Raw genomic sequence first — 117,782 nt, forward strand, 5'->3', positions numbered from 1 at the left:
TTTCTAAACTTTGTGTGTGTGTGTTTTGTACTTTAAAAATTTGGTGGGGGGCAGTGAAAACAGTACCTGCCTTATTAAATGAATTGAAACCACATTATCACTTTGTATATTGTACAGAGATTATATATCTGATGCAGTTAAAAAATGTTCAGACTCTATAGTCTTTTTTATGTAAACTTTTCTATTTCTTTCTCTGCTTTTGGTCCGTTTATCTCTGTATTATGAGCCATTTAAAATATTTTACATTTTGCCTGACCTGCGGTGGCGCAGTGGGTAAAAGCATCGACCTGGAACACTGAGGTCGCCGGTTCGAAACCCCGGGCTTCTCTGGTCAAGGCATATATGGGATTTGATGCTTTCTGCTCCTCCCTCCCTTCTCTCTCTGTCTCTCTGACTCTCTCTCTCTCTCTCCCCATCTCCTCTCTCTAAAATGAATAAATAAAATCTAAAAATATATATAAAATATTTTACATTTCAAATAAGATTTCTTATAAATTTGACATAATGATCAATGTCTCTATTAGTAACATATATATTATAAAAATATCTTTCATGGTTAATCATTATGTATCTCATTTTTATTTTTAATTTGTTATTGTATATTCTATTTTTATAGAATTGGCCATATCTAGCATTTTCTTCTAGTTTAAAAATCTATTTTATTATCATCTTTTTCCCCAAATAGTTAATATCTAACCTTAGATTTATTGATCTTTTAGACTCTTTTATTTATGACATATATTTAACCTGATATCATCTTTATAATCACTGTTTTTAAATATTTTAAATAGCATAGAACAGATTTTAATGTAATCTCAACTTTTGGTCTGTTTTTGTTTCATTGGAAATAAAGTGTAATTCTTAGAGACAATATGGTTGACCTTTTTAAAAATAATCAGTAACCCTTTATAATCTTACAAATAAATATAATCTATTTGTTTTATATTTCAAATTATTTTTGGCATGTATTTGGATATAATAAATAAAATTGTAGTTCTTTAAATACCATCCTGCACAACTTCTCTTTTTTAGACTTTTTTTTTTTACTTTCTCTTTTCATCTGGAATTGTTTTTGAAATAAACTTTAAACCATTTCCCTTCAAACCAAATCAGAATGCTATCTTGGATCACTGACCTATTTATTTGTCCTGTGCTCTGCGTAATCCTCACAGTGACTCTCTGAGGTGCAAGGGAACTTGCAGCCTTAGTCACACAAGGATCTGGTGGGAACAGCACTGTATCCTTATGTTTCAGAGGCCATGGCTGACATTCTGTTACCATGTGGATGCAAGTTCCCTTAGAAGGTAGAGGTTCCCAGCAGCAGGTCCAAGACTAGGTGCTAGATCAGGGAATGTTGGACAGGAAGCCATGGGTTTCAATCAAAGGAAGAAAACTGCCAGAAACATCCTGAGAGCTGAGGTTCCCCACTGACCAAACGGAGGTCCCCAGCATGAGCCTATTCAGGCAGATGTCTGGAGTCTAAAAGACTCGTCAAGTGGACTTGCCACCAGATTGGGGAATACAGATATATTTTAGTGTGAATTCACACCTGGAAATCTGATCACAAAGATGAATGGCAGGTTGCCTCCCTTGGGCATAACTGTGAAGAGCAAAAGCTTTGTGGTCAGGCCAGCCTTGATCCTTGTCTCGATTTACCAACTGTGAGATGTAAGATAAATTATTTAACCTTATTTTTTTCCGTTGTAAATAAGGATAAATACAGTACACACCTCACATAACTCTTTTATAGATTAAAAAACCAAAGCTTTAAGGATCATGAACGTAAAAGTGCCTGGCACCAAGAAGGGCTCAATAAATCTTAGTTGACTTTATTATTATATCCAGACTATGAACAAAAAAAAAATAATGCACTATACTTCCAGTCTGGGCTCCCCCTGATCCTAGAACTGGGGAGATTTGATTTACCACTAAACTAAGCAAAGGCTGGTCAGGGCAGCAGAAACAGACACTGTCCTCTTAATCAGACTTTCGTGAAACGTCCTTACGGTCATGCCTTTGCATCCGGCGCAGCTGCTTGCTCAGTTCTCTGCATGAAACAGGCACTCAGTTACCAAAGAGAAGAACAAAGACAAGGAACGCTTGCTCAGAAAAGCGTTCAGTACCTTTGCCACCCAGCTTAGTGTATCCCAAGGTTCTCTTTACCAGGCCACAGTCGCAGAGCTCCAGGAAAAAGCAACCTGGTCTCATCTCTCCAGGCAAAGGAGAACAGAAGCTCCATATCCACGCATGCTGCAAATGGCTTTTTCCAGTCTACCTGAATCATTACCAGCTGGAAGCAGCGGTCATTGGGACTTGGACATGAGCTGCAAAGTATAGAATGGTGACAACAATTCCAGTGCCATGCGGACTTTTCCTGTGGGGAACTTTCCTGGACTCCTGCTCCCTGTGACAGCTCCTAACAGACTGAACTGTGGTTGGGTTGCATTTTTCAGGGATTTGGCATGGTGATGAGGCCAACTTGGACTTGGTGAACATGTTAAGGACACTACTCTTTTAGGGATTCTTGCTGTATTGGCCAAGAGTTTGCTTAAAGGCTTTTAATCACTGTAAAAAAAAAATAGAGGACTGGATGAAGAAGATAGGGCAGATGACGTCAGAGTAATGGCGGGGTAGGAAGCGATACCGATAAATCTCCCCCAAAACTCAACAAGATCTTCAACCAGAAACAGAAAAACCTATACTTGGAGCTTCCAGATGCTTCGCAATACACCCAAAGGTATGACTGAGTGAAAAATTGGCTAAATATATAACCAAACCCCGAAGGAAAAAGGGAGTAAGAAATGCTCCGCCTTCCTCACTAACCTAAACAGGGCGGCTTTCTCTGGTAACTGTGAATATAGAAACTGAGGCGGGCAAAGGGGGTGAATAGATCCAGGCCGCCGCGGCACAAACACCCGAACCAGGCTGTGGCTCAGAGATCCAAGCCGAGGAAAATCTGATCCTGTGGCAACCCGGGCAATACAAGCTAACTCTCGCGCCAAACCCAAACAAAGAAAGACAAGCGGAGCGGCCATTTTACCCGTTCTCCTGGTCGGTGCGCAGTTAGTGGGCGAGAATTTCTTCCTAGGCCCCGAGAGTGGGTGCCCGTGTTGCCCCACGGAGAGGCAGGGTCAGAGGCCTTTCTGTGGGCCGAGGACAGAGTCTCTGGGCAGCCCCAGCGCCCTGGGAAAGCCACGCATGGGAGGGAGTAAGAACTACTTCCAACGGTGGAGATTTTCCGTGCTGGTGAGGGTTTTACTCAGAGGGAACCGCGGCCGGCCTCATATCCTGGTGTGCGCGCGCAGATAAGGAGTGAGCGATTCCTCCGAGTGCCGCCGCAGTGCGCGCCCGTGTTATCGCAGAGAGGGGCAGAGTCAGGGGCCTTTGTGTGGGCCAAAGCGGAATCTCGAGCCGCCCCAGCGCCTTGCAAAAGCCGCGCACGGGGACGGAGCGAGACTCAATTCCAACGCTGCAACTTTTCCCTGCGGTTGGGGGTTTCACTCAGAGCGTGAGACTGCTGGCTGGATATCCTGGTCGCAGACAGTGAGTGAGAGTTTCCTCCAAGCGCCCCCCAGAAGTGGGCGCCCGCTTGTGTTACCGGACAGAGTGGCAGAGCCAGTGGTCTTTGAGTGGGCGGAAAGCCCTCCTGATTATGCTAGCAGCTCTGACTGACTGAGCCTTACCCAGAGCCCTGTGCTGAGTGGAAATAGAGTGGGGAGTTGCCAGCTCTTTGAGCCTCTTACTATCCAGGCACAGGCAGCAGCAACCCCATAGCTGGATTATCAGGCTACTAATTGAGGAAGGAAAGACTAGGAGAAAGGCTCCAGGAACACGGACTCTCTCACTGTCGGAGCCTATAAATGCTAATGAGCCTCGACTCCCAACGAGAATAAAGCACAATACATGACATTGCCATAGAGACTTATCAACTGCAAGCCTCTACCTGAGCGTGCCAAAGGGGCAGAACCCGGGGTACAGAGTCACCGACCAGGAAGAGGGAGAGAAAAGAAAAAGCAAGAAGATAACCTCTCAAAATCAAGAATAATCTGCAGACTTTATAACCTATCACATTTTATTATATTTGTTCGTTTGTTTCTCTTATCTTCATTCTTGAGACTTTTTTTTCTTCCTCCAATTTGGCCGATTAACTCTCTACTGGTCTTACTCTCTCCTCTCCTTGAACTACACTACCCATAAGTGTTACATCTCCCATTATCTTTTCTCTTCTCTTCCTTTCTCTCTATGAGGGTTGCACTCCAAAACCCTTAACTCTCTCTCTCTCTCCTTTCTTTTTTCTTCTTTTAGTGGTTCCCTCTTTTTTTTCTCTCTCTCTCTTTCTTTTCTCCCTCTATATTAGTTTCTTCCTTTCTCCTTTACATCTCCTCTCATTCAAACCTCAATAACAAACAAATTATCTTATCTGGGACTCAAACCTATGTTTGTGGCATTTTGGGGGGTTTTTACTTCACCTTTTTAACTCACTAGCAGTGTTCCCATCCCTGGCTCTCCATATTATCTAGTTCTTGTTCCCCTAAATACAATAGTAAGTTTTTAATTTGTCCCCCCATTTTTCCATTTTCCTCTTATTCCTCTCATCATAACTCTTAGATAACCAACACCTAAAAGCAAATCATTTTATTCTTGACCCAAATTTTTTCCTTGTTTGCTTTTTGTGGGTCCATACGCTCTTTTTTTTTTTTTCTTTTTTTCTTTTTTCCTTTTTTTTTTTTTTTTTTCTTTTTTTCTTTTTTGCCCCTTTATTACTTTTCCCCAATTCAGGCCCTCCATCACAGGCATTATTTGTTATAACTCACAGTCCACCACAAGATTTTCTCAAGAAAGAGGGGAGAGGAGAGGAGAGGAAAAAAGGAGGGGGGGAATAATTTCCTTTTTTTAAAAAAATTTTTATTTTATTTTATTTTTCTTTATTTCATTATTAATTTTTTTAAAAAAACAACTCTTTTCGATTTTTTATTTTTTTTAACTTTTTATTCTTTATTAAATCTCATTAATACTATCAACAAAACCACCCTCAGATGCCATTAAGGAAGAGAAAATCGAACATCATGGATACAAAAGAAAGAGAGGTAACACAGCTAGATGAGGAAAAATCTATGGAGAAAAAATTTAATATATTGGAAACCTTGGAGCTAAATGACAGAGAATTCAAGATGGAAATCCTAAAAATCCTCCGAGATATACAAGAAAACACAGAAAGGCAATATAGGGAGCTCAGAAAACAACTCAATGAACACAAAGAATATATGTCCAAGGAAATTGAAACTATAAAAACAAATCAAACAGAGATGAAAAACTCAATTCACGAGCTGAAAAACGAAGTAACAAGCTTAGCTAATAGAACAGGTCAGATTGAAGAGAGGATTAGTGAAATAGAAGACAAGCAACTTGAGGCACAACAGAGAGAAGAAGAAAGAGACTCAAAAATTAAAAAAAATGAGATAGCCCTACAAGAATTATCTGACTCCATCAAAAAGAATAACATAAGAATAATAGGTATATCAGAGGGAGAAGAGAGAGAAAATGGAATGGAGAACATACTCAAACAAATAATAGATGAGAACTTCCCAAGCCTGTGGAAAGAACTAAAGCCTCAAGTTCAAGAAGCAAACAGAACTCCGAGTTTTCTTAACCCCAACAAACCTACTCCAAGGCATATCATAATGAAATTGACACAAACCAACAGCAAAGAAAAAATTCTCAAGGCAGCCAGGGAAAAGAAGAATACAACATATAAAGGAAGGCCCATTAGATTATCATCAGATTTCTCAGCAGAAACTCTACAAGCTAGAAGAGAGTGGACCCCAATATTTAAAGTCTTGAAAGAGAGGAACTTTCAGCCACGAATACTATACCCATCAAAGCTATCCTTCAAATACGAAGGAGAAATAAAAACATTCACAGATACAGAAAAGATGAGGGAATTTATCATCAGAAAACCCCCACTCCAGGAATTACTAAAGGGGGTTCTCCAATCAGATACAAAGAACAAAAAAAAACAGAGCCACAAGTAAAAGCTCCAAGAAGAACACAATAAAACCAAATTTAAACTGTGACAACAACAAAAAGAAAGAGGGGGAGAAGACGGAGATTAACAGTAGCAAAGGACGATGGAGTGCAAAAGTACTCACAAAATAGTTCGCTACAATGAACAGGGTAGGGACCCTTTTCATTACTCAAAGGTAACCACCATTGAAAAAACCACCACAGAAGCACATGAGATAAAAAAGATAGCAACAGAGGAAAGATGTATGGAATACAACCAAATAAAAACAAAAGATAGAAAAACGAAAGAGAAGGATCAAACAAGACACGAAACTAACAGAAAGCAAGATATAAAATGGCAATAGGGAACTCACAAGTATCAATAATTACACTAAAAGTAAACGGATTAAACTCACCAATAAAAAGGCACAGAATAGCAGAATGGATTAAAAAAGAAAATCCAACTGTATGCTGCCTACAGGAAACTCATCTAAGTAACAAGGATAAAAACAAATTCAAAGTGAAAGGCTGGAAAACAATACTCCAAGCAAATAACATCCAAAAAAAAGCAGGTGTAGCAATACTCATATCGGATAATGCTGACTACAAGACAGGAAAAGTACTCAGAGACAAAAATGGCCATTTCATAATGGCTAAGGGGACACTGAATCAAGAAGACATAACAATTCTTAATATATATGCACCAAACCAAGGAGCACCAAAATATATAAGACAGCTACTTATTGATCTTAAAACAAAAACTGACAAAAATACAATCATACTTGGAGACCTCAATACACTGCTGACGGCTCTAGATCGGTCATCCAAACAGAGAATCAACAAAGACATAGTGGCCTTAAACAAAACACTAGAGCACCTGGATATGATAGACATCTACAGGACATTTCATCCCAAAGTGACTGAGTATACATTTTTCTCCAGTGTACATGGATCATTCTCAAGAATTGACCATATGTTGGGCCACAAAAACAACATCAGCAAATTCAGAAAAATTGAAGTTGTACCAAGCATATTTTCTGATCATAAAGCCTTGAAACTAGAATTCAACTGCAAAAAAGAGGAAAAAAATCCCACAAAAATGTGGAAACTAAACAACATACTTTTAAAAAATGAATGGGTCAAAGAAGAAATAAGTGCAGAGATCAAAAGATATATACAGACTAATGAAAATGACAATACGACATATCAGAATCCATGGGATGCAGCAAAAGCAGTGATAAGAGGGAAGTTCATATCGCTTCAGGCATATATGAACAAACAAAAGAGAGCCCAAGTGAACCACTTAACTTCCCACCTTAAGGAACTAGAAAAAGAAGAACAAAGACAACCCAAAACCAGCCAAAGAAAGGAAATGATAAAAATCAGAGCAGAAATAAATGAATTAGAGAACAGAAAAACTATAGAAAAAATTAATAGAACAAGGAGCTGGTTCTTTGAAAAGATCAACAAAATTGACAAACCCTTGGCAAGACTTACCAAGGAAAAAAGAGAAAGAACTCATATAAACAAAATACAAAATGAAAGAGGAGAAATCACCACGGACACTGTAGATATACAAAGAATTATTGTAGAATACTATGAAAAACTTTATGCCACTAAATTCAACAACCTAGAAGAAACGGATAAATTCCTAGAAAAATACAACCTTCCTAGACTGAGTCAAGAAGAAGCAGAAAGCCTAAACAGACCTATCAGTAGAGAAGAAATAGAAAAAACCATTAAAAACCTCCCCAAAAATAAAAGTCCAGGCCCTGACGGCTATACCAGCGAATTTTATCAAACATTCAAAGAAGACTTGGTTCCTATTCTACTCAAAGTCTTCCAAAAAATTGAAGAAGAAGCAATACTTCCAAACACATTTTATGAGGCCAACATAACCCTCATCCCAAAACCAGGCAAGGATGGCACAAAAAAAGAAAACTACAGACCAATATCTCTAATGAATACAGATGCTAAAATACTAAACAAAATACTAGCAAATCGAATACAACAACATATTAAAAAAATAATACATCATGATCAAGTGGGATTCATCCCAGAATCTCAAGGATGGTTCAACATACGTAAAACGGTTAATGTAATACACCATATCAACAAAACAAAGAACAAAAACCACATGATCTTATCAATAGACGCAGAAAAGGCTTTTGATAAAATACAACACAATTTTATGTTTAAGACTCTCAACAAAATGGGTATAGAAGGAAAATATCTCAACATGATAAAGGCCATATATGATAAACCATCAGCTAACATCATATTAAATGGCACTAAACTGAAGGCTTTCCCCCTTAAATCAGGAACAAGACAGGGTTGTCCACTCTCTCCACTCTTATTTAATGTGGTACTAGAGGTTCTCGCCACAGCAATCAGACAAGACAAAGAAATAAAAGGCATCCATATCGGAAAAGAAGAAGTAAAGGTATCACTTTTTGCAGATGATATGATCCTATACATCGAAAACCCCAAAGAATCCACAAAAAGACTACTAGAAACAATAAGCCAATACAGTAAGGTCGCAGGATACAAAATTAACATACAGAAGTCAATAGCCTTTCTATATGCCAACAATGAAACAACTGAGAAGGAACTCAAAAGAATAATCCCCTTCACGATTGCAACAAAAAAAATAAAATACTTAGGAATAAACATAACAAAGAATGTAAAGGACCTATATAATGAAAACTATAAAGCATTTTTAAGGGAAATCGAAAAAGATATAATGAGATGGAAGAATATACCTTGTTCTTGGTTAGGAAGAATAAATATAATCAAGATGGCTATATTACCCAAAGCAATATACAAATTTAATGCAGTTCCCATCAAACTTCCAATGACGTTTTTTAAAGAAATAGAGCAAAAAATCATCAGATTTATATGGAACTATAAAAAACCCCGAATAGCCAAAGCAATCCTAAAGAAAAAGAATGAAGCTGGGGGCATAACAATACCTGACTTCAAACTCTATTATAGGGCCACGACAATCAAAACAGCATGGTATTGGCAGAAAAATAGACACTCAGACCAATGGAACAGAATAGAAAGTCCAGAAATAAAACCCCATATATATAGTCAAATAATTTTTGATAAAGGGGCCAATAACACACAATGGAGAAAAGAAAGCCTCTTCAATAAATGGTGCTGGGAAAACTGGAAAGCCACATGCAAAAGAATGAAACTGGACTACAGTCTCTCCCCCTGTACAAAAATTAACTCAAAATGGATCAAAGATCTAAACATAAGACCTGAAACAATTAAGTACATAGAAGAAGACATAGGTACTCAACTCATGGACCTGGGTTTTAAAGAGCATTTTATGAATTTGACTCCAATGGCAAGAGAAGTGAAGGCAAAAATTAATGAATGGGACTACATCAGACTAAGAAGTTTTTGCTCAGCAAGAGAAACTGATAACAAAATAAACAGAAAGCCAACTAAATGGGAAATGATATTTTCAAACAACAGCTCAGATAAGGGCCTAATATCCAAAATATACAAAGAACTCATAAAACTCAACAACAAACAAACAAACAATCCAATAAAAAAATGGGAAGAGGATATGAATAGACACTTCTCACAGGAAGAAATACAAATGGCCAACAGATATATGAAAAGATGCTCATCTTCTTTAGCTATTAGAGAAATGCAAATCAAAACGGCAATGAGATACCACCTCACACCTGTTCGATTAGCTGTTATTAGCAAGTCAGGTAATAGCAAATGTTGGAGAGGCTGTGGAGAAAAAGGAACCCTCATACACTGTTGGTGGGAATGTAAAGTAGTACAACCATTATGGAAGAAAGTATGGTGGTTCCTCAAAAAACTGAAAATAGAACTACCTTATGACCCAGCAATCCCTCTACTGGGTATATATCCCCAAAACTCAGAAACATTGATACGTAAAGACACATGCAGCCCCATGTTTATTGCAGCATTGTTCACAGTGGCCAGGACATGGAAACAACCAAAAAGCCCATCAATAGATGACTGGATAAAGAAGATGTGGCACATATACACTATGGAATACTACTCAGCCATAAGAAATGATGACATCGGAACATTTACAGCAAAATGGTGGGATCTTGATAACATGATACGAAGCGAAATAAGTAAATCAGAAAAAAACAGGAACTGTATTATTCCATACGTAGGTGGGACATAATACTGAAACTAAGAGACATTGACAAGAGTGTGGTGGTTACAGGGGGGAGGGGGGAATGGGAGAGGAATAGGGGGTGGGGAGGGGCACAAAGAAAACAAGATAGAAGGTGACAGAGGACAATCTGACTTTGGGTGGTGGGTATGCCACATAATTGAACGACAAGATAACCTGGACTTGTTATCTTTGAATATATGTATCCTGATTTATTGATGTCACCCCATTAAAAAAATAAAATTATAAAAAAAAAAAAGAAGATAGGGCACATATACACCATGGTATACTATTCATCTAGGAGAAATGATGACATCGGATCACTTGCAGCGGAATGGTGGAGTTTGGTAGCATTGTGCGGGGTGAAATAAGCGAATCAGAAAAAAACAGGAACTGCAGGATTCCATACATTGGTGGGACATAGAAGCAAGACTAAGAGGCATGGACGGGAGTGTGGTGGTTACGGGGGGTGGGGGGAGGGAAGGAAGAAGAGGGGGAGGGGGAGGGGTACAGAGAGAACTGGATGGAGGGTGGCGGAGGACGATCTCTCTTCAGGTGATGGGTATGCAACATAACTAAATGACAAGATAACCTGGAAATGTTTTCTTTGAATGTATGTACCCTGATTTATTGATGTCACCCCATTAAAATAAAAATTTATTTAAAAAAAAAAAAAGAAAAGCGTTCAGTTTCGTCTCCCACTTTTGCTAAATTCCTCCTGTTTCACTGAAATCAAAGAATTTTGGTTCCAGAAACTTCACTTAGCTGTTTTCTCTCTGACTCTATTTCTCAGTACGGTTTCTTACTTGGTTCCTTAAAGAGGATAGCACTTATCTTTAGGTCTTTCTGATCTTATGAGGAACAGGAATCAGCAAAGGAGAAAAGAAGAAGAAGCATGACCATCTGACCTTGACCTGCTCTCACAACCCAGGGACTGCCTCCGGCTTCGCTGTTTGAATAACCTCTGTTTGAACAACCCACCCCCACAGCTCAAGTTTGAATTGCAGAACAAATATTTGTCACATTTTTGAACAAAGTTTGAGAGCTTTCTTCTTCTTCTTCCTTTTTTTTTTTTTTTTTTTTTTTTTTTTTACTTTTTATAAAGGAACTGTACTCTTCTGCTGTCCCTTTGAACTTGGTTCAGCAAGGAGTGGAATTCTCCCAGGACCCCACACTGGAGACTTTGCAAAGCTGTACAGCAAAATGGAATGGCCTGTGACTGTTCTCATCTGGTTCTTTCTTTCTGAATCACAAGGCTTTGAAATCCCCATTAATGGACTTCCAGAAGTAAGTACTTCCAGAAGCCACCTTGTCATTGGCCTGTACATATGCTCAGAAACTAGCCTGATTCTGTTGCTATTCAAGGACAGTTTTTGATGGAAAGAAAATTTATGATAAACTCACCTGAGTAGAAGTATTCATTGTTATAATTACTGAACTGTGTATATACCTTTGAAAGCATTAACAGTTTTGTATGGAATGAAGTCAAGCTCAATGTGCTGGTCCCATCATGTAGCATTTATGGAGTATAGCTGGTCATTTCTTATCTAAAAAATGACAGTAATAATTTATCTAACTCAAGTGGTGTTTGAGAATTAAATGGCATATGTCAATTATCTAACCCAGGGCCAACACAAGGGAGCACTTAATGATTATTTGCAATGATGATGATGATGACAACGATGAGACAACATGCCATTATCATTTTTAAACTAAGAGTATAAGAAAACTCATTACCAAAGCACTATTGTTCTTCAAACCTAAGTGGACAATGATTTCTGTAATAAAGGCACATTAAATATTCCTGTTAAAGGGGAAGACCGTCCTCTTTGGGCTGGCAGAGTGCAGGAATTATTCCCAGGGTTCAAAGTCTCCACTTTGATCCTTTGACCATTCCCACATGAGGAATGTCTTAGACTGAGTCATTTTGAAGGTCATGCAAGAGCTATTTTGATGTCAGAAAAACAACATACATTATGGGAATATCTTTGGAGATGCAGCAACTTATAATACTTGCAGAGTGGATAATCTATAAAAAAAAAAAGTCAAAAAAAACCCAGAATAGCATATTTGCAGGGAAAAATATCACTTTGTCTGCTTAGAAACTACCATATTTTTCAATACTTTAAACACTACTAGAGTGTATTGGAAACCACCAGAATTGCAGCCAAGATACTAAATTCATTAGTGCTTCTTTATTTGCTTTTTACTGGTATTTATTTTATATCAACATTTTTTAATCCAGTGGATAGTGGTTTGCATTTATCTATTCTAGACAGACAGTGTTAATGTCCCCAGGATCTACTCAGTATTTCTCCTAGACACCTACCTGATCACTGGCTTACTTTTACTCCTACCATATGTCTCATCATCTTCCAGAAAACTCAAAAATGATTTCTTCCTCTTAATAACTAGCAAACATGAATATATTAAAGAAATCATTGGTTAAAAATGTGAGGTTGCCCAGAGGTATAGGAAATAAGATAACATAATATAAGTTTATGCCTGTTATTAGCTGCCTCTTTCGCTCTCAATATTTTTTATTAATAGAAATAAACATCGTAAATTCTTTTTTTTTTAAGTTTGCAGAATATGGAGATCTTGTGGAACTGGCCCAAGGCAAATTTCAATTTGTGCCCGAGAACCGGAGGTATCAGGTATAGTAAGCCTGAAGTTCCAGAAGGAAAAAATAAATGAGAGATCATGATGGAAATATTAGAGGGAGAAGTAAGATGATTTTTGCTAGATTTTCTTAAGAGCTTGTTTTTTTTAGCGGAAAAGAGTCCAGTGGTTTTACACCCAAGCCAAACATTGTCAAGGTGAAATCAATGAGACCTCCATACGGCTGTTATTGAACCCCAAACCATAATGGTCACCTTAGCCCCTTAAAAGATATATGTGTTTTCTTCAAATTTGCACATTATGGGGTAATTTTAGTGCATAATAAGGAAGACTTTTCTCTTGTGGGAGTGTTGCTTATCCCAGTGAAGGCAGACGTGCCCTATGCAGCCACACATTCTCTTTCCTCCAATCCCTGCTCTCTTGGGGTGTAGCTCAGAGAGCATGGGCATGAGTCAGAGTACTGGCCACACTGAGGGCTGCACCCTGGAGGCCACCAGCAGCAGCACAGACAAAATCCTTTCATCCATGAAGGTGTTCTCCAGGAGGCCAGGAACGGTTTGGTTTCTCCCCCACTGAGCCTACATGCTGAGAAAGCAAGCATTTATGAAAGCAATCCAAGGTTGACTGATGACTTATTTCATATGGGTATAGATTTTTTACTTTCTAGAAGTCCAGATTTTTTTTGAAGACCAATATATTAAAACCCAATAGGCAAGCCCTCATGTCAGAGTCTTCATCTACCCAAAGAGAAAGCTCAGTCATTGAGAATTGCACACAGAAAAGTCTAAAAGGAGGCAACTGTTGACCTCATTATACAACGTAATATCCTTTAAAACCTCAGTTCCCCTATATCAGGCAAGCTAAGCTTATATTCAACACTTGATTTATTATTTTAAAATCCACCCAACATTACATGTTTATCCATCACTCTAAAGCCATTCAGCTTTCCATGCTCACAGGACAATCTTTCCCTCAGTAATTACCGAGCAGAACGGTTAGAGTACAGCATTTTCCACATACCAGTCACTGTGCTTAGCTCTGTGAAGGAGAAACACATTCATATCCCTACTCTCGTGTAGCTTAGTCTAATGAAGAGACAGACACGTATTCCTTCTGATTTGCTTTCAAGAAGGGCTATGCTTACTATGAAACAATGAGTGAAAGAAGCTTATCTAGTCTGGGAGTAAGAGGGGGTCAGACAGAACTTTACTGAAAAAATGCTGTCTGAGCTGAGATCTAAAGGTGAGTCAAAGTTAGTAGATTGAGGTAGGAGACAGGTCACTTGGAAGGTGGACTATTGCAGATAGTTGGATGGCATGTCCATAGCCCCATGGTAGAAAGGGGCACTCGAATAACCATCTCAATGAATAAAAGATCAGTCAGACAAACAGAATACGGTTATATATGCTACTCGGCATGAGTTTGGTTGAGTATTTTCATTTAAAAACATATTATAAAAGAATGATGGGCATGCAACCCAAAAGGGCCTGAGAAATTTGTCCAGAGAAACACAACACACCAGTGGAAAATATTCCAGAATGTTTGATATTTATGTTTCAACAGCAATGAGTGAATTACAGCTCAGTATTGAAGAAAAAACCTTTTTTTTTTTTTTTTTTTTTTTTTTTTTTTTTTTTACTGAGAGAAAGTAATTCTTAGCGTCAAGGTAATAAGTAACACGTTTCTGAAGAATGATTATCTAACTTCCTTTCACAGAGAAGTGTCTTAGGAGAATCTGGAGAAACCATGGTAAGTTGACTCTGGTTTGGTTAAAAATTGATGCTGAAACGATTTTTCTGTTACCCATTATCTAGAAATCAGTGCTGTTGCCTCCTTTGTCTCCATCACTGAGAGCATTTACCTGACTTTTGAAATAGCCCCTTGCCCAATTCTGTTTGGAGTGTGTCTGAAACTCAGCGTGGAGAGCACCGTGTGCTACATGCAGCCAGGAGAGGTGTTACCAAGAGCTTAAAATGCCGATTCTTTTTCTTTCCTCAAGTTTTGCCAACAGAGATTTTGCCCAAGCATATATATTTATCCCAACATAACAGTTTTGATTTTAAATGTGACATCTTACAGCTTTGGAGGGTAAAAGAGTAAGTGTGAGAAAGGAACTCTTAGACATGAAATGACCCAATTCCCTGAGATGTTCAAAGTCACGCTTCCCGTGGCAAGAAAACGTCAAAAGGAAGTGGTTTTCATTGGCTTCCTGCTCTGAACTGACAGGAATTCTGAGAAACACAGGTTTAAGGGGGAGGAAGAACAAATAATTTAGCCTGGGTGTTATTGTAGCTGGAGGTGAACTGGAAGTTGAGCTAATGGTTTCATCTTGAGTGAAAACGTTTGGGAGATGACACTCAGTAATAAAATAAGCAAATCCTTTTGGAGAAAATAAAGTAAAACCTAAGGTGGCTACTTGATTGCCATCGTCCTAAAAAAGCTTGCAATTCTCAGGCGCCTCCTGAAAGACGTGTGTTTGCAATTCCCTGCCTTTGAGCATACTCATTAACTGTAGTAGTTTTACACTGGGGCTGCCTGAAATGAGTAGAGAAGGACCAGTGAAGGAGGTTCAATGATTGCATCAAAATGGTATTTTCTTGTCCTACTAGCCTGTTTGCTGTTCACACCCATTAGTGTTCTCACATTTTGTTTTAATTTGGGGAAGAAGAGGACTGGGAGAAGATTAAATTGTAGTTGATAAACTCGAAGAAGGTAGATAACAATATGGGGACCATGTGTGTCTTCCACCCCACTGTACTGGTGGCTGAACGCCACTCTGGCGATGTAATCAGAGTCCCCTCCCAACCCTGCGATCCTGTATCCTTTTTATTGCTATGACCCTGCATTTGTAGTTATTTCCTGAACTTTTCCAATCTAATCTTGCTTTCCACAATCATTTTCTGCTTGTATTTTAACTTTAAAAATTATTACTAATAGACTTATAGAGCTGAAAGGCATCTCAATAGATCTCAAAATTAAGGAAGACTTCTGCCTGGAGGGTATTTCAAGTTAGGAGAAGGCTTAAAATACCCAAGATACATACTTAACAATGCCTTAGGCTTGTTCATAATAAAATGTATGTCTCCTAACATCAAATACATAGTGAAGTTCTGTGTAATTTTTCTCTGGTTACAATTATGCTTTCTTGCCAATTACAGGAAGATGTTGATCAAGTAACTCTTTATAGCTACAAAGTTCAATCCACTATTACTTCTCGAATGGCCAACACCATGATCCAGACCAAAGTGGTAAACAACTCCCCACAACCTCAAGATATCATGTTTGATGTTCAGATTCCCAAAGGAGCCTTCATTTCCAACTTCTCCATGTGAGTAACTAATGCATATATAACCGGAATTGGATTCTTCTACTCAGAATCATGGTTAGAATGAGCCTTAGTGGTCAGCTGCTGCAGTTGCTCTCACTCTCAGAGCTTTGGACCCATTAGTTGTCAAGAGTCACTGTGGAGTAGGTCCCCAAAATTGGTTTTTATTTAGAATATCAGAAATTGTGAAGGGTTTGCTTTTCACTTTTAAGAAATTAAAGCAAACTTAAGCTATCTCTATAGTAACAACCACCCACTTACTTACATATTGAGGTACTTTCTTGGGGGGATAGAAATACAAGGAGTTGCCCTGGCTTCTAGAAAACTATATATGAATATGTGCAAGAGCAGTTCAGTGTCACCTCTCATATGGAGGAAAAAAGTAAGAACCATTGATTAAGTCCAATGGTTCAATCACCTATCCAGTGATTGAATTCCTCTGTCGTACCTCTGACAAGTGGGTTATCCAGATTTGGCGTGAATATCTCTTTAATTATAAACTCACTATTTCTCAAGGCAATCCACACAATAGCTGTTTGGCCTATTAGAATTATTTCTTATACTTAATTGAAATCTGCTCCATTTTCTGTTCAATTATTCTAATTCTACTCACAATTCTTTAAAAATTCTCTACAAAATACGTATTGAAGGGTCCAAGAATGAAATGATACACTGTCTGAGACTGGCTTCAAAATAACAAAGGTGAAGAAAGTGGGGGTACAGATCATTGAAACTGGCTGAAATATTGACAATGGTGTAGTTCAGTGATGGTTTTCTATGTTTGAAGATTTCTACAATAAAAAAAGTTTTTTAACCACTGCAGTCACATTCAAACAGTGAAGGCTAGTTACCTTGTCCCACCTGACAGCTTCATTTATCAAGGCTGAATGTTCCCTGTTCCTTGAAGTGACCAGATAGCTTTCTAGCCCCAACCATTTGGGTAGCTGTGCCCAGAGTGCGTGCCACTTGACCGCTGTCCTTCTCCGGCGACTGGAATAGGCACAATGCTCTGCACATAATCCGGTTATTTTTTACTGAGACATTAGATTGAGTTACCCTTTTTCTGCTTTTGTCCTTCACACATCGATGTAATAAATAAATAAATAAATATATATATAAATAAATGGTTCAAATACCATGTATGTTAGCTTCTAAAAACTGCAGTCAGTTAGCTATATTTTCTAAACAAACCAAACAAGGTGGAAAGGGTATTATGTAACTTTGAATAGATATCCTTTGAATTGGCATAGAAATTTATCTTTAAACATTTCTTTAGTCAACCTTTCCTCTTTTTTTTTCTTTAAAAATTTTTTTTATTTGAAATTAAATTTAATGGGGTGACATTGATCAATAAGAGTACACAGGTTTCAGGTGAACATCTCTTTAAACTGTTGATTGCTTTGTGTGCCCATCACCCAAAGACAAATCACTTCTATCTCTGCATATCTATTTCTCTTTACTCCTCTCCCTCTCCATCCCCTTCCCCAGGTTTTCTAAAAAGCAAATGTAGAAAGAAAAACAAATTTAGTGGTATTATGTAACACCATGTCTGAAAAATTATATTTAAAACTATTTTAACATTTTTATTTTAAACCCCAAACCAGCACTCATTCTAAATATGTCTTCTTTCTATTTCCCTCTATTTTCTCCCTTTTTCACATATCATTCCATAGTAGATTTGAGTGATGAAAGACAGACTATCTCCTTGCTCTTATACTCATACAGTGTTGGTCTTCCTCTTACAGGGCTAAATTTATAAGACCAGAAAAGATAGCTGCTTTTTATATCACCATAATTTAATAGCTGTGCAGACTTCCATATCCAAAATATTTTTCTGCCTTATTATCAAGGTCCCAAATATTCTACCATTAGAAATTATTTTCTTTAGTCTTAAACCTTATAATGATTTGATAGCAACAGTGCTATCAAAACAGTGCTGGGCACATAGGGTCTAGTTCTAGCTCAGTCTCTGATCAACTTGAACAAGTCACTTTTCTCCTTGGCTCTGATTTCTCTCATCTAAAGAGGCAAACCTAGACATGTGCCTCAACAAGCATGCAATTGACATTTAGGACAGGAAAGTTTTTAGCCAAACCGCCCTCACACTGCAGAATGCATAGCATTCTTGGTGACAGCCAGCTAAAATTAAGGTAAGTAGAGATGGAGATGCAAAGAGAGGAATAGGTCCCCCAGGGAGATGGTAGAGGGGTAAACACAAACTTTGAAAAAAGGTTCCCTCACCAACAGCTTCCTCCAGCTTTTTTTACCCTCTGTAACTCTTGTAAGAGAACAAAATGACCCCTAACTCATAGAAGATTGATCCTAGAAACCAAATGTACACCAGATAATTCGTGACTTATCATTACCTCTTCTAAGCTCATTTGTGATTCAAAAGGATACCCAGAGCAACCTAAGTGCCCATCAATAGTCAAATGGATAAAGTAGGCATAGTATATATATATAAACAATGGAATATTACTTAGCCATAAAAAAGAATGAAATCTTACCTTTTGCAACAACATGGATGGACATAAAGGGTATTATGCAAAGTGAATAAATCAGACAGAGAAAAACAAATACCATATGATTTCACTTTTATATGGAATCTAAAGAACAAAATAAATGAACAAACAAAACTGAAACAGACTTACAGATATAGAGAACTGACTGATGGCTGGCAGAGCGGAGAAGGATTGGGGGTCTGGGTGAAAAAGGTGAAGGAATTAAGAAGTACAAAATGGCAGTTATAAAATAGCCATGGGTATATAAAGTATAGCATAGGGAATATAGTGATAGTGTAATATCTACGTACAGTGCCAGGTGAGCATGAGACTTATGGGGATCATTTCATAAATATTTTTTTTATTCGCTGAGAGGAGGGGAGGCAAAGAGACAGACTCCTGCATGTTCCCAACCAGGACCTACTGACAAGCTTACTAGGGGACGATGCTCTGCCCATCTGGGGTGTTGCACCATTGTTTAGCAACTGAGATCTTCTTTGTGCTAAAACGAAAGCCATGGAATCACCCTCAGCACCTGAAGACATCACGTTCCAATCAAGCCATGGCTGCAGGAGGGGGAGAGAGAGAGAGAAGCGAGAAGGGGAGGAGTGGAGAAGCAGATGGTCACTCTCCTGTGTGCCCTGACCAGGAAGCGAACGTGGAACACCCACAAGCCAGGCCAATGCTCTACCACTGAGTCGACTGGCCAGGGCTTCACTTCAAAAATTATATAAATAGGCCCTGGCCGGTTGGCTCAGTGGTACAGCATCGGCCTGGCATGCAGAAGTCCCGGGTTCGATTCCCGGCCAGGGCACAAAGGAGAGGCGCCCATCTGCTTCTCCACCCCTCCCCCTCTCCTTCCTCTCTGTCTCTCTCTTCCCCTCCCGCAGCCGAGGCTCCATTGGAGCAAAGATGGCCCAGGTGCTGGGGATGGCTCCTTGGCCTCTGCCCCAGGCGCTGGAGTGGCTCTGGTTGCAACAGAGCGACGCCCTGGAGGGGCAGAGCATCGCCCCCTGGTGGGCAGAGCGTTGCCCCCTGGCGGGCGTGCCGGGTGGATCCTAGTGGGGCGCATGCGGGAGTCTGTCTGACTGTCTCTCCCCGTTTCCAGCTTCAGAAAAATACAAAAAACAAACAAACAAACAAAAAAATTATATAAATATTTAATCACTTTGCTATACAATAAAAACTATTATAAAATAATATTGAATGTCAACCGTAATTTGAAAAGTTTTTAAAAAAGGTTTTTAAGAGCTACCTGAAGAGAACAATGCTTAATCTAAAGGGTAAAATTTAAAAATGAGGAAATATTTTAAACACAAGCAGCACTAATGAGGGGAAGCTTTTAGGACGGGAGCCTGCATGTCCCTCTCATAAGGCACTACCAGATAGAGAGACTCCTGCCTACATGTCCCTCTCATATGGCACTACCAGATAGAGAGACTCCTGCCTATGAAACATGCAAAGTCTCCCTTCTCTTCTCTTCCAGGGGAAATGATCATTGCCCCCATTCAGTATATCGACCTGGTTGGCATGTTGGTTTGTTTTATTGTTTGTTTTGTTATTTTTGTTTGTTTTACTGTTCAGATCAACTGGTGGCTTTCTGTCATTTTCTAGGAGTGTGGATGGCACGACATTCACTAGTTCCATTAAGGAGAAAACCGTGGGCCGAGTGCTCTACTCACAGGCAAGAGCAAAAGGCAAAAGCACTGGGTTGGTGAGGTAAGGCTGGGCCACAGGCCCGGGCCCTCATACCACTGGCATAACCCACCCCTCCCCATTCCCTTCCCGGAGAGCACAGCAGCCCCTGCCCCAAAAGGCGAAAGACGCGCTGCCATATAGTCAAGTGGTAGAGTTACCGTCCCGACTTCTATTTCCTAAGGCCTCTCTGCAACTGAGCGTCCTTACATAGCTTCCTTACAGAGCAGGTGGATCCTGTAACTAATGTTGATTCATTAAAAGAGTGAGGAGAGAAACTACAGAAATATTGGCGATCTGGTGACAACATTTACCACATAGAGCTGACCTCTAACAAGTAGTTTGAACCGCACAGGTCCTCTTACCCCCGGATTTTTCCCAAAAGAAACAGACAGCCATTCACATCCGCAGATTCAACCAACCTTGGATGCTAACGGTATTTTTGCCATTCCCAAGCGCAGATTGCCAACCTGGAATAAAAAATACTGTTTTCTATGCGCAGTTGGTTGAATCTGTGGCTGTGAATCCTATGAATAGGAAGAGTAGACAGTAAAGTCAAAAGTTACACGTGGATTTTCTACTGCACTGTGGTTGGCACCCTTAACCTCCCTGTGTTGTTCGAGGGTCACCTGTACACAGAAAGAAAGGTTTGGAATTTGTTTGAATGATTTATTTTGCCTTATTTTTGTGGGGTAAGCCTTTCTCAGCACCAGTTGCTTAGCTTAGATTCTGTTTATATTTTCTCTTTCTGATCTTACACACTAGGAATGCCAAACCACCTCTAAAACACAGCCTCTCAAGCAAAAAACTTCAAAGGAATTTTCAACCCATCACTTTGCACACTGCATATCTGATCTGGCAGATTCTGCCATCCATTATTCCTTCATCTCCTGCTCCTCTTCTACATCCCCAAATTCACCTTTACTTGAAATTCTTTTCATTTCATTCATGCCTTTCTTCATTCATTCAATGAAAATTCATTGAACTCTGTACTCAGTTATGTCAAAGGTGACAACACCACAGCAAACACTCCAGCTAGCAGAGGACACAGGAAGGAACTTATAGTATAGAGGTAGCTCTAATAGATACATAACATATATAACTATGTGACTATTGTGTGTAACAGCTAATGGGGCAAGTGCTAATGCAAAGAGGGCACAAAACCCTATGGGAGCTCAAGTGTACAATTCTGTCTAGGAGTCCTGAAAAATCATCACAGAGGCCTGATGTTTGAACTGAACACAGATAGATTGTAAAAATTTATCCAGGTGGAGAAGGGAGAAAAGAAATTACAAAGAGAAGGACCACCTCCAGCGTTGATCCAGGTTACTTGGTTCTTTTATCTTTAGGATATCATTGTGTTATCTTTATCCATCACTTTGACCACATTGTCCACTCACTTGCTTTTCATTTTACAAATATTTACTAGTAACAGAAACTTTTCTAGCTACTGCAGACACAGCAGAGACCATAGAGCTCATGTTCTAGTCCACTCGCAGATAATAAGACCTCTCCTCTCAGGCTGTCCTAAGGTGTGCATGCCAGGCCGGCTCACCTTTTTTCTTCAGCCACCTGATATCCTAAGCTGACTTCCCTAGGCTACTTCCCTGATCCCCAATGGGCTCATTATCAGTCTCACCTTGTGTTTAGTCATTTAATTTTTAAAAAATATTCATTGTGTATCTAATGCTCAAATCACCCTCATTTGATAATTTCTCTTAAAAACCATAATTATTTCAAGATCAGTGATGGCACTGGACTTGATATCCACATGACTAAATAAGGCCTTATGCTGGAAATACATATTCAATTTGATGAAGGATTAGATTTCTTTCTGAAGTCTTTCAAAAATATAAAGAATTCCTAGAATGAGTCTATAGTGCAACAAAGGAAATGTCATTGGAGTTATCTAAAATTTGGTGTGAGTCTCGGCCCAACAATTGACTAGCTGTATAATCTTGAGCAGATGACCAATTCTCTATCAGCCTTATTTGTTATGAAATGAGGGTACTGATACCCATCTGGCAGAGCTGCTTTGCAAGCTATGGTAACTTGTGTCAAGTTTCTAGCACATAATAGGAATCAATAACTGGTAGATTTTTGCAAATGACCCTCAAATCTGTAAAAATCTCTGGAAGAAAATGATTAGGTAGGAGAGGAGTCTAAAATCATTGATGGAAGTAAATTTATAAGGAGGTTTTAGTATACTGTTTATTTTCATGTACAATTAAGCAGGTGTGATTGCCCAGGAAGGCTTAGCTACCCTCTGCCCAGATTCTGGGTCTCGTGCATGTGATAACTTACATTAGGGGCTCACATCTTTAGGAGCAGTGTTCTTGATATGGAGAACTTTAAAACTGAAGTGAATGTCCTCCCTGGAGCAAAGGTGCAGTTTGAACTTCATTACCAGGAAGTAAAGTGGAGGAAGCTGAGTTCCTACGAACACAGGCTTCACCTGCAGCCAGGACGACTGGCCAAGCACTTGGAGGTAAGCCTGGTTGTGCAGTGACACCAACCTTTCATGGTTCTGCTGTTCGTCACTCTTTGTGGTGCTCGATGCCACTCAATTCTGCAAGACAGATTGGTGTCCTAAAAAGGCTATGAATTTGGAGTCTACAGGCCACTTTCTTACTGATTTTAATGCCAGCTCAGCTTTTTTTTATAGTGTTTGAGAAATGTATTTATTAATATAGAAATAAATTCATGATAAGCTGTTATTAGGAACATGAAAACTACAAAAAGATATATAAACTCTGCTCCCTTGTGGGATTAAAAATGTATCTTGGTATATCTGGGGTTTATTCTTGGTAATGCTGGTAAAAGTAATTTTATTGTTGTAGATTTGTTTCTCATTATTTCTTTTTTTCTAATTTAGAAATTCAATTTAATCGGGTGACATTGATCAGGAAAAGTACATAGATTTCGGTGAACATTCCTACAGCATTTGAATTGTTGTGTTGTGTGTCCATCACCCAAAATCAAATCATTTTCCATCACCATATATTTGTCCCTCTTTACTCCCCTGCCACCCAACCCCCGACCCCTGGTAACCACTTCACTTTTATCTGTGTTTGTTTGTTCAGTCAGCTTCTTATTAGATATGCTAGTTTTCTAGTACTGCTGTAACAAACGACCACAAACTGGGGATCCTAAAACAACAAACTGGCTGGTTAGCTCAATTAGTTGAGAGCATTGTCCCAAAACAACAAAGTTGTAGGTTCAATTCCTGGTCAGGGCACACAGAGTAACTGGGGAAAAAAATGCACGACTGAATGGAGCAACAGACAAATGCTTTCCTTCCCCCTCCCCTCTCTTCTTTCCTCTCTCTGTCTCTCTAAAGATCAATAAAGGTTAAGCCCTGGTCAGATAGCTCAATTGGAGCATTGTCCTAGAGTGTGGGGGTTGCCGGTTCGATTCCCCAATCAGGGCACATACAGGAGCAGCTCAATATTTCTGTTTCTCTCTGCCTTTTTCAAACAAAAAACAAATGAAAAAAACAGAAATTTATTCCCTTGCAGTTCTGGAGAATAAAAGTCTCAAATCAACCAGTTGGCAGGGCTACACTTCTAGAGGGTATAAAGGAGAGTCCATTTTTTACTTTTTTTTGGTATCTGTCAGCTGCTGGCATTGTTTGACATCTGGCTTCATGGATAAATCAGTCTCTACATCTATGGTTACATTACCTCCTCTGAGTGTCCCAAATCTCCACCTTTTCTCTTATAAGAACAGTTGTCATTGGATTTAAGCCCCACTGGAGAGTACAAGATGATTTCATCTCAAGTATCTTCTTTTTTTAAGTGAGAGGAGGGGAGGCAGAGACAGACTCCTGCCTGATCAGGATCCAACCAGCAAGCCCCCTACAGGGCGATGCTCTGCTCATCAGGGGAATTGCTTGTTGCTCAGAAACTGAGCTATTCTAAGCACCTGAGGTGGAGGCCACAGAGCCATCCTCAGAGCCCTGGGCCAGCTCACTTCAATCAAGCCATGGCTTCGGGAGAGGATGAGAGAGAGAGAGAGAGAGAGAGAGAGAGAGAGAAGCAAGAGAGAGAAGTGGAGTAACTTCTCCTGTGTGCCCTGACCAGGAATCGAACCTGGGACATCCACACACTAAGCCAATGCTCTACCACTGAGCAAACCAGCCAGGGCCATCTCAAGATTCTTAACTGCGTATGTAACAACCTTTTTTGAAATGAGGTAACATTCACAGGTTCCAGTGACTTAATGTAGACATCTTTTGGAGTACTGTCATTCAACCCACTACACTGGCCATTTGACATGGGACAGGTTATGCTGAGTGTTCATTTGTACAAAGGGTACTGTCACATATTTTGTCATGAGGCTAAAAAACAATATGGCAATGTCAGCTGAAAAGCTGGAGCTGACTGAAGCTGTTGAAAGTCAAGAAGCAGTGAATAAAGCATTGAGAGCTCAGGACCTGATTTTGAAGTGTGGCTTGACCACTTACTAGTTAGGTGACCCTGAATCTCTCTTTTTTCATTTGTAAAATGAGAAATAAAAATAAGAACATAATAGATAATAATATCAGTGAGACTTAAATGAGCTTCTACATGTTAATTGCTCAACACAGCATTTAAAGCATGTATAGAAAAATGGCAGCTATGACTATGGTTTTGCCAAGGATCACCAAAAGTGATTTCCTCCTATTAGCTCTTCTCAAAGCAAAAAGACAAATAAAAAGTAAAAGGCCCAGGTATGGGGGTGAGGGTGATCTGTTATTGATAGATCTACAGAGTAAATGTAGAATCATTTAAAAATGGCTTGCCATTTTCTTTTATTCTTTTTCTTTTTGCAATAGAATAGAATAGAATAGAATAGAATAGAATAGAATAGAATAGAATAGAATAGAGTATAATAGAATGGAGTGGAATAGAATAGAATAGAATAGAATAGAATAGAATAGAATAGAATAGAATAGAATAGAATAATAGAGTAGAATGGAGTGGAATAGAAGACAGGAAATTAATTCCAGAAAAATGAAGCAATAGAATGTGACTATTGAGTTGCCCAGAGAGTCCTCAGCATCCGTGGTGAAATGCAGCATCATATCCCAGAGAATTAAGGAACATGCAGAAGTGATTATGGAACCCTGGTAAGTCATCCTTGGAAAACTTGGAGAAGAGAAAACCAGCAGAGGACTTAGCAACTGTACTCTTTCACAAGCCTTGAAAGATTTGTGGATGCTTTGAATAATTTTCTTTACCATCGCTAGGTAGACGTGTGGATTATTGAACCTCAGGGATTGAAATTTCTTCATGTTCCTGACACATCTGATGGCCATTTCGATGGTATTCCAGTCATATCTAAAGGACACCAGAAGGTAATCACAAGCACTGCATGTTGTAGAGTCCAAGTGGTCTCTAGGCATGGGTTCTGCTCTCCTCTTGTGCCCTTGGGAGTAAAAAAGGGGCCGGGTGTTGAGCTGTGGGAACTATGTGAAGAAGCAGTGATCCCTGAGCAAAGTCTAAGGTCTTCCACAGGACATACAAAACAGAACTCTCAATTGTTTTATTGCATTTTGACAAGTGACAGTCCCTTTTGGAGACTCATTTCTCCCCAGTCATCTGCTTGACTAGTAACTTATAGAAAGCTTTGCCCTGTCTGGATAGCTCAGTTGGTTAGAGCATCATCCCCAAATGAAAAGGTTGTTAGTTCGATCCTCTGTCAGGGCACATACAGAAGCAGATTGATATTTTAGTCTCTCTCCTTCCTTCCTCTCTCTCTAAAATCAATCAATAAATTAAAAAATAAAATAAAAGACAACTTTCACATAACATAGGGTGGATTTACATTAGTCTCAGCAAAAAATATTCAGTTTAATTCTCTCTGCCTTAATGGCTAATAATAACCAAACATGGAACAAATTCCTCTAAGAACCTTTCAGAACTAGAGCTGGTAGCCATTTCTTCCATGAGAGAATAGAGGAATGCTTTGAATCTCTTTTAAAAGGCTTGAAATCGCCTGACCTGTGGTGGCGCAGTGGATAAAGTGTCAACCTGGAAATGCTGAGGTCGCCAGTTTGAAACCCTGGGCTTGCCTGGTCAAGGCACATATGGGAGTTGATGCTTCCAGCTCCTCCCCCCTTCTCTCTCTCTGTCTCTCTCTCCTCTCTCTCCCTCTCTGTCTCTCTCCTCTCTAAAAATGAATAAATAAAAATTAAAAAAAAAAAAAAAAGGCTTGAAATCTGGGCCCTGCCAGTTGACTTAGCAGTAGAGCCTCAGCCTGGCATGTGGAAGTCCCGGGTTCAATTCCCGGCCAGGATACACAGGAGAAGCGCCCATCTGCTTCTCCACCCCTCCCCCTCTCCTTCCTCTTTATCTCTTTCTTCCCCTCCCGCAGCCAAGGCTTCATGGGAGCAAAGTTGGCCTGGGTGCTGAGAATGGCTCCAGTTGCAGTGGAATAAGACCCTAGATGGGCCGAGCATCGCCCCCTACTGGGCATGCCGGGTGGATCCGGTCAGGCACATATAGGAGTCTGTCTGTCTCTCTCCCACCACCCCACCACCCCCATGCCCCAATCCTGCTTCTCACTTGGAAAAATACAAAAAAAAAAAAAGGCATAAAATCTGGTTAACAGCCCTACAGGCTGCCAGATGCTCCCCTCACGTGCCCTGGCACTGTCCCTCCCATCAGTAACAGTACTGTCACACTGCCTGGGTACAGAATGTTCATTGGACAGTTGGGTTATACCCCTTTACCCCGGGGGCACAAGAAGGTGCAGTTGTCAATACTTCATCTGCGGAGGGATGGGAACAGAGACCAGGCTCTGATATCACTGCTCTTTCCAGGCCCATGTGTCCTTCAGGCCCACCGTAGCGCAGCAAAGAAAATGTTTCAACTGCTCTGAGACTGCAGTGGATGGAGACCTGGTGGTTGTGTACGATGTGAACAGAGAGGAGAATGCTGGGGAACTTGAGGTGGGTGAAACAAACTCTAGGAGAGCTGCATCACTGAGGCCAAAGAAGTGTCTATTATTGAACAAATTCCCTGGCTTCTGCATAGTTGCTAGCTGCCGAGGCAAGTGTCAAGGTTGTGGAGAAAGAACTGAAATCATATTTTTCTGTTGCTATGCATTATCTTTTCACATCAAGAAAGCTGAATAAAAGGTCATTGAGTCTCTTCTTGTCCTTGTCCTAGAAAGATACGTGAAGGCCTTATATGAAGAATAATAGAAAATAACAAAATGGCAATTTTGCATAGCATTTCAAGGCTCTTTGCAACTAGACTATCAAAGAAAACACAAAAGCCATGAGGTTGGGCAGAAAGCACAACCAAAGCCTAGAGAAAGATCTGGGCCAGTGGTGAATTCCAGGATCATTGTTCATTGTGAGATTTCCTGAAAAGTTTCCTTTCCCTTTTTTTGTTGTGTCTTCAGTGTGTGTATGTATTTTCCTGTGCTAAGGTGGAGCCCTGGGAGGGTATCCGAAAACCTGTACTTCTATCCAAGAACAGGGAGGTAGGAAGTATCCACAGCTACACATCGTACAGGGGAACCCTATAAAATCTTGGTAGAAGCCACCAGAGGGCAGTAGAAAGAGGAGAACCAACCATTACAGTCTGCAGCAGAAGACAGAGATTGATCAGGTGCCCAGCTGAATTGGCTTCCCATTCACCTCAAAAACCATCTAGAGTGCCCATAAAGGTCCATTGTGCTCTGCCCCACTGACCATCTACCCTAATCTCTGGTTGCTTGAATTCTGTGGTCCTGTTGTGCCTGGCCCCAAGTGTGCCCAGAGTGTCACTGCATTGCCTGGAGTTCTCCACCCAACCCTGCCCACCCTTAACCCAGCCCAGCCCATATGTTAACAGGTTCAGTTCAATCTCACACTCAAGTTAAGAATAGATGCTATTTGCTTGGGAAGGACTCCCCTTTCTGAATTAGATGCTTCCCCACTGGGCATTCTTGAAACCTTTATTTTCCTGATAGTAGCACTTACCAACCAGAGCTGCAAATGCCTTTTCACTTGTCTGGATCCTGCACTTACATGCGAGCTCAGGAGGACAGGGGCTTTGCCTGATTCACCGTTCATTGGCAAGGTTCCTGGAGCAGAGGCTGTCAGTGAAGACTGGGTAGATCGAATGGGAGAGGAGAGGAGAGGGAGGAAGGGGAAGAGAGGAGAGGAGAGGAGAAGTGAAACACCCTGAGGAGTTAGCCTGCCGAGAAGGAAAAGGAGGAAACAGGAAGAAGGGAGAGACAGATAGACACCAAACTGCCACCTCTGTTCTCTTAACAACTGCCATGCCTCCTGCTTACCATGACCCACCTCTCCTTTCTTAGCCCCGGGTCCCTATCCTCCTACATCCTAAACATTAGTAATGGTTTAGCCAACAAATATATTCTATTTTTCAGGTATTTAATGGCTATTTTGTCCACTTTTTTGCTCCTGACCACATGGACCCAATTCCCAAAAACATCCTCTTTGTCATTGATGTCAGTGGCTCGATGTGGGGTGTAAAAATGAAACAAGTAAGTACCCCTTGTTGGCACGCTACATGGAACTCCCTACCTTCTTTGATCCCCTCCCAACAATGCAGTCATTCATGCACCTTACCCCCAGGGCCTGTTTTAGACAGCTTGGGCTGCTATAACAAAGCACCACATGGCTTATGAATAACAGAAGTTTATCTCAAAACTCACCTTTTGGCCTGACCAGGTGGTGGCGCAGTGGATAGAGTGTCGGACTGGGATGCGGAGGACCCAGGTTCGAGACCCTGAGGTCGCCAGCTTGAGCGCGGGCTCATCTGGCTTGAGCAAAAGCTCACCAGCTTGGACCCAAGGTCGCTGGCTTGAGCAAGGGGTTACTCGGTCTGTTGTGGCCACACGGTCAAGGCACATATAAGAAAGCAATCAATGAACAACTAAAGTGTCCCAACGAAAAACTGATGATTGATGCTTCTCATCTCTCTCTGTTTCTGTCTGTTCCTATCTGTCCCTCTCTCTGACTCTCTCTCTGTCCCTGAAAACAAACAAACAAAAAAAAAACTTAAAACTCACCTTTTGGAAAAATTTCCTCAGTATAACGTCTTTTCACTCTGACCATGCTTCTGCTCCTTGTCTTTTGGTTCTTCTGCATAACATTTTACTTTAATATCTTGCCATTGTTCACGAATAACTTTGAAATAATTAGATGCATATCTTTTCTAATTATACTGTAATTCTTTAAAGGAGGCCATCCTGTCTCCTGTTTGGAGTTCAACATAGGCTTGTTCAGCATTAAATGGTTGTAGATGCAAACAAGGAAATTTCTTATTCTATTCATCAATCCATTTATTTAACCAGTTTGAATAATGTACTATCTATTTACTTATTCACTCATTCATTTTTTCATCCATCCATTCATTCAGCAACCATTTCTGACCAAATGTTCACTAGTCTTCTAGTATCCAAAAAAGGAAAAATATATGGCCTCTGCCCACTGTACTGATACTCTAAAATTAGGTTTCTCAACAATGTCATTATTGACACTTTGGATTAAATAATTCTGTGTTGGTATGGTCCACTTTCTATGTTGCAGGATGTTAGTGACCAGGGTCTCAACCCACTAATTGTCAGTAGCACCACCCCTTGGTCATGACAATCAAAAATGTCTTCAGACATTGCCAAATGTCCTCTGATGGGAAAACTGCCTTCAGTTGATAACCATTGCCCTAATATAAGTTTATTCGTTGCTTCCTTCCTTTATTCATTCAACACACATTTGTTAAGTATGCACACTGTGTCCGACACTTAGTTCATATCAGTAACAGAATCAACAAAAAACTTTTTTCTAAAAAATCAACCCTGCCCTCATGGAGCTTAAATCCTGGAGGAAGGGGGACAGAGAATAACGATAAACATAATAAGTAAACTTAAAAGTATCTTTCTTCAATGGTGGTAGTGTGGGAAAAAAAATCTTTTTATAAAAGAAGTATGTTAGGAATCAAGGGTCCATGTGCAGGGAGGTGTTGGTGGTTTGAAGAGAAAGGTGAGACGTAGTTGAAGAGAGTGGGTAAGTATATGGACTTGTGATGTACATTTGATTTTCAGGCACCCTAAAGGGGAACCTAAGGATCACAGTACATTGTGACCCTTAACTTAAGGTAAGACTAGTCAAAGCCATCGTGCGTAACAAAGTAAGTAATCGTTTAAGTCTGAAAATGCAGACTATCCATGTTCAGAATAAGTGAGAGGTGGGTTTGTGTTGACTCAGATGGGTTTAAGAGGTTTTCTGTAAGAATGATAGTGTCAGTCAGTACTTGAAAGATAACTAGGATAAATTCTTGGCCGCCTTAGTTTCTTCTCAGGCTCAGAGCCTGTTTAACGAGAACTTTCTTTCTCTTTTGAACTAGACAGTGGAAGCAATGAAAACCATATTGGATGACCTGAGAACTGATGACCAATTCTCTGTGGTTGATTTCAACCACAATGTGCGAACCTGGAGAAATGATTTAGTCTTAGCCACCAAAACACAGGTTGCAGATGCCAAGAGGTATATTGAGAAAATCCAGCCCAATGGAGGTAAGTGGATTTACCCTAAAGCCCAGTGAGAAACTTCCATAAGGTTCAAATCTTGGTTCACTGAAGAAATATTATTTCTTACACAGTGCTCTTTGCCCCGTCTGCAATGGTCTGTCTTAAATAAGGCACATATTATTAAATGATGAATACTAAGTTCATTGCAAAAATACTACACATGACCCATCCTATACAAGTTTTAAATTATTCCAATCTTTCAGAAAAGAGTATCAGTAGATGACACTCACCTTCTCATTACTTGCATAGCATAAAATGTAACTGTCTACAAAACAGTATCCAAGTCTGTCAGCAAGGCTGGTTTAGGTGTCTTCAATTTGGTGTTTAACAAGATGACAGACTGTGTTTTGAAAGGGCTAACTCGTTTTTTAAGGGAGTAGTTTACTATACAGGGAGTATTTTCCTTCACTAGGGAATCTTAACCAGCCTGGGAAAAGTTGGTGTCACTTGCAAAGCAATCAAATGATTTGGGTACTGAATAAATTATTCCTTTTAAAAAATTGTTATTGAATTTATTGAGGTGACATTGGTTAATAAAATTTTATAGGATTCAGGTTTGCAATTCTATAATACATCTAGTCTCTTTTCTAAATTATTCTTGAGTAATTACCAGACAGATGAACCTGAATTCTAGATGGGATTGTTTCTGTGCAAAGAAAGAGCATATAACAGAACAAGCACGTTATATTATTTTATCAGGCACAAATATCAACGAGGCGCTCTTGCGGGCCATCTTTATTTTGAACGAAGCCAATAACTTGGGAATGCTGGACCCCAACTCAGTATCTCTAATCATTTTGGTTTCTGATGGCGATCCAACAGTAGGCAAGTGGTTCTTCAATTTTCTAGTACAAATATTTTTTACTGTCACTTCTTGGGAACATGATTCGTTTACTGTGGACATCTAATGGCAGTGGGCTGAGTTTCTAAACCATTTTTAAAGCCATCCTTCTTACAAAACAGGGTCCTTTGACCCTGAAACACTCATCCTGCTGAAACTAGTTCCCAGATAATTTTTAGTGATGCCCTTGATTGTCACGTCTGCAATGCGGGGGAACTTTAATTTTAATCTTAACTGTATGCTATGACAATTGCTAGTAAAATGCATTACTTTCCTCAACTTAAGGTATAGGACATGGTGAACAGGAGTGTGTGTGATGAGAATGGGTCCCAGGACTCCAGCTGTTCCTGTGGAGTCCTCAGTAATGTATCTTTGTTGTTCTCCACACTTCCCCCAGGTCCTCACCACAACCAAAGAAATTACTTCTATCCGACACACCCTGTATGTTAAGCATTTTTCTTATGCACAAAATAGTTCAACATCTCCCTGCTTCTATCATGTCCTGCTATTTTTATTTGTTTTATTTGTCTCTTTACACTGACAAATATAAGTAAGAGTGAGTGCTAGACTGTGTTGCTATCTGTCATGTGGACAAGGACTGTATCTAACCTGGGCCAGACAGCTCAGTGGGAGGAAACCAGGGATGCGATCATGACAATGGCGTCTTGAGTTTTAGAAAGACGAAGAGCAACCATTTTATAAATGGTGAAACAAGAATGGCAGTTGTTCTGTATTTGCTGTCAATTCAGTGTTTTTTCCTCCTTGGATCAGATTAAGGAAGGAAAGAAAATATATTAAAAAATTAAGTCTGTTTCTCACTCCTGTCCCTCAACCATCTAGTTCCTGTCCCCAGAGGCATTCACCTATAGCAACTTCCTGTGTATCTTTCCAGAAATATTTTATGCATGTCTGTATACTGTATCTACATATATACACACACATATATGTGAATATGTATACACATACATATATACATACACATATACATGCATATATATGTGTGTGTATGCATGTATACACAAATACATCCTACATATAACAATTATTACATTGTTTTCCCCTTTAAAATCTGTCGGAGATTATTCAAAATAATACATAGAGTTGTCTTGTTCTTTTTAATAACGGTATAGTATTTCATAATTTGAATGTACCATAATTTAACCAATCTCTCTTATTGGTGTACATTTGTTTCTAATATGTAGCTATTTCCAATTATGTTACTTAATACCAATGCCCATATTTCACTTCAACATGAACGAGTACATCTATAAGAAAAAATCTTAGTAATTGAGTCACTGGATCAAAGAGTGAGTTTCTAACTTTGACAAATTTTGCTAAACTTTTCTCCATGTGTTTCCCCCAAACTGTTTAACATTGCCTCCTCATTTCCTTCCTTTCTGTCATCACTTTAGGTGAACTGAAGTTGTCAAAAATTCAGAAAAATGTGAAGCAGCACATACGAGACAACATCTCCTTGTTCAGTTTGGGGATAGGATTTGATGTTGATTATGATTTTTTGAAGAGACTATCCAATGAAAACCGTGGAATTGCTCAAAGAATTTATGGAAATCAGGACACTTCTTTCCAGCTCAAGGTAACATTTTTTTCTGTTCTATTTTTTTTTTCTTCACTCAAAAATCATTCAACTACTAGTATCTGATACCTAAAAGAAGATGGCTAAATTTAAGTGAAAATTATTATTTCAGCTTATTTGTCTGCAAGAATAAAGAGAGTGTTCATTCTTTTCTCATGCACTCCACCCTACTTTTCCATCTGCACTAACAGTGAGGTGAGAAGCAGTAGGCCGATGGGCACTTCCCTAATCCCTGAACAAGTTTTCCAAGGTACTAAAAGAGCATCTCATGCCTCTCTAGCCCTGCTGAGCAGTTGGTACTCCTTGCTAGCATGGTCATGTTTTCTCTTAAAATATACTAGCATCTTAAATGTCAACTTTTTTTTTTAGTGAGCTTGATTGAGGGGAGGGTGGACCGATAGGGACAGACAGACAGGAAGGGAGAGAGATGAGAAGCATCAACTCATAGTTGCAGCACCTTGGTTGTTCGTTGATTGATTTTTCATATATGCCTTGATGTGGGGGCTCCAGTTGAGCCAGTGACCCCTTGCTCAAGCCAGCGACCTTGGGCTTCAAGTCAGTGACATTTGGGCTCAAGCCAGCAACTACAGGGTCAAGTCTATGATCCCATGCTCAAGCTGGTGACCCCACACTCAAGCCGGCAGATGAGCCCACCTTCAAGCCGGCAACCTCAACCTCAGGGTTGTGAACCTGTGTCTTCAGTGTCCCAGGCCAATGCTCTGTCCACTGCACCACTGCCTGGTCAGGCAGATATCAACTTTTTATGATGTAACACAGATCAAGCTTTAGCCTATACATTTCCTTAAATAGAAAGAATATGAATTACATGTTTATTTTAATTAAATGGACAAGGAAAAGGTGTAGGAGAAGAACATAGTTTACCCCACCCTCTGCCAGGACCAGGTATCATAGATCAATGAAGGGCCAGACAGCTCAGGGGGAGGACACAGTTAAGTTTGGGGACAGATAGGGATAAGTTTTAATTTGGGAATATCAACCTAGCTGACTTTTCTGATTATGAGTACCCATTAGCTGTTGATATGGTCATAAAAGGGAAAAAATGCTGGGCTCTGAAGTCAGTGGTAATACTCTTAACAAGCCTTTGTCTTCTGTATGTGTCTGTTTGCATGATAATTATGAGAAATTTCCTTGTCCCATAGCTTTCCACAGAGATCCTGTGAGAGCAAGAGTCATCTGTTAAACATTTGAAGAATCTCAGAGAAAAATGGTTTAGCTCTATGAAGTCCTATGAAAATAATAATTTCTTGGTTTTTTTTTAATGAATTATAGAAATTCTACAACCAGGTATCCACTCCATTGCTCCGGAACATTCAGTTTAACTATCCACCTATGTCAGTAATGGATGTCACTCAGAACAGTTTCCATAACTATTTTGGAGGCTCAGAGATCGTGGTGGCAGGAAAATTTGACCCTGAAAAAACAGAGCAATTACAGAGCATTATCACCGCAACTTCGGTACTTGGGCTTATCTGCTTATTCTATAAATACTAACAGATCCCTTTTAGATACACTCCATCCTGCATATTAACAGGCTAACACTGCATTCAAGAACCATGTATGTAAAATGAAAGCAATAGTGAAAGGGAAGGCATGAGAACATCCATGCCATCTTCCTGACTATTGTGTAAATCCTTACCATTTTTAACCCAGACCTATCACAAACTCCGGAAGTATACACCTAACTTCCTTCTTTTAAATTCTTCTGAATTACTTTTCATTTCCCTCAAAGTTGGGTAATACCTGGGTTCACTCATGGTAGTAGATATAAAAAATGCAAATTGATTAACTATAATTCTGCTCTCCTGGTATCTTTGAACCTTGCATCGTCCAGGCCAACACGGAGTTAGTCTTGGAGACCCTGGCCCAAATGGACGACTTGGAGGATTTTCTATCAAGAGACAAACATGCAGATCCTGATTTCACCAGGAAATTGTGGGCCTACCTGACAATCAACCAACTCCTAGCTGAGCGGTAAGAAGTGCACGTACCACAGGGACTTGCAAAACTGGAAGATCTGTCTTGTATATTTGAGTTAATACACAAAAAGATTAGAACCAAGAAGGCAGCAAATTATTAGAGGGTTTGGATTATTAATTTCCACTGGTTTCAAGCCCTTTAAGTAAAACTGAGTTTACCCTTGTTTTGTTTTTGAGGTTTAACATATATGCAGTAAAGTGCACTGATTTTAAGTGTACAGTTTAACTCGTTTTTATGTTCATTACCTATGTAATCAGCACCCAGATCCAGATATAAAAGATTTCTTTCATCTCTTACGGTTACCTTGTTTTCCTTCCCACTCAACCTCCACCACCACCTCCAGCAGAAGTCACTGTTCAGACATCAATCACCATCAATTAATTTTGTCTGTGATTGAACAGGTTATTGTCCAAAGAGAAATCTATGATGTAATTACAATGTCACATAAGGAGGGGCTCCCTAACAGCCATCCATTTCATCTCTGGCTTCTCAGCTGACCTGCATTGAAACCTTCCAATGTAAAATTATATTTCTAGAGTAACGGATGATTCTTTGACCACCCACTTCAGAGTTATGTACAGGTTTTGGATAAGAAAACTGCCATTCTCGAGCCCACTCCACTTAATTCTATCAGATTTTCAGAAAGATGAAACAGGGTCCTCTGAACTAGAATTAATATAACTATCTATCAGAGACAATCCATGATGTCAATAAAGTTATAAAACAGACATGGCTGTAAACTGTGGCTTTGAAATGAGTGAAAAATATTTCTTCCCCTTTACGGAAGCACATTGGTTGTATTTAAAGATAGATAGCAAATTGCTGCCAAAGTTAAGTACTGATTTTTTTAAAAAAACAATCCCTGTAAAACAGGTCACTGGTTGCTGGGGGTTGGGAGGGGGAGGATGAACAGGTAGAACAGGGAGATTGTTAGGGCAGTGAAGCTACTCTGTATGATCCTATAATGTTAGATACATGTCATTATGCATTTGTCCAAACCCGTCACGTCTATTTAAAAATTCTTTAGTACTGCATGACTAGATCAAATACTAAGTTAGTTCTATTTTCTCTTGTGGCCCCCAGGGTCCTGGTTGGATACTGGAAGTGGTGGGGTTGTGGGACTTTAACTCAGACTTAAATAAAGTGACGCTCTGTAATGTATCTATTTCTTGAATACAGAAGCTTGGCTCCTACAGCTGCTGTCAAAAGGAAAATTACAAAAACGATCCTGCAGATGTCACTGGAACATCACATAGTCACCCCACTCACTGCCATGGTGATTGAGAATGAAGCTGGGGATGAGCGCATGCTGGCTGACTCCCCTCCGCAAGACCATTCCTGCTGCTCAGGTCAGTGTTTCAAGCTGGTGGAGAAACTTTATGGGTCAACTTTGGTAGGCTCAGTCGCAGTCCTTGAACCCTTGTTCCTTCCCCATCCTGGTCCACCTCTAGCTCCCAGGCCTGTATTCCCTCATGCCAAGCTCATCCTGTCAATTTACTTTCAGAACAGTTTATTGCTATGGTTTTTGAACATTCTTACTCACGTTTTCCAAAAGAATTGAGAAAAATTATGTACCCCTTTATACATTTACAAAGTCAACATTAGCCCTGGCTGGTTGGCTCAGTGGTAGAGTGTCAGCCAAGAGTGTGGATGTCCTGGGTTCAATTACTGGTCAGGGTACACAGGAGAAGCAACCATCTGCTTCTCCACCCCTCCATCTCGCTGTCTCTATTTCTCTCTTTCTTCTCCTCCCACAGCCATGGCTTGATTGGTTCGAGTGCATCAGCCCTGGGCACTGAGGATGGCTCTATGGAGCCTCTACCTCAGGCACTAAAAATAGCTTGCTTGCGAGCATGGCCCACAATGGGCAAAGCATTGGCCCCAGATGGGGGTTGCCTGTGGAGTGCATGTGGAAGTCGGTCTCTCTATCTCCTCTCCTCTCATTAAGAAAAGACTAAATAAATAAATAAATAAATAATCAACATTACACTTTTTCATCTTATTTAAGTACCTGCAACATATTTAATATCTGGCATAGTATAAAAATTGAGCTTTTAAAATGAAACTGTGATAGAACTCTTCTAAGTGTATACAATGAAATGAAATGCCTGATTTGATACTTATCATCCATCATCCATTTAAAAATACATAAATTCTGTTTTCATTAAAAATTATTTATTGTTCTTTTTTTCTAGTTGAACTTATATTCCACTTTTCTGGCAGAATCATATCCTAACATAATATTTTTTATGCTTAAAAGTTTTTTATTAATCATCCTTCTCTTCTGCAAGAAAAATACATATACAATTAATTTTTTTTCAATTTCATGATCATAAGATTCTGAGTGTTCAAAGTTTTCTTCTAGATTGAGTTTTATGAAAATTACTATGGGTAGACATTTCATCAAAATAAGATAAATATATTATAAATTTTGATATACATAAGATGTGCCATTTTCTTGGAAATTATCTTTTAATGAGAAAAATGTGGCTGAGTCTACTTTTCATATATCTATGGGTAAATGTTATTTATTAGTAGATTGAAAGAGACAATATTTAACATCAACTCTGCTTTTTAAAAAAGTGTTTTATAGGCATAAGTCCTGATAAACCTTGTTGACAATGATAAGCAGATAGCAATAAAAAGCACTTGATTTTGGTCATGTCATTCACTCACCTGAACTTCTTTGAAATTACACAACAAAACTTACATATGGACATACTATTCAAATATTATTAATAATGACCTATCAGATGACAGGTTGAGCCCTACTCCAATTTGGTTGCAAGTAAAGAATTAGAACCATCTAATTGCAAACAGATTTGTTTCCCAGTCATTGGAGTCATCCTGCTTTCTGGCATTACACCAATTTTCAATAGGACTCTGGTTTCTGGGAGGTTTTTGGTGAGAGGCAGCAGGGAGAGAGCATGGCTTCTACTTATAAACTAGGAGAAAGTGGTGGTCTGAGGAAAGAGTGTATGTGGAATCTGGGAACCCAGAAATTGCCTTAAATATTATCCATGATCTCTGTGTCCCATGGAAAGTCCTGAGGTATATACCCAAGGGTTCTTTGCCCAAGTTTAGAAGACCATGGTCTATTGTCCCATTCTCTTCCTCTCTTTCTTAAGGATTGTTGAAACACAGTCTTGAAAATGACCTGTATACACTAAAGGGAATGTTTCTGAATTTTTAGTCTTGTTCAACTGAGATGCCAACTCTATCAGAGTGGCCCAGGATTCAAGGAACTCTGACTTCTGACCTCCTAGTTACCTTAGGCTGGGGCCTCACAGCTAATTTATCTGGCATAAATATAAACTGGAGTATCTAGGTGACATTGTATCACCTAAATAAAATGTGTAGGTAAACAAGCATTTATTTCTCAAAGACAGGAAGAAAGACTGAATATCAGAAAGCAAAGTGAACTTTTTGTAACCAGTAGGGGAACGTCTTTGAAAGACGTTGCTCAGATTGCTTTTTGGTGAGTGAATAGAAATGCATCAGGAAGATGCCGGCCCTAACCTGGGATTTCTCCAGGGGCTGCACCACACCTTTTCTGCCTGGCCAGTGCTGAAGGGATGAGGCTCTTCACCAAATCTGCAGGGCCGCTCCTTCTGCTGCAGAGCTCAGCCCAGGTCCCAGACTCTGTGGAGAACAGCAGGCCCACAGCATCACCACAGAGGGAGCCACAGGAGAGAGATCTCAGGAATACAAATAATAGGCGGAAACCTTAGCCGAGAACGTCTGGGGTCTGCATAGCTCTTGAAATTGTAAGCAACTTACATGGAAAAGTAAATGTGGAAACTAATGGATATAGGTTTTTCTACCCAGGTGCCCTGTATTATGGCAGCAGAGTTGCTCCAACCTCACTCCCATCTTGGGCCAACCCTTCACCAACGCCAAGAATCCCAATGCCTGCGAAAGCAGCTCCTGTGCTTGAGGCCACCCCTCCTCCGCATGTGATGAGAGGTGAGAGAACTTCAACCTGGCTTTCACATCCCAGGTCTCAATCAGATGATAATCTGATTTATTAATGTAAATCAGATACGTTAATAAAATCACTGTGTCCCAGTAAACTAGGTGACCTACAGGCATCACTGCCTTCATTGAAAGGAGATAATCCTGTGTGTTAGTTGGCTTGAGACACATAACAAAGTAATACAAACTGGGTAGTTAAAAAACAGAACCTTATTTTTCACAGTTCTGGAAGCTGAAGACCAAGATCAAAGTGCTAGCAAGATAGATTTTATTTTTTTGGCTTGTAAGTGGCCACCATCTTCCTGTTAGTTCATACGACCTCTAGAGGGAGAGAAAAGGCAAGCTCTCTGGTTTTTTGAAAAGGACACTAATCTCATTATAGGGGCCCAACTCTCATGACTTAGATTACCTCTCAAAAGTAGCCCTCCTATAAAATGTGGATGTGGTTATAAGGTAAGTCCCTGGTTCCCAGTAGAAGCTCAATAAATACTTGCTAGTCTTGTGCCCATGGACCCCAGGTCCTAGGAATCTATGAAGTTAGTCCTGGAAGCCCTCACTCCACTTTAGGCTGCACAGACCAGCTTAAACATGATATTTCATTTCTGTTGCCTAGAACTGTATCAACTCAATATGACAGCACTGATCTGTTTGATTTTGAGGTTTGGTTGGTGGAATCTGGATTAATTAAAATAGCAAACACAATCATTATCTTTAACAAAACAATTTCCTTCTAACAAAATGTTTCAAAACATCATATTTGTGTAGAAGGAATAAGAAAGCATAAGTAAGTGATTTTTAAAAAAATTTTAAAAAGGAATTAGGAACCTTTTGTTCTGTGTCTTAATGATGCCCTCTAGTGCCCAGCTCCAACACAAAATCAGTGAAGCAAGTATTTATTGAATACATAGCATGAGCTTGGTGGTGTGAGTGGTGCAAAGAAATACAAGGTTTTGTTCCTGCTCTGGATTAGTTTATTCTTGATTCTAAGTTTCAAAACAAACTTGAAAATGAACGAGCATATCAGAGTGGCTGGGAGCATAGTTTATAATCAGACAGCTGGGCTGTGAGTCATAGCTGTGGCATTTACCAAACTGTGATATGACCTTGGGCATGTCACCTGTCCTCTGCAAAGAGAATGATTTGAGTTAATGTTTGCAAGGAGCTCTGTGATAGTATCTGGATAGTAGCCTGTCAATGGATGGCAGCCAGCTCTTCCAGTTTTATCCTGGAAAACACCACTGCAGGTTTCACCTCACACCTTCCTCTTCAATCCTTTCCATTACTGAGGCTACATTTCTGGCAGTGCTAAGCTGCTCCCTCTACCAGCTACCAGATAGTTGGATTTTACCAGATGTCTCCGGAATTTTCTATCCCTTGCCAATCCTATTCACCATCCTGCTTTCTTGAATTTAACATTTCTTGCCTGGGTTACTGCTGTTTCAGCTGCTAGATGATCTTTCTATGTCTATTTTCTAATACTTAATTTATATTGTAACCAAAATTTTCCTGAAATGAGGGTCAAATCATGTTACATTTATTCTCAAAGACTTCTGCTAGTTATCTAAGAGAATAAAGGTCCATTCTCTAGCATGGTGTTCTGTAGGCTCCATCACCTACATTTTTAGTCTGATCTTTTCCTACATTCTTCAAGAGCCCATCTTCTAGTCACATCTGAGTTACTTTCTAAACAAATCATCACCTTTCGGCCTCCATGCCATTCCTCAAGCTGTCCACTGAGAATGAAATCTCTCTTTCCTGTATCTCAGACTTCCCCTCTTCTCCCACCTCTAAAGACTTAGTTCAAAAGCCAAATCCTTCATCAGGCCTCTACCAGGTGGAGTCAATCATCCTAGCATCTTCATTCTCAGGGCATTGTGCTTGGGCCATTATTTTATCATTTACTTTGTTCTAGCTTACATTAGTAGTTATATCTGCTTCCTTGAAAGAAAAACAATAATGTTCAAACTGTTAAAGAAAAATATTATTCATGAAGTTTGTGAAAGCATGGTAGTGAAGATTTTATTCAAGGGAGCATGAGGGTAGGGACCACACTGCACTGGGTTTTGGCAGTGGGGGCACTTACCTGCAAATACAACATGGGAGAGTTGGACTTTACAGACAAGGAGCAGGAGTGGGTGGGGGTGGGGGGTCAGTGGATGAATCACTCCTAAGAGGAAACAGCCAGGGGAAGAAGGTTCGGGCTAAACACCCTTAACAGGATTCTTGCTTAAAGGCAAGCTGATGTGATCAGACATCACCTGGGGTGGGAGTGGGGAATAAGGAATCTGATCAGATAGCAAGGGTGATCAAATATGGAGGGTGGGGTTTTTATTTAAAGTGACTCAGCAAGGTTTTTGCTAAAATAGAACAGTGCAGAGACCAACATGGAAGCCAAAAGTTGAGACCTAGTTGAAAAGTTCAGAGTAAAGAATCCTTGTCACTCCTTCAATTAAATTGTTACTTTCTTGAAGGCTATGACTTACCTAGAACTGCACCAAACATGGCCTAATTTAGTGTTTGGCACATAGTTGTTTTTTTCTTCTCACTAGAATAGTTTAACAAAAAAGATCAGCCAGAATAATGGTGTCCGGCAACAAAGTAACTTTTCAGGAGCAGCTTGATCCTTCATTGCTCTGAGAATGGATTAATCTATATACCAACAAATAATATTATGTCTTCTTTATTTTTATGCACTGTGTATGCCTACTTAATAAAATACATATCTTTTTATCTCTCTATATATTCACTGTTTATACATTTACACATGTATATGTAGTATGTATATGTAGTATGTATTTGTATGTGTCTTATTCCTTGTGTCTTTCTTATTCATTTTTAATTCCTAGCTCAGTGCATGTGTGAGCTACAGAATAATTATCCACTATATTGGTAGAATAACTTGAATCTCTGATGTTGGCTGCATGAGAAAGGGACAATGTGTATGGACCACTGGTCCCCAATGCCTAGAACAGTACCTAGTATATAGTAGAAGCAAAATATATGTTTGTTTTTGTTAAATGAAAATGTTTAGGAATAAAATACTTTTCAAAATCCTGTTCCCGTCTATAATTAGTTGTTTTCATTTTCTTTGTAAATTTTCTAGTGGAAAATGACCCACACTTCATCATTTATCTACCAAAAAGCCAAAAGAATATTTGTTTCAATATTGATTCAGAACCCGGAAAAATCCTCAACCTTGTTTCTGACCCAGAATCAGGTAAAATAAAAAGATATTATATTTGAATTAGATAATTAGATCTTTGTCACGCTACACTCTCACCACCTGGGATTTCTTTCTCACCTTAACAGAAGTCCTGTATTTTCCAAACTCGGGTTATTAGTGAGAAATAAATTATAAATATATTCCTGTTTGAACTATTGTAAATACAATACTCTCTCTCAGTATGAAAGAGCAGATTTTGTAATATAATTAAACTGTAGTGCTTAGCCTGTGGTGGTGCAGTGGCTAGAGTATCAACCTGGAATGCTGAAGTCGCCAGTTCAAAACCCTGGCCTTCCCTGGTCAAGGCAGGTATATATGACAAGCAATCAGTGAACAATTAAAGTGAAGCAACTTTTAGTTGATACTTCTCATCCTCACTTCTCTCCTTTTCTCTGTAAAATTAATAAATAAAATCTTTTAAAAAAACTATAGTATAGTTATATAAATGAGAGTTACATAGGAAAAAGTGTTATATAAATCCTAAAGCAAAATAATAATTTTCCCATACTATCAAGTTTTGTTTTTTGTTTTTTGGGTTTTTTTTTTTTTTTTTTTGCATTTTTCTGAAGCTGGAAACAGACAGACTCCTGCATGCGCCCGACCGGGATCCACCCGTCACACCCACCAGGGGCGACACTCTGCCCACCAGGGGGCGATGCTCTGCCCATCCTGGGCGTCGCCATGTTGCGACCAGAGCCACTCTAGCGCCTGAGGCAGAGGCCAAGGAGCCATCCCCAGCGCCCGGGCCATCTTTGCTCCAATGGAGCCTTGGCTGCGAGAGGGGAAGAGAGAGACAGAGAGGAAGGCCCGGCGGAGGGGTTGAGAAGCAAATGGGCGCTTCTCCTGTGTGCCCTGGCCGGAAATCGAACCCGGGTCCTCCGCATGCTAGGCCGACGCTCTACCGCTGAGCCAACTGGCCAGGGCCAAGTTTTTTTTTGTTTGTTTTTTGTTTTTTTGGTTTTTTTTTTACAGAGACAGAGAGAGAGAGAGAGAGAGGGATAGACAGGGACAGACAGGAACAGAGAGAGATGAGAAGCATCAATTATCAGTTTTTCATTGCAACACCTTAGTTGTTCATTGATTGCTTTCTCATATGTGCCTTGGCCGTGGGCCTTCAGCAGACCGAGTAACCCCTTGCACAAGCCAGCGACCTTGGGTCCAAGCTGGTGAGCTTTGCTCAAACCAGATGATCCTGCACTCAAGCTCATGACCTCAGGGTCTTAAACCTGGGTCCTTCCGCATCCCAGTCCGACGCTGTATCCACTGTGCCACTGCCTAGTCAGGCCATACCATCAAGTTTTATAAATTTGAATTATGGTGCCCACATATGAAAAGAAGAATGGCACACAGAGGAAAAAAGCTTTTTTTTTTTTTTTTTTTTTTTTTGTAGGAATTTTGGTCAATGGACAGCTCATTGGTGCCAAGAAGCCCAAGAATAATAAACTAAGCACCTATTTTGGAAAACTGGGATTTTATTTCCAAAGTGAAGACATGAAAATAGAAATTAGCACTGAGACCATCATCCTGAGGCTTGGCACTCGGACATCGATCTTATCTTGGACTGACACAGCTCAGATCATTAACCAGAGGCAAGTTTTATTATGTCTGATTTGGGGCCTTTCTTTGACACCTTACATAAATACCGACATCTGCCACATAAACATGGACCTTAAAATCATCATTTTAAATGTGAAAAATTTGATGTTCAAAAAAATATTTGGCCTGACCTGTAGTGGCGCAGTGGATAAAGTGTCGACCTGGAAATGCTGAGGTCGCTGGTTCGAAACCCTGGGCTTGCCTGGTCAAGGCACATATGGGAGTTGATGCTTCCAGCTCCTCCCCCGTCTCTCTCTCCTCTCTAAAATGAATAATTAAAAAAATATATATTTGCTGGCAGCAGGAATCATGCATTTTGGTCACATGTGTCTCAGTGCTACCCTAGTGCCTGGCATATATTAAGTACTCAATAAATACATGTTGGGGCCCTGGCCGGTTGGCTCAGCGGTAGAGCGTCGGCCTGGCATGCGGGGGACCCTGGTTCGATTCCCGGCCAGGGCACATAGGAGAAGCGCCCATTTGCTTCTCCACCCCCACCCCCCTCCTTCCTCTGTGTCTCTCTCTTCCCTCTTCCCCTCCCGCAGCCGAGGCTCCATTGGAGCAAAGATGGCCCGGGCGCTGGGGATGGCTCCTTGGCCACTGCCCCAGGCGCTAGAGTGGCTCTGGTCGAGACAGAGCAATGCCCCAGAGGGGCAGAGCATGGCCCCCTGGTGGGCAGAGCCTCGCCCCTGGTGGGTGTGCTGGGTGGATCCCGGTGGGGCGCATGCGGGAGTCGGTCTGTCTCTCCCCGTTTCCAGCTTCAGAAAAATACAAAAAAAAATAATAATAACAATAATAAAAAAATAAATACATGTTGGGTAAGTGAATGAGTCTATCAACTGAAATTCAAAGCCAACTCTGTGTCACATATGCTCAGAACCGCTGTGATTGGGTCCTGTGAGTAATACCTTCCCAATTAGTATCTGCTTAAACAAACATACATTGATAGTTTAGAGCTGGGAGTTAAAAAAGCATTCTATGGCAAAAAACATGGTAAAGGTCTTAGAAAACTAGTGGGATTGTGCTGGGAGGAATGAGAGTTCCTATTAGGGGTGAAAGAGATGACTTTCTAGAGTCTGTTCTGGAATTGTTAATTCCATTTCAACTTTCCCACTAGGGTGCTGGTCGCAGTGAAGAAAGAGAAAACTGTGACGATCACCTTGGATAAGATGTCCTTCTCTGTGTTACTTCATCGTGTTTGGAAGAAGCATCCAATCAACGTAGACTTTTTGGGGATCTACATTCCCTCTACAAACAAGTTTTCACCTAAAGCACACGGACTAATAGGTAATCAATCAACCATCTGACACGTGCGGGCCGTGCTAGGGCTTGAGCAGCTTTGGATTACAGTGGTTAGAAGTTGAGAAAGGGACCGGTGTGGACTGAGCAGCACAGGATGCATGTTCTGAGCCTGGGCGCCTGAGTGACACAGAGGTCAGTGCGGTTGGAGGAAATGGTAACTGTTACTCCCAGAGTTCCCTAGGAACAAGAGGCTGCACTGGCCGCGCAGGGCCACCGGGGGGAGGCCAGGTTTTGGTAAGGGAAGCAGAAGCAGGTGATAGGTTCAGGCCAGAGCCCTTACAGGGGTTTCCATGGAAAGACAAGATGGAGCAGGGAAGGTTAGAGTTGGCTGTTCTGAACAATTCCCATCGGCTTTGGGCTACAGATTGGTTTCTAGTTGCTTGGCACCTGGCCCTGGAATGATTCCTTCGGGGTTATGCCAGCCAGGAGAGAAGGTCTGGCTTTAGGTTGGTCAGTTGTATACAAAAGGCATGCTTCTACAGCCCCAGATGGGCAGAGCATCGCCCTGTAGGGGGCCTGCCAGGTGGATCCCAGTGGGGGCACATGTGGGAGTCTGTCTCTCTGCCTCCACTGCTCTCACTTAATAAAAAAAAAAAAGAAGAAGAAGAAGAAAAAGGCATGCTTCTGGTAGAGTCCTTTGCTATATTTTGGTATTGGCTAGCCCTGGGAGGGGCAGTTTATCCCCAGCCAGACAGCATTTTTAAGACGTTAAACATCATAAAATACAGAAAATAAAAAGCATGATCAACCCAACATAGTGGTGTGAGGTGACTCAGTAATGCGATAGCCAGGACCTTTGCCGGTCCAAACAAGTTTTCCCAGAATCTGGATTTCACCATCACAAACTAGAGAAGAGGTGGATAAAGTTTAAGTTTTGCCTAAGATTTTTTTCTTACTGAAGAGAAGTGAACTTGCATAGGAAGTCTGTGACAAGCAAAGGTTCCAATTGAAGCATATGACAACACAAACACAGCTTCTTCTGTGATTTCAGCTATGCTCTTGGGTGCTGACCTTCACCCCCACGTCCAATCCCAATCAGGGCATTTGATTTTACTTCTCATCCCCTAGATCAGCCTCATATGCAAAGTGAACATGGGGTGAGTGGCATGGATTTGCTCTCAGGAGGGACCCACCTCTTTCATCACTGTGCCCTTCTCCTCTGAGTATGTTTCTCTACTCCAGAAATTCTGGAGGGAGGATCAACTGGTGGTTTAGATCAAATGACCAGGCTTTTTATTTATTCGTGGGTTACTTGTAAATCACTGCCTGGACTTAATCTCACTAGGTCAGTTCATGCATGAACCCAAAATACACATCTTCAATGAGCGACCTGGAAAGGACCCCGAGAAGCCAGAGGCGAGCATGGAAGTGAAAGGACATAAGTTGGTTGTCACCAGGTAAGCCTTGGATGCCTATGACGGTAACAAAAAAGGGCTCCTCCTAGGCCTTGACTCACACAGCATTACCTATGTCAAACCAGACAAGTCATCAGGAATGGACACACACATGGCATCTGCATAAGGACACTACAGCTCGTCCATCTGAAATGAAAACAATGACTGCATGTATGAGTACATACACAAAATGCCAAGATTAATTAATCTGTTGTTCTCACCTTCAAACATTAGAAGCTTTATAGTCACAAGCTGGATTTGAAAAAGGTGATCAAAGGAGGAAATCGTAAAAATACCCAAATGCCATAGAGCTAGGGAATGTGTATTTTTATGTTAAAGCTAGAGCCTTCTTTTGAGTATGAGGTTAAGCCCATAAAACTTGGGAACTGAGTTCCCGTTTCTAAGTTAATTTTTACTCCTTACCTTGCTGGAGAAGTCCATATTGGTCAATCTCAGTGAAGTTATTTGAATTATCTAGGGACCAGCTATTTATTCTGTTCTTCCAATCCTAAGCCCCAGACTCTATGACTTGGGAAGGGGGTGGGTGGGAAAAGGCAGATATGGAGGTGGAAGGGGTGCAAAGAATAGCAAGCAGGAGGTGTCTCCCTTCGAGATATGCAGGCCGGCATGCCTTGGTCTGTGCCCTAACCCTACACACCATTGTCCTTGCAGAGGCCTACAGAAAGACTACCGAACAAATAGCGTGTTTGGAACAGACGTTCCCTGTTGGTTTGTACACAACAGTGGAAAGGGTTTCATCGATGGACATTACAAGGATTACTTTGTGCCTCAGCTCTATAGCTTCCTCGAACAATCTTAAAGATTTTTTAGTTTTGAAAATTAAATGTATAAATATACATTTCTCCCTGCCACTTCTGGTCATTCTTCAGTTTGAATAATTTAAAAAACTAACCAGATATTAACATATCTGAAGAAAATAAATGCTTTACAAAAAGCTCTAAGATTTTGTTGCGTCTTCAGAGTGAGGTGTGTGCATCAAGGCAATGCAAGGGCAAGCCGCTCGGCGAGTCTAGCTGGCATCCAGACAGTGCTAGATGTGGCATTTACTGTGATTCACTGTTAAGTGTCAGGTCCTCGAGTTTGCAGGTCAAGTACATTTTTAAGTTGTCAGTTATGTGGGAAATTCAGTTATGAGGTTATATGGTAAGCACGGAGTAAGAACAGGGGAAGTGACTTATAGCATAAGGAATTGGCTCACATAATTACGAATGCTAATAGTTCAAAATCCACAAGGTAGGCCAATGGTGTAAGAAACCCAGGGAAAGCTGATCTTCTGGTTCAAAGGCCATTTGGCAAGAAGAACCAATGTTACAGATGAAGTCCAAAGACAGTTCCTGGGAAGAGGATCAGGTTTATTGTTCTATCTGGCCCTTCAACTGATTGAAAGAGGTCCATTCACATTAAAGAACGCAATCTGCTTTACTCAGTCAACCTTTTAAAATGTAAATTTCAGCCTGACCTGTGGTGGTGCAGTAGATACAGCCTCGACCTGGAAGACCTGGAACGCTGAGGGCGCTGGTTCGAAACCCTGGGTTTGCCCGGTCAAAACACATACAAGAAGTAATCAATGAACTAAAGTGAAGCAACTATGATCTCTCTCCCTCTCTCTCTAAATCAATAAAATAAAAATCTTTTAAAATAACACAAAATATAAATTTTTTAAAAATGTAAATTTTATCCAAAACAGCCTCAGAGACACACCCAGTAAAATGTTTGACTCTCTGGGCACCTCTTAGCCCATCTAAGTTGACATATAAATGAAACCATCACAAGGTTTTAGTTGACCAAGCTTATTCTATTAAGCCAGCCCTATTCCAAATAAGATAAAATATGATTGGGTAGGCAACTTCTGAGTAAATTATAATCCTGTAACAGTCCTGCCTCCATGACATTATTCTCAGATCATCTTGGAGACTTTGTTGCTCTCAAATCCTTTACATATTTAAAATTGCTCAGGATATAATCTCAGTACACAGTATTATTGTTACTAAGAATTATAAGGGAATCACAATTTCAAACACTCCAGAAACCCCTGTCTATGAAGCTACAAGTTTCACAGAAATTTAAGAGGTCCTGAACACTGAACTTTCCTTGTAGACCTTTGATTTTGTTTATAGTTATACAATTCCTAAGAGTAGTGCTACTTAATTTTAAACTTATATAATTAGACTTATTTCAATATAAATTAGCAAATTATGTCCTACCAAAAGGCTAACGGCATTTACAATGCAAAATAAATAAACAACAAATTTAAAGTGAAATCAGGTAACTTTATTATGTCTGCATTAGTATAGTGGATTTTGGTGATACAGTCCAAATCTTTCCCATTGTAATTTTCTGCTTTCCTTTGTTTATAACTTTTTTTTAAAAAAATCAATTTCTAAAATGCCTAGATTTTTAAAGTCCAAATTGATAAAATTACACTTAAAAAAATTAAAGGTATTTTTATGACATTTTCTCTCCAGAATTTTTTTTTTTTTTTTTTTTTCTGAAGCTGGAAACGGGGAGAGACAGTCAGACTCCTGCATGTGCCCGACCGGGATCCACCCGGCACGCCCACCAGGGGCGATGCTCTGCCCACCAGGGGGTGATGCTCTGCCCCTCCGGGCATCGCTCTGTTGCGACCAGAGCCACTCTAGCGCCTGGGGCAGAGGCCAAGGAGCCATCCCCAGCGCCCGGGCCATCTTTGCTCCAATGGAGCCTTGGCTGTGGGAGGGGAGAGAGAGACAGAGAGGAAGGAGGGGAGGAGGGTGGAGAAGCAAATGGGCGCTTCTCTTATGTGCCCTGGCCGGGAATCGAACCCGGGTCCCCCGCACACCAGGCCGACTCTATACCGCTGAGCCAACTGGCCAGGGCATTTTTTTTTCCTTTTTTTTTTCTTTCCTCCATAATTTTATAAAAATAATTTTCCATATTAGAATGTAGATAAAACTGCTGTCTTTTGGAATCACCAACCCATATTTTAAAAAATAAGTGAGGGTCCTGGCTGGTTGGCTCAGTGATAGAACACAAGCTCTGCATTTGGATGTCCAGGGTTTGATTCCTGGTCAGGTCACACAGAAGTGACCATCTGCTTCTCCACCCCCCCCCCACTTCCTCTCTTTCTCTCTCTCCTGTAGCCATGGCTCAATTGGTTTGAGTGCATCGGCCCTGGGCACTGAGGATGGCTCTGCGGAGCCTCTGCCTCAGGTGCTAAAAATAGCTTGGTTGTGAACACGGCCCAAGATGGGCATAGCTTTGGCCCCAGAAGGGGTTTCTAGGTGGATCCCTGTTGGGGCACATGTGGGAGTCTGCCTCTCTAGCTCTCCTCCTCTCACTTGGAAAAGAAGAAAAAAAAAAAGTGATCTTTTGAAATAATTGTAACATATTAAATGATTATTTTCATAATCTAATCTTAGTAATCAGGAGGTAAACAGTATTGCCTTTTGGTGTCATTCTTTTATAAAAATTGGTTACCGCCCTGGCCGGTTGGCTCAGCGGTAGAGCATTGGCCTGGCGTGCGGGGGACCTGGGTTCGATTCCCGGCCAGGGCACATAAGAGAAGCGCCCATTTGCTTCTCCACCTCCCCCTCCTTCCTCTCTGTCTCTCTCTTCCCCTCCCGCAGCCAAGGCTCCATTGGAGCAAAGATGGCCCGGGCGCTGGGGATGGCTCCTTGGCCTCTGCCCCAGGCGCTAGAGTGGCTCTGGTCAAGGCAGAGCATCGCCCCTGGTGGGCGTGCCAGGTGGATCCCGGTGGGCTGCATGCGGGAGTCTGTCTCTCCCCGTCTCCAGCTTCAGAAAAATACAAAAAAAAAAAAAAATTGGTTACCTATGATACATTTTTAAAAATCTATTCTTTTCCATATCCTATTTTAAAAATACTTATCTTGGCCCTGGCCAGATGGCTCAGCGGTAGAGCGTCGGCCTGGCATGCGGGGGACCCGGGTTCGATTCCCGGCCAGGGCACATAGGAGAAGCGCCCACTTGCTTTTCCACCCCCACCCCCTCCTTCCTCTCTGTCTCTCTCTTCCCCTCCCGCAGCCAAGGCTCCATTGGAGCAAAGATGGCCCGGGCACTGGGGATGGCTCCTTGGCCTCTGCCCCAGGCGCTAGAGTGGCTCTGGTCGCGGAGGGGCAGAGCTTCGTCCCTGGTGGGCGTGCTGGGTGGATCCCGGTCGGGCACATGCGGGAGTCTGTCTGACTGTCTCTCCCCGTTTCCAGCTTCAGAAAAATAAAAAGGAAAAAAAAGGAAAAAGAAAAAAAGAAAAAAATACTTATCTTAAAATGCTGATGTTCAACACAGACTTAAAAAGTGGGTTCTTATAATTGTTACTTGGTAAAAATTTTGACTCCTACTATTTTATGTGTTCTGTTGTTTTAAAAATAATGATGAAAATGTTAGAGTCCATATTTATATGCAGGATATTTAACAACAGAGTCCTATCAAAGTAAAATAGATTTAAAACCAAATCCACATTTTTCAAATTATCAAAACTTATTAATAGCTGGTGTTTTAAAATTCATTGCTTGTAAAAAAAATCTTATTAATATGGTTGACGTATTTCCCTTGAGACCAGAAATAAGCCTTCTCTATATAGTTAATTTTCAATTACAAATGAATAATCAATTTTGAATTCCAAACAAAGGAACCAAATTAATGGGAACCGTTCAAAAGGAAGGACTATTCCACTGTCTACCTCTTGATTAGTTTCTGAAAGTAGTATGCTCTCAGTGATGAAGGAAACTTGACAATTACCTAGATTGTTTATTTTGTGGAACACCTTGCAACCTACTGGTAATTGATCAATATTTAATTCTGTATAAAGCTGGGGTATTACAGGGCTGGTATTTGTCAGATATATTAATCATCTTTAGCACTTATGCTGTCTGTCTTCAAAGCTTCTCCTACACATCACTCTAAACAGTTTTCATTAAACCAACTAAATATATATGCCTTATTGTCAGGAAAATGAGCCTGTGTTTTGGGAAAACCATACTCTTCACTAAATCATTCCTCTCTCATACATTTATGTTTGTGTCTTTAATATATTGAAAATTAAACAAGGTTTCATAGAGTTGGAAACCCAGCAATCTAAAGCAATAAAACAAAAAGGGGGAATTAAAGTGTCTCAATGTACAGTAAAAACTGAATCAAGAGTTGTTGTTTTTTATTATTTACTGGTCGGAGTCTTCTTCAAAGTGTTGTACATTCTCTAAAGGATCACTAAATATACAAAGTGGCATCTTCTCTCCAGGATTCTCTCAATCAAAAGTGAGTCCAATGACCCAGTATGACCCAGTCCTTATAAGGCTGTTCACACTCTGAATCCCACTGCACATGAAGCTGGGGTCTGCCCCTTTTCAGTTATGTGAACTATAAATCTCCTTTTTTTATGTTTTTGGCCATAAGCAAATGTAAGATGGGTTTCCTGTCCTTTGTATCCCTACATAAAATACTGCTCTACTTATTTAAAAATGTACAGTTCAACAGTGATGGTGGGACTGTAAAATGGTGCAGCTACTTTGGAACACAGTCTGGCAATTTCACAAAATGTTAAACATGGTTTCATAGAGTTGGAAACTCAGCAATCTAAAGCAATAAAACAAAAAGGGGAATTAAAGTGTCTCAATGTACAGTAAAAACTGAATCAAGAGTTTTTTTATTATCTACTGGTTGTTACAATGTGACTCAGCATCTACACTCAGGAATTGAAAGCATATGTTCACATGGAATCTTGTACAAGGTGTTCATAGAAGCACTATTCACAACAGCCCTAAAGTAGAAACAATTAAAATGTCCATCAACTGATGAATGGATTAACCCTTTGAGTAGTACAAACATTCACGTGCATCCTTGTGTCTCCTGACCATCCAGAATACAACCGATTTATTTTAAAAATGTGTGAGGCAACATTAAAAAGAGGCAAATGTATGTTCTTCTTGTTTCCGTAAATTGGTTATCAAACAAACATGATTTTAAGTTTATAAAACTGAATCTGGAACTAATTACATTTTTTTAAAAACTCAATACTCAAAGGGTTAAAAAAAAATGTGGTATACCCTGGCCAGTTAGCTCAGCAGTAGAGTGTTGGCCCAGAGTGTGGAAGTTCTGGGTTCGATTTCTGGCCAGGGCAAACAGGAGAAGCGCCCACCTACTTTTCCACCTTTCCCCCTCTCCTTTCCCCCTCTCCTTTCTCTCTCTCTCTCTCTCTCTCTCTCCTCCTCCCACAGCCAAGGCTCCCCTGGAGTACAGTTGGCCTGGGCGCTGAGGATGGCTCCATGGCTTCTGCCTCAGGCACTAGAATGGCTTCGGTTGCAACGGAGCAACGCCCCAGATGGGCAGAGCATCACTCCCTGGTGGGCATGCCGGGTGGATCTCCATAGGGCTCATGCAGGAGTCTGTCTGTCTGCCTCCCCCCACTTCTCACTTCATAAAAATAGAAAGAAAAAAAAAAGATGTGGTATGTCCATACAATGTAATAGTCTTCAGCAATAAAAAGGAATGAAATACTGAAAAATGCTACAACATAAATAAACCTTGTAAACATTATGCTATGTAAAAGAGGCCAGTCATAAAAATAAAAACCAAACTGTATGATTCTATTTGTATGAAATGTCTAGAACAGCGGTTCTCAACCTGAGAATCGCGACCCCGGCGGGGGTCGAATGACCAAAACACAGGGGTTGCCTAAAGCCATCGGAAAATACATATTATACAATACTTTTTTTTAAAATAAAATATGTATTTCCGATGGCTTTAGGTGACACCTGTGTTTTGGTCGTTCGACCCCCGCCAGGGTGGCGACCCACAGGTTGAGAACCGCTGGTCTAGAACATGCAAATCCTTATGGAAAAAAAGTAGATTAGTGGCTGACAGGGACTGGAAAAAGAGTGAGAACAGGCAGTAACTATGAATACAAGGTTCCTTTCAAGGGTGATAAAAAATTTCTAACATTAGATAGTGGTGATGGTTGCACAACTCTGTAATATACTATAAACCACTGAAATTGTATACTTTAAATGGGTGATATTATATGGTGTATGAATTAAACCTCAATAAAGCTGCTATTTAGTTTGACTTTTAAAATATATTTATAGTTTAACGTTACTACTTTGTTACTGAAAATAGAAATTTAGACTATGAAGAATTTCCTATAACAATGATTCTAAATTGTCTTATAGAAAACACTTTACAATAACATTCTTTTAATGAAGATTTTAAAAATCAAGGAAATATTATAAAGAGAACAAAAATAAAATAAAATTTACAATTTTGATGCTCCATGAGACATAGATTTTTCTATAATTTCAGCTAAACAACTATACATTAATAATTAAGTAAGTCAATTTGTTTTTATACAAAAGAAACACCCTGACACAGTAGAGTCTCATAATACCTTGGCAAACACCAATTTGATGCTTTAGGATTTTAGTTTGGTAACCAATTTTCAAACTCAAGCAAGTTTAGAAATGTCTTCATATTGAATTCCTTCAACTCTGCGTCCTTTTAAAGGGCCCTACAAATTAAAATAATTGAAGAAAAGGTTAAAACACACATGTGCTTAAGACAGGAAAATGATACTTAGAAATACAAACTTGCCGGGGGGAGGGGGGGATGCATTCGGGGTGATCCTAGAATCTATGTAAACACAATTAATTAAATTAAAAAAAATAAAGAAGAAGAAAAAATACAAACTTGCCTTTTTCATATCACTAAAATATTAAGGTAGCTAACATTTTTGCATGTCTATGAACTTTAAAAAACATTCTATGGCATTCTCATTAGGGACTACCATATTTTCTTCAAAGATATCTGAAATGTCTTATTACTAGACACTGTGATAAAACCTGCTAGCTGTTCAGTATCCGCCGTGCCTCCTGGATAATAAGATGTTCTAGCTCCTGTGTGGTTAGTTGTGGCCTCAACCCAGGGAGCCTCAACCTAGGGAGTAAGCTGAAGGGAAGAGAATGGCGCAGCCATTTCCAGGCCCAGGCCATGCTACCTAACCCCCTCACGCAATCCCGTGCTCTCCTTCGCCTGCCTGAAGCACACACAACCATGAAGAGCAACTTATTGAAGATGGTAAAGCAACAAGTTAGAAGGGCCACAGCTCACAAACAGCCTTTAGAAAAGAGCCATTTAGCCTGACCTGTGGCACAGTGGATAAAGCATCAACCTGGAACACTAAGGCCGCCGGTTTGAAACCTCAGGCTTGCCTGGTCAAGGCACATTAGTCAGTTGATACTTCCTGCTCCTCCCCCCCCTTCTCCTTCTTCCCTCTTTAAAATGAATAAATAAAATCTTTTAAAAAAAGAAAAAGAACCATTCCCCAATCAAGAACACCCATTCTGGACTTTCAGAATGAGAAGTAAACTTCTATTATATTTGCACCATTATCAATTTGAAGGTTTCTTTTTTATATAGCAAATATCATTACTTTAAGCAATACAGATACTCAAACATGTTAGTTTATAACAATTAGCTGGTATTTATTACAGAAAATGAGTTCAACTCTAAATATATTTTCATCTTCTCTTCATATCTGATCAAAAGAGGAAGGGAAACACTAGGCAATAAAGGTACCTGTTATAAAAGCTGACACATATCTAATAAATGTCAGGATAAGAAACTAGACATACTGTAGTCAGTTTTATAAAATGTAAAGACTGGAAAGAAACATCAAAATATTAATGGGGTCCTGGCCGGTTGGCTCAGTGGTAGAGCGTCGGCCTGGCGTGCAGAAGTCCCGGGTTCGATTTCCGGCCAGGGCACACAGGAGAGGCGCCCATCTGCTTCTCCACCCCTCCCCTTCTCCTTCCTCTCTGTCTCTCTCATCCCCTCCCGCAGCTGAGGCTCCATTGGAGCAAAGATGGCCCAGGCGCTGGGGATGGCTTCTTGGCCTCTGCCCCAGGCGCTAGAGTGGCTCTAGTCGCCACAGAGCGACGCCCCGGAGGGGCAGAGCATCACCCCCTGGTGGGCGTGCCGGGTGGATCCCGGTTGGGCGCATGCGGGAGTCTGTCTGACTGTCTCTCCCGGTTTCTAGCTTCAGGAAAAAAAAAAAAAAAAAATTAATGGGGGCTATCATTTGTCTTGGGGATTAAGGGTAATTTAAAAAATTATACACACACACACACACACACATACATCAAGTTGTAATTTTCAGGTTTTATACAAGTATTACTTTTGACTAAGTGTAGTCACTTATATATTCTTCATATATTGCAACCTGATGCCCAATGTGATAGTATTTGGAGGTGGGCCTTAGGGAGGTGACTAGGTCACAGGAGCAGAGTCCTCATGAATAAGATAGTGCCCTTATAAGGGACCCCAAGAGGGTTTCTTTGTTCCTTTCACCTTGTGAAGACACGAGAAAAGGAAGCAGGCTCTCGCCAGATATCAGATCAGTCAGTGCCTTAATCTTGGACTTCTAGCCCTTAGACCTGTGAGAAATACATTTCTGTTGCTTATAAGCCACCCGTTCAATGGTAGTTTGATACAGCAGCCCAAGTGGACTGAGACACAATGGCATTTCTTTTGTAATCAGAAAATAAAAGTCTTTAGCAATAGTAGAATCACTAGAGAAAATATGCTTTCAGATTCTAACTAGGAGAGAAGGCAAACAAAAAACCCAAACTCTAAAATAAAGACTAACCCAATGAAAAAATAACTTTGAAACATTTTAGTCCAAGCGTGTCAGCCTCAGGTGCTAAAATAGCTCAGTTGATTTGAGCATCGGCCCCACATGGAGGGTGGGGTAGGAAAGGAGTTGCTGGATGGATGCTGGCCGGGGCACATGCAGGAGTCTGTCTCACTATTATCTCCTTACCTCTCACTTGAAAAAAATTTTTTTTGACATTTCTGTCTTTGTGTAAACATACTTACAGTTTCAATAATTATAGTAGCTGAAAAGGTCTTCTCATTGATGGATTCTAAGGTACCTTCATTTCCTCTGTAGCCTCCATTTAAAACAAGAATTCTTTTCCCTACAATAGAAAAGAACATAACATTGAAGGCAAAGAAATGTCCACTTTTTTTTTCTTTGTAACAGCAAAATGCAATTAACAGTGAATGAACATAATGAAAAAGAAAACCCTTCTCTTAGTTCATAATCATTTAAGAACTGTATAATATTCTAAAGTATAGTTTGTAGAAACTTTACTTACTATCACATAATAAGATTCCTCATTTTTTCCCACTTATCTGTCAAAGGGATGTGTTTTAGATTGGAATAAGGTATTTGGAGGGAATACTCAGTGTCCAGAGTAATCAGGAAAAAAAATTGTTTAATTCAGCTTTTTTTAAAAACAATTTTGACTTCTTAACATATATTTTTTATTTTTTAATTTGTTGATTTTCAAGAGTGAATAAAGGAGAGAGAGAGGGACAGGAATATGGAACTGGTCCTATATGTGCCCTGACAGGGGATTCAACTGGCAACTTCTGCACTTTGGGACTATGCTCTACCCAATGGAACCATCAGCCAGGCTTAATTTATCTCCTTTTAAAACCATAAGATGGTCTGGCAGTTTCAAAAAGTTCAAATATATGCTTGTCATGTGACTAAGCCATCCTATTTCTAAGTATTTTCCCAACAGAAAGCAACCATATGTTCATATAAAGACTTAAATGTGAATGTTCACAGCAGTTTTATACTGCTCACAAAAATTAGGGGATATTTCAAAATGTATATGAAGTAATAAAATATCCCCTAATTTTAGTGAGCAGTATATTTGTAAAATCCAAAAACAATAAATAATCCAAATGTCTATCAACAGGTGACTGGATAAACAAACAATAGTAAAAGCAGACTGATGGTTGCCTGGGGGAAGATGGAAGGCAAATAGAGGAGTGAGAGGAAACAATTAGATTATCAAGAAAAATGAGAAAAATTTGGGGGGTGATAAAATAGTCATGTTGACTACAGGGATGGTTTCATGAGAGTATTCACATGTTAAACTTATCAAATTGTATACTTTATAAAAGTCCAGTTATTAGAAAATATTTTAATACACTAAATGAGTTTCATTTTAGAGGGAAAGAACAAAGGATCTGATGTAAAAGTTTTAGAAACTAACATAAGTATTGTGCCAACAATGATAATCACCATAAAGAAACTGGATCAGAGGCAAACAACCTGACCAAAAAGTATTAGTACCAGACATTGTGTGACTACCCAAATGATCAAGAAAATTAAGAAAAAGCAAAAGCAAAATTATACTGACTTTTACTTTACTATTTTAGGTAGCTAAATAAGTATATTAATGATAACAATAAGAGGACTGAATTTATTCAGACATGTCTGTGTTTATCCATGACACAAATAGCGTTCTCAGAAGAGTGGCAAACTTCCCCATCACCAAATCAAATAAGGATCAGTTATAGAGGCAGTTATATATTTGCAAAAAGAAATTCATATCTATAACTATCAAGTAATGTAAAAAAACTATGGTTTACTAAATGGAATCACTCACGTTGATGGCATACGCATTAAATAGTCTCCAGAAAGATTTACCTGGTGCTGGAATTACTGTTTCTAAATGAGTCTGGTCAAGTTTCAGCTTGTCTCCAGAGTCAATCATCTTTACAACAGCTGTATATTTGTCAATTACTTCCTGTCATGTAAAATCAACACTTTTATAATAGAAGAGATATGTGAACATAAATTACAAATGACCGAAATAAAGAAAATGAAAAGAAATTCCAATCAAAGGAAGTGTAACTCCTTCTATAAACAACACTATTTTCTAGAAACCATTTGCTACTGCTAGTCTATAGTTCTTAATAAAGAGTTCAAAGCTTAGCTAAGGTTTTCATCTGGAAAGAATAAAGACTGGTGATCTTAGAATAAGACTTTAAGATACAGTGAGAGGGATAATTTTGCCTAGCTTCAAGGATAGTGGAAGGGCAATTTATATTAATACATGCACAGGGTGGGTGTGTGAAATGAAACTATATTTAGGAAAAGCAAAAGGTGAAAAGAAATCAAGTGTTGATTTTTAGATTTTAAAATCGTAGAGCATCCAAAAGACAGTCTCTCACAGGCAAAACATATGGAAGGCATCCTTGGACATCTCCAGATTATCCTTGGACATAAATATGGGGCACAACTATATTGCCCATCGACACAAAGAATGTAGCTTACTGCTTAGCAAGGTGTCCATACTGAGTTTAAGAGGTGCCAATGGGATTTCATAGATACTATTTGCTCCAGTAAGAAAGCAAACAGAGGTTAAGTATAAACAATGGTTGAAAATGAATGATTTCTCCAACAATTATGAATTCAGCTTTCCTTTCACAGAACCATCAAGAACCTTAGACATGTTTTCTGCTACTAGGACTTGATTTTTAAGGAATAGCAAAATGGCTTTACTCCTCACCCAGCAGCTCTTTGGCAAATTCCATTTATAACTTCATGTTCTTACCTTAACAATGCCCTTTTTCTTATGATATTTCTCTCCAAGTTTCTTAGTTATAATTTTCACAATAATTTCCTGGAAAATAACAATAAAAAATAAAGATAAAAGGAAAGACATAAATTGTATTTTGTTTTAACTCCTTCATTTTAAACTGTGTTCACCAAAAATCATTGTAAAATGTGGCTGCTCTGCTAAATAAGAAAATGCGGAGTTGTTCCCAATAGCACTTCCATAGTAATCTTTCATTCCTTCCTTTTCTTTTTATTCAATACAATTACTACAAGGAAAAAATATTTATCTAATGGCTGATTTCCATAGTAATAGTATTGTGAAATCTAGGACTTATCTATAAATCTCACTATTAATTCACATTTTTTACAAACATCTTTTTTCTTTCAATCCATTTAAGGAAGTGCAAAGTGTCAGGGACGTTATACTGTTGGTGCTCACTGCTGATAACAATGCAGATGGGAAGAGTCTCTCTCACTGGGAATTCTCAGGACAGGGCACTATTCAGTGTTCTTTTCTCATTATGTTGCTCTGAATTTTTGATACAGATGAGATTCCTCCAGATTAGCTCCAGCTAAAAGTATCATTTCTTTTGAGCAACTAAATCTCAAATGTGAGAGAATCTGGGTTTTTTCATATTACCGTATTTCCCATGTATAAGACGCTCCATGTATAAGATGCACCGGAATTTAAAAAAAAAAAAAAAGACAAGTGTGAAAAACTAGGAAATGCAAGCAAAAAAATCTATATCAAGTGCAAAAACAAGCGCGAAAAAGTGGGAAATGCAAGTAAAAAAATCTACACCCACTATATAAGACACATCCAGTTTTTAGATCCCAAATTTTTCAAAAAAGGGTGCATCTTATACATCAGGAAATACAGTAACTTTTTTATTTTAAGTGAGAGAAGGGGAATAGAGACAGACTCCCACATGCACCCTGACTGGAATCCACCTGGCAACCCGTCTGGGAGTCCATGCTTGATGCTCGGACCAACCGAGCTATCCTAAGTGCCTGAGGCTTATGCTGGGACCAACTGAGCTATCCTCAGTGCCCGAGACCAATGCTCCAATACAGCCACTGGCTGTGAGAGGAAAAGAGAAAGAGAAGAGGGAGAGGGAGGGGAAGAGAAGCAGATGATAGCTTCTCATATGTGCCGTGACCAGGGATCAAACCCAAGGTCACATGCTGGGCTCTACCACTGAGCCAATCAGCCACAGTTCCGAGTTTGCTGCTTCAGTGTTGTTCTCTTGGTTTGGATTAGCTGCTAACAGCTAATAATGGAGATTAAGTAACCTAAACTTATTGCTATATTCACTATAGTAATTCTACATTTGCTACTTCAAGTAACCATAACACAGGTACTGGATTATCACAAGTACTTCACTAAGACATGCTAAGAATTGTATGAACAGAGTGACGTCAGAGAAATGGCAGCGTGACAGATACTCCCGATTTCTCCCCTTGAAATTTCAACAAATTTTACAACTACAGGCAGAGAAAAATGAACCTGAAATATACACACACCAGATAGACAAAGGTATTATTGCAAAAGAAGGCTGGCCAAAGATAGAATTTGCTCACAGAAGAAGAAAAAATGCCAAAGGACTGAGTCTTTCTCTTTCCTCACAGACCTGAGGGAGGGAGGCACTGTTGGCACAGGCTTTGAATTGAACCAGAGCTGGGAGAAGAGGAGAGTCTGGGGGGAAGGAGTTGAGATGGGGCAACAACCAAGAACAGGAAACAGGGCCATCTCCTGGCTTCTGCCCCACCCATCGACTGCAGGCACTGGGTGATTGCAGGTGCTGGCAGAACTGTGTGCGAACAGCTTGTGGAGATCAGCCCATGAAGAACTGGGGCGCACTTGATCTGCCCGCCCAGCTGGCAGAGCTCAGCCTTGTGATGCCAGACGTGCTTGATCTGGGATCTGTGCCCCACCTTCTCCGAAGCGCAGGCACCGGCTTGCCTGGCGCAGTTTAGCATGTGTGGGCAGAACGCCTCTGATCTGCGATCTCTGCCACAACTGCTTCTGAAGCTCAGACACCGGCTTGTGGTGCGCAGCTCCTGCCCTGTCCAAGGCTGTGCTTTCAGTGCTTAGAGTGGTATAGGAGGAGGGACTGGACTGTCACCCCAGCCTCCTGGCCCCACACTGCTCCCCTTACTGTGTGAACAGTGGTGGTGGTGGACCCCCCTCGGCTGGGTCTCTAGGCTGCTCTCTCCTGTGAGAGGTGTGGGTGCCTTGGTGCTTGATCCCCTTCTTTGTTCGGATGTGGGGAGGGCCCTGGAGGACCACTGGTCAGCCACTGCTAGAGCCATAAAATTGCAAAGCCCTAAAAACAAGCCTCTTCTACCAATGGGATGGCCCTGCCTGCATCATTTCAACAGCAACACCTCAGCAGAACTCCACCCAAGAATTTGCCTCACAGAGGCAAATCTTGTAGTACAGCACCTCCTACCAGAAAAAGGAATAATTATCTCTTGTTGGGGTTATTAACAATACCACTCGCAAATGCCATCAAGACAAAAGAAATCAAATATAGATATACAAGACAGAGACGTAGCTCAGATAGATGATGAAAAATCTCCAGGAAAAAAATCTCAGTTACATGGAAACCTTGGAGCTTAATGACAGAGAATTCAAATTTGAAGTTCTAAAAATACTCAGTAAGATACAAGAAAACACTGAAAGGCAATTTAGTGAGCTCAGAAAACAACTTAATGAACAAAAAGAGTACTTCACCAAGAAAACTGAAACTATAAAAAAGAACCAGAGATGAAAAACTCAATACACAAACCGAAAAATGAGGTAACAAGCTTAACCAACAGAACTGGCCAGAGAGAGGAGAGAATCAGTGACACTGAAGATGGCAACCAGAGATACTACAGAGAGAAGAGACAGACTTCCGATTAAAAAAAAAAAAGAAAGCCCAATGAGAATTGTCTGACTCCATCAGGAAGAGCAATATAAGAATAATGAGTATATTAGAAGAAGAAGAGAGGAAAAAGGGAATTGAGAACATTGAAACAAATAATCAATAGAACTTTCCAAACCTGTGGAAAGAGAGCCTCAAATCCAAGAAGCAAAAAGAACTTCGAGTTACCTCAACCAAAACAGACCTACTCCAAGGCACATCATAAAAAATTATCACAAATCAATGAAAAGAAAGAATCCTCAAGGAAGCTAGAGAGAAGAAGAATAGAACATATAAAAGAAGACCCATTATGCTATCATCAGATTTCTCAGCAGAAACTCTACAAGCCAGAAGAGAGTGGACCCCAACATTTAAAGTACTGAAAGAGAGGAACTACCAGCCAAGAATACTATATCCATCAAAGCTATCCTTCAAATATGAAGGGGAAACAAAAACATTTACAGACATACAGAAGCTGAGGGAATTTATCACCAGAAAACTCTCACTACAGGAAATACTACATGAGGTTATCTGACCAGATACAAAGAACAGAAAACAAAATTACAAGTAAAAATGTTAACAAAACCACAATAAAAACAAGGGTAATCTGTGATAAAAACAAAAAGAGAGGATAAAGATCAGCAGGAACAAAGGAGGATGGAGTGCAGAAGCATTCATGTAATAATGGACTCTAATAAATATGATAATTTTTCTTCTAAAACCTAATGGTAACCACCCCTGAAAATGACACTACTGAAACACATAGCTTAAAAAAAGAAGAAACAGAAGATTGAAGTATGGAATACCACCAAACAAAAACAAATGACAGAAAAACAAAAAAGAAGAACGAAACAAGACACAAAGCTATCAAAATGCAGTATATAAAACGGCAATAGGAAACCCTCAAGTGTAAGTGGATTTAACTCACCAATAAAGAGGCACAGAGTAACAGACTGGATCCAGAAGAAAACCCAACAGTATGCTGCCTTCAAGAGACACATCTAAGCTACAAGGATAAAAACAGATTCAAAGTGAAGGGTTGGAAAATGATTCTCCAAGCAAATAATATCCAAAAAAGAGCACGTGTAGCCATACTCATATCTGACAATGCTTATTACAAGACAACAAAGGTAAGCAGAGACAAAGATGGACTTTTCATAATGATAAAGGGGACATTGTATCAAGAAGACATAATATATGCACCTTAATATATATGCACCAAACCAGGGAGCACTAAAATATATAAGACAGCTACTAACTGATCTAAAAGTACAAACCAAAACCTCAGTACACCACTGATGGCTTCATATAGTTAATTCAAACAAAAATAAAAAAATATTGGCCTTAAATGAAACACTGGAACAAATGGATATAATAGACATCTATAGGACATTACATCCCAAAACATCAGAGTATACATTTTTCTACAATGTACAGGAACACTCTCAAGAATAGACCATATGCTAGGCCACAAAACTAACATCAACAAGTTCTGAAAGACTGAAATTATACCAAGCATATTCTCTGACAATAAGGCTTTGAAACTAGAATTCAACAGCAAAAAAGTAAACAAATCCACAAAAATGTAGATATTAAACAACATACTTCTAAAAAATGACTGGGTCAAAGAAGCAATAAAAGAAAAGATCAAAAGATATATGGACAAATGAAAATGACAACACTACATATCAGAATCTCTAGATGCAGCGAAAGCAGTAATAAGAGGGAAGTTCATATCATCACAGGCTTATATGAAAAAACAAGACAGAGCCCAAGTAAACAACCTAACATCACATCTTACGGAACTAATAAAAGAAGAACAAAGGCAACCCAAAACCAGCAGAAAAAAGGAAATAATTAAAATTAGAGCAGAAATAAATGAAATAGAGAACAGAAAAACGATAAAAAAATTAATACAATAAAGAGCAGGCTCCTTGAAAAGATCAACAAAATTGACAAACCCTTGGCAAGACTCACTAAGGAAAAAAGAGAAAGGACTCATATAAACAAAATCCAAAATGAAAGAGGAGAAATTACCACAGATATCATAGATATACAAAGGATTATTGCAGAATAATATGAAAAACTATGTCACCATATTCAACAACCTAGAAGAAATGCATAAACTAGAACAATACAATCTTTCTAAACTGAATCATGAAGAAGTAGAAAGCCTAAATAGACCTATAAGCAGGGAGGAAATAGAAACAACTATCAAAAACCTCCCCCAAAATAAAAGTCCGGGGCCAGATGGATAAACTAGTGAATTCTACCAAACATTCAAAGAAGATTTAGTTCCTATCCTTCTCAAAGTCTTCAAAAGAATTGAAGAAGAAGAAATACTTCCAAACACATTTTTTATGAGGCCAAAATAACCCTCATACCAAAGCCTGACAAGGAAAACACAAAAAAAGAAAACTACAGACCAATACCTCTCTAATGAATACAGATGCTAAAATCCTAAACAAAATACTAGCAAATCGAATACAAAAACACATTAAAAAAATAATTCATCATGATCAAGTGGGATTCATCTCAGAAACACAAGGATGGTTCAACATATATAAAACGATTAAGGTAATACACCATATCAACAAAACAAAGAAAAACCATATGATCCTATCAACTGATGCAGAAAAGGCATTTGATAAAATACAACATCCTTTTATGTTTAAAACATTCAACAAAATTGGTATTGAATAAAATACCTCAACATAATAAAGGCCATTTATGACAAACCATCAGCTAACATCATACTAAATGGTAAAAAACTGAAAACTTTTCCTCTAAAATCAGGAACAAGACAAGGCTGCCCACTTGCTCCACTCCAATTCAACATAGTGCTGGAAGTTCTAGCCAGAGCAATCAGACAAAAGAAATAAATAAAAGGCATTCATATTGGGAAAGAAGAAGTAAAGGTTTCATTGTTTGCAGATGATATGATCCTGTATATAGAAAACCCCAAAGATGCCACAGAAAGGCTATTAGAAACAATAAACCAATACAGTAATGTCACAGGATACAAAATTAATATGCAGAAGTCTATTGCTTTCTTATATGCCAACAATGAATCATCAGAAAAAGAACTCAAAAAAATAATCCCTTTTACAGTTGCAACAAAAAAAAATAATAAAATACCTAGGAATAAACATAACAAAGAATGTAAAGGACCTATATACTGAAAACTACAAAGCATTATTAAAGGAAATTGAAAAAGACATGATGAAATGAAAAAATATTTCTTGTTCATGGATAGGAAGAATAAATATAGTTAAAATGGCCATATTACCCAAAGCAATATACAAATTTAATGCAATTCCCATCAAAATTCCAATGTCATTTTTTTAAAGAAATGGTAAAAAAAACATCAGGTTTATATGGAACCATAAAAAACCCCAAATAACCAAAGTAATTCTAAGGAATAAAACCGAAGCTGTAGGCATTACAACACCTGACTTCAAACTGCAGAGCCATGATAAAACAGCATGGTACTGGCAGAAAAATAGACACACAGACCAATGGAACAGAATAGAGAGCACAGAAATAAAACCACATCTATATGGTCAAATCATCTTTGATAAAGGAGGCAAAAACACACAAAAAAAAGAAAGCCTCTTCAATAAATGATGCTGGGAAAATCAGAAAGCCACATGCAAAAGAATGTAACTTGATTACAGTTTGTCTCCTTGCACAAAAATTAATTCAAAATGGATCAAAGACCTAAATATAAGATCTAAAACAATAAATTACATAGAAGAAAACATAGGTACTAAACTTATGGATCTTGACAGGAGAGAACATTTTATGAATTTGATCCCAAAGGCAAAGGAAGTGAAGGCAAAGATAAATGAATCGGACTACATCAGACTAAGAGGCTTCTGCACAGCAAAAGAAACAGTCAACAAAACAGCCAATTAAATGGGAGATGATATTTTCAAACAACAGCTCAGATAAGGGGCTAATTATCCAAAATATATAAAGAACTCACAAAACTCAGCAACAAACAAGCAAACAATCCAATAAAATATGGGAAGAGGTCATGAACAGACACTTCTCCCAAGAAATACAAATGGCCAACAGATACATGAAAAAATGCCTATATTCACTAGCTATTAGAGAAATGCAAATCAAAACAACAATGAGATACCACCTCACACCTATTAGATGGGCTGTAATGAACAAGACAGGAAACAACAAGTGCTGAAGACGCTGTGGAGAAAAGGGAACCCTCATTCACTATTGGTGGGAATGTAAATTAATTCAACCATCATGAAAGAAAGTATGGTGGTTCCTCAAAAAATTAAGAATAGAACTACCATATGACCCAGCAATCCCTCTACTGGGTATATACCCCCAAAACTTGAAAACATGGGTACATAAACACATGCACCCTCACGTTCATCATAGCATTGTTCACGGGTGGCCAAGACATGGAAACAGCTGAAATGCCCTTCAGTAGAGGATTGGATAAAGAAAATGTGGTACATATATACAATGGAATACTACCCAGCCATAAGAAATGATGACATAGTATCATTTATGACAACATGGATGGACCTTGATAACATTATATTGAGTGAAATAAGTAAATCAGAAAAAGCTAAGAACTGTATCATTCCATACATAGGTGGGACACAAAATTGAGATCCATGGACATAGATAAAAGTGCAGTGGTTACCAGGGGGAAGGGAAGGGGTAGGGGATGGAGAGGGGCTTAAAGAGAAACAAAATGTAGGGTGACAGAATGATTTAACTTTGGGTGATGGGTATACAGCATAATCGACTCTCCAAATGATGTGGAGATGTTTTCTCTAAATCTATGTGCTCTGTTTGACCAACGTTACCGTGGTTAAATTTGTCTAAAAAAAAAAAAAGAATTGTATAAATAAATATTCAGTAAGGACTTTGGGGGAGAATATTTAATACATAGTAGAAAGATATGTTTAAGATAATACTTGAAGGATCTTACTCTTAAGCCTCTGTTTTACTAAGACTTTTTTTCATTGATTTTTTGAGAGAGAGGAAGGGAAAGAGAGACAAAGAGAGAGACAGGAACATTGATCTGTTGCTGTATGTGCCCTGACTGAAGATCGAACTGGCAATTTCTGTGCTTTGGGGTGATGCTCTAACCAACTGAGCTATCTGGCCAGGACAACTAAGACTTTCTAAATGAAGCCAAATACAGTTAATACCAAAACAATTTCTCCAATTCAGCAGAGTATTTCTAGGCTAAATTTCTCAAAGGCCCTCATTTAAAGACAACTCATTACATTGTTGGACTTATTGGCACGTGCCCACAATAGATCTGTTCATAACCTTTCTTCTCTGAGTTTAAAAAATGAAGCTCTCCATTCTATCTCTGTGGACTTCTGGCTATTTAAACAAACATATTATTCTTTTCAAAATAAGAAATATACCATTGTTGGTTGATTGTCACTTTTAACATAACACTCTGTTAAGAGAAACTACATAGAAAATCTCAAAAATTTACGATATGAGAAAAATTATCAACAGAAAATAGAATTTAATTGAATGTTTTATCAATGGAAATAGAAGTTTTAGACTAAAATTTGGAATGTTTTGCCTTTTTTATTTTTGCTTTTAGTTTTTCTTTTTCCTTTAAACCAGTAATTCTTTCCAAGGGTACATTTAAGATTTACCTAGGAGATCAGTGAAAATGTGCACTTCTCACAGGAGACGAATGGCGGGAGTACAGAAGCGTGAGTATTTTGAAATCCAATAGCCTGTTGTAACTTAAGCTTCTGTCTCCAGAGGATGAGTGTATGTAATAAGCTGTTCTATGATGTTTGCTAATTTAGAGACTGAGGTTAACATAAGAAAAATTTTTCTTAATCACTACTGCTTTAATCAAAACTCTTGATTATATTTTCACAAACATATAGAACTATTAATGTTCAAATGCCAGCTACTATAATAATAATTCATGAATGGTCTCTTCCCTACAGGTCTGTCCTTTACTTATCTCTACCCAAAATTCTACTCAGAGATAGGGTCACTAAAGCTTCCCAGGAAGCAGTACTATTTACTAGTTGAGAGTATAACCTACTAAATCAGATGGCCAGGGAACTCCTGGCTCACCACTTACTAAATGACTCTGAGGAAATTACTCAAATACTTTATGCCTCAGTTTTCCTCCCTATAAAATCAGAATAATAACAGTAATAACATTATAGGGCTGATATGAGAAATAACCAAAATAATTTATACAAAATTATTATCTTTTACTTAACACAATAAGTACTTTCATATTAACTAACTTATCTCAAGATATCTCAGGTGATTCTGAGGTAGAACTGTTTCCCATTATAACAAAATATAAACTAAGACATAGAAGCTAAATTATTTCCAAGCCAGTGGCAGAATGACTATAAAGATTTGAATCAGAACTTTTGAACTTCTTGATCGTTAAAGTTATTATATATTAATCTTATTCTTCAAATCAGAAATTGTCTAAATAACACAATACTTTTCACTCTCCTATTGAGCAAACCAGCTTCTTTAAGAATAACTAAGGCTCTCTGAAGGCTTTATGAGAACTTCACATCTCAGTAAATTTAAAAAAGCATCAATAGATAATAATTTTAAAGTTATTTAAATGTTTATAAGTTGTTATAAAATTATATGTAAATAAGTTGCAATAATAAGTAAGCAAGAAAATTCAAATTTTCCTTGAGCTTATAAAATTAAAAGCTGTTTTTTGGACAAAGTACGTAAATGGGTATTCTAAGTTCAGTAAAATATAAAATGAAAACAAGTACTTCTGCATTTACAATTCTATTTAATTCTATTTCTGAAACTACAATCTTTTGTCTTATGGCAAAAATATTCTTTTGCATTTAATGCTAGACTTGTTTATGGCACCTAGAATTTAAGTTTCGAATTATTTTTTATTTTAGCCTAAGAAAGTTGAAGTAACCCTCCAATACAGATGCAACCAATAAATAGAAAAAAAACCCAAAACTCATTGATTGAAATGAATAAGAAATGAAAAGTGTCACTCATTTTTCTCTTATTAAACGCATAATTTGCCTGACCAGTGGTAGCACAGTGGTTAGAGCATTGACCTGGGATGCTGAGGTCCCAAGTTAGAAACCCCAAGATTGTTGGCTTAATTGTGAGTTCATCTGGCTTGAGTACGGGCTCACCAGCTTGAGCATGAGATTATCGACATGACCCCATGGTTGCTGGCTTAAGCCCAAGGTCGCTGGCTTGAGCAAGGGGTCACTGGCTCGGTCTGAATCCCCTCATCCACAACTCCCATCAAGGCACATATGAGAAGCAATCAATGAATAACTGAAGTGTCACAACTGTGAGTTGATGCTTATCTCTCTCCCTTCCCATCTATCTATTTCCGTTTCTCTCTTGCTAAAAAAAAAAAAACCCAAAAAAGTGCATTCTTTATACAGTGAGAAAAAAAATTAAAATACTTCTTTCCAAAAATAATAATAATAATAATTCATTGAAGTTATAAGTCTATTTCAGTAATTTATAAACAGTTGAGAAGTTTAGTCATCTATACCAAATACTATTTATTTTTTATTTTTAAACTAAATAACAGCTTTATTTGAATATTTGTTTAAATTTTAACATTCATTATTATTTCTATTTTGCTATTTATTTATTTTTAAATTTTTTTAATACCAAATGCTATTTAAAATCATTCACTTGAAAGTTACATTTAGAACTTAAGACACTCTAACTGAATACATACAGGCTGCAGCCAGTAGTCTGTCCGGGTAGCTCTTTTCTTTCCCTCTTCAATCTGTTGAACACACAAGACAATCATAAAACGATCTCTTTAAAATTCTCTATTTGTTTGAATAACATTCCATTTAGTAAAAGAACAGGAAACACATACTTCTCAAAAGATCAATGATATACTGCTCACAAAAATTAGGGGAGCAGGTAACGTGTAGATATTCCAGTTCTTTCAGCCTTTTGAATAGTGCATTTTCACCAGTGAAATAAAAGGTGAGTACTGGCCTGCTAGCTCAGCCGTAGAGTGTCAGCCTGGCATGTGGAAGTCCCGGGTTCAATTCCCAGCCAGGACACACAGGATAAGCACCCATCTGCTTCTCCACCCTTACCCGTCTACTTTCTCTCTATCTCTCTCTTCCGCTCCAGTAGCCAAGGCTTCATTGGAGCCAAGTTGGCCCAGGCGCTGAGGATAGCTCCATGGCCTCCACCTCAGACGCTAGAATGGCTCTGGTTGCAATGGAACAACACCCTAGATGGGCAGAGCATCGCCCCCTGGTGGGCATACCAGGGGGATCTTGGCCATGCGCATGCGAGAGTCTGTCTCTCTGTCTGCCTGCTTCTCACTTCAGGGGGAAAAAAAAGAGAAAAGTTGGTCTTGCATCTCATTTGCATAATCAAACAACTTTCTTTGACTTGTCGTTTGCTTTTCTGATGTTCTTGTTTAATTTTTTAAAAAATCAAATGCTGACCTGTGGTGGCGCAGTGGATAAAGCGTCGACCTGGAAATGCTGAGGTCGCCGGTTCGAAACCCTGGGCTTGCCTGGTCAAGGCACATATGGGAGTTGATGCTTCCAGCTCCTCCCTCCCTTCTCTCTCTCTCTCTCTGTCTCTCCCTCTCCTCTCTAAAATGAATTTAAAAACCAAAAAAAAACGCCCCCCCAAAAATAAAAAAAAATAAAAAAAATAAAATGCTTTTTATTATCAATTCATATTCATTTTGAAATATACTCTAATTTTTGTGAGCAGTGTATAATTTGCAAGCCCTGATATAAAAATAAACATGTTTCTACAATTAGTTTTTAAGTTAAAAAAAAACAAACTTGGATTAAAAATATGTCATAAAGCAAGTCAATTGGCCAAGAAAATAAAAACAAACAACTTCTACTTGGGCACTACAGCAAAGGTCATCTGCCAGCCCTCTAGCACTGCCCTCCCTCTGCCTCCTTCCACATGACCATTACGAACTAGACAACATGCAATGTTTTCATGTAATAAAAACACTTATAGACCAATTTAGCATAGCATAGTTAGGTACACAGTCTTATGGGAAAAAGGGGCTTCTCTGTTTGACAAGGATAACAAAGCTTTTAAGTGCAGAAGAAACATACAACCAAGAGAGATGTAAATAAAAGAGTGACTGGTTGTATGGCTTTATATTACAGCTTTTATTTTCTCAAATGCTTAATGCTTAAAGTTAGGACCCTAAATACCAACTTTCAATGGAACTGAATAACGTCATTCTTTGATTGATTCTAAACATCATTTAATTCCTCCAACTCTCCAAAGTGAACAAAAAATATTCTAAATTTAGCATGTATTATATTCAAAGCAAGTAGATCTGGTTTTCCATTTTCCTTTGAATTAAATTTAAACTTCTAGTCCTTATCCAATTGGCTCAGCAGTAAAGCATTGACCTAGCATGTGGAAGTCCAGGGTTTGATTCCCAGTCAGGGCACACAGGAGAAGCGACCATCTGCTTCTCCAGCCGTCCCCCTTCTCTCTCTCTGTCTCTTTTCCTCTCTCACCTGTACTGCAGCCATGGCTCATTCAAGAGAGCTGGCCCCAGCTGCTGAGAATAACAACATGACTTTGCTTCAGAGCTAAAATAGCTTGGCTGCTGAGCAACGGCCCTAGATGGGCAGAGCATTACCCCACAGGGGGTTTTGCCAGGTGGTTTCTGGTAGGGGTGAATGCGGGAGTCTTTCTCTTTGTCTCCCCACCTCTCGCTTAATAAATAAATAAATAATAAAAACTCCCTGTCATGGCCTATAAGACCTCTCTGGTGTCTCCCCTACTTCTCTCCAACTTCACATGCTACCACTCTTGAGTTCACGTCGCTGCAGCTCATAAACTTTCCCTCAGTGACTTGGAGCTCTTTCCTGCCTCAGCACAAGCTATCGCCCACTTTTCATATTCAGACCTCCCTTAGGACTTAGCATTTCGTACGTTAATTATTCATTGGACCACTTGTCGATGGGCTGTCTCCCTAGCTAGAATAAAAGCTCCATGACACACAGGTACCGTGTTTTTATCCTTACACTACAGACTGTGACTGTGTACAATGCCTACCTCGTACAAAACAGCCACTCAGCATTTACTGAATGACGGAATGAGAGTACACAGCTCATGTTATAATTTAAGCTTTTCAGACTGCTCCTCATTATGTGAAGATGCAGTAATACAGGAGACAGAATAGGGACCTCCTACCCCTTCACAAATGAAGAAAAGGGCTAGAGAGACAAAAGGAAATGATATTACAGGAGAAAAAAAGCTGCTTCATTTTTTTTAAAGTCCAGAAACCTCAGTTCTTTATTTTAGATTTTATTTATTCATTTTTATTAGAAAGAGAGATAGAGATAGAAATAGAGAGAGAGAGAGAGAGAGAGAGAGAGAGAACAGGGGGAGGAGCAGGAAGCATCAACTTCCATATGTGCCTTGACCAGGCAAGTCCAGGGTTTTGAACCAGCAACCTCAGGGTTCCAGGTCGATGCTTTATCCACTGCACCACCACAGGTCAGGCAAAAAAAGCTGCTTCTTGTACCATTCTTTCTCTTCACCCATCCTTACTCTTCTTCTTTTCCACTTATTTAGTAAATTTATTTATCAGGTAAGGTCATGTGTTGCAAGGGAGAAAGGGATACTGAGGAGTATATTAAGAACCTTCTGCAGAACTGGTCTAGAGTTCCAGGTAGAAAGTATGGCCCTGATTCCAGATAATCACAAGTTTTCAATGATTTATCACATAAACTTAGCCTTAGGTTAAATCAAATTAAAACTATGTCACAGCTTTTTCGTACTGGCTAGGAGGAGGCAAGTGGAAGTTAGACAACAGGAGAGCACAGGCTGGTGGGGAATCCATACAAGATGCCAATTCCACAGTCATAGAAGAGGAACAGAGCATTCGCTTCGAGCTTCCATGACCAGTGTAGTCCTTCTCTTTGAACTCTACTGATCATTGTTGTGTGGAGAGTTCTGAAGACAGCACTTGAGGCAAGAAAATAAATCTAGGTGGGGAGTTCTAATTCTATCCCAATGGAACTGAATCTAGACTCCTTTTTCCTAACCTAATACATACATGCAAATTTTTCTAATTTTATAGTAATCTAACAATGGCAAAACTATTTAAGTTTCCTTGGTTTGAACTGCGTAATTCCTCTAATGCTAAAGCGTCAACAAGCAGTTCATCATCCATACCTCCATAATTTCATCAAGTGCAGATTTCTTTTTCTTCCTTTCTTTTGGTTGAGCTAAACTCTGGGAAGATTCTTTTCGTTTCAATGATGCTGCGGTCTCTATCGCCTTCAATGCACTTGGTCCCAGAGAACTGATGAAAAGAACAGTGTTTGTTAAAAAAAACTATATACAGATGAAGGCTTTAGAATAAGCAACACAGAAGAAATCATTTATAACAGATCAGTCAAAACAGTGAAGGACCCATCTGTATCTCCTATAGGCACCAGGAGAACATGGAACCCTTTCTGTCTTTCTCTCCTTCCTACCTTCTCCTCATTCATCCACTGAATGATGACCCATCCACTGTCATCATTGGCAGGTCAGGGTTTGAGTAAAGAACTTTTCTAGGACCCTGAGTAATGAACTTTTCTAAGCCTCAGTTCCTCCTCTATAAGTAATAATAATAATGTGACCCAATTCCAAGCTCAACTGCAAGGATTAAATGTTTGTAAAATGACTGACAGAAGTCTAGCACATTATTGTCAGTTCTATATAACAAGAGACACAGACAGAGACAGACAGGAAGGGAGAGAGATGAGAAGCATCAACTGGTAATTGTGGCACTTTAGTTGTTCATTGATTGCTTTCTCATATGTGATTTAATGGCGGGGGGGGGGGGTGCACCAGGCAAGCCACTGATCCCATGCTTGTCAGTGACCTTGGGCTTCAAGCCAGTGACCAAAGGGTAATGTCAATGATTCCACGCTCAAGTCAGGGATCCCATGCTCAAGCTGGTTAGCCTGTGCTCAAGCCAGATGAATCCACACTCAAACTGGGGACCTTGGGGGTTTTTTTGTTTTGTTTTTGTTTTTTTTCCTTTTCTGAAGCTGGAAACGGGGAGAGACAGTCAGACAGACTCCCGCATGCGCCCGATCGGGATCCACCCGGCACGCCCACCAGGGGCGATGCTCTGCCCACCAGGGGGCGATGCTCTGCCCCTCCGGGGCGTCGCTCTGCCACGACCAGAGCCACTCCAGCGCCTGGGGCAGAGGCCAAGGAGCCATCCTCAGCGCCTGGGCCATCCCTGCTCCAATGGAGCCTTGGCTGCGGGAGGGGAAGAGAGAGACAGAGAGGAAGGAGGGGGGTGGGGGGTAGAGATGCAAATGGGCGCTTCTCCTATGTGCCCTGGCCAGGAATCGAACTCGGGTCCCCCGCACGCCAGGCCGACGCTCTACCGCTGAGCCAACTGGCCAGGGCGGGACCTTGGGGTTTTGAACCTGGGTTGACAGTACCCAGGTTGATGTTCTATCCACTGCAGTGCCACTACCTGGTCAGGTTGTCAGTTCTATTTTTTTAAGCAAAGATCTTAATATGCCACTTAAATATTTTTGATTGACTGCTTAGAGTTGACAGCGTGGGTTCTAATTTTTTAGTGCTGAATTCAACTGTCACCACTCACTCTAGAATACTATCTCTGACTTACTATGTTCACTGCCATTGCAAACAATTTGCTATTGACTGAGCCATGACCTATGTTTCCTGCTTATGCAAATTTGCACATGCCTCTTTTACACCTAAAAGAGTCTATTTATATCCATTTGTTAAAATTTAAAAAAAAATTTTTTATCCTTCTCTTTCCAAGTGAGAGACAGGGGAGATAGAGAAACAGACTCCCACATGTGCCCCGACCTGGATCCACTCGGCCACCTCTGTCTGAGGCCAATGCTCTGCCCGTTTGGGGCCATGCTTGCAACTGAGCTATTTTTAAAACCTGAGGTGGAGGCTCCACAGAGCCATCCTCTGCATCTAGGCCAGCGTGCTCAAACCTATCAAGCCACTGGCTGTGGAAGGGGGAAAGAGGGTGGGGAGCAGAACGAGGGGTAAAGAAGCAGATGGTCACTTCTCCTGTGTGCCCTGACCAGAAATTGAATCTGGGACCTCCACACGCCAGTACAACATTACTACTGAGCCAACTAGCCAGGGCTAAAATTCTTGAAGATCCATTTTTCATGTGGTTTCTTGACTTGTTATTGTTTGAAAGGCCATAGCACTTTACATCATACTTCACCTTGTATTATAATAATTTGTATATATGAGGAAGGACCATATAATATATTTTCCCTGTAATGTAGCAATAAGTATGTCCTGACTCACATAAATTACTCAATATTTTTTGACTAAATGAATCTTATCAGTCTATTTCATCTGTCGTATTTATAAAATATGAAACAAATAAATATTTGCACAAAGCTACCATAGAGATAACCAAGAAAAACGTGTGGTGATTAGAAAATACAACAGAGCCTGACCAGGTGGTGGCAAAGTGGATAGAGTGTCGGACTGGGATGCAGAAGGACCCAGGTTCGAGACCCCGAGGTCGCCAGCTTGAGTGCAGGCTCATCTGGCTTGAGCAAAGAGTTCACCAGCTTGGACCCAAGGTTGCTGGCTCGAGCAAGGGGTGACTCGGTCTGCTGAAGGCCCACAGTCAAGGCACATATGAGAAAGCAATCAATGAACAACTAAGGTGTCACAACAAAAAACTGATGATTGATGCTTCTGATCTCTCTCTGTTCCTGTCTGTCTGTTCCTATCTATCCCTCTCTCTGACTCTCTCTCTCTGTCTCTGTAAAAACAAAAACAAAAAACCCAAAAAACCCAGAATTATTATCTTCCATTGTTTTAAATATATACATTTTTAAATTTTAAAGCACTAAAGGTAGCATTAGAGCAGTCTCTGAAAAGAGAAACAGATGGAAGTCTGATATACACACAGAAGGTGATATGAAGATGAAGCAAAGAGAAATTTAAAGACCCTGGTCATGAATCACAAGGGATGTAACCACAAGCCAAGGAATGCCAGTAGCCACCAGATGCTGATTCTCCCCCAGAGCCTCTGGAGGGAGCACAGCCCTGTAGGTATCTTGATTTCAGATTTCTGACCTCCAGAGACAGAGGAGATTTCCATTGTTTCAAGCCACCCCGTTTTTGGTAATTTATTACCAGTCATAGAAAATGAATACAAGAGTTATCAATCTGGGGCCACTGGGACCAATCTTAACATTTATCTATAATTAGGAATAACAAATAATACAGGAGAATAGAGAGAAATATGAGCTGTCTAAAACCATGTGACGTGTGTTATGATATATTCAAGCCTGTCTTCCAGGTTATATCATATCAATATCTTAAAAAGAATTTTCAAATGTACCATACATAGAATTCAATTAATCAATTTCTTCATGATACCTAAGGTAGGAATTTTGAAATATTTTAATTAAAGCTAAGATATTTAGCAAGCCATTTTGAAGCAGTTATACAATTCTGACTCAGCCTGCCCATATCCTTCAATTTCCCTAGCCACGTCAGTCATGCAAATAGACGTCACTAGTCTATAAATTAAGCACCCCACCAAAGCAAAAAAGAAAAAAACTGAGGGCCTTAAATACAAAACATGTAAAATACAACTTAAAACAAAGTTCATACAGAGACAGAGGGAAAATGGCAACAGAGTAGACAGACGTTACAATTCCCACCTCTCAGAACCAAAGTGGATTACAACTTAGGAAAAGTCATCTTGAAAAACCAACTTTGGACTAAACCAAGAGGAATCTATAATGAAGCATCATGGAAGACACTACAGTGAGCCGGTAGGAAGGGTGGAGACGTGGAAAGGGCTGTCCCACTCCCAGGAATGAGGCGGCCCGGAGGGTCTCTCATGGCAGGGTGAGTTGCCCGGAGAACTGTGGGTCCTCAGCCCCAGGACCAGAGCCCCAGCCTGTAGCTCCACAGACTAGAGGAGATGTACGGATAGTATTTAGCTGAAAGAAGAGCTGGGTTACTGCTTGCGAGAGGGAGGCAGAACTCTCAGACCCAGGCTCCATTTTAAAGGGACCCCCACAGAAAACCTCATTCACAGCATCTGACCCAGGGTTCTGGGAGTGGGAAGTGCCAAGAGGACTAAAGTAGCGAAAGGAGAATGTAGTCTCAGGGGCACAGAGAGAGACTGTGGGGGACAGCCACCCTGACCCCTATACTGCATCTGTCCCCAAACCTAAAGTGACCATTTTTCCTGGGAAAACCAAGCCAGCAAAGGGAAGCAATTACCCACCAGAGGCTCTCCTGCTCCAGTCAGTGCAGAGAGACACTTAGAATCAAGGGGCGCATCAGGGACACAGGTTTTGAGTGCTGAGATCTGGGTTACACCGCCCCCCCAAACTGCTGAGCACCCTCCGAAGGGCAGGAGGGCCCAGCTGCAGTTGTGGCGGTGGGGACGGAGCCCAGTGAGGGAGCCCGCAAGGCAGCGGTGGGGGGCGGAGCCTGGAGAGCCAGCCTGCAAACATGAAGTGGGCAGAACTTGGTGAAGCGAGGAGTCCCCCACACCCATGGGGCAGCCCAAGCTTGGCCGGCAAGCCCACATGCCCAGCAGCAGTGCCACTGCCTGAGTGCCCGAGGAGGCGGAGGCAGTGGGGAGCCGGCGGGAAGACCACACCTCGGGAATAGAAAGGACACACAAACTGGCCAAGAGTAGATAAAAGCCAGCCTAGGAGTGAAGCTGATATTTACAATGGCATCAGGACACAGCAGAGGCAGCCACAAATTCTGCACTGCCTATAGTTGCAAGAACGTTGCTATGGGCCAGTCATAAGCAGTGACCTCCACTGGTCTATGCCAAGTTCCGGCAAGGGAGGTACAGGGCTGGTATCCCAGGGCCAGATACAGAGAGCATCAGCTCAGGACCTAACAATCCTAGTTAGAGTGGTATCTTAAGAAAAAGCTCCTGACACCTGACCCAGCTAAGACATAGAAAATGCTGCCACAAACAGCAAAAAGAGCAGTATCAGCAGACAAGTAGCTCACAGTGGATTATAAACAACAACAGCTGAGGCCAACCCAAGAAGATCTAGAAACAACACAACTAAAAGCTGGAGGCAGACAACACCAACCCTATATGCAGCTAGCTACACAAACAGTACATCCAAAGGAGCAGTCTATACAGAGACAAAATGGGAAGACAGAGAAATACAATTCAAATGAATCAACAAGAGAATCCCCAAAAAAGAACTGAATGAGATGAAAATAACCAAGATACCGGATGCAAGTTTAGAATGATTGCTAGGATGCTTAAGAATCTTAGAGTAACAACAGATGGACATAATGAGCACCTAAACAAAGAGATGACAAGCATTGAAATCATAAAAAAGAATCAGACAGAAATGACAAACACAATATCAGAAATAAAGACTATACTAGAAGGAATTAAAATCAGGCTGGATGAAGCAGAGGATCAAAGAAGCCAGTGGTAGTCAACCTGGTCCCTACCGCCCACTAGTGGGCGTTGCAGCTTTCATGGTGGGCGATAGCGGAGCAACCAAAGTATAAATAAAAAGATAGATTTAACTAGAGTAAGTTGTTTTATAAAGATTTATTCTGCCAAACAGAGAAAATCCAACATAAAGTACTTGGTAATAATTATTATTATATGCTTAAACTTGCTGTAACTCTGTTTTATAAATTTTATAGAGTAAAGTTACTTCCCTACTTTATAAATCACCATTACTGTGGAACCAGTGAGCGGTTAGAAAATTTTACTACTAACAGAGATACAAAAGTGGGCCGTAGGTATAAAAAGGTTGACTACCCCTGATTTAAAGAATAAAATGGCAATAAACAACTACATATAACCTTAAATGTAAATGGGTTAAATACTCCAATCAAAAGACATAGGGTAGTCCTGGCCGGTTGGCTCAGCAGTAGAGCGTCGGCCTGGCGTGCAGGAGTCCCGGGTTCGATTCCCGGCCAGGGCACACAGGAGAGGCGCCCATTTGCTTCTCCACAACACCCCCTCTTCTTCCTCTCTGTCTCTCTCTTCCCCTCCCACAGTGAGGCTCCATTGGAGCAAAGATGGCCCGGGCGCTGGGGATGGCTCTGTGGCCTCTGCCTCAGGCGCTAGAATGGCTCTGGATGCAACAGAGCGACGCCCCAGAGGGGCAAAGCATCGCCCCCTGGTGGGCATGCCGGGTGGATCCCGGTCGGGCACATGTGGGAGTCTGACTGCCTCCCCATTTCCAGCTTTGGAAAAATGAAAAAAAAAAAAAAAAAAGACATAGGGTAGCTGCATGGATAAGAAAATAGGACCCGTACATATGCTGTCTACTGGAGACACACCTTAAAACAAAAGATACACATAGACTGAAAGTAAAGGGGTGAAAAAAATATTTCATGCAAATAGAAATGAGTAAAAAGCTGGGGTAGCAATACTTATATCTGACAAAATAGACCTTAAAACAAAGGATATATAGTAAGGGATAAAGAAGGTTACTACATAAAGATAAAGGAAGCAATCCAACAGGAAGATACAACCATTATAAATACCTATGCACCTAATACAGGAGCACCTAAATATATAAAGCAGATTTTGATGGACATAAAGGGCGAGATCACCAGCAATACTGTAATAGTAGGGGATTTCAAAACCCCACTAACATCAATGGATAAATCCTCAAGAGAGAAAATTAAAAAAGAAACAGCAGCTTTAATGGACACACTAGATCAACTGGATTTAATAGATATCTTCAGAACCTTTCACCTTAAAGCAGCAGAATATACATTCTTTTCAAGTGCTCATGGTACATTCTCTAGGATAGACCACATGTTAGGACAGAAAACAAGTCTCAATAAATTTAAGAAGATAGAAATCATATCAAGCATCTTCTCTGATCACAATGGCATGAAACTAGAAATCAACTACAATAGAAAAACTGAAAAACACTCAAACACTTGGAAACTAAATAGCTTGTTATTAAGTAATGTATGGCTTAACAATGAGATCAAGAAAGAAATAAAAAATTTCCTTGAAACAAATGAAAATGAACATACAACTCAAAATTTATGGAACACAGCAAAAGCAGTCCTGAGAGGGAAGTTCATAGCATTACAGGCATACCTTCAGAAGCAAGAAAAAGCTCAAATAAACAACTTAACCCTGCATCTAAAAGAACTAGAAAAAGAGCAAGTAAAGCCCAGAGGATGTAGAAGGAAGAAAATAATAAAGATAGAGAGGAAATAAATGACATAGAGGCTAAAAAAACAATACAGAGGATCAATGAAACCAAGAGCTACTTCTCTGAAAAGTTAACAAGACTGATGAACCTTTAACCAGCTCCACAAAAAAAAAAAAAAAAAAAGACAGAAGACACAAATAAAATTAGAAAAGAGTGGAGAAGTAACAACTGACACCACAGAAATATAAAGGATTGTAAAAAAATACTATAAAGAACTGTATGCCAAAAAATTAGACAACCTAGGTGAAATGGACAAATTCCTTGAAAGATATAATCTTTCAAAAGTCAATCTGGAAGAATCAGAATATATAAACAGACTGATTACAACAAAATGAGATCGAAACAGTTACCAAAAAACTCCCAACAAACAAAAGCCCTGGGCCAGATGGCTTCACTGGTGAATTCTACCAAACATTCAAAGAAGAACGAACTCCTATCCTTCTCAAGCTATTTCAAAAAATTCAAGAAGAAGGAAGACTTCCAAGCTCCTTTTATGAGGCAAGCATAATCCTCATTCCAAAACCAGGCAAAGACAATATAAAGAAAGAAAATTATAGGCCAAGATCCCTGATGAATTTAGATGCTAAAATTCTCAACAAAATATTAGCAAACTGGATCCAGCAATATATGAAAAAATCATATATCCTGATCAAGTAGGATTTATTCTGGGGAGGCAAAGCTGGTACAATATTTGCAAACCAATCGATGTGATTCATCATATAAACAAAAAAAGGAGAAAAATCACATGATAATATCATTAGATGCAGAAAAAGCATTTGATAAAATCCACCACCCATTTATGATCAAAACTCTCAGCAAAGTAGGAATACAGGAAACATACCTCAACATGATAAAGGCCATCTATGACAAACCCACAGCCAACATCATAATCAAATTAAAAGCAATCCCCTTAAAATCAGGAGCAAGGCAGGAGTGCCCCCTTTCACCACTCTTATTCAACATACTTCTGGAAGTCCTAGCCACAGCAATCAGAAAAGAAAAAGAAATAAAAGGCATCCAAGTTGGAAAGAAAGAAGTAAAACTATCATTATTTTCTGATGATATACTGTACATAGAAAACTCTAAAGTCTAAGTCAAAAAACTACTGGACCTCACAAATGAATTCAGCAAGGTGGCAGGATATAAAATCAATACTCAGAAATCAGAGGTATTTTTATAAAACATCAATGACCTGTCTGAAAGAGAAATTAAGAAAACAATCCCCTTCACTATTGCAACAACAAAAAAATAAAGTACCTAGGAATAAATTTAACCAAGAAGGTTAAAGACTTGTACTCGGAAAATTATAAAACATTGATAAAAAAAAATCAAGGAAGATACAAACAAGTAGAAGCATATACCGTGTTCATGGACAGAAAGAATAAACATCATTAAAATGTCTATATTACCCAAAGCAATATATAAATTCAATGCAATTCCTATTAAAATACCAAAGACATACTTCAAAGATAGAGAACAAATATTCCAAAAATTTATATGGAACTGAAGAACACGAATAGCCTCAGCAATCTTGAAAAAAAAGAATAAACTGGGTGATATCACACTTCCTGATATCAAGTTATACTACAGGCCATTGTACTCAAAACAGCTTAGTACTGGCATAAGAACAGGCACATAGATCAATGGAACAGAACGAGAACCCAGAAATAAACCCTCAGCTTTATGGACAATTGCTATTTGACAAAGGAGGTAAGAGCATACATTGGAGTAAAGACAGTCTCTTTAACAAATGGTGTTGGGAAAATTGGACAACTACCTGCAAAAAAATGAAACTAGACCACCAACTTACACCATTCACAAAAATAAACTCAAAATGGATAAAAGACTTAAATGTAAGTTGTGAAATCATAATCATCTTGGAAGAAAACACAGGCAGTAAGCTCTCAGACATCTCTCGCAGCAATATATTGCTGATTTATCTCCACGGGCAAGTGAAATAAGGGACAGGATGAACAAATGGGACTATATCAAAATAAAAGGCTTTTTCACAGCTAAAGACAATAAGAACAGAATAAAAAGACAAAGCACACAATGGGAAAACATAATTGACAATACATCTGATAAGGGGTTAATAACCAAAATTTATAAAGAACTTGTAAAACTCAACACCAGGAAGATAAACAATCCAATCAAAAAACGGGCAAAAGAAATGAATAGACACTTCTCCAAAGAGGATACACAGATGGCTAATAGGTAGATTAAAAAATGTTCAACATCGCCTGACCAGGTGGTGGCGCAGTGGATAGAGCGTTGGACTGGGATGCGGAGGACCCAGGTTCGAGACCCTGAGGTCGCCAGCTTGAGCGCGGGCTCATGTGGTTTGAGCAAAAAGCTCACCAGCTTAGACCCAAGGTCGCTGGCTTGAGTAAGGGGTTACTCGGTCTGCTGAAGACCTGCGGTCAGGGCACATATGAGAAAGCAATCAATGAACAATTAAGGTGTCGCAATGCGCAACGAAAAACTAATGATTGATGCTTCTCATCTCTCCGTTCCTGTCGGTCTGTCCCTGTCTAACCCTCTCTCTGACTCTCTCTGTCTCCCCCCCCCCAAAAAAAAAGTTCAAAAACACTAATCATTAGAGAAATGCAAATTAAAACCACAATGAGATACCACCTCACACCAGTCAGAATGGCGCTCATCAACAAAACAACACAGAATAAGTGCTGGCGAGGATGTGGAGAAAAGGGAACCCTCCTGCACTGCTGGTGGGAATGCAGACTGGTGCAGCCACTGTGGAAAACAGTATGGAGATTCCTCAAAAAATTAAAAATGAAACTGCCTTTTGACCTAGTTATTTCACTTTTAGTAATATATCCTAAGAGTACCAAATCACTGATTCAAAAGAAGAAATGTACCCCCATGTTTACTGCAGCATTGTTCACAATAGCCAAGATCTGGAAACAGCCCAAATGTCCATCAGTAGACGAGTGGATTAAAAGCTGTGGTACATATACACAATGGAATACTACGTGGCCGTGAGAAGGGAAATCTTACCTTTTGCGACAACATGGATGGACCTGGAAACTGTTATGTTAAGTGAAATAAACCAGGCAGAGAAAGAAAAATATCATATGACCTCACTCATTTGAGGAATCTAATGAACAATGTGAACTGAGAAACAGAATAGAGGCAGAGGTGGGATCAAAGGGACCAGAGGGAAAGTGGACAGAGGGAAAGGGCCGAGAGGATGGGATCAGAGAAGGGAAAGAGATTGGTGAAATTATATATACATAACACAGCATTATAGAGAGTAGGAAAGCAAATCCAGGTGGGAAGGGGGGAGGGAATTAGGGGTAGAGGGAAAGGGGGATGTTGAGGGGAACATGGGGGTGGGAGGATGTATTTGGTGGGACACTTGAATCTGTGTAAACACAATAAATTAAAATCAATAAAAAAATAAAATAAAAAATAAGTTCCTACATATATCAGTACCTTCCTGAACATCTTCTCTTTTATTTAGCTTTTTAAGCTCCTTAACTAAACTGAATGCACTGCACATCACAAATAGTGAATAAATACTTGGGAGAAGAATATGTAACTATAAAAGAACATAAAAAGTGGACAGAAGTAGCTGTCCATATGCTATACTGGGGTCTGGCAAACTATAACCTGAGCGGGAAATACAAATATGATTCTACTGGAGCACAGCCGTGTTCATTTGTATATGTACTGTCCATGTTTGCTCTCTTACTCTGACTGCTGAGTTAAATGGCTGTGAGAAAGACATACATATGACTGACAATCTCTAAAATAGTTACCATGTGGCCTTTTACATAAAAAAGTTTGTGGACTCCTTCCTATACTATACCATGTACAAGAGAAGGCAATTATTACTGAGTGCCTACTAGTGCATATATACTATATGAGGTGACAGTGCTAAGGAGATAGGTCAATAACTTAAGGGTTCTCAGAAAATCATAACACAGCAGGTAAAACAAAAGATGTATACCTTAGCTAACATTTAAACTTCCTAAGTGGGCTATGACAGAAAATTAACAGTAGTGCATGGTAGGAAGAGGGGAAGGGCACAGGGAGAAGCAACAGTTTATCCATATAAAGCCTTTAATCAAAATAACCCTTTCCTCAAAGACAGAGTAATCTTGAGGAAGGAGGGGTAGGCTTCCTCCTCACTGAGAAGGAAAAAACGAAAAGAATACAAGGGAAAGGAGCCAACAAGGGTAACCAAGTCAACCAGTAATAAATTATATATCCCATAGTTAAAATACAAAGCAATAACAGGATCTGTATGTAACTATGGCCAGTGATCTAGAAACTCCTTCCCCTTGCTGACCCCACTGAAACTTTCCCTCCCATCTCCTTGAGTCCTGGGAAATCTTAAACAAAGAAATCACATGCCCATTGCTTAGATAATGTAAAGGTATATAACCTGTAAGAAAGTCAACTTCGGGAGCCTGTGTTTTGGAGCTACAAACCCCATGTGCTCCGCTGGCTTTAATAAATCCTAGTTCCTTCATCGAGTTGTTTGGGCAATTTTGTCCTCCTTTGATTCCTGCAATAATCTTATGACAGGCAAATAAGAAAAAACAAGACTGCTAACCACCCCTTCACACACACACCAAAACCCCAAAAAAATTATGACCAGAAAAACATTATTCATAACACTGAAGCTTTTAAAATGTAGTCATCAACATTTCACAGAAGTTCTGAAGTTCTAAGATACCTGGTCAACATAGCTCACCTTGACTTAGAGGATGTTGCTGTTGAACTACATGCTCCTTTATTCAAATTAAATGTCACTAGAAGAGAAAAATTGGTATTCCATATTATTTCAGGAAATAATAATAAAACTTACCAGATATCATGATATATCCACATAGAAATTCATGGGTATTTTGTTGTTTTTTTCCCACAGGCATTTTTAATAAATGAGAGCTGGACTGCTCCTATCCAGAGGTCATGAATTCCTGTAGAATACACCGGATAGATGCTTACAGGGCTGGGTAAGACCTTCATGATAGAGCTATAGCAGACAGCTTTGGCTGCCTCTCCACTCCACTGCCCCCACTAATAGGATGCCAGTTTTGTTTAGGTGTCCATACCTCTCACACACAGCTCAAAGGATGCCATGGTCTCAATGTTTGTGTCCCCTAAAATTCACATTTGAATGAACTGAAAGTCTAATGCCCAAGGTGGCAGGATTATAAGGTGGGAGTCTTGGGAAGTGATTAGTAAAGTTCTTTTGGTCTAAATAAATTAGAATAATCCTATTCCCTTTCCAGTGACTGTTCTTGAGATGGACATGTGATAGAGACCGGCCAATGACATTAAAAGAAAATCCACTGGTGAGCAGAGTACCTTCTAGAGAAACCCTCTTTGCTCACAGAGGACTCCAGAAGAGAAGCTCTGTCATCTTCTGGACAATGCTGAGTCTGCACATGATGGCTGGACGTGCTGGCAGCCACTTTGAGACCAGCTGCTGACAGTGTGGAATCCTGAATACCCCACACCTCTGGGACTGTGGGTATGCCTTTTCTTCTTATTGATGAGAACAATGTAACATATAGATTACATCTTGCTCCCAAATATGCTAACTTTTAGAAGATCCAATACAAAAGCATCCAAGTTAAAGAAAGAAAAAGAAATAAAATTACCTTTCTCTTCATCATTTTCTCTGCTTAATTCTGTAAAAATAGGTGCCTCCTTAGGGGGGAAAATGTTTTAATAGCTTGGTTAACAGAGTATTTTCTATCAATATTCAATACTCCTAAATTAGGACTTGCTACTTATATTGCAAGTTTTACTAACATACAACTCAAAAATGACTGATTAAAACCGTAGTTAAGAAATTATAGGTTCTCCAAATGAGAATTATTTAACAGGATTTTTTTTATCTTTTGTTCACTGCTGTATCCCCAGTGCCTATAAGAGTGTCTGGCACAGAGGAAGTCACCAGTAAATATCTGTTGAAATAAGTGTCCCGATCTGGTTAGTCTAACCCCTGAACCACCACCAGGCCCTCCCTCACCCAACTACTTGGGTTTTGCTCATTAATTCTTTAAGACGGCTCAATTCAAATATCTTTTATCCTCCCCAGTCTGGATGGAGCAAGCTCTGGCCCTCTATGTTCCTCGCACTGTGTTTTTCTCTGGCCCTGCATTAATTACAATCAAGAGAAATGATCTGTTTATTTCTTTCCCATTAATTATTGCTTTTTAGAAATACAAAAACTGAGATTTAGATTATATAATTACACAAGATTGTGAAGTCAGTAAGTCAGGAATTAAGGTTTGTCTCAAAACCTGGGCATTTACAGTCAGCCATGCTCTTTCTCTCATTAGTTAAGAAATAAAACCCACAAAACTCAATTCAATGCTTAACAAAACAAGCAATTTTGCTTCTTCAGCCCTCTCTATTGTCTCTCTCAATGATATTATTGCCTACCTGTTCTTTCCCTTCCAGACCTCTTCTCACTTGTTCTTCAATAAATTTGGCAGTTTTTTCTTCATCATCAAGGTCCTGCTTCTTCTTTTTCTCTAGTTCCAGTTGCCGACGGATAGTTTCTGGATCCCTGTCTATATACTGAATATACCAGCCTTTTGGTGTCTCATCCACTTTGCACAAGCCTTAACAAAAATAATAAAACAAACATCATAAATTTGTATACAGTCAAAGCTCAAGATAAATATAAATGTGTTTTATTTCTGCATTATTTATTCATCCATTCAAATATACAAAGTCATGCAGTAAATAAATTTTCCATATTCAGTTAACGAGATGCAGATTATTTATTTATTTATTTATTTTCAGAGAGGCAGGGAGAGAAGACAAGAACATCAAGCTGCTCTTACATGTGCCCTCATCAGGGAATTGACTGGCAACCCTCACACTCCAGGAGGACGCTCCAACCAACCAAGCTATCAGGCCAGGGCTTAATTTATTTTTTTCTTTTCTTTTCTTTTTTTTTTTTTCGAGACAGAGAGAGGAAGAAAGAGGTGAGGAGGAAGTGAAGCATTTATTAGTAGTTCCACTAATGGTGCTTCTCATGTGTGCCCTGAATGGGGATCGAACCTGCAACCTTGTTGCTTTGGGATGATGCTCTTAACCAACTGAGCTAACCAGCCAGGGCCAAGATTTACCATATTTTTTGCTCCATAAGACACACCTGACCATAAGACACACCTAGAATTTTAAGGAGGAAAATAAGATAAAAAAATATTCTGAACCAAATGGTATGTTAAAATATTTAATTAAATACCTTATTTTTCACTCTGTAAGATGCACAGGCATTTTCCCCTCCACTTTTGGGGGGAAAACATGGAGTGAAAAATACGGTAAGAATTTTAAGTGGAATATATTACCTCTTTGAACATAAAAACTTTCTATTCTGATTTTTATTTATTTATTATTTTGGCTAAACATCACAGTATAGTTTTATTTGTTTTCTATTGAATTTATTGGGGTGACAATGATTAAGATAATATACCGATCTTAGGTACTCAATTCTATAACATATCTCTGTATACTGTACTGTGTTCACCTCCAATTTTAAAATAGCTAGGTTGAGGCAACATATTTCAACACAGAAAACACATAAAAGAAATATTACTTTGCTTGGTAATTACTCAACTGTGTGTAAGTGTTTAACATTTAATGAATATATGATATTCTGCTAATTTAACTAAGTAGCAATTATTCCCCTAAAATGAAATAAAGAATCACATGAAAGAAATAATACACTGATACAAAATTTCCTTCTTTTTTCTTCTCCCCAACTTTTTTCCTATGAAGATTAAAAACAGAAAAAGCAATAAATTTTAAAAATCTCCTTCAGAGGGGATAACAAAAAAAAAAGAGGGGATAACAAGTTTCCTAAAGTGAAATGAGTACGAGGGTGGGGGAGTAGAAGAAAATTGATAATAACCCTTAATCTAAACGAGAGGTTATTTCAATGATAAATCTTCTCACTCTCAAAAGAGCAATTCCAGACATTCATACTGCACTGTAATACACAAAATCAACCCTGTGATATTATCATCCTCTCTATCAGGTTTTTAACTACCCTACTCATCCTCTTTTCCATAAAATTACACAGAAACTATGACAACTCTCTGTCTCCCTGCAATGAAGGCACAAAACAACTCTTCAAATATGTCTTATTCTTACCTTCTCTGCCCAGCCACTTGGTAAAATCAGTCAGAGTCTCCCACTGGGTGGCATTCATATGGATATGCTCTCGGTGGCTGATATACTCATTATAAACAATGTTGTTGTGAACTCTCTTAGTGCCTAAGAACAAAATATGAATTGTTGGATTCTGAGCAGGTTATAGGACTATAAAGTTATTATGTACACAATACTTAAGATGCTTACCAAAGCGTCTCCTGAGAAGTTCTAGAAAATCATTTCGGAATTCCCTAGTAAAGAAAAAAAAGCAAAGCATTAAGGTAATTTCTACAAATCTATAGCATTATCTTCCTGAAATTTAAGCCACTGTAGTTTGAATTCTCAAATAATGTATTAAACATTTATTGAATATCTGTTATTAACCTTTAAAAACTGAACAAAGAAGAATCCCAAAAGATTATAGATTTCAAGAATTAAAGGTAAAACTCAGTTTGGAGTTGAAACGTTCTATCTTGGCAAATCAGCTACACATCTTTGTAGAGGGTCCTTCATGAAGTCTCCTAGCACTTTTGATTGTGGCATAATAACCTCATTATATTGATGAACAAAACTGCCCTTATTCCACAAGAAGCTGACACTCAATGTGTCTCTCTGAACTGAGTACACTGTGTTAAGTGCTAGGTAAACATAGATGCATAAAACAAATCTTCACCTAGGTTATGATCTAGCAGATCCAATCATAACAGAAGTCAAATTGAAAAAGAGATGTAACAAAATATCATAGGAAGAGTTGAGGGAGAAACCCAAAGGAGTCCAGAAGTGATTTTTAATATAGGTGGTAAAGTATAAAAGGACTTTTACAAGTAGAGGCGAGAAGGTCATTCCCAGCTGGCACAGAGACATGAAAGCTTCACATGTCTGAGAACTGATAATAGAATTTGGCTAACCTTGAAGACAGATGAAAATAAGTGTGAGAGTGGGAGCAGAACAGAATAACAGGGAGAAGATGTAGCTGGAATATAATATTAGGGCTAATTTTTGAAGTAACTTGAAGGTCATGCTAAGGAGGTTGGGCTTAAGCAGAAAATGGAAAAGTATTGAATGATACAGTTAGGAGTTAATTTGTGAAAATCTGTGATTTAGAAAGAAAATTGTGGTAGACAAGTATACAATAATAATTCTCAGAATGTGGTCCCCAGACCAACAGCATCAACATCACCTGGGCACTTGATAAAAATACAAAGTCTATAGCCCCAGCCCAGACCTACAGAATTGGAAAGTGCTACGTGGACCTGCCATTCTGCCTTCACAGGCCCTCAGGGTGATTCGGATGCATGCACTAGTTTGTGAACCACAGGCACAGAACAGATGCAGGAGGAACAGAAGCTGCATGTTGGGAGGTTGGTGAGGAAGTCACTGAAATCTTTCAGGTGGAGACACTAAGGACAATTACTGGGGCTGTGAGAATGGAAATGGCATAAGTTTAAAGGACACGGTAGAGGAAAAGCCTTACGAGAAAACTGCTAGAGGACTCTGAGGTTCACAGCTCAGGAGTCTGTAAAGGCAGTTATTAGCCAGAACAAGACAACCAGCAGATGTGGTGGGGAGAATTCCAGCTACTGATAAGTTCAGCTTTAAAAATGTTGACTTTGAGACAGCCTTCAGAAATATAGATTAGAATTGCCCAGGAAAAAAAAAAAATCTGTAACTAATTCAAGACAGATCTTAGAAATGAACATCCAGACTTAGAAGTTTATGTTTATTCAAATATAAAGGGAAAAAATAACGTATCTCATGAAGACTGTGGAGTGGGATGAAAAGGAAGCCAAGCAAGCACCCTGAGGGACTTTCTATATCTGAGTAGCTGGGCCAGGAAGAGGAGTTACTGAAGAAAGTAAGCAAGGTGTGGTAAGAGAGAAACCAGGAAGGATGTAAACAAGAGAGGTGTTTCAATTATGAGTTAAGAGCATTACCCACTGAAGAAAGATCAAAAAGATGGAAAAAGGCACGAGTGAGTCTGGGAGACTGACAGAGGCAGGAGGCAGCCACAGTGAACAGGGTGCGAGGGCGGCTGCGAGGAAGACACTGAGTAGAGACGGCTCTGGCCAGAATGGTATGTTACAGAGTGCCAATGCACCCCTGGTGGTATTCCAGAATGGTATGTTACAGAGTGCCAATGCACCCCTGGTGGTATTCCAGAATGGTATGTTACAGAGTGCCAATGCACCCCTGGTGGTATTCCAGAATGGTATGTTACAGAGTGCCAATGCACCCCTGGTGGTATTCCAGAATGGTATGCTACAGAGTGAGTATTGGGCACTCTTTTAAAAGTATTCACTCATATAACCTCATATAAATCCTAGGAAAAATACTTGAAAAATGATACTATTTTTAGTCTCATTTTATAGATGAGATTAAAGCCTGAAAAGCTTAAGTTATTCAGCCAGTCACAGAGCTCAGGAGTGGAGAAGCCCCGAGTAAAAGGACTCAAAGCAGGGCATTCTGATTCCAGAGCTGTGCTCTTACACAGATTTGTTTTAGAAGAAAAGACAGTTTTGTTTGTTTGAAGTAAGGAAAAACTGAATTGTAAGAAACATTATTTTTAACAACTTCATGCTATGATAAAATGTTCAAGGAATACAGAAACTGAGCATAAAGATAATACAAGTATCATGTTAACAGGTAAGAAATAGACAGAGTCCCCAATACATAAAATATTCAGCATCTATTAAATGTCCACCTGAATAAAGCTTGAGTTAAGAATGTCTTTGAGCTAAGAGACATGGACAAGAGTGTGGTGGTTACCAGGGGTAGGGGAGGGAGGACATGGGAGGGAGGGAGGGAGAGAGTTAGGGGGAGGGGGAGGGGCACAGAGAACTAGATAGAGGGTGGCGGAGGACAATCTGACTTTGGGCGAGGGGTACGCAACATAATTTAATGACAAAATAACCTAGACATGTTTTCTTTGAATATATGTACCCTGATTTATTAATGTCATCCCATTACCATTAATAAAAATTTATTTTAAAAAAAAAAAAAAAAAAAAAGAATGTCATTGAGGTACTTACTCTGAAAAATAATCCATAAACTGCTGAGGATTTTCTGAAGCCAGTAACAGTTGTCTCTGATGAGATTCGGACATACAATGACACTTAAAGCCATTCTACAAAAATGGAAAGGAGAAGTTAAATTCTGATTTAGGTCATTATAATGGGGCCTAAGTAGAGGTATTTAATTAAACTCTAAAAAGTTGATGCCTGACCTGTAGTGTGGTGCAGTGGATGAAGTGTCAGCCTGGAATGCTGAGGTTGCCGGTTCGAGGCCCCAGGATTTCCCGGTCAAGGCACATTTGAGAAGAAACTATGAGTTTATGCTTCCCACTTGTCATTACCCTACCCTTTGATCTCTCATCTCAAAAGTCAATTTTTAAAAAAATCTTAAAAAGAAAACTAACTAAAAAGTTGATCTCTGGTAATAAACTGTAAAAAATAGCCTGACCTGTGGTGGCACAGTAGATAAAGCATTGACCCAGAAATCTGAAGTCACAGGTTTAAATCCCTGGCTTGCCCCATCAAGGCACATACCGCAAGCAACCACTATAAGTAGATGCTTCCTGTTTCTCCCCCTCTTCCTCTCTTCTTCTCTTTCTTTCTTTCTTTCTTTCTTTCTCTCTCTCTCTCTCTCCCACTTCCAAAAATCATTTTTAAAAATCTAAATTGCAAAAAATAACCAAATCACTAGCCATAAGCACCGCATCATTTAAAAAAAATTTTCTTTTTACGTTTTGAGTTTTGTAACCCTGCTAATCAAAGAATCATTTCAGGTATTAAAGAGACAGAAAAATAGTGCTTTAGAAACAGACATTATTATAAGAAACATTACTGTGCACAGTAACATAAGAATGATTTTTGTTTTTTTTCTTTTACTCAATTTATCAAATTCCTGTTGAACATCTACTTTATACAGTGTTATACAAACAAGTGCTTCAAGGAATATAATGAAATAAAATAGGTCATTAATTTCCATTAAGGACATTATTTTTCATTCATTCCTCTACTTTAGCTATTATCCAAAACACATTATTGCATATTCCATAAACTTTATGTTAAACACACTAAATCTGTATCTTCTCAGATGATTATAAAAATGTGCCTCTCCTCCTATACCCACCATCTAAATGAACAGCACTGTATCACATACTGAATCACCCAAGCCAAGACCAAGGATGGCATTCTAGTGTCCCCCTCCACCTACTTTCCACCTATTACTGAGCCTGCTCAGCTTTTTTAATCACTCTATCCAGTTCTTCGGCTCAATGGCACCTACACAATTCTTGCTAGTCTGTGTGCTACACATGAATTACTCTTACTTAAGTGTATATTATAAAAAAAAAAAACTTGGTATTGGTCTCACAAATGAAAAAACAGTCCCATTTCCATAAACTAAAACTAAGTCAATAAAGTGAAACAAACTAATGTTAGTGGAGGAACAGGACTGGAATTCTCTGGACCAGACCTTCCTTCCTCCCCTGATTCTTCCAATATTGAGAGACAGAAGATGGAGATGGAAACTTATTGGAATCAACTTCTCCTCTCCCAGGTAGGGAAGGAAAATAGACAGCTCTGGGAGCAAATGGGCCAGAACCGCCACAAATACCTTACAGGAAAGATCTAAGTATGCATTTATCTTCCATTTCCCACTGGAACTATATTTTAGGGTAACATTTGAAGATAACCCAATAGCCATAGCTGATGCAACAAGCTTGTTTTTACAAATGAATAGCAGCCAGTAACAAATATAGAAAGAATTAGAAGAATAACCACTTTATAACTCTTAATGAAATAACTGACTCAATCAAGCAAGGATGCTAAAACACACAAGAGAAAGGCTGATGAGAAACTAGATATATGGTCACGATTCCAAAGTATCATGCTACTAGTTACTTGGTCTTGCAAATGGGAAAATATTACTTTCTAACATTACTTTACAGGCTGTCATCTTTACTTAATAATTTCAGTCCTACTAGACATAAGCACTTCATTACGTGCTGCAATATGAAATACACTGGATCACCTATGAAGTAGTCACCCCCAAAATGTTTAATCTGAACCTAATTAAGTCTTTAGGTATCAAAAGCTACCAAGAGTTTAAGAGAAAGAAGGCAAAAGACAACTACCAGGAAACAATTTGGGAATGCTCTGATAACCGACTGACCTAGTCTCTTCAAGTCAATGGCAAGAAAAAAAATTGGGGAGTGGAAAGAAATGATGGAGGAAGCGGGTTCTATTTTAAAATTTAGAACTTATAATTAAAAGTCCTAATAGCCTGAGCAATGGTGTTGCAGTGGATAGAGTGTCAACCTGGGAAACTGAGGTCCCAGGTTCAAAACCCCAAAGTCACTGTCCTGAGCACAGGCTCGTGAGCTTGAGCATGAAGTTGCTGGCTAGAGCATGGGATCACCAATATGATCCCATGGTTGCTGGCTTGAGCCAAAGGTTGTTGCCTTGAGCTGGGGTCACTGGCTTGGCTGGCGCCCTCTGGTAGAGGCACGTAAGAGAAACAATTAATGAACAACTAAAGTGCCACAACTATGAGTTTGATGCTTCTCGTCTCTTTCCCTTCCTGCCTCTCTCTCTCTCTAAAAAAAAAAAAAAAGGTTCTAATAAGCTGAAGCACAAAGATTTTTAAAGCAGTGAAACCACTATGTATGACATCATAATAGTGGATACAGAATGTCTAACACCAAGAGTGAACACTAATGTAAACTATGGATTTTGGTGATAATGACATGTCAATGTAAAACTGCTCAAAAAATAAAGTTTATTTTTAAAAAACCCTAATAAACAAATCCAATTCATAGCTTTTCATTGGATCTTGGTTTTTTAAAAATTGCTTTAAAAAGCATTTGGAGGAACTGAGGAAATGTGAATATGGAGTTTATCAGGTAACAAAGGAATTTTTATTGTTATTTATGATATACTGTATTTTTCGCTCCATAAGACTGACTTTTTTACCCCCAAAAAGGGGAGGGGGAAATGCCCGTGTCTTATGGAGCAAAAAATATGGTATTTTATTAAATATTTCAACACACCATTTGGCTCAGAATATTTTTTTTCTTATTTTCCTTCTTAAAACCCTGGGTATATCTTATGGTCAGGTGCGTCTTACGAAAAAATACAGTATATTGTGGCTGTGTATAAAAATATACTAATATTTTAGAAATGCATATATAAGTATTTAGAGTTGAAATATTCTGAAATTTATAATTTACTTTAAAATATGTCAAGCCCTGGCTGGTTAGCTAAGTTGGTAGAGCATTGTCCTGATACTCCAAGGTTGCAGGCTTGATCCCTGGTCAGGGTACATATAAGAATCAACCAATGAATGCATAGATAAGTGGGACAACAAATCTCTCTCTCTCCCTTTCTTCTTTCTCTAAAATCAATAAAAAAATTAATAAAATATTTCAAGAAAAAATAGGAAATATGATAAAATACATAAAATGTTAAATCCAAGTAATGGATATATGGATGTTTAATGCACTGGTCTCTAGTTTTCTGTGTGAGAATTTCACCCTGACTTAAATAGAAAGAACTAAAGAGAAATGAAAATGAGTAACAGTATCAGTATTATTCAATGTGAGTCCCACCTAAAATATCTCATCCCTCACTTGCAGATACAATTGCAATTGCCCAGCGTTCTTCAATTCTTATCTAATTCAATGTCCAGAGAAAAAAATACCTATGATCACATCACTAGCCTGCTCTCAGTTCTTCAAGGCAATTCACTATCCATCTCATTAATGGGAAAACGTGTAAACTCCATAGCACCGCACACAAAGCTTCTCAAGATCTCTCCAAAGACCTCCCCGAATCACTTGACACATATTTAACTCATTTAAAATTCACAACAATCTTACAAGTGGGTACTTTTATTGTTGCCACTTTACAGATAAGTAAACAGGCAGGGAGAATTTAAATACCTTGCCCAAGACAACACAGCAGTAAGTGGTGGGGCTAGGCTTCATAATTCTGTGTCTGACTACAGTTCACACCTTTTTTGTTTGTTTGTTTTGTGTTTTTTTTGTTGTTGTTTTTTTACAGAGATGGAGAACCAGAGAGAGGGATAGATAGGGACAGACAGACAGGAACGGAGAGAGATGAGAAGCATCAATCTTCAGTTTTTTGTTACGACACCTTAGTTGTTCATTGATTGCTTTCTCATAGGTGCCTTGACCGTGGGGCTACAGCAGACCGAGTGACCCCTTGCTCAAACCAGTGACCTTGGGTCCAAGCTGGTGAGTTTTGCTCGAACCAGATGCGCCCACACTCAAGCTGGCAACTTCGGAGTCTCGAACCTGGGTTCTCCGCATCCCAGTTCGACGTTCTATCCACTGCGCCACCACCTGGTCTAGAGTTCACATATTAACCACAATAAATCCTGGCCTGGCACATTATAGCTGCTCAATAAATTTTTGTTTGATGAATAGTGTGCAAGAACTTATTTCTCCTTTTCAATCGGATCCTGATGTGAATCCTAAATCATCCTTCTCTTAAGAGTCATATCAAGTCAGAGATTGTTATTGTTACTGCCTAGGCGCCTCGCATTTAATTACTCAGGCCTCCGTTTTATGATAGCTTTAGTGGGATCACTCCTACGAGAGGGGCAACATCTTCTATTTTTCATTACTTTGGGGGGCAGAATGGGACAAAGGCCACTGGTTCCCCACTAAGGACGTCGGCGGCAGGAAAGGATGCCTCTCTGTGTTGACTACCTGACTTGCTCAGAACAGACCCAAGACTAGGTACCTGAGATCCACGCCTTCAACTTCAGCATTAGGGACACGAGCCCGGATTTTCAGCCGGACCTTACCTCTTCCACTTACCTCGTCCCGACACTGCTTCTGGCACATCTGGCAATACCAGCGCAGCTTCTGAAGTCCCTTGGATTTGATCCGGTTAGCAATGGCCTTAGGCGTAAGAAAATCTGACTTTCCCATCGCGACCACCAAAGCGATAATCTCACAGAGAACAGCGCCTTGTCAACCGGAAGCGGAACAAGACTGTAGTAGTGGGCGGGACAAATACTAGCTATTAGCCGAAAAAGGTGGGGCCTCAGAGGGCCGGGCTCCCCAACACTCGCGAGGTTTACCTACGTTTAGCGTTAGGAAGCGAGACGGAATTAAAAAAAAAAAAAAAAAAAAAAAAAGCGTGGTGGGAGGGGCGTGGGGAAGCTCCTGCACTTGCGCGGTGAGGCCAGTCTTCCTGACCTTCAGCAGGGCCTGCACCACCATGTTCTCTCGGGCGGGAGTCGTTGGGGTCTCGGCCTGGGCGGTGCAGCCGCAATGGTATGGCAGCTTGTTGTAGGAAAGGGATGGAAGAGCTCGATTAGGGGGGAGGGGACGCGGGTGGAGGCGAGTGGGACGGAACAGGGTCGCAGGGCTGACCGGGCTCCCGGGCCCGTGGAGGGCCCGGGAGGCCTGGGCTGCGGGCAGCGCCTCGGATCTGGGAAAGGCACGCGACGGGCTGGAGAGACCGCAAGGTCACGCCGTGACTCCTGAGGCGGGTTAGGGCGGGGTGAGGGCCACCGGGAGTTGTCGTCTTGGACCTTGGGATTGAGACCTTAGTCCGAATTAATTTCAGGGCGGTATTGATGCATTCAGCTAATAAGAACTTGTGGAGCTTGTCTTCGGCAATATCGTGGAGTCTCCTCGGCCCACAAAGTGAGGGAGGAAGGGAGCACCCAAGGCAAGGTCTAGCGTAAGGTTAAGATGTGCTTTATGTCCTTGACGCCGTTTCAAACCTGCCAGTGTTGGGCAGACTTTGCAAGGGCCGGTGTGGAGCGTAGTAACGCTTTAAGAGCAGTTCATTTCAGCCAGAACTTTTATTAAGTACCTACCTTGTAGCAGGCACTTTGCTAGGCACTGGTGAATCAAATAAGTGCCCTCCTGGGCCGACGGTAGTTGGGTGCAAAAGGACCTTAAATAATCTGTCGGTTGGTGAGGAAGAGAAAGACACCTTATTATCTTGAAACTATCATGCTGAAGTAGTAACCCTGTAAGGTCATAAAATTGTCGCAAGGTCCTGAGAGGACGAGAAGATAGATTTAAGTAACTGCCGTGCAGTTTCCAAGGATTTTAAAAATTGATTCGCGAAAAACATTTGCATGTTAGAAGGCCTAAGAATAGAAAGATAAACGTTAGCTTGTGGTGGGACCATATCATAGGATAAAACGTTTTGATGCTGTACTGTCTGGGAGAATTTCAAAGTGCTAAGGAGATTATTAATTACAGGCTCTGTGTAGCAATTCCCTGGGTTTGCAGTAGGGAGAATTCTAAGGAGCAGTAACACTAAACTAGATTTTTGTATCCTGGTTAATGTGAAGCATTAATTCAAATGGGTATGTTTTTCATTAAACAAAGAATTTATAACAATAAAGATTTTCAGGGTAACGAAGTAATTTAACGTCCTGCGAAATAATACCTACATAAAAATGTTGGCAGCCCTGGCCGATTGGCTCAGCGGTAGAGCGTCGGCCTGGCGTGCAGGGGACCTGGGTTCGATTCCCGGCCAGGGCACATAGGAGAAGCGCCCATTTGCTTCTCCACCCCCCACCCACCCCCCTTCCTCTCTGTCTCTCTCTTCCCCTCCCGCAGTGGAGGTTCCATTGGAGCAAAGATGGCCCGGGCGCTGGGGATGGCTCCTTGGCCTCTGCCCCAGGCGCTGGAGTGGCTCTGGTTGCGGCAGAGCGACGCCCCGGAGGGGCAGAGTATCTCCCCCTGGTGGGCAGAGCGTCGCCCCTGGTGAGCGTGCCGGGTGGATCCCGGTGGGGCGCATGCGGGAGTCTGTCTTGTCTCTCCCCGTTTCCAGCTTCAGAAAAATACACACAAAAAAAATGTTGGCAGATTTGCCTAGGAAGTCAGGTTTTTCCTCCCTAATCTTGAAAAAGAATACATACATGGGAATTAGGAAAGTCACCTTTGTTGAGTTCTCAGGTAAGTGAGTTGTACCGTTTGCTAATCATTTAGCGCACATTTGTTAGGTGCTTGGTCGTCAAGTTGCTAAAAGGTTGTGGTAATCAAATAGACATGGTCTTAGCTTCTTGAGAGACACAGTTCCTGGCATGCAGTGTTGCTCTGCAAACATCAGCTCTTCTTCTTTCCTTCTCATTAGTTACCTGTCAGTAATTTTAGAGCCTTGCGTAGTATCCAAGTTGATCTTGTAAAAATGTAAAGAGTTCCTGAAATTGTCTGACCTGTGGTGGTGAAGTGCATAAAGCGTCAACCTGGAAACGCTGAGGTTGCCGGTTCAAAACCCTGGGCTTTCCTGGTCAAGGCACATATGGGAGTTGATGCTTCCTGTTCCTCCCCCCTTCTCTCTCTCTCTCTCTCTCTCTCTCCTCTCTATAATGAATAAATAAAATCTTTAAAAAAAAAAAAAAAAGAGTTCCTGAAATGAGGACAAAATATTTTACATAAAACTGTAGAAATAGCTTTTTTTAAAATCCTGTAAGACAATTTGAAGGTCTTTTTAATAAAGGTTTGAAATGAGAGTTCTCTTAGTCTGAGATGACTAATACCAGGGGCCTAAATTGGAACCTCAATCATCAAATAAAGGTTATAGTCCTGACCTTAATCCCTTTTGAATGTTAGTTTTAAATTGGTAGGTTATGAATCTTCTTAAAACATTGGTGTTCCACTATGGAAAGCTTGTCCTCTTCACATTTTCCATCACTCAAGGGCCTGATGTCTTTACAACCTATTCTACCCTTTCCCTTCCCATTCATTATAATTGCCTTTTAAATTCAGAAATGAGAACCATCTTAATGTTTTACACTCCACAGAATTAATTGGAAAGGTAGAAAATACCTTTGCTTTAACACAACCATGAAGGGGCATTTCCTCATTTCTCTTTGGTTATTTATTTTAAATTTATTTATTTGTTGATTTTAGGGAGAGCAAGAGAGACATCAATTTATTGTTCCACCCATCCATACATTCATTGGTTGACTCGTGTGTGCCCTTACCAGGGATGGAACCCACAACCCTGGCATCCTGGAACGACACTCCAACCAACTAAGCTACCTGGCTGGGGTTGTTATAGAAAGCTTTTTGAAGTGCAATTTGTTTTTTATAGTTTTTGCTTCAGGGAGGTTTCGTGCTAACATTAAAATGAGGCTTAATTAAAATTGTGATGAAATTATTTTGAGGGGTGAAATATATTTGGTAGGACACTTGAATCTATGTAAACACAAATTAAAATCAATAAAAAATTTTAAAAAATTATTTTAATTGCTGTCTAGGGGATCCAAAAGTACCCTGAACTTTAAGAAATTAACTTTTTTTAAAAGCCGCATATAAGAAAATGGAAATAAATTTGAGGGAAAATATTTGCTTTTTCTCTCCCAAATTAGGGGGAAATACATTTTTTCTTTCCTAGTGTTCCACATTCTCCAAAATGTAACTATTTTATAATAGGACAGTAATGGTCATAAGTTGAACTATATGCATTGAAAAGGAAGAGAGATGGCATTTAGAAGAGAAAGAGAAGATTGTAATTTGGAACAGCAGATATTTACTTGTAAATGTAAAAAAAGTGAGGCAGCGACGTGTAATGAAAGATGAACTGGCCCTGGCCGGTTGGCTCAGCGGTAGAGCGTCGGCCTGGCGTGTGCGGGACCCGGGTTCGATTGCTGGCCAGGGCACATAGGAGAAGTGCCCATTTGCTTCTCCACCACCCCCTCCTTCGTCTCTGTCTCTCTCTTCCCCTCCCGCAGCCAAGGCTCCATTGGAGCAAAGATGGCCCGGGCGTTGGGGATGGCTTCTTGGCCTCTGCCCCAGGCGCTAGAGTGGCTCTGGTCCTGGCAGAGCGACACCCCGGAGGGGCGGAGCATCGCCCCCTGGTGGGCAGAGCGTAGCCCCTGGTGGGCGTGTGGATCCCGGTCGGGCGGATCCCGGTTGGGCGCATGTGGGAGTCTGTCTGACTCTCTCCCCGTTTCCAGCTTCAGAAAAATACAAAAAAAAAAACCCAAAGAACAAAAAGATGAACTGGAGCCAAACTGCTGGGGTTTCAATCCCAGCTGCCACTCACCTGGTTACATGACCTTGGACAAGTTATTCAGTGCCTGTGTCTCTAAACCATTTTCTTATCTATTAAATGTAGGTAGTGATTACTACACAATTAATGGGTTAGTGTGAGGATTAAATGAGTTGGTGTTTGTAAAGAACTGAGAGGAATGGGAGACTTGCTGGTGTGAATCCAGATGTATCAATAGTTTATAACTACAGTTTCTACACAGAATATAATGTAAGAAAGTACTTATCAAAGAAGACTCAATCATGGGCAGTGGTTGGTGAATAAGTGGGAGGGAGTCATTTTTTGGTCAAGGGACAGGTGATGGACTTCCACACGGGCATTCATTCAATAGTAGTATCAGGCATACTTTGTAATTTTCCTTAACCCTTTGAGTAGTACAAATGTTCATGTACATCCTCGTGCCTCTCGTCCATCCAGAGTACAATCGTACATGCATAAGGCAACATTTTTTTTTTCTGTATTTTTCTGAAGCCGGAAACAGGGAGAGACAGTCAGACAGACTCCCACATGCGCCTGGCCACCAGGCAAACCCACCAGGGGGCGACGCTCTGCCCACCAGGGGTCGATGCTCTGCCCCTCCGGGGGGTCGCTCCATTGCGACCAGAGCCACTCTAGCTCCTGGGGCAGAGGGCGAGGAGCCATCCCCAGCACCCGGACCATCTTTGCTCCAGTGGAGCCTCGGCTGCAGGAGGGGAAGAGAGAGACAGAGAGGAAGGAGAGGGGGAGGGGTAGAGAAGCAGATGGACGCTTCTCCTTTGTGCCCTGGCCGGGAATCGAACCCGGGACTTCTGCACGCCATGCCAATGCTCTACTACTGAGCCAACCGGCCAGGGCCTGTAAGGCAACATTTTAAAAAAGGCAAGTATTTTCTTTTTTCTATAAATTGGTTATCAAACATGATTTTAAGTTAATAAAACTAACTGGAACTAATTTAAAAAAAAAAACAAAACTCACTCCCAAGGGTCAGCAAGCATGAAAAAAAAAAGCTCACTACTCAAAGGGTTAAGCATTTGTGGATGCTGCTTGCTTTTGTGTGTGTGTGTGTGTGTGACAGAAATAGGGACAGATAGATAAAAAGGGAGAGAGGTAAGAAGCATCAATTTTTCATTGATTGCTTTCTCATTTGTGCGTTGATGGGGCAGGGCAGGGAGGGGCCTGTAGCAGAGTGAGGGACCCCTTGCTCAAGCCAGCAACCATGGGGTTATGTCTGATTCCGTGCTCAAGCTGGCCACCTTGGCGTTTCCAACCTGGGTCCTCTGCATCCCATTCCTACCCTCTATCCACTGTGCCACCATCTGATCAGGCTGCTTTCTTAATTTTTATGCAGTATTCATGTGCTCCTTAAAATTCTTTGATAAGTCATTCATCTAGCAACATTGCTGGCTTCCTCCACACTGCCCTCTGAGCATTTTCTAACAATGCTGTATAATCACAGTAGATAATGGTAATCCACAATGGTGATTTTTCTCTCTGCTGTAGTTGATACAGTTCTGATTTCTCAAGTCTCCTAAATGTTTTTCAGGACATGATGCAATTTTTCAGAACATATAGGTGATTCAGAACTTTTATCTTTTTGTTTGCAGATACTGTATATTCAGTAGATAGAGCAAGATAACCCTGACGAAAGTTCAGATCAGCTCATGATTATTCTGTACTCAAATTGCACTTTAAAAATAAAATTGTAACATAGATTGACATCTAGAACTAAATGGAGGCTAAATAGGAGAGTGCTTCAAAGCTGGAAATTAGGGCATGAGCATAGCATAAAGAATCACATATGATCCTACCTCTCACCTCATTTGGAATACTATGGAAATGAAAAAATTCTGTTTATCCAAACATGGCATACAATTCAAATTTGTTCTGTATCATATTCTCTGACTAGAAACTTGTATCTGTCTGCCTAAAACCATAATGTCCAGATGTCACTCCGTATAGTCTATAAATTTAGTATGTTTGGAGTGAAAAAGTTTCATCAAAAAGAAGAAAGCTCTTCATAAAATGGGGTCACTTTTCAAGTGCCATTAGTTAATGGAATGGTCATTCTGTTGGATAAGTCTGTATTCAAAATAGTAATGCTTGTCAGTATTTACCAGCTTTAATCTTTAGTGGAGTATTTTCCATAAAGTCTCCTTCCTCTTATTTTCATGTTTTTCTTTGACTAAGTAATATCAGTAAAAATGTATGTCAGGATTGTTTTGTGTGTGTGTGAGCAGGAGAGAGAAAGAAAGAATGATGAGAAGCATCAACTTGTAATTGTATCATACTATAGTTATTCATTGATTGCTTCTCATACATGCCTTGACTGGGTGGGGAGTGGGGCTCAACCCAAGCCATTGACCCCCTGCTCAAGCCAGTCACCATGGGATCATGTCAGTGATCCTGTGCTCAAGCCGGTAACCTTGGCATTTCAAACCTGGGACTTCAGTGTTCCAGGTCAATGCTCTGTACACTGTGCCACCACCGATCAGGTGAAAAGTTGAGATTTTTAAAGATAAGTGTTTTGATTATGACCTTTCAGACTTATTTTTATGCACATAAACACATAATCACAAAAATGGGATCATATACTGTTTCATAATCAGCATTTTTAAGTTATAATTGATAGACTTTACTTTTTAGTACAGTTTTAGACTGATAGAAAAATTGATCATTTAGTATAGAGAGTTCCATATACCCACACCCCACTTTGAACAGTGGCCCCAATTTTTAGTATCTTGCATTAGTGTGGTATATGTACAACAGTTAATGGATCAATATTAATACATTATTAACTAAGTTGCATAGTTTCATTAAGGTCACCCCTGTTGTATAGTTCTATAGATTTTGACAAATGCATAAAGACATGCCTGCTGCCCTAAAAGTTATCTCCCCCAGATCTGACTACCATTGATCTTTTCACTGTTGCTATAATTTTGTCTTTTCTGGAATGTCATATAGTTGGAATCTTGATACATTTGTAGTTGGAATCAGTATATAATCTTTAAAGATTGGCTCTTGCTGAGCAATATGCAGTTATGGTTCTGTCATCTTTTTGTGACTGAATAGCTCATTTATTTTTATCTATTTATTAGTGTTTTATTTGGCCCTGGCCGGTTGGCTCAATGGATAGAGTGTTGGCATGGTGTGTGGACGTCCCAGGTTTGCTCCCCAGTCAGGGCACACATAGGAAGTGACCATCTTCTCTTCCTACCTTCTCCCCCTTCTATCTTCTTCTCTTGCAGCCAGGGGCTCGATTGGTTTGAGTGTCGGCCTCGGGTTAGCTCCGTTAACTTGAACAATGGCCCCAGAGGTGGGAGGTTGTCGGGTGGACCCTGGTTGGGGCACATGCAGGGGTCTGTCTCTCTCCCCTCCTCTCACTTTAAAGTAAAATAAATATTAATGTTTTATTTTTAATTTATTGATTGATTTTAGAGATAGAGACATTGATTTGTTCTACTCATTTATGCATTTGTTGGTTGATTCTTGTGTGTGCCCTGACTGGGGATCAAACCTGTCATTTGGTACATCAGGATGGTGCTAACCAACTGAGCTACCCAGCCAGGGCTTATTTTTATTCTTGAATAATGCTTCATTATATGGATGTACCAGTTTGTTTACCCAATGAATCAAGTTGAAGGACATCTTGGTTGCTTCCAATTTTGGTGATCATTAATAAAGCTGCTGCTATTAGCATTCATGTGCTGGTTTTTGTGTAGAGGTAAGTTTTCAGCTAAATAGATAGATATGGAGGAGCAGGATTGCTGGATCGTATGTTAAGATTATGTTTAAGATATGTAAGAAACTGCCAAAGTATACATATATTTAAAAAAAAATTTTTTATTGATTTTTAGAGAGAGAGAAAGAGGGGGAAGAAGTAGGAAGCGTCAACTCATAGTTGACTTCCTGTATGTGCCTTGACCAAGCAAGTCCAGGGTTTTGAACCAGCAACCTCAGCATGCCAGGTCCATGCTTTATCTACTGAGCCACCACAGGTCAGCAGTAGCCATGTCATTTTGCATTCCCACTGACAGTGAGAGTTCCTTTTGCTCCACATCCTCATCATCATTTGGTATTGTCAATCTAAAAACAATTTAATCATTCAGGTTCATAGTTGTATCTCATTTTAATTTGCATTTTCCTAATGACATGATACTAAGCATCTTTTTATATACTTATTTGCCACCTGTATATCTTTGGTGAGGTATCTGTTCTAATCTTTTGCCCATTATCTAATCTGGATTATTCATTTTCTTATTGTTGAGTTTTAAGAGGTTTCTGTACATGTTAGATAACAGTCCTTTATCAAGTGTGTGTTTTTGCAGATATTTTCTCCCAGTATTTAATAGCTTGTCTTTTCAGTCTCTTAAGAGTGTCTTTTGGCCCTGGCCGTTTGGCTCAGCAGTAGAGCGTCGGCCTGGCGTGCGGGGGACCCGGGTTCGATTCCCGGCCAGGGCACATAGGAGAAGCACCTATTTGCTTCTCCATTCCCCCCCCTCCTTCCTCTCTGTCTCTCTCTTCCCCTCCCGCAGCCAAGGCTCCATTGGAGCAAAGATGGCCCGGGCGCTGAGGATGGCTCCTTGGCCTCTGCCCCAGGTGCTAGAGTGGCTCTGGTCGCAACAGAGCGACGCCCCTGGTGGGCATGCCAGGTGGAACCCGGTTGGGCGCATGCAGGAGTCTGTCTGACTGTCTCTCCCCATTTCCAGCTTCAGAAAAATACAAAAAAAAAAAAAAAAAAGAGTGTCTTTTGAAGAGCAGAAATTTATAAAATTAATGAAGTACAGCTTCCCCCCCCCCCCCATGGGCCATGATTTTGGTTTTATTTATCTGAAAACTCAACTGAACCCAAAGCACCTAGATCCTCTGCTGTGGTATGTTGTGGAAGTTTTATAGTTCTGTGTTTTACGTTTAGATCTATGATCCATTTGAGCTAATTTTTGTGAAATGTATAGGATATTGTCTAGATCAGTGGATTTCAACCATTTTACATTTGGGGACCAATGAAAATAGAACTATTTGGGGGACCTGTAAGGCAGTAATCACCCTGAGCATAAGCAAATTCGGCTAAGATCATTGGGTCTATAATCTTTATACAACATCAGGGTAGTTAACTCTTTCACAGACTGGCACTGGTCTGGGAACTGCTGGTTGAAAATCACTAATCTAAATTAATATTTTTGCCTGTGGCGGTCCAATGGTCCAGAACCATTTGTAGAAAAGAGTATCCTTTCTCAATATAATGATTTTTGCTTCTTTATCAAACTTAAGTTGGTGTATTTGTTTTTTGTTTTTTGTTTGTTTTTTTTTTAAATATTTTTATTTTTAACTTTATTCAGTTTTTTTTAAAGACAGAGAGAGAGAGAGAGAGAGAGAGAGAGAGAGAGAGAAGGGAGAGAGAGAGAGAAGGGAGAGGAGCAGGAAGCATCAACTCTCATATGTGCCTTGGCCAGGCAAGCCCAAGGTTTTGAACCGGCGACCTCAGCGTTCCCAGGTCGACGCTTTATCCACTGCGCCACCACAGGTCAGGCAAGTTGGTGTATTTGTGTGAGTTTGTTTCTGGGATCTCTCTTCTGTTCTATTATCTACTTGTCCATTCCTTCACCAATGCCAGTTTTATTTTTTGTAATTTTATAGTAAGTCGTGAAATCAGATAGTGTCAACTCTCTAGCTTTGTTTTTCTTCACTGTTGTGTTGGCTGTTCTGGGTGTTTGGCCTTTGCATATAGACATTAAAATCAGTTTTATTTTGATAGTCATAAAATAACTTGCTGAGATTTTGTTTGAATTGTATTATTGTATATATCAAGTTGGGAAGAATTGAACTATCAGCAACATTAAACTTTTCTATGAATGTGGAATTTCTCTCCATTTATTTAGATCTTTCATTTCTTTCATCAGTTTTAGTTTTCATCATATAGATCTTATACATATTTTGTTAGGTTTATATGTCTTTTGTGGTTTTTTAATTGTGATAAAATATACTACTATAGTTGGTTATTAGTTCAAGGATTTTTTTTTTGCAAATTCTTTGAGATGTTCTACCTAGACAGTCATATCAGCTGTGAACAAATAAAGCTTTAATTCTTCCCTCCCAATCTGTATGCCTTTTTTTTTTTTTTTTTTTTGGTCTTATTGTATTAGCTAGGACATCCTGTATAATGTTGAATAGAAGTAGCGAGAGAGGATATCCTTGTCTTTTTCCCAATCTTAGGAGAAAATTTCTAGTTTCTCACTATTAAACCATAGTGTTTTTTGTCGATGTTCTTTATTGGGTTAAGGACGTTTTCTTCTATTCTCAATTTGCTAAACGGTGTTTATCATGAAAGGGTATTAGATTATGTCAAAGGCTTTTTCTATGTATATTGCTCCTATGATTTTTCTTCTTTAACCTGGTTGATGTGATGGATAATACATGATTTTTGAACGATGAACCAGCCTTGCATACTTGGAATAAATCCCACTTGGTCATGGTGTATAATTCATTTTACTATATTGTTGGATTCATTTTGCAAATATTTTGTTGAGGATTTTTACATCAGTATTCATAAAATCCTATGCTCTAATTGTCATTTCTTATTATGTATTTATGTGGTTTTGCTGTTAGAATAATGCTAACCTCATAGAATTAGGAATGTTCCCTCAGCTTCCATTTTTTTTCTTTTGGAAGGGCATCAACTACCATGTTTACTGATATTTAAAAATTTGTATCACAAATCTCAAAACCTCATCTGTTTCTCATATCTGTTGAACATTTCCACTTTGTCCGATAGTCTTTTTAATAATATAATCAAAAATCATCTTCAGGAACATTACCTGCACCTTTTATTTATCTTGGTAATGATAACACTATTCACTCAGGTCATTAAATTAGAAAATATTGAGTCATTCTTATTGTTTTCCTTTCCACCGTTAAGAACTTAATCTCTGCCTTGGCGGGTTGGCTCAGTGGATAGAACGTTGGCCTGGAGTATGGATGTTCCATGTTCCTTTCCTGGTCAGGGCATATAGGAGAAGTGACCATCTATTTCTCTCCACCCTTTTTCCCTTCTTTGCCTCTTCCCCTCTTGCAGCCAGTGGTTTAATTAGTTTGAACTTCAGCCCAAGGTGCTGAGAATAGCTCTTTGGTCTGAGCATCAGCCTTAGGCAGTAAAAATAGCTTGGTTGATTCAAACATCCGCCCAGATGAGGGTTGGGTGGATCCTGGTTGGGGTGCATGCTAGAGTCTGTCTCACTATCTCCCCTCCTTTTGTTAAAAAAACGACAACAAAAAAATAAACTATCTCAAACCTAGTCTCTTGTTGGCTTTGTTAACATCTTAGTCCAGGTTCTTGCTTCTTTTGTCTAGAACAGGGGTCCCCAAACTTTTTACACAGGGGGCCAGTTCACTGTCCCTCAGACCGTTGGTGGGCCGGGCCGGACTATAAAAAAAACTATGAACAAATCCTTATGCACACTGCACATATCTTATTTTAAAGTAAAAAAAACCAAAACGGGAACAAATACAACATTTAAAATAAAGAACAAGTAAATTTAAATCAACAAACTGACCAGTATTTCAATGGGAACTATGCTCCTCTCACTGACCACCAATGAAAGAGGTGCCCCTTCCGGAAGTGTGGAGGGGGCCGCATGCGGCCCACGGGCCATAGTTCGGGGATCCCTGGTCTAGAAGCTGAAGCAACCCCTATTTAGTCTCCATGTCATCAATATTCCAACATCATTTTATGCTTTTCACTGCCATCCAAGATGCTTTACTGAAAAACTAAACTGATTTATGGGCTTATAAATACTCATTTCCCTACTACTATTAAATAAACTTATTAAACCAACCTATGTCTCCAGATTCAAAACTATTTCTTGTTCCTGGGAATGCCCTCCTTAGGCCTCTTCCTTCTTTATGCACAAATTGACTGATTCCTCAATTTCATGGACCTTTCTGGTCCAACACAGGTACTTTGTATGGATTTAAGGGCTGGAAGATAATTTATGTTTCATAATATATCTTCCCCTCTAGGGCAGGGATCATCTCATTTATTTTTTACTAACATTACATTTAACTCAAACCATTTCTGACTTCTATGCATTATACTTTAATTTTAAAGATTGTAGAAAAATTGCCTGACCAGGCGGTGGTGCAGTGGATAGAGTGTCAGACTGGGATCCGGAGGACCCAGGTTCAAGACCCCAAGGTCACCAACTTGAGCACGGGCTCATCTGGTTTAAGCAAAGCTCACCAGCTTGAACCCAAGGTCGCTGGCTTGAGCAGGGGGTTACTCGGTCTGTTGAAGGCCCATGGTCAAGGCACATATGAGAAAGTAATCAATGAACAACTAAGGTGTCGCAATGAAAAACTGATGATTGATGCTTCTCATCTCTCCATTTCTGTCTGTCTGTCCCTATCTATCCCTCTCTGACTCTCTCTCTGTCTCTGTAAAAAAAAAAAAAAAAAAAAAGATTGTAGAAAAATATTTAATGTAAATTTTGTGTAAATCTAAGTTTTCATGAATTTTGTTAATGAGATAAAAGTATACTTCTTGTGATCATAGGCCATGTTCTGAAAAATAGTAGCTGCTTAGTAAATGTTTATTTAATTGAGTTGGAAAAGTTAAGAATTGGTTGGAATAAAGTGAGCTCTCACATTTTTTTTTTCTGTGTGAGAGAGACAGAGAGGGACAGATAAGGACAGACAGGAAGGGAGAGAGATGAGAAGCATCCAGTTCTTCATTGCAACTCCTTAGTTGTTCATTGATTGCTTTCTCATATGTGCCTTTATCGGGGGTTGGGGGCTCCAGCAGAGCAAGTGACTCCTAGCTCAAGCCAGTGACCTTAAGCTCAAGCCAGAGACCTTTGGGCTCAAGCCAGCGACCTTAAGCTCAAGCCAGAGACCTTTGGGCTCAAGCCAGCAACCCTGCATTCCAGCTGCTGAGCCTGTGCCCACACTCAAGCCGGCAACCTCGGGGTTTTGAACCTGGGTCCTCAGCATCCCAGTCCAACGCTTACACCATCATCTAGTCAGGCTCACACATTTTCTTATGTAAGAATGTATATGTGTTATTTGAAAAGGTTTAGGTGAACTGAGAAAGTCAAGGAATGCTGTTTTTAGAGGTGGCTGACCTTGAGAGTAAGTTAGGTGGCCTAATGGGAAAAGAATTTTTTGAGGGAGAAACAATGTAGGCAAAGACATGGAGGTGGGAATGCCATTGTGACTTCAGTGAAAGGTTTGTATTAAGGCAAATAAAATGAGGCCTTTGATAATAGGATTTGGTATTGGTATTAAGAAATTTAAAAGTTAATATATATAAATTCAAAGCTTATATTTAAGTGGTTCTTTATGGGATAGTCTTTAAATAAACATTGACTTTGAAAATTTTTCTTATATAATGGAGCTATTTTTCAAAAATCTAAAATATTTTTAAAATCTTTATCCTCAGGATCCAAGTTCGAAATATGGCAACTTTGAAAGATAGTAAGTACTTTATCAATATGTGAATTAAGAAAAAGCTAAATTTGGACCAATAATATTTTCAGAAATATTCTGCTATTTAAATCCATTATATATTTGTTCAAAAATGATTAAATCTATGTCATATGTGTTGGGCATTGAACTTGTTTTAGAAATGACTGCTGGGAGGTGACATCATCTGTTTCTGTTGCCTATAGAATGATATTATAATTAAGAAAAACTATACTATTTGTAGATAAATATATATATAATGTTACATGATATGTGGTTAAAGGCCATTTTCAATAATGCCATTTAATATTTTCAATGTATAATTTACAGTTTTCTTATGTTCTCAGCTAAATTTGACCTTTCATTAGTATTCATTCTAACATTAAGCATAATTTAGCATTATGCTGTTGATAGTCTAAATGCTGATTCTGCCTTGCAGTTTTGAAAAATATTTTTATAAATTCACAAATGAAACTATAACTCTTTTGTCTTAATACAGCACTTCTGTTTTTCAGTTACCAGGAGACTGAAGTCAATCAAAAACATCCAGAAAATTACCAAGTCTATGAAAATGGTAGCAGCAGCAAAATATGCCCGAGCTGAGCGAGAACTGAAACCAGCTCGAATATATGGAGTAGGATCCTTGGGTAAGAGAAGAATGTAGTTCAAAAGTTATAAAGAATTACTTAAGATCACTACTAATGACTTTGTGTGTGTGTGTGTGTGTGTGTGTGTGTATTTTTCTGAAGCTGGAAACAGGGAGAGACAGTCAGACAGACTCCCGCATGCGCCCGACCGGGATCCACCCGGCACGCCCACCAGGGGGCGATGCTCTGCCCCTCCAGGGCGTCGCTCTGTTGCGACCAGAGCCACTTCAGCGCCTGGGGCAGAGGCCAAGGAGCCATCCCCAGCATCTGGGCCATCTTTGCTCCAATGGAGCCTCGCTGCGGGAGGGGAAGAGAGAGACAGAGAGGAAGGAGAGGGGGAGGGGTGGAGAAGCAGATGGGTGCCTCTCCTGTGTGCCCTGGCCGGAAATCAAACCTGGGACTTCTGCACGCCAGGCCGACGCTCTACCACTGAGCCAACCGGCCAGGGCCTAATGACTTTTATTTAGTGTTTACCATGATGATGGTCCTGTTCTGAGTATTTTACATGTACTCATTTTTCACAAGCAACCCTATAAGGGTAGTAACTGTTTGAGCCTCTGCTTTGTAGATGAGAAAAGTTGAAAAGGTTTCTAGATTATTAAATATATCATTAGAAGAATGTAGAAACATAGGGCATCAAACTCCAGTGCTTGAATTCATTCTATTATGTTTTGATGTGATACCGTATTTTAGGGCTAGAGTAGGGAAGTGGTACCCTGCAGTAGAGAGTTGACTGAGTGGTCATGGACATGGCTCATGAATACATGAATGCAGTGTTTAAAGTAAGTATAAAGAAACTGAAATTTGTTTATTTTCAAATTAAATATATCTGTGATAATGTATCTGTGTATCAGATGTAATTGTCCTATACAGTTTTCTTGTGCACTTCCTTTTTTTTACTTTTAAGAGAGGGGTGGGGAGAGGGACAGGGACAGACAGACCGGAAGGGAGAGAAATGAGAAGCATAAACTCATAGTTGCAGCACCTGAGTTGTTCATTGATTGCTTTCTCATATGTACCTTGACCGGGGGCGGGGGGTGCTCCAGCCAAGCCAGTGACCTCTTGCTCAAGCCAGTGTCCATGGGGTTATGTTATGATCCCATGCTCAAGTTAGCAACCCAGTACTCAAGCCGGCGACCTTGGAGTTTTGAACCTGGTCCTCAGCATCCCAGACCGATGCTGTATCCAATACATCATCACCTGGTCCAGTTCTTCCATATTTTTTAAACATGCATTCATAATGCTAAAGAAAATTTTACATGAGGAAATCATAGAGCCTCAGAGAAAATCATAAGCCTCAGTATAAATAGCTTCTTGGTTAAAACTCCATACTTAAAGCAGTGTCAGCTCTACTGTCTCCTTCTTTGCCTAGCGTAATGCCAAGCATCTGTATAGTTTGTGGCTTAGTAAATCTTGGTTGGTAAATTACTCTCTAGCTATTTATATGAAAAAGGAAAGTCATTTTACTATTTACCTTTCTTGCTGATATTAACAAGGATAATAGATTTGTTACCCTCTAAAAGTCTATAACCACAAAATTACCTAATAAAGTAGGAACTGGCTTTGCCCTGGTTCAGAAGCTCCATTGGTGATTTTCAACCTTTTTTGAGCCGCAGCACATTTTTTACATTTACATAATCCTGGGGCACACCACCTACCAAAATGACACAAAATGACACTATAACACAGTACATATTATACATATAGTTAATAATATAGTTTCTAAATGTATTTATACTCACACCTGACCATGTCTCACGGCACACTAGTGTGCCGCAGCACACTGGTTGAAAAACACTGGCAACGTTGTAGGTTCTATCCCTAGTCAGGGTACTTATAAAATTCAACCAGTGAATGCATGAATAAGTGAAACAACAAATTGATGTTTCTTGCTCTCGTTCCCTCTCTAAAATAAATAGGAAACTGGCTTAGCTATCTGATTAGAGTATTTGTGGAGAAATACTAAAATTCCATGCAGGTGCTGCCAATCAGCTTCTAAAGTCCTTCAAACTAAAAAGATACTAAACTGGTAAATATTAAATGGCTAATCATTTTAAATATTTTAAAATGTAAGGCAGGTATTTTACACTGTATAATATAAAATGTAAAAAGAGACAAAATAATCTTCCCACTCTGCTGAACTTTGGAGATCAGTATTCACTTCTCTGCTTTTTTATGGAGTATCCTAGAAATTGAAATTTGAGAATCATTGCTCTATGCTGAAAAGGTAGTAGTAGCAGGAATTTTGTTGAAATGAATGAATGTGGCCTCCATAAAGATACACTTTGCAACTACAGTGAGCATTAGCTGCATTTGCATCTAGGCTATGCTTTTCATGGCCTGCTCCTAGTCCTGAGCACAGGCTGGCTATGGGCAGGCATATTCTTCAGAGACTTGGGGTTCCCAGAAGCCTTGCTGAACATCCCTTAAATCTCACAGTGGGCTAAGCAGCTGCCACCCAACCTTTCTTCTCATGGATCAGAACTGCATCATCGTATGATAGCTCTTCTGACTCTCACAGGCAATTCGACTAGTAAAGTCCATGTATATTTCATCCTACTGAATCCTCTCTTGGCCTCTGCTTCTTAGAAAACTAGACCAACAAAGTGAGGTTGTTAAATAATTGTTTAAAATGGAATTTTAACAACGTTGCCAGTGTTTTTAACCCCCCCCCCTTAGTGGGGTTGTTAAAATAATCCCCAAAATGAAGTGGAATCATTATTTTAACATCAACAGTTGTTATAAGAGCTTGATATACAGATTATAGAATCAGCTTAGTAAATATTTGCTTCCTGTTTTTTTGGTTGTATACTGAGGATATATAAGTCTGATTATCTAACCCTGGCTGGCTAGCTCGGTTGGTTAGAGTGTTGTCCTGAAACACCAAGGTTGTAGGTTCGATTCCCAGGCAGGGCACATAATGGGAAGTGACTGATGAACACAAAATTAAGTGGAACAACAAATGAATACTTCTTTCTCTCTCTTCCTTCCTCTCTCTGTCTCTCTAAAATTAATGTTATAAAAAAAAAGAAGGAAGTCTGATATCTAAATAAGTTGTTTCCTCTATAATTCTGGCCTCTTTAAAAGTTCTTTAATTGTACTAGAGATTTATTTTTGTTGGTATTTAAGATAAAGTGGCCATTAATGGGCCATTAGGAACCTTTGCCATATATAGTTTTAAATCTTTGTGGTTTTCGTCTTGATTATAAATGGAATAAATACACAGGCAGTTTTAGTTATAGTAGTCAAGTGCCACCTAAATTTAAGTAGATCATTTTGAAAACAGCTTGCCCTTTTGTAGATTAGGTATTATTGTTTTTAGTTTGAATTAAATATATAAATTCTTGCTTTTTACTTTGTTTGTTTTTAAGCTCTGTATGAAAAGGCTGATATTAAGGTGCCTGAAGACAAGAAGAAACACCTCCTAATTGGTGTGTCCTCAGATAGAGGGCTTTGTGGTGCTATCCATTCCTCAGTTGCTAAACAGATGAAAAGTGAGGTGGCTACACTCACAGAAGCCGGGAAAGAAGTTAAGATTGTTGGAATCGGTGATAAAATTAGGGGTATACTTCATAGGTAATTTAAATATATCTTATTTATCTTTAAAAGGGTGCATACATGAATAAATGGACGTTTCTTTCATAGCTTTTTTCAGGCAAGGTGCCCCCTTTTTGGTTATCTGTTTTCTACTCACTAAGTTTTGTTTTTATTTTTTCCAGTAAATATTAGAATCTATAGATGTACTTCATTTTATACTTGTGATTTGTTTCTCCTTCATCAAAACCATAAATGGAATGTAATGGGAATATCAAAAGCTACTGACATTTTAAAAATAGAGGACTGAACTCAGGTGCTAGCTCAATCTGGAAATGTCAGAATGAACATTAATGAGGACTGGAAGGAGAAAACTAAAGTCGTAAAGAATTATACAACAGGAAAGACCTAATTGTTAGTGCTTATTCCTTGCAGGTGCTGAAGGAAAGGAATAACGACAATGTATAGAACAGCTTAATTCAGGGAACACTCTTCCCTCCCCCAAAAACTTGACCCATAGCAATTTTTTCCTTGTTCCCTATGTTCTTTTAGATGAATATTATTACCATTAAACTATTTTATGTGCTGTCTTGATTTTTTTTTTAGGACGCATTCTGACCAGTTTTTGGTGACATTCAAAGAAGTGGGAAGAAAACCCCCTACTTTTGGAGATGCGTCAGTCATTGCCCTGGAATTACTAAATTCTGGATATGAATTTGATGAAGGATCCATCATCTTTAATCGATTCAGGCAAGAAAATTTGAGAAATCAAAGCTTTTTTATGTTCATATTTTAAATTAAGTAAATGTTTATTTAACAGTTTTGAAATTTATATCTGCTTTTGTCATTTCTAGGTCTGTCATCTCTTACAAGACAGAAGAAAAACCTATCTTTTCTCTTAATACTATTGCAAGTGCTGGTAAGTAGTTTTTGTATTTTAAGTATTTTTCTACATAGAAAGGAGAGATTTGTGCATTTAGGAAATATTGTTTGTCAGGATGGCTTGTTTCAACAGCAGCAAAATGATGGTGGGCCATTTCTGTCACTATCTATTAATGGCTTCCATGATGTATTGATCCGTGCACTGATGAATCTTACTTCATTCCTTCGTTAACTGAACAAATAAATATCTATTGAGGGCAATCTTAGACGTGTTTTCTGTCATCCGGGGTTGGCGAGCTCTAGAAATTGGCTTTGCAATCAATCTATGCAAACTACCTAACTCCAACACAATCTGAAGCTCTAGAATAGAAATTTGAACAGTGTTCACAACTCATTTACATTGGCCTAGTAACGTTTCTAGTTTTATTATTTGAACAAAGGCACCATTGCTCAGTGGAGCATTCTAGACACTATTCTGGAATTGGATTTATTTTCCTAAGGGATTTCCCCTTTTGTGCATCATATTTCATCTATTCTAAGATGTACACTTTTTTACATTTCAACATCTCTGAAATTGGTATTCATCTCCAAATCAATGGAATGTCATTTTTAATCATCTATGTTATTTTCTTTCTTAATGGTATGTCAAATATGGGTTATAATCTATAGCATCTTAAGTTTAATGAAACATAGCATTGTTTCACCACTTAACTCTGATGAATGAATTTTGAAGTGTGCTGCTGAATTTTTGCAACATTACTGTAACTCCTGTCAAGCCTCTTAATTGTCTCACTTTTCCATTTTCTTAGAAACATTTTTCTGACTGACACTTTCTGATTTCTCCAGTAATCAAAAGGCTGAATGGAGATTTTTATATTATTGAAAAATACGTGTATGTCCTTTGCCGGCTTTGTGCCAGGCACCCAGCTAGGTGCTAGTTAGACAAGTTCATGACCATGAAATGTACTGGTTATTTTTAAATATCCAATGCTTTTTTTAAACATTTTGCTAAAAATCCTCTATAATCTGTAATGTGGAAGTAGAAGAAACTGTTAGAAGTAAGTCTTTTGATCTATCTTACACTTGTTTTCACTCTAATCATAGAGGATTTTTACAATAGTAAGGCCTTTTGATTGTCAGTCTTTGTGCTGTTACTTCAGAGATATTTATCACTTGTTGTAACAGAGAGCATGAGTATCTATGATGACGTTGATGCTGACGTGCTGCAGAATTACCAGGAATACAACCTGGCCAACATCATCTACTATTCTCTGAAGGAATCCACCACGAGTGAGCAGAGTGCCAGGATGACGGCCATGGACAATGCGAGCAAGAATGCTTGTAAGCACACAGTAGCTTTCTGAGAAACTTCTGTTGCAGAGAGTAGCATGAAGACTATTCTTTAAGTAGATCAGGAAACAGGAGAGCTAGGACCTAGTCCTGGACTCTACTGTTGGTTCTGTGGATTTTTTATTTTTAAGATTTTGCTTACTCATTTTAGAGAGGAAAGAGAGAGAGAAGGGAGGAGGAGCAGAAAGCGTCAACTCCCATATGTGCAAGCCCAGGGCTTCAGTCTCACCACCTCAGCTTCCAGGTCAAGGCTTTATCCACTGTGCCACCACTGGCCAGGCTTATGAAATTTTTGACCAAATGCTATCTCTTCCCTTGAATTTTCTCATCTGAAAAGATAAAAAAGTATTTGGTAGGCAGTAAGTTTGCAAGTACATGGAAAAGGTATCCCATGGAAGATTTAAAAATATCTTGGAATTTTTTAGGCCAATTTTGGTACCCCCCCCCCACCATATCCCCAAGTTCCCCCAAAATCTTATTGTTAAATTAAGCAACATAGAGCTATGAATAAATTATGAAACTGTTTTTTTCCAGTTTCAGATTTTGTTGTCTATTATTTTTGTTTTGTTTGTAGCTGAGATGATTGACAAATTGACTTTGACCTTCAACCGCACCCGCCAGGCTGTCATCACAAAGGAGCTGATTGAAATCATCTCTGGGGCTGCAGCTCTGTAAGTACTTACAGACTGCCTTTGGAGAGCTTCTGTTCTCAAATCTCTGTGTCTGCTAGTTGAACCTTTGGATTTTTAAAAGGTTTTGGGTTTGTTTTGTGACCTCTTGTTTATTAATCGTATATCCTTGCTCTTAGGATATACAGATGTGTTGAAAATTGAATCTCTGGTTTATTTTGATTATTTTAGGCTTAGTTTTTTCCTTTAGGAATCAATATATTGCTAGCTTTCACTTTCCTAAAGCATTAGGAATAAGGATGTGGATAATTCAGTATCATGTATAAAATCTCTCTTTGGAACTTAAAACACTACAAACCAAGCTTTCTAAATTATATAGAACTGGTTTTGAGTTTGGTTTTGCATACAAATCATTGAATGGTAGTAGGGTTTAGTACTTCCTAAATTACTGTTTTTATATCAGTCCCAGAAGATAGTACACCATTTTCCTCGGGAAAATATTAATGTTTGTGAAACCAAGGTTAAGATAATGAGAATTCTATTCAAAACATTATTTAATTGCATTCTCACTTACGCAGAGTACAATTGTTAAAGGCTGTGATTCTTTCAAAGCATTTATATTCTTTTTTTTAGATTTATTTATTGATTTTACAGGGGGTGGGAGGACGAGAAGTAATTGCTTCACTCAGCTGTTCATTGACTGCTTCTCATATGTGCCTTTACCGGGCAAACCCAGGGTTTTGAACCAGCGTCCTCAGCATTCCA

At 39.6% G+C, this 117,782-nt stretch overlaps 3 protein-coding genes across 4 annotated transcripts; 2 read left to right on the plus strand and 1 right to left on the minus strand.

Moving 5' to 3' along the window:
- The first annotated feature begins 11,266 nt into the window (after window positions 1–11,266).
- On the plus strand, window positions 11,267–47,735 carry ITIH2 (inter-alpha-trypsin inhibitor heavy chain 2). 2 transcript variants are annotated; one of them, XM_066232487.1, is made up of 21 exons: window positions 11,268–11,464; window positions 12,760–12,834; window positions 14,516–14,548; window positions 15,958–16,127; window positions 20,240–20,344; window positions 22,646–22,808; window positions 25,551–25,658; window positions 27,126–27,254; window positions 28,688–28,804; window positions 30,667–30,835; window positions 31,550–31,675; window positions 33,104–33,285; window positions 34,576–34,761; window positions 35,138–35,277; window positions 36,463–36,632; window positions 39,112–39,249; window positions 42,362–42,475; window positions 43,872–44,070; window positions 45,195–45,364; window positions 46,665–46,776; window positions 47,446–47,735. In XM_066232487.1, the coding sequence occupies exons 1-21, from the start codon at window positions 11,381–11,383 to the stop codon at window positions 47,591–47,593; spliced, it is 2,838 nt and encodes a 945-aa protein (XP_066088584.1). In that variant the 5' UTR covers window positions 11,268–11,380; the 3' UTR covers window positions 47,594–47,735. The 2 variants fall into 2 exon arrangements, with proteins under 2 accessions (XP_066088585.1, XP_066088584.1); XM_066232488.1 differs by lacking the exon at window positions 42,362–42,475 and having other exon boundaries at window positions 11,267–11,464.
- Window positions 47,736–53,528: 5,793 nt separating this feature from the next.
- Window positions 53,529–96,510, minus strand: KIN (Kin17 DNA and RNA binding protein). The gene is made up of 13 exons (XM_066278858.1): window positions 96,334–96,510; window positions 91,517–91,611; window positions 88,695–88,738; window positions 88,488–88,610; window positions 86,766–86,947; window positions 85,976–86,024; window positions 85,063–85,120; window positions 73,303–73,432; window positions 69,842–69,892; window positions 59,196–59,264; window positions 58,286–58,385; window positions 56,656–56,756; window positions 53,529–54,289 (listed from the first exon to the last, which is right to left on the minus strand). The coding sequence occupies exons 1-13, from the start codon at window positions 96,445–96,447 to the stop codon at window positions 54,227–54,229; spliced, it is 1,179 nt and encodes a 392-aa protein (XP_066134955.1). The 5' UTR covers window positions 96,448–96,510; the 3' UTR covers window positions 53,529–54,226.
- Window positions 96,511–96,646: 136 nt separating this feature from the next.
- Window positions 96,647–117,063, plus strand: ATP5F1C (ATP synthase F1 subunit gamma). Its single transcript, XM_066278859.1, has 8 exons — window positions 96,647–96,795; window positions 109,953–109,987; window positions 110,491–110,622; window positions 113,994–114,198; window positions 114,763–114,906; window positions 115,011–115,075; window positions 116,224–116,379; window positions 116,963–117,063. The coding sequence occupies exons 1-8, from the start codon at window positions 96,740–96,742 to the stop codon at window positions 117,061–117,063; spliced, it is 894 nt and encodes a 297-aa protein (XP_066134956.1). The 5' UTR covers window positions 96,647–96,739.
- The last annotated feature ends 719 nt before the right edge of the window (window positions 117,064–117,782 follow it).

Source organism: Saccopteryx bilineata, chromosome 5, assembly GCF_036850765.1.
Source record: "Saccopteryx bilineata isolate mSacBil1 chromosome 5, mSacBil1_pri_phased_curated, whole genome shotgun sequence".
Lineage (NCBI taxonomy): Eukaryota > Metazoa > Chordata > Mammalia > Chiroptera > Emballonuridae > Saccopteryx > Saccopteryx bilineata.

Bases quoted from the DNA above. Each gene is read 5' to 3' on its own strand.
- ITIH2 (XM_066232487.1), top strand. From the start codon at position 11,381: ATGGAATGGCCTGTGACTGTTCTCATCTGGTTCTTTCTTTCTGAATCA. The intron at 22,809-25,550 runs GTAAGCCTGGTT...TACCATCGCTAG, and splicing joins GACTGGCCAAGCACTTGGAG to GTAGACGTGTGGATTATTGA. The intron at 46,777-47,445 runs GTAAGCCTTGGA...TTGTCCTTGCAG, and splicing joins CATAAGTTGGTTGTCACCAG to AGGCCTACAGAAAGACTACC.
- KIN (XM_066278858.1), bottom strand. From the start codon at position 96,447: ATGGGAAAGTCAGATTTTCTTACGCCTAAGGCCATTGCTAACCGGATC. The intron at 88,611-88,694 runs GTAAGCATCTTA...TTTTGTTCTTAG, and splicing joins ACTTCTCAGGAGACGCTTTG to GCACTAAGAGAGTTCACAAC. The intron at 86,948-88,487 runs GTAAGAATAAGA...ATTTTTGTTAAG, and splicing joins CAAGTGGCTGGGCAGAGAAG to GCTTGTGCAAAGTGGATGAG.
- ATP5F1C (XM_066278859.1), top strand. From the start codon at position 96,740: ATGTTCTCTCGGGCGGGAGTCGTTGGGGTCTCGGCCTGGGCGGTGCAG. The intron at 114,199-114,762 runs GTAATTTAAATA...TTTTTTTTTTAG, and splicing joins ATTAGGGGTATACTTCATAG to GACGCATTCTGACCAGTTTT. The intron at 116,380-116,962 runs GTAAGCACACAG...TTTTGTTTGTAG, and splicing joins CAATGCGAGCAAGAATGCTT to CTGAGATGATTGACAAATTG.